Source organism: Copadichromis virginalis, linkage group LG7 (assembly GCF_057382275.1).
Source record: "Copadichromis virginalis isolate Kocher_CV1m ecotype Utaka linkage group LG7, C_Virginalis_male_GT1.1, whole genome shotgun sequence".
Taxonomy (NCBI): Eukaryota; Metazoa; Chordata; class Actinopteri; order Cichliformes; family Cichlidae; genus Copadichromis; species Copadichromis virginalis.
This window is the reverse complement of record NC_140624.1, coordinates 29,029,782-29,147,957: the sequence shown is the minus strand read 5'-3', so window position 1 is coordinate 29,147,957 and position 118,176 is coordinate 29,029,782. Positions and strand designations below refer to the sequence as shown.

The 118,176-nt window shown below is 43.1% G+C and overlaps 7 protein-coding genes, 1 long non-coding RNA gene and 1 pseudogene across 12 annotated transcripts; 7 read left to right on the top strand and 2 right to left on the bottom strand.

Annotated features, from left to right (window-relative positions):
- Positions 1-12,303: 12,303 nt before the first annotated feature.
- Positions 12,304-25,263, top strand: LOC146705274 (transcription factor 7-like 1-B). 2 transcript variants are annotated; one of them, XM_085462930.1, is made up of 12 exons: positions 12,304-13,547; positions 13,638-13,707; positions 14,846-14,985; positions 20,584-20,661; positions 21,325-21,442; positions 21,527-21,608; positions 22,234-22,308; positions 23,025-23,168; positions 23,270-23,435; positions 24,135-24,242; positions 24,317-24,365; positions 24,446-25,263. In XM_085462930.1, the coding sequence occupies exons 1-12, from the start codon at positions 13,371-13,373 to the stop codon at positions 24,976-24,978; spliced, it is 1,740 nt and encodes a 579-aa protein (XP_085319056.1). In that variant the 5' UTR covers positions 12,304-13,370; the 3' UTR covers positions 24,979-25,263. The 2 variants fall into 2 exon arrangements, with proteins under 2 accessions (XP_085319056.1, XP_085319055.1); XM_085462929.1 differs by having other exon boundaries at positions 12,305-13,547; positions 21,524-21,608.
- Positions 25,264-29,681: 4,418 nt separating this feature from the next.
- Positions 29,682-37,977, top strand: LOC146705273 (caspase-7-like). 2 transcript variants are annotated; one of them, XM_085462932.1, is made up of 5 exons: positions 29,682-29,967; positions 34,081-34,244; positions 34,355-34,481; positions 35,858-35,920; positions 37,606-37,977. In XM_085462932.1, exons 1-5 carry the CDS (start codon positions 29,772-29,774, stop codon positions 37,848-37,850), a joined length of 795 nt encoding a protein of 264 aa, XP_085319058.1. In that variant the 5' UTR covers positions 29,682-29,771; the 3' UTR covers positions 37,851-37,977. The 2 variants fall into 2 exon arrangements, with proteins under 2 accessions (XP_085319058.1, XP_085319059.1); XM_085462933.1 differs by lacking the exon at positions 35,858-35,920.
- Positions 37,978-39,478: 1,501 nt separating this feature from the next.
- LOC146705272 (caspase-7-like) lies at positions 39,479-53,411 on the bottom strand. Of its 2 annotated transcripts, XM_085462928.1 has the most exons (7): positions 53,392-53,411; positions 46,719-46,781; positions 42,003-42,142; positions 41,656-41,860; positions 40,847-41,010; positions 40,610-40,736; positions 39,479-39,949 (listed from the first exon to the last, which is right to left on the bottom strand). In XM_085462928.1, exons 4-7 carry the CDS (start codon positions 41,780-41,782, stop codon positions 39,636-39,638), a joined length of 732 nt encoding a protein of 243 aa, XP_085319054.1. In that variant the 5' UTR covers positions 41,783-41,860; positions 42,003-42,142; positions 46,719-46,781; positions 53,392-53,411; the 3' UTR covers positions 39,479-39,635. The 2 variants fall into 2 exon arrangements, with proteins under 2 accessions (XP_085319054.1, XP_085319053.1); XM_085462927.1 differs by lacking the exons at positions 42,003-42,142; positions 46,719-46,781; positions 53,392-53,411 and having other exon boundaries at positions 41,656-41,973.
- A 256-nt stretch (positions 53,412-53,667) lies between these two features.
- On the top strand, positions 53,668-64,485 carry dusp11 (dual specificity phosphatase 11 (RNA/RNP complex 1-interacting)). Of its 2 annotated transcripts, none has more exons than XM_085462924.1 (10): positions 53,668-53,745; positions 55,092-55,422; positions 56,014-56,089; positions 56,180-56,311; positions 56,575-56,698; positions 57,160-57,220; positions 57,299-57,345; positions 61,189-61,264; positions 62,557-62,688; positions 63,792-64,485. In XM_085462924.1, exons 2-10 carry the CDS (start codon positions 55,385-55,387, stop codon positions 64,141-64,143), a joined length of 1,038 nt encoding a protein of 345 aa, XP_085319050.1. In that variant the 5' UTR covers positions 53,668-53,745; positions 55,092-55,384; the 3' UTR covers positions 64,144-64,485. The 2 variants fall into 2 exon arrangements, with proteins under 2 accessions (XP_085319050.1, XP_085319051.1); XM_085462925.1 differs by having other exon boundaries at positions 53,692-53,745; positions 55,100-55,422.
- Positions 64,486-64,562: 77 nt separating this feature from the next.
- Positions 64,563-88,279, top strand: LOC146705270 (drebrin-like protein B). Its single transcript, XM_085462923.1, has 15 exons — positions 64,563-65,289; positions 65,364-65,419; positions 66,538-66,650; positions 67,198-67,272; positions 67,342-67,485; positions 67,711-67,788; positions 67,881-68,032; positions 68,105-68,159; positions 68,778-68,843; positions 69,291-69,396; positions 69,471-69,671; positions 70,102-70,164; positions 71,254-71,348; positions 86,817-86,886; positions 87,995-88,279. The coding sequence occupies exons 1-15, from the start codon at positions 65,207-65,209 to the stop codon at positions 88,129-88,131; spliced, it is 1,494 nt and encodes a 497-aa protein (XP_085319049.1). The 5' UTR covers positions 64,563-65,206; the 3' UTR covers positions 88,132-88,279.
- A 383-nt stretch (positions 88,280-88,662) lies between these two features.
- Positions 88,663-91,358, top strand: cox5ba (cytochrome c oxidase subunit 5Ba). The gene is made up of 4 exons (XM_085462926.1): positions 88,663-89,237; positions 90,042-90,112; positions 90,728-90,827; positions 91,004-91,358. Exons 1-4 carry the CDS (start codon positions 89,141-89,143, stop codon positions 91,114-91,116), a joined length of 381 nt encoding a protein of 126 aa, XP_085319052.1. The 5' UTR covers positions 88,663-89,140; the 3' UTR covers positions 91,117-91,358.
- Positions 91,359-100,613: 9,255 nt separating this feature from the next.
- Positions 100,614-103,153, top strand: LOC146705267 (cytochrome c oxidase subunit 5B, mitochondrial-like). Its single transcript, XM_085462921.1, has 4 exons — positions 100,614-100,772; positions 102,064-102,134; positions 102,693-102,792; positions 102,970-103,153. The coding sequence occupies exons 1-4, from the start codon at positions 100,676-100,678 to the stop codon at positions 103,080-103,082; spliced, it is 381 nt and encodes a 126-aa protein (XP_085319047.1). The 5' UTR covers positions 100,614-100,675; the 3' UTR covers positions 103,083-103,153.
- LOC146705268 (uncharacterized) lies at positions 100,779-102,056 on the top strand. Its single transcript, XR_014921320.1, has 3 exons — positions 100,779-101,081; positions 101,683-101,775; positions 101,870-102,056. It is a non-coding gene; the product is annotated as an uncharacterized LOC146705268 (long non-coding RNA).
- A 1,627-nt stretch (positions 103,154-104,780) lies between the features above and the next one.
- LOC146705266 (uncharacterized) lies at positions 104,781-113,654 on the bottom strand (annotated as a pseudogene).
- Between the last annotated feature and the right edge of the window lie 4,522 nt (positions 113,655-118,176).

Here is a 118,176-nt window from a genome sequence, read left to right as displayed (position 1 = left end):
CTTTCTAGTCCCTGTCAGGACTCTTGCTGCAGCATTTTGGATTAACTGAAGGCTTTTCAGCGAGTTTTTGGACATCCTGATAATAATGAATTACAGTCGTCCAGCCTGGAAGTAATAAATGCATGAACTAGTTTTTCAGCGTCACTCTGAGACAGGATGTTTCTAATTTTTGAGATGTTGCGCAAATGGAAGAACGCAGTCTTACATATTTGTTTAATATGTGCGTTGAAGGACATGTCCTGGTCAAAAATGACTCCAAGGTTCCTCACAGTGTTACTGGAGGCCAAGGTAATGCCATCCAGAGTAAGAATCTGGTTAGATACCATATTTCTAAGATTTTCAGGGCCGAGTACAATAACCTCAGTTTTATCTCAATTTAGAAGCAGAAAATTAGAGGTCATCCAGGTCTTTAAAACTTTCCTGCAGTTTAACTAATTGGTGTGTGTTATCTGGCTTCATGGATAGATAAAGTTGGGTGTCATAAGCATAGCAGTCAAATGTGTGCTAGACCTTCTGATGATACTGCCTAAGGGAAGCATGTATAATGTAAACAGAATTGGTCCTAGCACCTACAGCATGCTCTAATCATTCTAATAGAATATTATGGTCAACAGTATCGAACGCTGCACTGAGGTCTAGCGGGACAAGCACAGAGATGAGTCCACTGTCAGAGGCCATAAGAAGATCAGTTTTAACCTTTAACCTTAACCTAAAGCTGTTTCTGTGCTGTGATGAGCTCTGAAACCTGACTGACACTCTTCAAATGAGAAAGTCTGCGGGTCTCCGTGTAATCGGTTTACTGTTCCAATACTTTTAGCCCTCACTGTACTTCCATCTGTGACTTCACCAACATGTAAGAATAACCCGGAAGTGTGAGTACGCCATCTGTAATAGTGTGGTGAGCACATGAGCAGAGATTTCCTCCTCTTTGTGTGTCCTTGAATTGCATCTGCAGATGATCTGTTAGCTGTTTGACAGCTACTCTTTCAAGAATTTTTGATATGAAAGGAAGGTGAGAGAATGGCCTGTAATTAGCTACAGATGGCTTTTTAAGTAACTACAGCCAGCTTGAAGGCCTGTAGTACGTAGCCGATTATTAGAGAGAGGTTGATCATATTTAAGATTGAAGCATTAATTAATGGCAGCACTTCTTTGAGTCAAGTAATTACTGAAGTTAACTCAGAGAGATCAATTGGAGAAAAAGACTAGAGCCTCATAAATAAACATTTCATTTTACATATTTCAGTTTAGTTTCTCTCAGATTTACTGCTTCATGTTTTTCAGTGTCCTCATGTGTGAAAAATGAGTATTCTTAGAATAAACCACTGGTTCAGTTTCTTTGTGGTCATCTCCTTCGTGGTCACTAAATCCCGCAGAGCCATAAACTGTCCCTGATGCTCACAGAGGATTTATGCTTCAGCATGAAAACTGTAATCTGATCTTTTACCTCCTGGGAATGCCGTGACACGTCAGGCCAAAGGAGCTGCAGCTGCTGTGATTGGTCTGTTCACCATGGTGAATTCCTGTTTTTGAATGTATCAATGAAAATAACATCATCATGTGAGTATGCGGAACAATAATCACAGCATGAACAGAAGGACTCCCAGACTCTTGAAGTCACTGAAACCATGCTGAGAACACGTTTGTCCTCCTGTTTCATTAAAGCGGATCCAGATGTGATTATCATGTGTTAAATGTTTCAGTGCTGTGACAGCGCCTGGAGTGATTCATGTGTAGATGGAGCTCTGCAGGAAGTGCAGCAGGAGAATCTGTCCTGTCAGACTCTGCAGCGATACTGCAGGGTCAGAGGTCAAATGATGGACAACTTTATGCTCATTAGCTGGATTGACCGGCAGCTGGACAGGCTCTCATCAGAGGAGTTAGAAGGACAAGAACACGTCAGATGATGCATGACCTCACAGAGGCGTCATGTGACATCTCTGAAGCACAAGGTCAATAACACGCTCAGCTGCATGCAGCACTGTGTTCCTCCTCGTCTTCATTACAAAGCTGCTGAGTCCACACAAATAGGTTGTTGTGGTTTGTTCCTCTTCCTGTGCTCTGATTGGACACTAAGAGCGTTAAAACTATCTCAGGTCACAAATCTGTGAACTATGTTCAGAAATAAACACCCGCTCGCAGCTTTCACTTTCAGCAAGCATCTCTCACACTCACAGATACCTGCTAATTAGTGACATCCAATCAGAACTCTCAGGTTTCACTCAGCAAATCTGAAGCTTTGCCTTATTGGACGGTGTGTTAATCCAGTAACCTCACAGCAGCCATTTTTATTGGTCATATGATGTAATTAAAAATGCTCCAAAAGGCTCCGAGAGCACAAACACGGTCCACAGGTCCAGTTCAGGTGAAGCTAGCAGACAGCTAGCAGCTGCAGCCACCTAGGTAATCATCCACCTGTCAGTCACAGAGGCCACGCCCCTAATAATGGAAACAGGTGAGTTATAGAAACCTCCTTCCCCCATAAAGGTGTTATGAAGGTTTAAATTAACCACAGGGACCAATCAGTTTGTGTATCAGGCTGTAAACATGTTTATTTCTGCTGTAAAGTTGTAGCATGGGGCTAACTCGCTGCTGCCTCTGCTGGATGTCACAGGAACTGCAGGTTCTTCACTGTCCCAAAGACAGCTGAGAACATTAGCTTTATGTTACAAATATCAGACCTGTCTCTTCATATCTGCTGCTGAGGAACATCCTGAGACTCAATCCAAACTTGCCCCCTTTAATCCTTTATATCAGATTTAAACCTAGCTTTAAGCCTGATATAATATTAAACCCTGCTTTAAACCTGATGTGATATTAAAACCAGCTTTAAGCCTGGCTCATTCATTGTTTAGCACAGCACTCAGATTAGAGCTGCTGCACTTGTCAAAGTTTGAGAAGAGGAGCTGAACTTTGAGATAAGCACTCTTTTTAATCCAATAGCAGACGCCATATATCCAAAAAAATATCATCATTGCCACTTAATTTTGCACTCAGTCTTTCCATTGGTAAAACTCAAAAGATTTCTTTATACCACTGAGTTATTGTTGGTGGTTTTTCATTAATCCAATTGAAAACAATACATTTTCTTGCCAAAACAATCCATCCATCCATCTTCATCCGCTTTATCCGAGGCCGGGTCGTGGGGGCAGCAGCCTAAGCAAAGAGGCCCAGACCTCCCTCTCCCCAGCCACCTCCCAGCCAAAAACAATAATTTACATAATAGTTTATATTTGTTTTTATCTGGAAATTTGTTCAGAATTGGCAGCCCCAATAAATACTGAGCTGGATCTTTTTGTATTCTGCTTCTAAATATACCTTTTAATTCTTTTGTTACACAGAGACAGAATTTTTAAATTTTTGAGCAAGTCCAAAGACAGTGCAAGTAGGACCCTGCCACAGATTTACATTTAGTACATTGTGCTGACCTGCTCGGATCAATTTTATCCAGAAAAATAGGCGTTCTATACTGTCTATGTAAAATTTTATATTGTGTTTCTTTAAATCTGTTACTAAGAAATAAAGAATGCACAGATTGTATGTACTCACTCCAGGCAAGATCATCACAATGACACTGGAGGTCACCCTCCCAACTCCTAATAAGTTTTCCAATATTATGTTTGTTATAACCTTGTAGTGTATTGTGAAACTGTCTTATAGTTCTATTATCTGCATTTAAGTTAAAAAGAAATTTTCCATGGGTCCTAGTTGCATTGTATTGTGCAAAGTATCAAAATTTGAAGTAATTAGGTGACGAGCCTGCAAAAATGCAAAAAAAAAAAAATTAATTTGATGTATTCCATATTTTTTTTGGACCTGCTCAAAAGACATACAAACATTCCCATTAAACAGATCACCCACCACCAATGTTCCCTCTAAGCTGCGCACTGCTGGCACGGTCTCTGCACACAGAAAATCTGTGTTGCGCACAAAAAAATCTAACCTGAATTGAAATTAAAATTAATACTTTTTAATACAAAACAATTCTGTTTTGCAGTGTTAGTCAGTGAGTGACTGGCTGCTCCCGTATGGGATTAGAACGATGCCACCTTATCCCATAGTTCAGCCAATCACGCGATTAACATTCGTATATACGCAGCTAATCAACGTCGTTGACAGGCTGTGACAGCGTCCTTATGTGCCGACGCCGGTGTTTTAGCTAGCAAAGCGGCTGATGTGGAGTGAAGCCACATTAATGACAACGTGTACAACCATTGGAGATGTGAGCAGGACAGACGGAACAATTGACGGAAAAGGTGTGGACTTTATACCAGTTTTTAAATTCTGTTGATAGGCCACGTAAAACCAGAGTTATGATAAAAATATCTGCAATGTTTGGTTTTCTTCCTGAATACTGTCGTTGTTTATATTTACTGCGGGGAGAAACGGTAAAAACGGCGTTTTATAAGAAAAAAAAAGCTCGAAAGCCTGTGAGCAAAAACAAACTCCACCCCCTCTCCCTTTCCTATTCGTCCAAAAAAGTACCATGTCGACCAATCAAAAAATGATATGGCAACGTGGCATCTAGTTGTTAAGAAACGGGGGGAAGCTTTGAGATGTGAGAGATTTGAGACGTTTAGCGCAAATCTTGTGTAGTTAGTGTGTAGTGTAGTTTTGTTGTGTGTGTCAGAACAATGAGGCGACTGCTGAATGTTACAGGTGTTACAGGAGTGATACATCTCCTGTTGCCAGGCCTGCAGGTATCAGGCTGTTGTTCTCCTTTATCTCATAGTGGACAGAAATGATTTTTTGGAGTGGCACAAATAATTTGTGTGGCATCAAATTTGATGCAGAACAGCTGATTGTTCTGTAAATAGTTTGAAATGTTTATTTAAAAACGCCTTGGCTGCATTTAAAAAAATAGCTGCAAAAAAACTTTGTTGTTTGCCAAACTGAGTCACTTTTTTTTTGAAGTAACTATATAATTAATTGCCCAGCTTTGGTGATTATATACTATATTTTGCAGACAGAGAGCTACAGGACTCTCTCCCAGACCACAGACTCATAATACCAGTCAGAGCTTTTTTTAAAAAGAAAGTTATGTTTTCAAAATTGGAGTTCAAGTTATTTTTACTTCCAATAGTGTTAACATCCTACACAGGTCAATGAATAGATTTTTTTCCTACATTTTCATTGTAAGTGGGCTAAGGCAGTTAATTAAAAGTAGTCTAACATAAGTGTAAAGGCTGTAATTTGATTATTTTAATAAACCATGTAACTTGGATGGATTAGATGCCGGCGTGACCACAGTGCACACGTCTGCTGTTGCTCACAGTGGTCCAGGAGACCGCTCAGGGAGTTTGTGTGTTCGCTCAGACACATGAAAAATTAGAGGGAACATTGCCCACCACATGTATTCCTGCACCAAACCATCTCTGAAATACTGCACTTTTCATTCCCGGTGTAAAGTGCCGATTATTTATAAAAGGTGTTAAATAACTCAGTATAGGATTACTTTCAATGTATTTGTTCATATCACGCCATGTTTTTAAGTAAGTATCAATCATTACTTTGTTATGTTTTTTAATATATTTACTCACTAGTTCGCTTAGGAGATTAAATGGCGAACATGTCCAGGCTTCTAGGGGGTTCTCTGTCTCTTTTAGATATGCGTGGATCCATTCATGTATAACTCTACTATGACATGACCAGTTATACAGCAAAATGTTAGGAAAGGCAAGACCCCCTTTATCTTTGGGCAGCTGTAACGTTTTCCCCTCCAAATAAACCTTGACAGATCTTTTTCAATTTCTTTTACAATTTTTTTGGTAAGAGTTATCGGGAGCATTTGTAAAGGATATAAAAGCCGTGGCAACACATTCATTTTAATTTAATTTATTCTCCCCATCCAGGAGACCAGGAGATCCATCCATCTAGAAAAATCTTGTTTGACACTGTTTCAATACACTTTTTATATTAGGTGAAATGTGTATCCCCAAGTACTTAAATCAAGAACCCGACCAGGTAAATGGGATGTTGCATGTCATAGGCAAATTTCCCAGTGGCATAGCAATAGTTTTGGTCATATTAACCTTATACCCGGACAAATATCCAAAAGTTTCTGTAATAGATAATACAGAGGGTATAGAATCCTGGGGATTGGTGACAAACAGCAGAACATCGTCTGCGTATAGTAACATTTTAAATTCAAATCCTTGAATTAGGTATCCAGATATACTTTGATTATTTCTAATGGCCTCAGCCAGTGGTTCAATTACTAAAGCGAAAATTAATGGGGAAATCGGGTCCCCCTGTCTTGTTGATCTCTGTAAACAGAATTCTGATGATTTAATACCATTAACTACAAGACATGCTCTTGGGGTGAGATATAACAATCTGATCATGTCTATAAACCCCTTGCCCAAGCCATATTTCTCCATTAAAGCAAACATATAAGTCCACTCAACGCGGTCAAAAGCTTTTTCCGCATCAAGTGATACAACAAGTCCTTGTGTTTTGGTTACATTGGAGTGTTCTATAATATTCAGTAATTTTCTCATGTTTGTAATTGATTCTCTATTCTTGATAAAGCCCGTCTGATCTGCCTTAATAAGCTTAGGTATATAATTCTCTAGTCTGCTGGACAATATTTTAGACAAAAGTTTGCTGTCAACATTTATTAAACTAGCTGACTGATTCTGATTCTTGGACCTCACTGGAGAAGCTTTACATGATTTAGAGTCGAGAATAATCGTTCTTTATGATCCTCTGTCTAAAACAAGCTCCTGAGTAGGAGTCAGCTTTCTTTTCATGCTGACAGGCTTTTTTTTTAAATGCTCTTTTTTTCTAGAGTGAATATTGGCCTTGAAAACAATGAACACCTGACAGCAAACCTTCAAACATTAACAGCCTGGAGGCCAACACAGTCACCTGACGATATGGCTGCTGTCCTGTTAACTGCACTATCAGAGCCTCCAAGCTGGCTTAGCTCCAGCTTTGGTGTGCTGTTAAATTTGAGGACTGTGATCGGATGTGATTGATCAGCAGGTCTGTGGGTGCAGATTCTCATGTGAACACCTCCACAAACAAGAATGAGCTTGTTTCTGGGCAGAACGCTAACACCAAGGCTCAAAGATACTTCCAAAACCAGTGAGTGGAGTCAGGAGAGAAGTCACTGAGAGTTGAGCTCACTGCATCTGTCATTTAAAAGTTATGTGCTTCAACCCTGAACTCTGACCTTCAGCATGGCTGCAGTCACTGGGGAGCCTGATCTGGGGTCCAGCAGAACGGAGGAAAGAAAGAGCTCCAGCTGCAGACTCAACTGGCAGCTGTTTCCTCCTCTGCGCCCCGCTGTCGATGACATCATTTCTCAGACACTTCATACACACGCGCGCACACACACAAATGCTGCTCAGCGTGGTGTCTGAGGCTTCCATGCAGCCACTTAGAGAAACCCTCAGAGAGGAAGTTTCTGACTTTCACAGTAAATTAGTCCAGGGGGTGATGAAACGGCTGGAGTTCGGCTGTTACGATTCCTCTGTTTCTGGGCTGTGACGAGCTCAGAGCAGCACAAACACTCACAGATGAGCTGATAAACTCACCTGAGCTCTGCCAGACGTCCTCAATCTGCTGCAGTTTAATCTGCAGACGGCTGACAGAGGGAACGGGAGCCCACTTACCCCCTGAGTCCGAGGGAGGAGGAGTAGATGTTTAGACTTAAACTTTGGAAAAATGTCAAAGCCCACAGCTGTGAATTTAAAGAGCTGTGTAATAAATAGGATGAAGCTAAATCTCCACGTGTTGATGTTCCCTAGCTGTTTTTAATCTGCTCCCTGCGAGGCAGACACTCAGGGTTCAGGTGTTTTTTTCAACTCTTGGCTCAGTATGATGTCACACAGACAGGATATCCCTATATAAAGTGAGGTTTCCCCTCACCTGCTACACCTGCTTTATGCCAGCGGCCTCACAAACACCAGAAGTGACATCACAGCTGAAGATAGAGCTCTGCGGTTGTGTCTGTCTTGGCCACCATCTCGGCAGTATGTGAGGAGCTCAGAGGTTACAGAGGTTCTGCCCTGCTGGAAACCTTCTGCAGAAAACTTCCATAGAAACTTTCTCTCTCGTTTTCTTCTCCTGGATCAATGCTGCTTCACTTATTGTGACATGCTCACGGCCATGAAGCCCCACCTGCAGTCCAACCCTCTGTTTGTGAGGGGGAGCCAGTCAAAAGATAGGGGGAGGAGCTAAAACAGCTAGTGTAAGACAGGCTGCACTGAGGCCCAGGATCACATAAAAAAGAATTATTTTGAGCTGTGATCATGCAAAGCTGCCCTGAGGAGCCTGAGAGCAAACATGCATTCTGCTGTCAGTGATGAACGCTGTGGCTGCTTGAGGTTTAGGAAAACATATTTGCAATACCAAATTCAATGGCTTTGACCTTTTTCAGTTTCACTTCTGTATTTTCACCCACATGCACACTCAGACTTCCCAAATTTAACATTTGTCCTCAGAGCACCATCAGGATGAGCTCATCTCTGTGTGAGAAACCTTTAGCTTTATTTGTGGGTTTGTATCATGACACTCCACGCTGTTCTTTTTCTGGCTTTCAGTAAAAGTCAAAATGTGCTGCTTCCACATTTGACCTCAAATGTCTGGAAAGTTTTATTCTTTTATTTAAAGTGACTGTCAGATTAAAGTGCACAGCTCCAGACTCTCTCACAGAGCACCTGTGAATCATGCACACCTCAAATCTCTCATTCTGGCTCTTGGTGTAGCTCTGGTTTAAAACAAGCTGTTTAGACTCCACCCTCTTAAACTCAACTTTCTTTTGATTGGCCGCCACTCACAAACGGAAACCATGAGCTGCATGTGCGCAGAGCCTCTCCCTCTCCTAACAGCTGTGCCTTCCAGCTGTGGGCTGCTCTCTGAAGCTGCTGGTTTGTCTTGTGGTTGAGTTAAACTTCAGCTCTGTTTGTCAGAGTAATCTGTAATCTGGAGTTTTTGGGCTCTCTGCTGAAAGCTGCAGCTGGTAAAACAATGAGTTTGAGTGAGAAACCTCAGCAGATGTTTTCAGCCTGTTAGGATCCATCATCTGTGGATCTGATCGAGAGCTTTAGTTTGAAATAGCAGCAGACACTTCCTTCACTGCATGTCCTCACTAAGCTCCAACACTTTCAGAGTCTTCTTTCTCTGAGGAAGAAGTCAGAGAGCATGAGCACATCTGAAGGGGGGAGGATACACCGGGGTGTCTGCTTTCATCAGCAGGAAGCGGGGTTACGGACCTGAAGCCCTGTAAGGGTTCAGGTCTGATTCCTGGGCCTGTTTGGCTGTAGCAGCTGAAACTCGAGCAGCTGTGCATCAGCAGGAGGATCACAGCGAGGCTCCCCAGGGCTCTCCAGGCCCGCATACCGCCGCTCAGTCGTAACCACAGAGGCTGCCTCCCACTGCAGCCCGCGTCGTGAACCCGGTGACCCCGAGGACCGGGACCAGACACATATGTCTAACTCTACACGGTCGTGGGTGTGTGCTGAGCTTCCAGAGCGTCTCGGTGAGGAGGAAATCCCTCTTTTGTTTCCAAGGAAGTGGAGTGTGTGCTGTGTGTGAAGGAGGGTGAAGTGTGGCCGAGAGACGCTCAATAACGAGCTGCGCTCTGAGAAAGCAGCCACTTCCTCTGGCACAAGCAGGCTCACTCAGTGAGGACGAGAGGCTTAATCTGAGTTATGTTAGATGATGAACACATGTTCACTACTGTGTTAGCATATCCTCACAAGCACAGCTTTAACACACACACACACAAGGACTCTTAAATATTTATCGATTATTTATTGAACATTCGATGAATCGGTGTGATTCTGTCAACAGGCTCAGGACCAGCTGTGTGTGTGTGTGTGTGTGTGTGTGTGTGTGTGTGTGTGTGTGTGTGTGTGTGTGTGTGTGTGTGTGTGTGTGTGTGAGTGGCTGCCTGCGTGTGCGTGTGTGTGTCTGTGTGACTGTGAGTGTCTGTCTGTGTGTGTGTGTGTGTGTGTGTGTGTGTGTGTGTGTGTGTGTGTGTGTGTGTGTGTGTGTGTGAGTGTGTGTGTGAGTGAGTGTCTGCTTGTGTGTGTTCTAAGTGATAAAATTATTATTATAATAATCCAGTGATTAAGAAAAAGATGAAATCAAAAACAACAGGAGCTGCTCAGCTTTGCATGATTCACAGTTCAAAATAATTCTTCTTTGCATTATTCTGCACCTTCAAACAAGAAGCAAAAATTCTGAGTGAAATGCAAAGTCATAGATTATTAATTTATGCATGCATGCTTCATATAAACTGAATGTATACAAGCCAACATTAAATGTATGGTTTCACTACTACAGGTAATTTTACATGCTGAGCATCTCTGTGATAAGCTGAGTGTTTGGATCACTGCAGCCTCACTGGGACTCCTGAACACACACTGAACTCAGTATTCAACACTCTGCTCGTGGTTAACATCACACAGTATTAACGTGTCCAGTCAAAGTCGGGAATTTTGAGCGATTCGCCTGTAGTCAGAAGGATGCAGACGGAGGGATATGTGTGGTTCAGAGTCCTGTTTGGGAGTTTAAACTATTTAAAGAAGAGAAGAATCCCAGCATGCGTTGTTAAGTCTCCTCAGTGTGTGTGTGTGTGTGTGTGTGTGTGTGTGTGTGTGTGTGTGTGTGTGTGTGTGTGTGTGTGTGTGTGTGTGTGTGTGTGTGTGTCCAGACTCAGGGATGTGTTTATGATGGAAACAGGCTCTTTGTCTTTAATGAGAGCTGATTTAACAGAGGCAGCCTGTCATTAACGTGAAGGTAGTCTCTGTGAGGCCTCTGTATCACTCACATACTCAGTGTGTCTCTGCTTGGTCCTCAGACTTCCTCTGCAGAGAGCTGCTGTAATCTCAACATGCATGACCGTAATCTGCATGGTGCGAGGAGGGGGGACAAAGAGAGCCTAGAAAATGAGGAAAAAACAAACAAAAAGACAGAGGGGGAGGGGAAGGGGTGGGGGCAGTGGGGCCACCATGCTGCTCTCCACAGGGAGCACAGCAGAACTGTGAGTGGGCAGTAATGAGTGTGTTCAGTTTTTTGGGAGGGGATAGTACATGCCTCCTGCTCTGCTTCATCAGCACAGACAGACAGGCTGGAAACAATAATCAGCTCCTCAGCCCGGCTCTGCTGATGATAGCTTATTTTCTTTTCCCCATCAAACCCGAAGCTCCAAACCGGCCCTAAACGCATCCCAACGTTTCACAAACACACACGCAGCGCTCGGGCCAAAACGGTTCTGCCTTCTAGAACCACAACCCATCACTGTGCTCATGTGCAGCAGAAACTGATACCGGACAGACGGTATCGGTGTGCCAGCTGTTTTTACCTCGTTTCCTCCAATCCAGAGCCAGATCCACACGATCCCACTGAAACAGAGACCTGTGAGCTGCAGCTCCTCTTCCGTCCAGCAGAGACAATAATTTTAAAGCATTTATACAACTTGCGCCATTCACCAATTTATTATTCCTACACTCACCTGTTTAAATTGGATTAAGGCTTAAAGTTTGCATTACTACAGCCGTGGCCCCTTTGGCAGGTTGATGGTGACACAGGTGGCTCTAGCTGCTAGCTGTCTGCTAACTGGACCTCTGGACCATGTTTGTGGCTCTCGGAGCCTTTTGGAGCATTTTTAATGACATCATGAGGCCAATAAAATGGCTGCTGTGAAGTTACTGTACTAACAGACCATCCAAGAGCTCCCGCTGGGCTCATAACACTTTTATATATGTGGGGGCGACATTTGGACAGGTACAGCTCTAATTAACAGACTTTCACTCATCCAACCCGGATTTCAGACTCTCTGGAAAGTCTGCTCCCAATATTGTTTATACAGATACCTGCTGAGATGAAGACAGCAGACAGCTAGCAGCCACAGCCGCCTGTGTCTGTAGTATTAAATGTTTGTAGTTTTTGTCCGCAAATAATCACTACCTTTTGATTAGCCTTGTCTCATGCTTTCGTGCTTTGTGGTAGATCTTTGTTCTGTCTTCACTGAGATATTTGAATACTAATCAATAAAAATCAAATCAAAATCAAAATCAAACTACTACCTGAGCGGGACATAAAGTGGATATGGAGACTTCAACATAAAAGTTTTGCCTTATGAAAGATGTTAACTGCAACCCTGACTTTTACTTTGAAGGTGAACTTTCTCTATTTCCAGTTTACATCCCATTTTTTACAGTTTTGCTACTACTTAGGTAGTAGTTAGTGAATATTGGCAGACAAACAAGAAAAATATATTTTTGAGACTCAAAATGTGGTCTTAGTATTGGGGTTATGATATGAAAACAAGTGTGTGTGTATATATGTATGTTTGCTGTAAACGCGTTTATTTCTGCTGTAAATGTCGGACACATTAACACGGGAGTGTATGGGGGCTGACCCGCCGCTGGCGCCCCTGCTGGCCACTGGAGGAGCTGCAGAGTGCGGAATTTGAGGCCCGGGGTCTGTGCTCGGCATCTGCGGTGGAAGTGTGTCCCGTTTCAGTCCGTGAGGGCACAAAGTGTCGAACTGCTCCTTTAAACTCTGAAAGTCTCCTTTTCTCCGTGTGAACTCCTCCTCCTCTGCGCGCAGATAGGATCAACCTGTTGTGCCTGATCCAGGATCAGCTCAGCCCGCGGCCCCGTGCACCCGGCTCCGGTCAACTGATCCGGGGCCAGTGCAGGTCCCCTGCTCCTCCAGCCTCCACCCCCGCAGTCTTTTCCTTCCACTCCACTTGAGTGCAGCCCGTCTCCGTTCCCACGCCTCCAGTGATCGTCTTGAATCAGCAAACTGCGCGATATGCGGAAACGAGCAGAGTAAAACCGCAGCGGTGTGCGGAATTATGCACGTTTCAGAGCGGACTAACGATGCAGGGATCACCGTGGGCAGGCCTTCCACTTTCTCCGCTGGAGCAGTAACTGCACACAGGGGGACATGAACTTTTCGGGCTTGCTTATTAAGATGTCGACGGTCCGTCCGTGAAGGATTTAAAATTCTAGTTTCATGTTTGGTGGGACGGGGTGTTTTAAAATCATTGAAGCATCTGTGGCTGAGACTTTGCTTTTGTAAGGAGGTTTTTCTTGGAGGAGCTCGGCTGAAGGAGGACCGCGCTCCTCAGGAATTCGACGCCTGAAGCTGAAGTGTCCGTGAACGCCGCACGGAGCTAGCTAGCATGTAAGCTAGCTGTTGGGGGAGTTTTCTGTTTATTTAACGGTTTAAACGGATAGAAAAAGCCGTTAAGTTGGCGTTAACGCTGACTTTGAGGAGGTCCCGCACAGTTGACCTTAGCTAACTACTTTCCTGGGAGAGGGCTTCGGTGTTCCGGGACTTTTGTGTACTAACTGCGAGTTAGCCCTTAAGTCGCTTCTAGTGTTAGCCGTCGTTAGCGTCCAGCCATGCCGCAGCTGAGCCGGGAGGACGGCGACGACCTGGGAGCCAGCGACGAGCTCATCGCCTTCAAAGACGAAGGTGAGCAGGAGGAGAAGCGCAACGTGTCCGCCGAGCGAGATCTGGACGACGTCAAGTCCTCCCTGGTCAACGAGTCAGAGACCAACAGCAGCTCGGACTCAGAGGTGAGTCAAAGCGGGGCCACAGCGGGGCAGCCGGGACCCCAGCGGGCTATCGGCGCTGTGTTTACCCTCCCCGTGTGCTCCTCTGTGCAGGCAGACCGGCGCCCCGAGCCCCGTCCAGGTGTGGTGAGCAGGGGCAGGCAGAGCCAGCTGAGCGAGGAAGGTAAGAGCCACAGTGCTGCTTTATGAAGTTTATGAGCCCGCTGGGAGGGAGATGGTCTCCAGCAGCAGAACACCTGGACACGGAGCTCTGTGTACCTGAGACCAGGTGAAACCTCCAAGAGACACACCTGTAAGAGTCCAGGTGTTTCTGGGTACTTTATTGACATAATCCTCTATTGTCATTTAGATTTGTTTTATTTCTAGCCCTATTTTACACCCATGTTTCTGTATTTGTAAACATGTCTGACCTTTCTTATTAATATTTTAAGCACATTTTTTCTGCATTTAAAGGATAATGCCACATTTATGTTTACATTATTTATATAAATATTTCTGGGTGTCTCAGAGAGCTATTAGCAGTTATATTTACAAACACTTATTATGTTTATTTGCTATATATTTTAGTTCATTGCAAATATTTTGACTATTTTAATTGTTTTAGAAAATTTTACTGGGTTAATGTAATTTCTTGGACAACTTGACTTGTCTTCATGTATTTGCTCCTGACTTTGTTGGAATCTTATTTTAATTATATTGAGTGTGTTTCATGTCTTTTAGACATTTAAGTACATTTGGAATGTAACATTTTATATTAAATTTAATGTAATATATACAAAATAATAAATATTAATATTAATTAAAATTATTGTTTTATATTTAAATATTAATATTATTTCTCATGCATATTTCTGTCATATAATGTTTGTTTATTTTTTTAAATATTAATCATTTTGGGGGGATTTAAATTTTTGCTACAAATATTCAGTATTTTATATCTCTCTCATTGGCTCTTTTAGAACACTTTATTTATTTTAATTAGATATTTTAGTAATGATAAATTACTTAAAAGAAATTTTTCATTAGCTTGATTTAAATTTTGTTTTTGGTATTGATTTATTTTAGCCGACATTTTTGTGCTTACACGTGTAAGCTTCCTGCTTCCAGCAGTGCGGTGAAGTCAGAGGGTGTTTGGCGTCGTAAATTCCTGATCTTAATCAGAATGAGGGTTTCACTGGAGATGCAGCTGATTAATAATCTGATTCAGGTCTTGGGCTGTAAAAGCTGAACTGAATGTGAGCCTGAACTTGAACTGGTCTCAGGTCAGCGTGCACTGTTGATCCTTTTTATCTATTTCTCAGCTCTGAGGAAGCAGCAGCGTGATGGAGGCGTCCTCCAGCCCTCGCCCTACGTCGGGTACCCGTTCTTCATGTTCCCTGACCTCGGGAACCTCTGCAGCCCGTACCTCGCCAATGGAGCCCTGACGGCAGGTGCCCGAACGGTAAGACGCAGACACAGAGATGCTGAAAGTGTTTTTTCATTTGGCTTTCATTTTTCATTTTCATTCAGATTTTAATTACATTTTTTTTTTTTTTTGATTTTTGTCAATGCTATCTGAAAAACATAAAATGTTATCTATAGAATTTTAAATTTTATTATTGAATTTTTTTAAATAGATTTTCTGTTTTTCAAATATTTTATCAATTTGAGCATTTTTATTTATTTGTTTATTTATTTATTTACTTTTTTAGGTGATTTATTTTTAGATGTGTACTTACAGTTGGTACAGCTCAGTCACGCTCATGCACATGAAGCCATTCACGTGACACACTTTAACACGACAGAAGGCCGCAGCAGAGACGAAAATCACGCTGACTCACCTGAAGGCTGCGTGCACGAGCGTGTGTGTGCGCGCGCGTGTGTGGTTGGGCAGGTCGAGCTCAGTGACGAGCTGCAGATTAGCTGCTGTAGCTTGGGGTTGGCGAGCTGGGATTAGAGGTTAATGCAGTGTGACGGTGAGGGGCTCTGATCTGAAGGCTGCTCTTGGGTAGAGGCGGGGCTTAAAGCAAACCGTGGTTACAGAGCAAAGTGGATGATGACGAGAAGGTGGTTTTACGGTTGTTCAGCCTGATCTGGAAGTTTGTGATGCGGTTTAAAAAGAGTCGATATGACAGACTGGAGGAAAGATGGATGCTGTTTTAGGGACCACTGTGTTGGGAGGGCAGAGTTGTCCAGTTGTTATCCTGGCACCAGAGGTGGAGGATGATTGGTGCCACTCCCTGAGGTTGTCACAAATAAATCATTTTCCCCCTGAGGCCACATTTCATGTCAGTTTTACAGCCGAGTATTCCCAGGAACCCAGGTCTGGGGTTTCTTTCCTTCTCCTGTGTGTTTAAAGTCTGAAAGCTCTCAGGTGGGTTTGTTATTGTTATCATTACCCGAGAGCTGGTTAGCTAAGTCGCAGTTCGGCCTCCGGCTACTGAAACGTCTTTTGACAGAAACACTGAGAAAAGAGCATCAGGATAAAACTGACTCCGCAGTGGATTTCAGGTTCAGAAAAATTTCATTTTTGTAATTTCTCTTCAAATTATTTTACATGTGTGATAACCAAAAGTGGGTTATGTTCATTGTTGAGATTACACAAGACAGCAAAGGAAGCCTTTATGCAGCTGCTGAAAGACCAGAGCCGGGTCCAGGTGTCGGGTACGAGCCACACCTGCAGTCTGGTGATGCTGCTCAGGTGTGAAAGAGCACAGGTATCGCTGCTCTGCTCACAGTTCAGACCTCCTGCACCCCTCTCAGGCTACGTCCACACTAGCACAGATAGATTTGAAAACAGCGTTTTCGTCTGAAAACGCTTCGCGTCTACACTTGCGTTTTCAGTCGTTTTCACAGAGTTGTGCGTCCACATTGAAACGGCCCAAAACGCTTATGTTCCAGTCCTGCGCATTCGCAAAAGTGAGTGAGAATTAAAGAATTTGAAGAAAAGCTACCTGGAGCATGTACAAACTGATATTAATCTTTTTTTAGGGCTGTCAAAATTGAGAGCAATCAAAGCAACTGCTGTATAATGCCCTCCGCTATCTTTGTTTAGTTGGTCACATGACTAAAATGCGTCATCGTTTTAGAAAGTCTGCGTTTTCGAGTCTCCACACTGCGACTGGACAGCTCCGTTTTGAAATGTATGCGTTTTCGAGAGCGTTTTCAAAACGCTGCATTTTTCCTTGAGGAAAACGCCGTCTCAGTGTGGACAGGAGGCCGAAACGGAGAGAAAACGATGTGTTTTCAAACAAAAACGCATTAGTGTGGACGTAGCCTCAGTGTTTTGGAGGAGCAGGAGGAGGAGGTGTGCCTGGCAGTCTGAGGGCGGGTCAGAGGCTGTCATTAATCGGGCACTGCAAACATGCGCATGTGCGCGCACACACACACACACACACACACACACACACACACACACACACACTGCATACATAGACACTGCAAATACACTAGCTTCAAGGATCTGAAAGAAGGTGTGTGTGTGTGTGTGTGTGTGTGTGTGTGTGTGTGTGGGGTAATTTGAGCGTGTCAGTCCTGTTTTTTGGTAACACGTGCATGTTGATACATGCGAATATCTCCATTTAAAGCTGCCCACACACTCAGGCCCTTTGCAGGTTAGTGCATAGACTGTATACAAAAGATTGATGGGGCACTGTGACATCATCATTGGTGTTTAAACTGGTGATTTATAAACACCACCTGGCAGACACAGGACACGCTGGAGAGATTATATCTCTCAGCTGGCCTGGGAACGCCTTGGTGTTCTCCCGGACAAGCTGGAGGAGGTGGCTGGGGAGAGGGAGGTCTGGGCTTTCTCTGCTTGTGCTGTTGTGCTGCTGTCCACGCAACTGGTCCCGGATAAGCAGAAGAGGATGGATGGATTTATAAACGCGTGACAGGAGAGCAGGTTTGGAAGCATGTTCATGTCTGCTGTACTGTCTTGATGATGTTCAGTCAGCCAGTCCCAAAAAAGTGAATGTGTTCATCTACACATGAATTTTCAGTCACTCATCCAAGTGACCAATCATTTCTCCCAAAGTTGGACATTTCAGTGTGGGCCTCGCCTGCTGGCCGTCAGAGGAACTGCAGCTTTCCGACTTTAATCTTTTAGCCTGAGGTTACAGCTGGTTCTCCACCTGCTCTGTGGGGTGGTGTCTGAATGTCTGCATAGAAGCCTCTGCAGAACAGAAAACAACACGATGATTATATTTTTATTATATCTATATTTTTGTGTGAGCTTTGGATTTAATCCCAACTTGAACCAGTTTAACCAGTCTGATGTGCTGTTTTCAGTGTCTCTGTTTTGAGTTGAATCTCAGACCTGTGGGGACACGCTGGTGAAGTGTTGGTGATTCTTATTTTACACACAGAGCTTCTCGTCTGTTTGCAGTGCTGTAATCAGCATCTGACTGATTGGCTGAGATGGCTTGCAGTCAGTCACACCTGAGCTGTAGTGAATGGAAGCAGGAGGACCGAGGGGGCTGGGCTTTAAAAGGTTGTTGATAAAGCCGGCCGTGTGTGTGTGTGTGTGTGTGTGTGTGTGTGTGTGTGTGTTTAGTTAAAGTTGGTCCCTCTCAGCAGGCCAGACAGTCCCACAGCTCCTTTGTTTTCCTTCATATTGTCTGCAGAGTCTTAAAATACCAGGAGGACAACCTGTTTAAACACCCTCACACACAGAGGGACACACACACTAACGCACACTAAGACACAGTCACACACACACAGTTCTGCTTTCTTCACTGTGTTCCTGTACACAGAACAGAAACAGTTTATTCCCAAACGTGGAGGAAACAGGAAGTTCTTGCTGCTCGCTGCAGATCTGGGTCAGACTGATGGTTCATGACACACGCTCTGACATCATCAAACTGAAGGCGTCTCCTTCATCTGATCCCGAGGCAGAACCCGGACCATCAGGACCAGAACAGGAAGACAAGGCAGCAGCTTGATAGGTGTCTTCACCTCCCAGACTCAGATCAGCAGTCAGGGTGGACTGCTCCTCCCAACCTCGCCCTCCAGGAAACGAAGGCCATTACATCCATAAGAAAAGACCACAGCACCATGGTTCTGCTTCAGCCAATCATCGCTCCAGAATAACCTCCAACAGCTGGACAGCGAAAACCACCTCGACCACAATCACTGCCTCCTCCATCCCACAGCACGGTGTAGGTGGACCCCCAGAGACCTACAGAAAGGAGCTCCATTCAGGCTGGAATTGCAGGTTGAGGTGGAGCATCTTCAGGACCCTAAAAGCAGCTGGATGACTAAGCAACTGACGCAGCTGAGCTGTGGACGTAAGTCAGGCCAAACATGTCTGCTGTGCGCCGTGAGCCAACGCTTCTGAATCCACCCAGGGCATCCTGCCACCATCAGCACGCCTCTTTTTCACTCAGGGTTACGCAGCACTACTTCCCTGAGAGGGGGAGGGGTCTGCTTTGTTTATTTTGGAGTGCCTCGGTAACCCTGAGGTTGGACTCTGGAAGGAAGCTGCCGTCATTCTTCTACCCGGAGATCGCAGCAAGTCATGGAGATGTTCAGACTCTACTGCTCTGGCTAGTCTGCAACAGAAAGTCCTACTCAGTAACTTCCTGTTATGTTATGACACTGCCTACCACTAGGTGTTGCACCGCTCTGTGTAAACAAGCGAGGCGGAAAGTGAGACGATGCAAAGGAAGTCATCTCACTGCAGTGTGTGTGTGTGTGTGTGTGTGTGTGTGTGTGTGTGTGTGTGTGTGTGTGTGTGTGTGTGTGTGTGTGTGTGTGTGTGTGTGTGTGTGTGTGTGTGTTTACATGCTTGTTACAGAGCGTGGGAGCAGATAAGAGCTGTGTTCTTATTGGTGGTTCATGGTGTTTTGTGGACTTTGAGCACGTACTGCTCACCTGCTCAGGTGCTTGGTGGTGATGTCACTGCAGTCCAGAAGGCACATCAGTCACAGTGGTCCTGTGGTTAAGGGTCAGGGATCACAGCTGATTGGAGGACTGAGCACCTGGGGTCTGTTTACATTTGATAAAGTGAGGGGGATGGGGGTGTGAGTTTGTGGAAGGGGTGGGGTCAGAACAACTTTGGTTTAGATCTAATCTGTCCCTCTTCTTCCTCCTGTGTAAGCCAGGTCATTGGTCCATTCATCAGTGGGTGTGGCCCTGTGTTGGTGTTTCTGGTGTGCAGGAATGTAAACATGCGTCACAAAGTGCGTTGTCTCATCTTGGTGTCAGTGTTTCCTGCAACACTGACACACAGAGCTTCAGATCAACACACCTGGACAGGTCACACCATCACCTCCATCACTGCACATTATCAGCATTCACCTGAACATCCAGGTGGGTCAGAGTGTTTCAGTGCAGCTGTTAAAGTAAAGATGCACCGTGTGTGTTCAGAGCCCGGACACACACACACTTTGGTGCCGCTGCAGCAGTGAGTTTGTTCATCCTGATGTGAGGAAACGAGGTGTCCAGATGGTGTAATATGACTTCCTGTGAGCTGTTCTCCTGCAGACATGAACCTGATCTGTGAACGTGTTCTTGGACACACGTGTTGAAGCTTCACTTGGATGAAAACAGAAGTGGGAGTGTCGGGTTCTCCCTGTGTGGCGTTGCTCAGACGAGGCTTAGGTGAAACGTGTCTGAGCAGCTTTCGTTCCAGCATTGATGGAGTTTGGTCAGTTATGACAGAGCTGCTGGAACACGCGGTGCTCAGCCAGCTTAGCTAAAGTCTGCAAAAGTCTGACCTTTCAGTTCCTCCACCAATAAGTTTGCTTCGTTTTCATAAGATGGGCGACCTCGGTGATGAGTTTACATTTCACGGTGAGTTTGAGGCCGGAGGCTGCTCCTGTGGGCGTTCTGTGGATTAGTCCGACCTGCTGGGAGGAAACTCAGACGTGGCCTTCAGCAAAGACTTTATTAGGCTGAGGAAGATGATTTCCTTCGGGCTTTAATCCCTTCATCCAGATTTGTGTCAGTGCTGGGATTACTGGTAAATATTGCAGAGAAATCATGACCAACGTGTGTGTGTGTGTGTGTGTGTGTGTGTGTATGTGTGTGTGTGTGTGTGTGTGTGTGTCCACAGTACCTGCCCTTTCAGTGGCCGCTGCTCGACGTCCCAGGAAGAGCATCCGTCAGAGACACAGCGACTCCCTCACACCTGGTAAGAGCTTAGAGATGAAACTAACATCAGCTCCATCCTGATTGGTTCTCAGGCAGGTGGAGGATGATGTTTCTCCAGTTTATCATGTTGTCATGGAGATGGTCACTGATTCAACATGTGAGGTTAAAACAAGCCGGACTGTGCTCCTTCTCATCCTCACCATCACCACGCTGTAAATCAGGGCGATGTGCACAGCCTCTTATGGAGAGTGCACTTATTTATTTACTGCCCCGATCAGCTGCTCGGCCTTTGTAGTTGTAGTGCGCCCTCTGGTGGACAAACACAGCCATTTCATCCATCTCTTCTTCACTTCTTTGAGTTTCATTCTTCTGATGTTGCAGTTTTAATGATATCCTGGTGGATCTGCATACAGAAGAGCCGTCAGAAAGCTTTAATCCGATCATTCTGTTCTTCCAGCTCTGCGCTAATCCCGCTAACTGCTTCCCTATTACTGAGTCACCCTCACATAGCAGTATTACAGTAATGTCACAGGTAGAGTCAGACCAAGGCCTGGGTCGGGGAGTCGCCCTGAAGCATCAGTAACACGAAGAGCTGTTTATAAGAAAATAATCTGTCCTTCCTCTGATACAATAATCCAGAACCCTGAGATTATAATCTCATATTCATCTTTGCCTCTTAGCTGCTGTCTCTGTCCATTTGCAGTCCAGCAGTGTGCCGATAGTGCAGCATCCCCACGTGTCCCACCTCCACCCACTGCTGTCCTATAGCCCCGAGGCCTTCTCCCCACCGAGGACCTCACCTGGCTTCTCTCCTGAAGCAGGTAAGCGGCATCCCTGCCTCCATCTTTAATCCTGTGGGCATGATGGTGAAGCTGAAGCATGAAGCTGAGTTGTCTCTGCAGCAGGGGTGTCCCGGTCTCCTCACGCCTCCTGCTACCCGGTCTCCCCCGGAGCCATGCCTCAGATCCCACACCCTCTGGGATGGCTGTGAGTACCACACACACACACACACAAACACACACATACACACACACACGGTTCAGGGTTTCCATGGTAATCTCACAATTACATCACAGCCCTCAGAGGAAACAATGATGCTGTTTCTGAGGGCAGAGAAAAAAACTCAGTCACATGGAAGCACAGAGGAAATGTACTGAAGTACCACTGCTGACATGGATCACTGATGCTCTGCAGTGACCCTTTCAGCCAATCAGAGCTGAGCTCTTCTGGCACAGTTATGAATGAGGAAGCGACAGAGCGAGTGCGAGGAGCTGAACTTTCTGTTTGTTGATCCAGTTCAACCTGAAGGCTCCCACCGACCAGGAAGTCATAAAAACACGGCATCACGACGATTCATGTGAAACCTGCCGTACCTGTACAATCAGCTGCTGAATAACACAGGCTCGTGTTTACCTAAAACTGGTAAAAGCTGGAGAATCAGAGCAATGCTTCCAGGAAAAGCCCCGGCCTTAAACACTGAGGGGACACGCCCACCTCCTCGGCCGTCCTCATCGGCAGATCCAGTCGTGGGGCTGGCGAGAGGTTTCTGCACACGTTACACGGCTGTCAGCTAACAAGAAGTCCTCACATCTGCTCGTGTTTCTGTCTGCAGGCAGGGCCAGCATATGTACCCCATGGCCGGGGGCTTCTCGCCGGCAGCACTCGCCATGAACGCCTCCATGTCGAGGTAAGTGACCGAGACTAAACACGCCGTTTTGATGCTCATGTGTATTTTGAATCAGCTCCACCTGCTCACTGCGGCTGAAGTGAAGCGTGATCCTCGCACCTTATCGCCTCATGTCAGAGTTCCTCGTATTACTCCTCAGGCTTCAGGACACCTTGAGGGATCACGATGTTGTGTTAGCAAAGTAAAAGCTTTACATTTCGAGTCAGTTTGGATTATTGTGGGTTTATTTTGTTAAAATGACAAATAAACAAAATAAAACAAAACCTAAAGAAAAAAAATCCAGATTCATATTTTAAAAACAGGTGAGCCAGGCCAGTTTTCTCACATTGTTGAAAGTGTTATAGCTCAAGCTGATTTAATTAACATATATTATCCTGGACTCTTCAGGGCAAAGTAGGTGTTAAAATAAACATGTCCATATTTAATGCAGTTTCTTGTTTTTTGTGGTATTCAAAATATGTGGTTCATATTTCCTCAGTTCAGCATGAAAGTTAATGGAAAATAGCATTTTCTTTGTTGTCGTCTCATTTTCTATTCTGCGTGCTTTATTTCACTGTTGGAATTCAACAATATACCAACTGTATACCATTCATAAACCATTCTGTCTGTGTGACGCTTTTATTAGTACATGCTCAGATATGGGACGTAGCAGCACTCCTTGAATTGTTGCTTTGTTAATGATCCAGTAGTATTTAACCTTTCCCTGTTCTGTTCAGTCTGGTGTCGAGCAGCTTCTCTCCTCGCTTGGTGCCCACCCCTCAGTTGTCCGTCCCCCACCCCGCCATCGTCCGCACCAGAGTCAAGCAGGAGCCTGAAAGTGATAGCTGCGACGAAGGCGGGGCCAGCAGCGTTCAGCCAAGGTAAAAATAAATGGCCTCACAGTTTAATTCCAGCAGCTGCTCCTCCCACCCATTTTGTCACCAAGGTTACACTCACCCGTCTCACGCCTGTGTCCCCACAGGAAGGCGACGCCTGAAACAAAGCGCGAGGGCGACGAGGACAAAAAGCTGCACATCAAGAAGCCGCTGAACGCCTTTATGCTGTACATGAGGGAGGAGCGGCCCAAAGTGGTCGCCATGTGCAAAGTGAAGGAGAGCTCGTCCATCAACCAGATCCTCGGACAGAGGGTACTGCACCAGGGGGCGGAGCTTAATTTTTAGTCTAATGTCTTTACGCATTTTAACGTACCAGACACATTTTATTCACATATTCATGTTCAAATATTCATGTTTTCATATTTACATTTATTTCACATTTAAAATGTAAAATGATTGACAGCTGTGATGTTTTCAGAATAAATCAAGTTTTTATTCTTGATTCATAAATCAAGACAATTATGAATAAAATAAATTTTAATAATTAAGTTGTCATTTGGACAGAAAGTTGGAGGTCAGAGGTCACTCTTAGTGACATTATGGAGAAAGTGATGTCAGGTGTAGCGTCATAAAGCCGTCGGGATGAATTGAAGAAACTGAAGTTCAGAAAGGATCAAATCAGTTTCATGTTTGAGATTTAAACTTTATCAAAATTACATAAAGGAAAGTTGTAAGATTCTCTGAATCATCAAACATTCAAAGTTATGATGAAATCATTTCATCACAGCTAAAATAATGTGATGAGGTAGATTGTCCCTTCTTGATCCTACTTCCTGTTAAAAGAGGGTTCTTCCTCCTCACTGTGGCCGAGTCCTGCAGGGCTGTAAATAAATATAAGTATATATAAATAAGTTTAGATTGAATCGGATTGGTGGGTTGTTTGTTTGTTTGTTTTCCGTGTTCGTGGATTCGTCATTTTTCACGTGTGTGCTGTGTTTTTTCCGTCCTCAGTGGCACTCACTGACGAAGGACGAGCAGGCCAAATACTACGAGCTGGCACGCCAAGAGAGGCTCCTGCACTCCAAGCTTTACCCCGGCTGGTCGGCCAGAGACAACTATGTGAGTATGAAAGTCGCGTGATCATGTGTCACATGTTCGTGTCAGCTGACGTGCTCACGGCTCGTTTCCTGCAGGGGAAGAAGAAGAAGAGGAAGAGGGCGAGGATGGAGATGAAGCTCGAAGGTGAGGCAATGTTTGCTGTTTTCTTTGTGACGATGTAGAAAATGTCACAATGATGTCACTTTTGTGCGTCTGCTCCTCAGTTGCCGCGGCGGCACCGTCAGACAACTTCCCCCCGCAGCTGAAGAGGCCTCGTGTCTCCGTGGGAGCCGAGGACCCACCGCCGCCTCCACCGCACACACAGACTGCACACGCGCGCCATCACCTGACGCAGCCGCACACCGTCTCTCACCTGACACACACCCACCTGTCACAGGCGAGCCCCGCCTCCTCCTTGGACTCTCCCGCGACTCCCACCACGTCGCTGGCCTCGCCCGCTGCCCCGGCGCCGACGCACACGGAGCACACACACTCGTCGTCCTTCAGTGGGCACACGTCACCGTACCCCGAGCAGCTGCAGCCGCTCTCCCTTACCACCAAGCCCCAGCGGCCACCACTGTCCCTGAACCGCGTCACCATCACCACGGGCCCCTCCACGCCCTCCTCCAACACCGCCTCGTCCCCTCCACAACGGCCCCCTCCTCTACGCTCTCAGCCTTTCCTGGCCCCGCCTCCTACCTCTTCGAGCTCTCATGGTGCCTTAACTCAGCAGCTCCGAAGAACCAATCAGCCGTGACGAACGGCGTGAGAAAAATATAAATTCTGACCTCGTTTTTACCACCACTGTTTTTTATGCTCTTTTCTATCCGTGTCATGTTTGTACGAGAATAAAAGGACGTGTAATTGGTCAATATTTGACTGCACCTCGGACTCCAAGGAACTATTTTTACACTTTTTCAGGAAGTAACGGTGAGGGGGCGGGGCTTAGTTTGTTTAACATGCTTTTTTTACCTGGTAGTTTTGAGTGTAAACAGATTTCCTGTTTCCTCCTCTTTGTCAATAAACCTTCACTCAGCTCTCACCTGAAGTTTCAGAGCTCTCTGTGTGCAGCGTCCGACAGGCTCTGACTCTGGGGTCAAAGATCATCATCGAAACATCACGCCCCATTGTTTTTATCTCGTTTACTGTTTGCAGCAGATTATCCGAGTCCCTATGGAATCAGAGTCAGGAATATTTTGAAAGAATCAAGCCTAGATAATGTCCGACATTGACGTCATGAATTATAAAGAAAACGAGCTTCATCTCTGAGACTAAACAAGAAAAATAAAGGTGCACACATACACGGTACTTTACTACACGCAGGCTTTTTCTTTGTTGCTTCCCGAGTTTCAGTGTTTTATGTGTAGACGAAGGAAAAAGAAAACTTGGCCTCTGTGCCGTGTTTTTGGATCAAGCTGAATTATTTGTTGGATATGGTTATGTCACCACCTACTGCTCTGTCCAGCTCCACAGACCTTGAGGTTATTTTTTTGTTTTGGTTTTATGAGGACAAAAACATTTTCCAAAACTAATTTGGGAAAAATAATAAACTCGTGTACATGTGGTCATAGCCTTGATTCCACTGACGTTAATGTCTTGGAAAGATTTAGGAAAAAGGTTTTGAGAAACACTCAGCAAAAGAAAATATACTTGGAAAATCCAACATTTAAATACAGAAATTTATCACAAAAAAGGGCGACTCTCTCAGGAAGTAACGGTGAGGGGGCCCCAATAATCTGTGCCACATTTTAACAGTGGCTGTTAAAGTGTGGCAGGTGACAAAAAAGGTAGATTAAAGTCATCAAAAGTTAAAACCTTGGATAATGTGTAGAGATGATCCAAGTTTTCCTTGTAAAATTATAATCTGTACAGAAACTCAAATTTAAAGAGCTCTGCTGTGTTCTGAGATTAAAGTCATTAAAACATTAACATATCTGTAACTGCGTTCACAGGAAGGTAAAAAAGGTCCTGAATGTTCTTTAGAAGTGTGGCTCCTCTCCGTGAGGTTGTAAGGAAAAACATGGACCCTTCCTGAAGGTAAGATTCCTGAAAATCCGTGTTTGGTTAGAGGTGGGCAGCATATCGATACCAACACTGGTGCCAGTATCGGATCCATGCTTTGTTTCTCAAAGTCCAGTATGTATCCCACCGCCCACCCATACCTACATTGTCTTCTGCAGGTCATGGTCATGGGGGTGGGGCGTGAACCAATCACTTACATTCACACCTACATGCATTTAGAATCACCAATTAACCCAACCACACTGTATCCCACTGAGCTGTGTTAAATTAATGTTTTAATCTTTTTATGAAAGAATAAACGTCAGTCGTTTACAGTCTTTAGCACATTTAAACAACAGACGCTGGCCTTTAAAAACGGGCACATTTACACCCCAGCTCTACAAAACACACAGCATCAATATGTAAGAAAACTGTTAACTAATCATCATAAGTAGTAAAAATCACAATGCTGTCGTTGTTTAGTGTTAATTAAAATGTGTTCAGAATTTGGCAAATGTAAAAGAAAAAAAAAGCTCATAAATAATGACACACTGCTCTCCCCTACATCAGCTGGTTAAAAGTATTAGAACCAGAAATACTGCTCTTAGTTTGCTTGGTATTGGATCAATACCAATGTTTGCAGTGTTGCACAGCACTTCCAGATTCAAAAGCTCAACCAGGAGTCCAGTCATGAATACCTGAACCTGCTGGACTGAAACCAACCATGATAAACTTGTTCATTACATTTCCTCCAAACTCAGAGCCGCTGCTGGACCATTACATGAACATCACTCACCAAATATTTCAGAGGTTTGAGTTTCTGCCGTTTTAGGTGCAGTTGTGCTCTGGAAGGTGCCCAGTGCTCTCTGAGCAGGTAAGAGTTTCCTGTGTCACCCTGTTCCGACAAAGACCCGGCAGAGGAGCTCGAAGGAAAGACCTTGACTCTAATCTGGGCCTGAACACTGAACACAATTCACACAGCTGAAGGTACATCAGCCGCATCATGCTGCTTCATGCTGCTTCATGCTGTCAGGTAAAAACCCTGTGATCATGGACAGGAAAACCCATATTAGCTACACTTGACAACGAGGAAGAGGTTGATTTAAACAGCAAGAGGCCTCCACCCGAAGCACAATCATGGAGAGTTGAGGGGGTAAGGTCTTGAGGCCTTAATGTAAGTTAATGAAGCTCTTCCATCACCTGACCTCTGGAGGAGAACAAAGATGTGCAGACGTCCTGGTGAGAGATCAAAGACGTCCTGATAGCAGTAAACCTGATTCTGCTAGACTGAAACTGACTTTCACTTTTTCTTTCAAGGAAAAGACCATCTCTGAACCGAGAAGGGGGCCTAAGGGTTCATTTTTCTTACAATGCTGTGATTGCAGCCAACTCTCTGTGAATGTACTCATGACCAATGATCAATGGTGTGAGTACAAAAAAAATCATTATTACAATATAATGTTTTAAATTTGCTTAGATCAGAGGAATAGGGAAGGATTTGTCTGTGTTTCAGTTTGGCTTAGCTTTAGGCCTGAGAGTGTGTGTAATTGTTTAGAGGGAAATAAATTTATTAACACTGGAGGTCTGCTGTCATAAAAGGAGACAGGAAGCTACAGTTGGGGGTTGCTGATGCTGATGCTTGTACCTTTAATAAAAACTCATAATTGTTATAACTTAGAAGTAGGTTTGCAGGAGACTCTCCACATGATCTGTAAGTGTAAGACAACAAGAGGCCACTGGCCCAGTAGATGCAGAGTGGGGGTCTCAGTGTTTGAAATATGTTAACTCTGTTTTCTATGTTGTGTAGAGGAATTTGGTGTAGCTTGGGTGAGATTACTTTTATGACCGGCAGGATGTCATGTACACAGAGACACACACACACAGTGCTTAAACTGTTACACTCACACATACACACAGGTACGCGCACACATTCACTTACGTGCACTTACATAGACATACGGATACGTGCACACACAGGCACTCACGTGCTCATGCATACGCACACAAACACAGAGTTTGCAACACACCATGGGGTCGCTTCTATAAAGCTGACTGTAACAAACAAAGGAGTGGAAGATCTGCAGAGGGACACCAGCCTTGCACGTCTCCCCTTCTAGAAGATGCTTAAATGAAGATGAATGAAGATGAATAAAGGTTTTGTGAAAATGACTACTGAGTCCGGTGCTGTCTCTGGATGCCTCGAGGAATAAAAAAGAATTGATTTTGTAACAATGGTCATGACAATTTGCATATGAATGATCATAAATTGACCTCATATTGTTAGTGTGCTAGTTTCAGTCATTATGCAGATGTCCTGTTTATAAGGTTGGAAATCTGCAGTTAGCTGAGACTGTAGAAGTCACCTGGATAATGATGAAACATTTCTCCCACTGATATGGCATGTAGATTCAAGATTTAAGGTCTTTATTGTCAGTACAACAATATACACAATATACAGCATACCAAAATGCCGTTTCACCCCAAGCCCCCTCGTTCATTATAATTATATAAGAAGTATATCTCGAAGAGATATAAAACCAGAAATTACAAATAAAAATAATTTTATTTTGAGGTAAAATTAGGAGCTAAAAAGGTACTATTACGAACTATATCTATGAACAATACACAAAGACTGGACAGAGACAATACAAAGTTATGTTCAGGATATTGTAGACAAAACAGGACGAAGACACGTGCAAGATGCAAAAAGTGCAAAAAAGCATGTTGTTCCCAGTTCCAGTTTGTAGTAGATTTGTGGAAGTTTGTGTTGTTTTTGAGTCTTTTGTTGAGTATTGTATCAAGAAATAACCCCAGATACTTTCTAAGATTAAAGATTTCATAAAAAATTTTTTTTAAGTAAATAAAAGTAAAAATCACTTAAAAAACCTGACTGTGTCCCAGTGATTTATGGCAGTTTATGCACATTTCCAAAAAGAATAAACTGTCAGTTCAGTGTAAGAATACAGAAAAATTGCTGTTTTTTAATTTTTTGTCTTAGATGATAAAACTGTTAAAAATTAAACCATTGTTTATCAGTCAGTGATTAAAAAAAAAAACCTTAAAATTTGGATTAAAGTTTATATTAAAGTTTAATTTAAAGTTTATAATATCATAAATCTCTGGGGAGAGATGATAAATTGTACTGAGATTTTCATTTCTGCTAATCTCAGATTACAGTGAAACACAGCTAATCTGCTATTCTCATCTCACACATCAAAGGCACTCAGCTCACGCCTTTCATGTGTGAGCTGAGCTGCTCACAGGCCGAAGGACACATCTTGACCTTTGACCTGCAGTTGTTGCTGATTCCTAGCAGTGTGCTGGGCCACGTCACTGCTGTCAAACTGCTGGATTTATGGTCTGCAGGTGAGTGTTGACTCATTGTGAAACTCAAACAGCTGAGGGCATTGTGACCAGTGTTACCTGCAGGAAAGGAAAAAACATAGTTGTGCAACACCTGTCCAGGGCAGTCCACCACACTGTCAGGTGTGCCAGAAGGCGGGGTTGAACCTTCACATCTGCTGCAGGTGGAGAGCTAACAGATGCGTGATGGATGCCAGAGCAGGGAGTAACCGGGCTGTGGTAGTGTCCGTGGCCCAGTTTGACCCCGGCGTGAGTCTGGGGGACAGGGCCGGAGCCCAGAAAGACGCCAAGAGGCTTCACGGCACCCTCAGCAGGCGAGGCTTCGAGGTGGAGCTGCACAGCGACCTGAGCGGTGACGAAATCTACGAGCTGTTTGTGCAAGGTAACATTTCCATGGAAGCATCGTGTGGTTTGAAGGATAAATCACCTGCAGCGGGCATGGGCTCATGTGCAGGTGGGCGTGAACATGTCCAGCCTCACTCATCTCACAGGTAACCAGGTGCTGCTGATCAGCAGGTGAGACCGCCTGTGTAAATGCAGAGCTCTGAGCAGGTCTGCAGCTTGCACACGTACAAACTTCCCAGCAAAGTCATCTCAGTCAGATGCTTATTGTCCCTGCATGCCATCAGGTCAAAGGTTAAAGTTCACGGCAGCAGCGGTCTAAAGGAAAAAGCCTCTTTTCTCTGTGACAGCGCAGCTTAGGTGTGCAAACCTGCATCTGACTCTGGAACAGTGAGCTCTGGACATTTATGTATTGCTCTATGGATTTATGGATTTATTGACTTTCAGCTCTGAGCACCATGAGACGAGTGCTGATTAGCTCTAATACATTAAAGAAAGAAGAAGAATATACTGATGGATGCTTCCATGTTGTATATTATTTCTATTATTACATATTAAAGACCCAAACAGCTGCAGGCCGGAGGGCAAATTGAATCATAGCGTGATGAGGTGAATGATCAGCTGACTGTAGAGTGTCTGTGAGCAGCTCACTGTGCCATTCAGCAGCTCCAGGCTAGAACCTGCTTCTCACAGGACAGGCGAGGTGCGTCATTTATTCGCTCCAACATCAAAACAAAAGTTCATCGTAAGTTTATCTTATCTGAACGATCACATGACTGACTACTGGTCACGTAGCCCAGGTGTGTTGGCTCATTTAACAATTTCCCATGTGGGATCAATAAAGTATCTAATCACTGATCTTATAGTAGCACCAGCTCTGTATTTGGTGCTGTATTTTTATAATCTTCAGAGCTCTTTCACCACTGATAATGTTTGCTTTGCGCAGAGTCACATCATGCATGCCTTAACCAGTAACCACCATCGTGATGCCGGTCAACTCAGACTGGATTTAATCCAGCTAAAACAGAGAAAGCCTGGCTATGCTGGGCTGCTTTTGCACTTCAGTTAGCTGAGGTGAAGCTAGCAGATAGCTAGCAGCAACAGCCACCTGTGTCACCATCCACCTGTTTGTCAAAGAGGCCACGGCCCTAATAATGCACACTTTAAGCCTTAATCCAGTTTAAACAGGTATGGGTTAAGAAATTATGTGGAGAGACCAAACAGTTTGTGTATCAGACTGTAAAGATGTTTACTAGTTTTAACATGGAAGAACATGGGGACAGACTCCCTGCTGCCTCTGCTGGATGTCAGAGGAACTGCAGTGTAACACCTATTTAATTACTAACAACTTATTAGATGGTAATAAAAAATAAAGACAGGCTGGCTTTTGCTTCAGTGTTCCTGTTTCTCATGAGTAACCACTCTGCAGACGAGGCGCATGTGCATTGAGCACGTGCATACCTGCTGCCATGTACAGTGGGGCAAAAAAGTATTTAGTCAGCCACCGATTGTGCAAGTTCCCCCACCTAAAATGATGACAGAGGTCAGTAATTTGCAACAGAGGTACACTTCAACTGTGAGAGACAGAATGTGAAAAAAAATCCATGAATCCACATGGTAGGATTTGTAAAGAATTTATTCGTAAATTAGGGTGGAAAATAAGTATTTGGTCACCTCAAACAAGGAAAATCCCTGGCTCTCACAGACCTGTAACGTCTTCTGTAAGAAGCTTTTCTGTCCCCCACTCGTTACCTGTATGAATGGCACCTGTTTGAACTCATCATCTGTATAAAAGACACCTGTCCACAGCCTCAAACAGTCAGACTCCAAACTCCGCCATGGCCAAGACCAAACAGCTTTCGAAGGACACCAGGAAAAGTATTGTAGACCTGCACCAGACTGGGAAGAGTGAATCTACAATAGGCAAGCAGCTTGGTGTGAAAAAATCAACTGTGGGAGCAATCATCAGAAAATGGAAGACATACAAGACCACTGATAATCTCCCTCGATCTGGGGCTCCACGCGAGATCTCATCCCGTGGGGTCAAAATGATCATGAGAACGGTGAGCAAAGATCCCAGAACCACACGGGGGGACCTGGTGAATGACCTGCAGAGAGCTGGGACCAAAGTAACAAAGGTCACCATCAGTAACACACTACAACGGCAGGGAATCAAATCCCGCAGTGCCAGACGTGTTCCGCTGCTGAAGCCAGTGCATGTCCAGGCCCGTCTGAAGTTTGCCAGAGAGCACATGGATGATACAGCAGAGGATTGGGAGAATGTCATGTGGTCAGATGAAACCAAAGTAGAACTTTTTGGTATAAACTCAACTCGTCGTGTTTGGAGGAAGAAGAATACTGAGTTGCATCCCAAGAACACCACTGTGAAGCATGGGGGTGGAAACATCATGCTATGGGGCTGTTTTTCTGCCAAGGGGACAGGACGACTGATCCGTGTTAAGGACAGAATGAATGGGGCCATGTATCGTGAGATTTTGAGCCAAAACCTCCTTCCATCAGTGAGAACTTTGAAGATGAAACGAGGCTGGGTCTTCCAACATGACAATGATCCAAAACACACCGCCCGGGCAACAAAGGAGTGGCTCCGTAAGAAGCATTTGAAAGTCCTAGAGTGGCCTAGCCAGTCTCCAGACCTCAACCCCATAGAAAATCTGTGGCGGGAGTTGAAAGTCCGTGTTGCTCGGCGACAGCCCCAAAACATCACTGCTCTCGAGAAGATCTGCATGGAGGAATGGGCCAAAATACCAGCTACTGTGTGTGCAAACCTGGTAAAGACCTATAGTAAACGTTTGACCTCTGTTATTGCCAACAAAGGTTATGTTACAAAGTATTGAGTTGTATTTTTGTTATTGACCAAATACTTATTTTCCACCCTGATTTACGAATAAATTCTTTACAAATCCTACCATGTGGATTCATGGATTTTTTTTTTCACATTCTGTCTCTCACAGTTGAAGTGTACCTCTGGTGCAAATTACTGACCTCTGACATCATTTTAGGTGGGGGAACTTGCACAATCGGTGGCTGACTAAATACTTTTTGCCCCACTGTATCCAGTGTTATGGCTGCTGCGAGAATGCTGACTGAGGGTCACTGACGGCCAAAGTTGGTCAAGTTACTTGAAAAAAGTAATTAGTAACTAATTACTGGTTACTTCCCGAAAAAAGTAATCCAGTTACTTTACTGATTACTTATTTTCAAAAGTAATTAGTTACTTAGTTACTTTTTAAAACATGATTTATCCCCTAAATAGGTGATAAAGCGATAGATCTTTCAGCCCATTTCTACTTTTTCTGCATAATCCATCATACAAAATGTAATCAAATGGAAAAGTCTCTTTTTAATACTTGTTTTATCAGTTTTAATCTTTTAACTTTATGCATCAAGCAAACATTAAATTATATGCAACATTCTCTGACTGGAAGAAATTTGTTTAACATTTAAACCTATTGTCTGCACATTCCAGCACATAAAATAAAATATTTTTTGTGTTTACACTCTCTCTTTCAAATAGATGCAAGTAAAACACAGAAGAAAATAAATAAAATCAAAGTCTCAGCGGTCCTGTTGCTCTATTTTAACCTATATAGCAGAAGTGGGGCAGGCGGAGGTTTGCCCTGGTGCAGGTGTGCCGCAGCCATCATGTCAGTGGAAGGATCTGGGAGTTTCTCTGTGAATTTCAGATTCCAGCAGCAGCGTATTTGGTGCTTGCTCGGACATTTAGGGGTTTTTTCGCTGTAAAAAGAACTTTTCTTCCCACACACAACAGACGCTAATGTTTTTGTCACTTATTACGGAATCAAACTCAATGTAAGGTCAGTACTTCCACGCTTTAAACGCTGCACGCTCATACTCTCTCCTGCACTCGTTATATTATCCATTGTTGATCTGCACACAGCTGTTGCCACGAACGTCGCACTTACGTCATTGTCATGAGACACTCTCGCAAATAAATCACGGTTTTATTAACGCAGTAATGCAGCGTACTTATGGGAAAGTAACAGTAATCTAATTATCTTTTTTGCAATAGTAATCCCTTACTTTACTCGTTACTCGAAAAAGTAATCGGATTACAGTAACGAGTTACTGCCCATCTCTGCTGACGGCACAACTGTTTGTGTCTGTTCTGCAGAGAGCAGGCGGCCCGTGAAGGACTGCTTCCTGGCTGTCTTGTCGTCTCACGGGGAGGAGGACTGCGTGTTCGGAGCCGACGGCAAACCCGTCCGGCTGTCTCGGATCTTCGCATATTTTGACAACGAGTGCATGGAGAATAAGGCCAAAGTGTTCCTCATACAGGTAGGTGGCAGAAGGGCGAGGACAACATGAGTTTAGGTCGTGTCGAGGGAATCAAATGATCTGTTTTCTTCTGTGATGCTGAGGTCATCCTCTTGATGCTGTCTCTGCAGGCGTGTCGCGGAGACGCTCTGGATGATGGAGTGGAGGTGGACTCGGCCGGTGACGCCACCGACTGCAGCTTCTCCCTCCACCTCTCAGTTCCTGTAGATACAGCTGTGATGTATGCCACGCCCCCAGGTAAACGCCAAGCCTTCAACAGACCACCACCACTACCCTCTAAACCTCCTCAGCGGCCACTCAGACCTCCTAAACTACCCTTCAAACCTCCTGACAGGCAGCATAACCATTTTATCCATCCCTAGAACCTCCACAGTTACCGTGAAACATAGAACTTAAACCATCTTTATGACAACTGCAACACTTGCAATATGATCACATCTCTTTAGGGACTTTTAAGACCTACCAAAGGACTTCTAAACCTCCTTAGTAACCAGAGAAATCTTCTACACTACCCATCAGGGGCGATTTTAGCCCCCCAAAGATTTTAGATGTCACAAATCAAAGCACCCCCAAAGATTTCTTACTTTTTTGACAATATTTGCTGTTTGTGTGACACACTGCTAAAAATATAAAAAGCATACAGTACGTAATTGAGATGGAACATTTTAACAACAAAAGTATGTATAAACCCCCCCCAAAAATGGTTTGTTCCAGCTCTCCCCTGTTCTGGCTCTAGCGCCGTTGCTGCCAGAGCGATGGTGGCTGAGACGCAGCGGAGCAGAGGTGTGAGTGCCTGGCTTAAAACAGGACATATTAGCTGCATTTAACCTTCTGTTACTCTTTATATAGTTGGTAGGAGTCAGACCATGTTTCTTTTTACTGAAAAACATTACACCAGGTAACCAGGGTGTAAAAAAACTTGTTTTCCAGCGATGTTTGCTACCCTACAATTTGTCCTACACTGCAGTAAAATCAGTGACATTTGAAAACCTAAAACTTAAAATTGTCCGTAGCCTGCTGTTGTTACCACTGTCCTGTTTTAAATCGATACTAACTAGCTAACTGACCGAATGCCCATTAACCTTAGAACTCCTGTTGCGTGTGTGTGTGTGTGTGTGTGCGTGCGTGTGTGTGTGTTTTGGGACCACCCTGGGGCGCACACATGTCAGTGCGCCCCAGGGTGGCTGTGGCTACAATGTAGCTTGCCAGCACCAGTGTGTGGATGACTGGATGCATAAAGCGCTTTGGGGTCCTTAGGGACTAGTAAAGCGCTATACAAATACAGGCCATTTACCATTTTTTTTGTACAGAGAGACAGCCAGGTTCATAATGGATATAAGGAAGTTGTTTTTGTTTTTTGTTTTGTTTTTTTTTTAAAAGGAGCCACATTCAGGTAAAAGTGTAAAATCAAACGATCCGTCAATCAAGAATAATGTTGGATCAGTGTTTCAATATTTATATCTTTTATTAGATATTCATGTGGTTTGGTTATTTTCCTTTTGGTTGAAAGTAGACTGAGAGAGGACTTTGTGTTAGCGATTTTAATAGTATTTTTTCATATTAATGTAATTTATCATCTAATTGAATACAATCTATTTGTGTATGATTGTCAGTCCAAAGAGGGAGAGAGGAAAGAGGAGAACGTGAGGAGAAAGTACAAGGTCAGGAAGAACCAGGTAAGAAAACAGACAGGGAACAGTGACAGGCAAAACAGAAACTGTTAAACTGACAAAGAGAAAAAACCAGATTTTACTCAAACAATCTGGAAGTTGTGTCCTCCCTATATTAAAGCTGCTGTACAGAATCTGCAAAACAAACTGGGTTGAAACATTTGACCCTCTTTAACAACATTCCAATATAACATTATAATTGATTGGGGAGATTAAAATTAATAATATATTTTTATGTGGTTCAACCACAACTCTACTAAAACCTCAGCCAGTAATAGGTAGGCCAACTTTTGGACTGTCCAGTTGTCTGTATGACTGCTGCAGTACGTGCGCCACATTTGCGCACTATCAGAAAGAGCCAAACGGCCCTGGTGGAGTGAGGAGCTGTAAAGAGAAGTGCTCTGTTTCTAAAAATGTTAAACTTTTTACAGTGTGTACCACCTGAAAGTACCACTATGAAAGCATGAAACCCATAAATCTTACAACACAAAATTTGTATTATTAAATTAGATTTTTATTTGTAATAATTTATTCTGTTTTGGGAGTGTTTTCTTTATGTATATGTATTATATTATACATACACATTAAAAGTGAATCTCTGTCCAAACAATGCACTCAGTTTACTTTTTACTCACTATGAGCATCACTCATTATTCTCCCCCAGTAATGAAGGTTAGGATATGTTTTCTTTTTTATTCCAATCCATTCTTCTTTTGCAGCATTTAAATAACCTTGATCAGATTTGATGGTTTTGTTACAGACTTTTCAGAAAAGTTTTTTGCTTTTCTTTCACAAATATGGGGATTAAATTGTGTTAAAATGTACAAAACAGTGATGTCATGTTTTGAGACGAGGACCCAGGGACAGAGAGACTTGATGAATTTAAGAATCTTATGATTTATCTTGCCTGGCTGGGCAGCTCTCTGGGTGCTCAGCACCTCCAAAGCTCTAATCCTAGAATCGCCCCTGCTACCCATTAACCTCCTCTATGACTACTGAAATCATTTTAACTGTTCATGGAATCTCCTCACCTGCCACAAAAGTGCCCAACTACCTGTAGACTCTCCCCAATTACTGCAGACCTCTATCTTCTAAAGAATCTGTTGAACCTTTTTTGTGATCATAAAACTTCCCCAGTGACTGCTACAGCATCCTAAAGACCCCTCAAACATTTTATTGACAACTGAAACCTCGTGAACTACGCTTAGAGGCTCCACAATGACTACAAAGCCCTTGAACCTCTGTAATGACCACTGCACATTCCTAACTGAATCTAGGTGACCTTCTTCATCCTAAATATTAAGTTCACTTTTCAAACAGCTGTTTAAATCTCTCTGGCCATAACCAGCCTACCAGAGAACCTTGAACCTTCTCACTGACCAGTCTAATCTCCTCAAGGCTCCCTTTCTCCAGGATCCCTTAAACTTAAAATACCAGTGCAACTTCCTCAGTGAGTCCTACAACTTTGTGAGGACCTCTAGAACCTTTTCCTGACAACTCAAGTAGTGTTTTAGTAGTGTTGTCCAAATCCTACAGAACCCTCTCTGAAAACTCTAACACCTTTGAAGAGACCACAGAACCTCTTCATTTTTGACACCTGGTGGTGACATTTGTCTGAATCAATAATCTGCAGATTTTTCACCACGGTCCAGAGACCAGTATCTCTGTTTACCACCTCCTCTCTCCATCAGGTTACGGAGCCTTCATGAGCCCGCTTGGATCCGTCTTCCTTCAGACGTTCTGCACTTTGTTGGAGGACGAGGCCCATCAGAACCTGGAGCTGACTCGCCTGATGACCCGCCTCTCCCACAGGGTGGCCTACACCTTCCAGGCCAAAGGTCGTGAGCTGGGCGGGAAGAAAGAGATGCCGTGCTTCCTGACACGACTGACCAGAGAGGTGTTCCTGTCCTCAGAGTCAGAGAGAGAAGATCTCTGATCCTGGGAAAGGTTTTCCTAAAGTTCTTGAAGATGTTGTGTCACCATTTTTTGAGAAGTTTCACAAACTTCAGCTGTTCATTGATCCACTTTAATGCGACTGCAATAAACTGGAGCTTATTTTCTCATTTATGAAGGTTATTTCTTCACTTATTCACTCATTATCCACGTAGTCACACATTTTTATATCTGCATTTATTTTTCCTTTGATAAATACATCTGAATATGAACAAATAACTGAGTATCAGAAATTAACAGCAGGTAGTTTTTAATAATAAAAAACAGTAATTTGGAGTAGGTGCAGAAATCTTTTATAGTGCTTAAAAATTTCTACTCCTGTATTAAGACATTACAAATAAATCTTGAATTGTTGGTTGAAGAAAAAGATTATTCCTAAACTAAAGTGTCAGTCTGAAGAACACCGTCACATGTTTAACAATAAAATGTAAGATTTACTGCATATGTGAGTCTAACAGGTCGGTATAAACAGTAATTTAAAAGTTTTAACCTCTTCATCAGCAGTGTGAAGGTACAGCTGTGGATGAGTCACATGTTTAAGCATTTAAACCAGAAACCAGGTGAGGGTTTGAACTTTACATCTGTTAACAGGTGACCAATCAACCTGCAGGGTCAGGCTGGATTTACATTTCACATATTTTGTCCTCTTACAGGAGTTGTGAGAATCTTAGGTGGAGATGTTTCTGAGTCATCTCCTTGAGTCAGCAGGTGTGTGTTCATACAGAGACACGTGTGGGATCACATAAAGTCAGTCTGTCTGGGTTTGAGTACTTCCTGTCTGGACGTGAACCAGAACTTACAGAGTCCACACCTGTTATCACTGAATATGTAATAAAGCAGATCATGTGACGTGGAATGAGCAGTCAGCAGGTCGGGAAGTTTACGCTCACAGAGGTGTGGGAGCGGTTTTGTCCTGAGGCCTTCCTTCATCTACTTTCAGTTTAGTACCTGCAACACATTTATGATTCATGTCTGACACACAGCACGACATTTCCCAGAACTCAGCTGTTTCACTTCCCCACAACTGCTCCATCACATCACTACACCCTCTTCATTCACAGCTTAGACACGTTACATGGATATTCAGTGGTGCTCTAGAAGCAAAATAGTTCCAGTGTTACATTCACAAAGGTAAAAAAACAGAAGCTCCTGTCACAAACTGAGTTTATTCTGACCACATGATTAAAATCTGAAGGCGTGAAACAAACATCATCATCCTCGTTCTCTAACGTCACAAGCTTGGAAAGACAGAGCAAGTTCACAGACCTCTCCACAAAATCATCCGCAGGTCAGTGCAGAGCTACAGACGGCAGATCAAACTCTCATGCTTTTCAGCTCTCCTGACCTGTTTCTGCTTCACAGAGTCCAGATGTTTTCAGATGTCAGAAAGAGCTTCCCTGACCTGCAGATATATTCAGCATTAATGAGCCTCGCAGAAGTTACCCCTGCATCTCACCAACCGCTCTGTAAAAAAGAACGTGCAGGGTTTCCAGCTCAGGCTCCAGTGTGTTTACGATGTCTGCATCGTCCTATAAACACGTTTACCTGGTCAGGCATGATGATTTACGCCTGTTACTGACAGATGTTCAGGAAATAGACCAAGCAGACCCGTGACTGTATCAAACATTGTGTATTTGCAGATAAATAATAAAGTGCATACATACATATGTACAGGACATGCTAAACATTTTCTTCACACAGTTTTAGAACGACACCACACAAAAACAAGATCATTTCCATTCCTCCATGTGCTCTGCCGTGATTTGGTCTAACTGATGGAAGGTGTCCGTGTTCTGGTGCTCTCAGTACCAACCAGTAATGTGGCTGAGATTCCCTCTGCTTTTCCGGCTCTCTCTGACTCTGAGGACAGGAACACCTCTCTGGTCAGTCGTGTCAGGAAGCACGGCATCTCTTTCTTCCCGCCCAGCTCACGACCTTTGGCCTGGAAGGTGTAGGCCACCCTGTGGGAGAGGCGGGTCATCAGGCGAGTCAGCTCCAGGTTCTGATGGGCCTCGTCCTCCAACAAAGTGCAGAACGTCTGAAGGAAGACGGATCCAAGCGGGCTCATGAAGGCTCCGTAACCTGATGGAGAGAGGAGGAGGTAAACAGAGAAATCTGACATGGTTAAACACGTACAACCTCTGAAGAATTCTGAGAGCTCCTGAGGACATAACTGAGAAAGAAAATCACGATTTATTAGTATCCGGAGTCGGACTTGTGTTGTTGTATCAACCATCATATAAAGGTTTCTGCCAACCAAAAAAGCTCTGAGGTTTTTTTTTTAATGTGTTTGTGCGTCATGAAGGAGGTTCTCCAGGATCAGCTGGAAAGGTATGCGGGCCTCAGAGGAAGTTAGAGGTCTGCAGTAATTGGGGAGAGTCTACAGGTAGTTGGGCACTTTTGTGGCAGGTGAGGAGATTCCATGAACAGTTAAAATGATTTCAGTAGTCATAGAGGAGGTTAATGGGTAGTATAGAAGATTTCTCTGGTTACTAAGGAGGTTTAGAAGTCCTTTGGTAGGTCTTAAAAGTCCCTGAAGAGATGTGATCATATTGCAAGTGTTGCAGTTGTCATAAAGATGGTTTAATTTCTATGTTTCATGGTAACTGTGGAGGTTCTAGGGATGGATAAAATGGTTATGCTGCCTGTCAGGAGGTTTGAAGGGTAGTTTAGGAGGTCTGAGTGGCCGCTGAGGAGGTTTAGAGGGTAGTGGTGGTGGTCTGTTGAAGGCTTGGTGTTTACCTGGGGGCGTGGCATACATCACAGCTGTATCTACAGGAACTGAGAGGTGGAGGGAGAAGCTGCAGTCGGTGGCGTCACCGGCCGAGTCCACCTCCACTCCATCATCCAGAGCGTCTCCGCGACACGCCTGCAGAGACAGCATCAAGAGGATGACCTCAGCATCACAGAAGAAAACAGATCATTTGATTCCCTCGACACGACCTAAACTCATGTTGTCCTCACCCTTCTGCCACCTACCTGTATGAGGAACACTTTGGCCTTATTCTCCATGCACTCGTTGTCAAAATATGCGAAGATCCGAGACAGCCGGACGGGTTTGCCGTCGGCTCCGAACACGCAGTCCTCCTCCCCGTGAGACGACAAGACAGCCAGGAAGCAGTCCTTCACGGGCCGCCTGCTCTCTGCAGAACAGACACAAACAGACAGTAGTGCTGTCAGTGACCCTCAGTCAGCATTCTCACAGCAGCCATACCACTGGATACATGGCAGCAGGTATGCCAGCCTGTGTTTACGTTCACATGCAGAAGATTCAAACTAATGAAACTTTATGACCTATGTTTGATCTATGAGTGGAAATCAGTTGTAACAGTGTTTAATCACCATCACTGTAAAACACACTCATATAATCACATCCTCACATGTTATATAATTACAAATGTATCAGTCAGCGCTGGCATGTCACCAATGAGTGTCAGGGCAGTGTAAGCCTCACCTTTACCTGTAAATAGAACAGAGGTGTGTCTGTCTCAGTGTGTGTGTCCACACACAGAGACTGTAATGTTAAAGCTGCGTGTCTGTCAGGGAGATGGAGCTGCAAATGTTTCCTTATCTGGGCTCACAGACGCAGGCCCTGCTGTGGGCACTGATGCCCCGCCCCCTCTGAGTTTCTGTGACATCAGCTGTTTTTTTAAATGAATGAGTTCTTGGCTGAAAGCTCTCTCAATTTAAAGATTTTGTCTCTGTGCTGTGTTTAAATAAAGTTAGAATGTTTTGCGTCCTGTTTTTATTGTTGGAAGTGGGCTTTTCGGGGTGATGCGATTGGTTACCTTTCTCAAACAGCTCGTAGATTTCGGCGCCGCTCAGGTCGCTGTGCAACTCCACCTTAAAGCCCCGCCTGCTGAGGGTACTGTGGAGCCTCTTGGCATCCCTCTTGGCTCCGGCCCTGTTCCCCATCTTCACCCCGGGGTAAAACTCGGCCACGGACACCACCACTGCCCGGTTCACCTCAGCCTTCCCACCCACTGGTCGTCTCTGCTGGGACATGGTGATGTAGCTGAGGTCCGCTGAGCTCTGTCTCTGTGAGTGTCTGTCAGATTTAAGCTCCTGGCTCTGCACTGAAAGTATTTTAAGAGCCCCTGAGCTGTAAAGGTGTGACCACACCTCTTTACCTTACCTGGAACTTCCTCTGCTGCCTTATCAGCCTTATGTGCTCAAGTCTTACACAACTTCATGTTTTTTCTCGCTGTGCCAGATATCCAGGTGTGTTCCACTCACGGATGACATGTCATCATTTCACGGCACACAAACATTTTCCTGCAGTAACAGAAAACAATCGAGGAGTTTTTAAAGCCTTTTATGATTTTTGATTTTAATAAAAACACTTTACTAAAAATGTGAAGTTTGTGTTTGTCATCTTTACAAATAAAGTTTGTTTCACTCCAAGCAAGACTTTTGCCACCCCTGTGAGTAAAAACCTAAATAAAAGTGAGTGTTTCCACTTTATTCTGCCTTATTCTACTTCACTGGCTGTGGGGTTTGTTTGGTCGTCTGAATCTTTCAGTGATCCTGAAAACTCCAGACAGATGGTTTAAAATCAGGTCCCTGTAGTGGCTATATTAAGTTCTCTCTTTCTCTTATATTTAAAATAACCACACTACGCAACTGTTTTTACGCGTTGTCGTTAGCAACAATGATGGTAAACCCACTGTGTGGCTCCGCCTTCCATTTGTTTGTTTTCCACATAAACCTTTCACAATGAAGCTGAAGATCCTGTTGAGATTTATAAAAAATAATAAACTGAAATGATGACAAGCAGAAGGACCATTCAAAACAAATCGAGGACCTTATTTCTAAACGAGGGGCTCCCTCTGTAGCATTGACATGGTTTGGTTATGAAAAGTCTGACACGGACCAGAAAACTGTACTATGCAAATTATGCATGAAACTGGTCCCCACCTCAGACTCAAACACGGCAAACCTCTTCTACCACCTATGTGTCACGGCGAGTGAGATGAGCTGTGTGGGGAAAAATAAAGGAGGATCCAATTGCAGGCACTCGTGAAGATGTGAAGGCGGTTTATTGAAACACAAAGCACAGGGGAAAAAATGGCAAACAGAGATTAAGCTAAACTATACTGGAAAGAACTAATCTACTGAACATGAACACAAACATGAAGGAGGATTGGTAGAGGTAAATGACGATGGACAGCAGGGAGAACACACAGATGAAACACGGTGGATGGACAGACGGACCAGCAACTATTACAACAGAATACACAACTTAAATACACTCAGAGAAACACAGGGCGATTACACACAGGTGGGGGACACAGCTGGAAGTAATTAACGAGACGAGACAAGGGAGGTAAAACTGAATACACTCACATGAGACGCAGACCTTCACAATAAAACAGGAAACACGAAATCACTACACAAAGACACAGACTCAACACTGAGAGGCAGACAGAAAATAACACATGGAACTCAAACTATACATGAGACAACAAATCCTTGAAAACGAATAAACAGAAAGATAGAATTCTAATAATAATCAACAAAGCACAAGAGTAACAAAACGATCATTCAAAAATAAACCAAAACATGATAAACTCAAAATGCTGGGTCGAACCGACCGAGAACCCTGACACTACGCAAGAATCATGTGAAAGAGTATGGAGAGTTTATGGATGAGAAGCAAAACACAGCCGTCTGGTGCTGAAAATAAACCTTAGACTCAAACGTTACAACAGGCTTTTCCCCGTGCAATAAATAATCACAAAGAAAATTGGAGCCGTTACAACCTATGTCTAAAAATGCATTGTTTCACGCATCGGTCGATACACTCAACTCCGGGTGCATGATGCCCACCTGAAAACACTTCACACAAGTTGAATTGCCCGGGATTCACAGAATTTAAAGAAAATTTAACATTTTTGTCATATATATCATTGTCGGGATGATAAATGTTTTATATCAGGATATGAGATTTTGGTCATAGCCCTAGCGGACATATTATTGGTCAGATGAAGTCATTAAAAATGCTCCAGCAGCACAAACACGGTCAAGAAGTGTCTATGGGTGTCTGACGGGACTGACTGACTGCTGACTATCTGAGCTTCATGTTTCAGGCAGCAGATGAACTGAGGGGAAGTTAAAGTGTCTCTACGAGATAACAAGGGGTTTTTGGTTTTATGTTCTGCGTCTTTGTCCTGTCTTCCTCCCCTCACCCCCAGTTACAGCAGAGTCCTCTCTGAGTCTGGTTCTCCCAGAGGTTTATTCCACTTTAAAGGGATTTTTTTCCTTCCCACTGTCACCAAAGTCTTGCTCACAGGGGGTTGTGTGATTGATAGGTTTTCTCTGTATTGTTGTAGGGTCTCTAGCTTACAGTGTAAAGCACCTTGATGTGACTGTTGTTGTCATTTTGCACTATATTAAAACAATGATTTAATTTTTTAAGCTTGTTGAGTTTGCATGTAATGAGACACACTCTATAAATAAAGAACAGACTGACTCATGCAGATGTAATGTGGTGGAGTCTGGACAAGGTTGACTGCTGCAGAGATTGAAGTGAGTGAGGAACGTAGCTGTTTGCGCTGTGCTGTCTGCTGTAGTCACACTCATGAATTAATCTGTCAGCTGCTCGTAAACTTTGATCACAGGTCACACGCCTGACCTATCAGCATCTCATGCCTCAGAGGAAACCTGCTTTTCCTGCCGCACACGGGAACAAGGTGTCCATAAAAAATAACACGTAAACAAATCAAAGCATTCCAGGAATCCTTGAACACGCTCACATATGTGCACGAACACCCGTCTTTATTTCATTTTAATTCATCAGACTTCATCCCAAAGGAAATTCTCGATGAGGTCGGCTGCTCCCACACACAACAGAAAAAAACATTAATTCAGTAGAAAAAACAAGAAGTTGATCATTTATAAATACAAAATGTAGTCCTTACAAATAATTAAAAAAAATAGACATTTGCATATCCCTCCAAAATATTTAAGTAAAAAATTATTTATTGTTTAATTTATGTAGATATTCACTCTATGTCTTCTTCTTCCTTCTTTCTCTCTGTATGTCTTTCTTTTAATTCCCGCCTTGATTTCCAAACTGATCCTCTGTGGGAATCTCATCCTCCAACATCCACACATCTAATTTGATTGACCCCTCCATCATGGCCTCTATCTATTTATCTATTCCTCACTATTTAATTAGATCACTCATTCCTAAAGTCAAGAATGCTGCTGTCCCACACATTTATGACCCAATCAAAGATCTTAATTCTGTCACAGTGATTACACATTTTTTATTTAAAATGACATAAAAATCACACACTGCTGGCGATAAATGATTAATACTACAATGACCTTCAGTTATTACTGCAGCCCACCTGCAGCACCTTTGGTCCACACTCTGGGAATCCTTAGATATTTAAATGTATCAATTTAACCATCTATTTGTTATTCTGATTTTATTTAAATATTTGTTTCAGGCAAAATAAATCAAACAGAAAGGATTGATGGAGGCAGATGATCCACTGTGGCACCACCTAAAGGAAGCACTTGGAAGAAGAAGAAAAAGATTCATATCTTGATTTGCTTTATTTACATATTTGCAATTATTTGTATTACATTTATAACGTTTTATCATTCATTTATTCAAGTATTTATTTATTTAAAATATTTCTTTATTTACTCATTTATTCAGGTAGTTTTATTGTTTCCATTTTTTATTGATCCTTGAATTCCTTTATTATTTGTTATGCATGTGTTATTATGTTTCACTGCTTTGATGATGTAATTTCTTAATCTGGGATAATCTGGGATTAATCCACTCATTAATTTCATTTAACAGTCTTCAATTATACAAACAAATAATGAACAAAAAAACATAAATAAATATATTAAATTAAATTTTTCTTTTCCAGTCGCTTAACCAGGGGCGATTCTAGGATTAGAGCTTTTCACCCAGAGAGCTGCCCAGCCTGGCAAGATAAATCATAAGATTCTTAAATTCATCAAGTCTCTCTGTGCCTGGGTCCTCGTCTCAAAACATGACATCACTGTTTTGTACATTTTAACACAATTTAATCCCCATATTTGTGAAAGAAAAGCAAAACACTTTTCTGAAAAGTCTGTAACAAAACCATCAAATCTGATCAAGGTTATTTAAATGCTGCAAAAGAAGAATGGATTGGAATAAAAAAGAAAACATATCCTAACCTTAATTACTGGGGGAGAATAATGAGTGATGCTCATAGTGAGTAAAAAGTAAACTGAGTGCATTGTTTGGACAGAGATTCACTTTTAATGTGTATGTATAATATAATACAGATACATAAAAAACACTCCCAAAACAGAATAAATTATTACAAATAAAAATCTAATTTAATAATACAAATTTTGTGTTGTAAGATTTATGGGTTTCATGCTTTCATAGTGGTACTTTCAGGTGGTACACACTGTAAAAAGTTTAACATTTTTAGAAACAGAGCACTTCTCTTTACAGCTCCTCACTCCACCAGGGCCGTTTGGCTCTTTCTGATAGTGCGCAAATGTGGCGCACGTACTGCAGCAGTCATACAGACAACTGGACAGTCCAAAAGTTGGCCTACCTATTACTGGCTGAGGTTTTAGTAGAGTTGTGGTTGAACCACATAAAAATATATTATTAATTTTAATCTCCCCAATCAATTATAATGTTATATTGGAATGTTGTTAAAGAGGGTCAAATGTTTCAACCCAGTTTGTTTTGCAGATTCTGTACAGCAGCTTTAATATAGGGAGGACACAACTTCCAGATTGTTTGAGTAAAATCTGGTTTTTTCTCTTTGTCAGTTTAACAGTTTCTGTTTTGCCTGTCACTGTTCCCTGTCTGTTTTCTTACCTGGTTCTTCCTGACCTTGTACTTTCTCCTCACGTTCTCCTCTTTCCTCTCTCCCTCTTTGGACTGACAATCATACACAAATAGATTGTATTCAGTTAGATGATAAATTACATTAATATGAAAAAATACTATTAAAATCGCTAACACAAAGTCCTCTCTCAGTCTACTTTCAACCAAAAGGAAAATAACCAAACCACATGAATATCTAATAAAAGATATAAATATTGAAACACTGATCCAACATTATTCTTGATTGACGGATCGTTTGATTTTACACTTTTACCTGAATGTGGCTCCTTTTAAAAAAAAACAAAACAAAAAACAAAAACAACTTCCTTATATCCATTATGAACCTGGCTGTCTCTCTGTACAAAAAAAATGGTAAATGGCCTGTATTTGTATAGCGCTTTACTAGTCCCTAAGGACCCCAAAGCGCTTTACGCATCCAGTCATCCACACATTCACACACTGGTGCTGGCAAGCTACATTGTAGTCACAGCCACCCTGGGGCGCACTGACATGTGTGCGCCCCAGGGTGGCCCCAAAACACACACGCACGCACACACACACACACACACAACAGGAGTTCTAAGGTTAATGGGCATTCGGTCAGTTAGCTAGTTAGTATCGATTTAAAACAGGACAGTGGTAACAACAGCAGGCTACGGACAATTTTAAGTTTTAGGTTTTCAAATGTCACTGAGGCAGAAAACTGCATCACAGTCCTGCCTTCAGAACAGCCGCCCCCAAACTTGCCCTCGCAAGTTTGCAGAATGTCATTTACTGTCCATTTTGTTCTGGTACTGCAGGTAGTCGAATAAGGCGGCTCACTGGGCGTACGTAGGTACGGTCCTTTACGTCCACTTCTGCAGATCGGATCAAACCATCAGCTCCGGGGAATACCCTGTTGATCTTCCCAACAGGCCATGATGCTCTGGGAAGATGGGGATCCACTATCATCACCACAGTGCCCAGCTGGATCGGAGCAGTGTCTTTCTGCCACTTTGACCGTGTCTGCAGTGTAGGCAGGTAGTGGCGTATGAACTGTGTCCAGAAGCGATCGGATAACACCTTACAGGTCCTCCATGATCGTCGTCCAATGAGCTCTGAGTCGTGGTATATCACTTGGGGTAGGGAAGGGTCTAGCCGCCCCATCAGCAACAAATTTGGGGTAATGGGGTCTGGGTCAGCCACGTCTGATGACACGTACCCCAAAGGTTTCGAGTTGAGTATTCCCTCGATCTCGATCAACACTGTTTGGAGTATTTCCTCTTTTACAACCTGTGAGCCCAATGTGGAGGCCAGAGCTGCCTTTATGGACCTGATCTCTCGCTCCCAGGATCCTCCAAAGTGGGGAGAACTGGGAGGGTTAAATCGAAACTTGATCTGCTGCTCTGCTAACTTGCCTTGTAAAGAGGGATGCAGGGCTTTGAAAGTTTCCTGGAGCTCCCGATCCCCACCTCGGAAATTTGTTCCCTGGTCACACAGTATCTCAGCTGGTTTCCCACGACGAGAGACAAATCTTCTTAATGCCATTAGAAATGAGTCGGTGTTGATACTAGACAACACCTCAATATGAATGGCACGAGTCGTCAAGCATTTGAAGAGCAGGCCCCAGCGTTTTTCATTTCTCCGACCAACTTTCACCTGCATTGGCCCAAAGCAGTCGATGCCTGTTGAGAAGAAGGCTGGCTGATGTAATCGTAGGCGTGCAAGGGGAAGGTCAGCCATCTTTGGGTTGGCAGGTTGGGCTCTCCATTTTTGGCACTCAGGGCAGGAGCGCTGTTCGCTTCTTACGGCTTCACGGCCGCGAAGAATCCAGTATTTCCTTCTCAACTCTGCAAACAATCTCTCTGCTCCTGGGTGTTTCAAATCACTGTCAGCCTGTCGGATGAGTAGTCTGGTGACTGGATGTTTAGGGTCCAACACTACTGGATGTATCACAGCAGCTTCCAAATCATGGCATCGTCTGAGACGACCACCTACTCTTATGAGTTGAAGCGACTTATCAAATTCCGGGTCTAGGCAAAACAGACGGCTGGATGAGAGAACTGGTTTCCCAGTGGTCAGGCACTGGATCTCATCAGGGAAACTGTCTTTCTGAGCAGCTCTCAGCAGAATAAGCTCAGCCTCCTTGTAGTTCTCTGATGTGAGATTGTCACCAGCCGCCCCGTGAAGGCACCTGGCTGTTTCTTCCAAAAGCTTGCTAAAACTGGTAAACTGCTGTGCATCAGGCAGGGAGATAGAGTCAGTAGACACAGCTAAGCAAGTTATTGGTTTACGCTGCTCCTCAGCAAAGTCTGTACATGGTGTGGCTGGGTGCTCTGGCCACTGGTCTCGATGTAGCTGCAGAAACGGGGGCCCACATGACTGGACTGTGAGGTCTTGTAGCCTTTTACCCCTAGTTAGATCATCTGCCGGATTGTCATATGTTGTCACATAACGCCAAGACTGGCTGTCTGTCAGTTCCTGGATTTCAGCTATCCGAGTTCCCACGAACACCTTGAAATGACAGGACTCTGACTGGATCCATGTTAGGACAGTGGTGGAGTCTGTCCATAACACCACTCTGCATAGTGGTAGGGTGAGCTCTTTGGTCAGCAGGCTAGCAAGTTGAGCTCCAGTCAAGGCTGCACATAGTTCCAGACGTGGCATGGACATCTGCCGTTTAGGGGCCACCCTAGAGCGGGCAGTCAGGAAAGCAACTTCCACCTTTCCAGCAGCATCTTCCGTCCGTAGGTAGGCAACGCTTCCATATGCCTGTTGAGATGCATCGCAGAAGATGTGCAACTCACGCCTACTGTCAGATTTGTCCAGCTCTGGGCTTACATAACAACGTTGTAGACTAATGTCGTCCAGATGTTGCAGCTCACCCTCCCATTCGTTCCATGCCGAGAGCAGGTCACTTGGTAACAGGGGGTCATCCCACTCACGCTTTTTGTCCCACAGCTGCTGGACTAGTACCTTCGCCCTCGTTGTGAAGGGGACGAGAAACCCTAGTGGGTCATACTGACTCGCCAGAACCCGGTAGATGTTTCTCATGGTAGGAAGATTCCTCTCCAACTGCATGGACTTGTAGTGCAGAGTGTCAGAGCAGCACATCCAGCGCAAACCTAGAGCAGGTTCTTGAGGGTCCATATCAGTTTGATTCAGCCACTGTACGCTGCTCTCCGATCTTATTTCCTTTGGTAGATGGCTGATGAGATCTGGGGTGCTGCTGGCCCACTGTCTGAGCTCAAATCCTCCCTCCGATAATAGTGACCGTAGTTTGTCCACAACCTCTGTGGCCACATCTGGAGAAGAGAAGCTCTGTAACCAGTTGTCAACATAAAAATACTTCTCAATGGAGTCACGCACGTCATCTCCCTGGTCACTGTGGTCATGGACGTGTCGCTGGAGTGCATAAATTGCACAGCACGGTGAGCATGTTGTCCCAAAGGGGAGCACCTGCCATTCATACACCTTGGGATGGGTGTCTCTTTGCAGATCGCGCCAGAGGAAACGTAGTAGTGGCCGGTCCTCAGGCAGTAGTCTCACCTGGTGGAACATCCCCTTGATATCACTGCTAACTGCGATGGAGCGTTCTCTGAAGCGTAGCAGCACACCAAGAAGAGAGGCCCCCAGGTTCGGGCCTGGTAAAAGCAGCTCGTTGAGGTTCTGATCCCTATAGGTGAATGAGCAATTAAACACCACACGGTTCTTTCCGTTGTGTGTCACCATGTGGTGGATGAACCATGATTCTGTGGAGGCCCTCATTTCCTCCTCACTGATTTCTCTGACATAGCCTGCTGCTATCAACTTTGCCATCTCCGCTTGATAAGCTTTAGCCTTCTCTGGGTCTCGACTGAGGCGCTTCTCCGTGCCACGTAGATTGGGGAGTACTGCTTCAGGTGGCACCCGGAGTGTAGGCATATCACTGACACGCAGAAGGGGAGTTGAACATCTGTTTACTCCCTCGACATTCAGTCTTGTCGTCTTTGCCTCCAAAAGCCTCATAGCTTGCTCTTCCCTCCGAGACCGTGTCACTAGTTTCTCACTTCGATATGGGAGAGTGTCAAGTTGCCAAAGCCTCTCTACTTGACTATGAAGCTCTGATTGAGGAGAGGCAGTTGAGAGGAGAGGCACTGTTGTGGTTGAGCAGAGTGCTTAAGGGAGGGGATTGGTCCCTGTAGTACCCAACCAAGTCTAGTCTTGACTGCAGCTGGTCCTCCAGGTAAGCCTAGGCGCACAGGTTTGATGGGCGTTACTAGGTGAGGACAGTCAGAGCCGATCAGAAGGAGTGGCTGGGCATTTGTGAAGGGCTGCAAGGGAAGCCTTCTCAAGTGTCTATATTTCTGTTGAAGTGCCTTCACAGGGTAGGAATGTTCAGCCAAGCCTAGGTCATCTGCTGTGAAGGCTCTCTCAATGGTGAATGTTCTGGATGGTTGGCTGGCAGGGGAGACTTTGACTGTCACTGATGCGCCATGCAAGGTTCTCAATCCTTGTCTCACCGTACGTAGAGTAAGACTCTCTGCCGTGCCCTGTAACTGCAGTCTTTGAGTGGCCTCAGGGAGAAGGATCGTCCTCTCAGATCCATCATCCAATATGGCGAATGTCTCCAGGGTGTGCTCACCGTTCTGCAGCAGCACTTTGGTTATTTTCAGAAGTACTTGGCTACAGCCAGCACGCCGGTCTAGATAAAGTACCTCAGTAGATGGTTTACTCCCCAGCTCAGCGACGTGTTCCATTGGTGGATTGGGTGCAGCAGGTCTGAGATTCACTTCATGCAGGGCCTCTAGGTGTTTTCCCCTGCATGTCTTACACTGCACTTTAAGTCGACACTGAGCGGCCTGGTGGTGCCGCCCACAACGCCAGCAGCGATTGTTGGACTTAATCCAAGTTGATTTCTGCTCCTTAGTCAGCATCTTGAAGTTGACACATTGATCTAGGAAGTGCAGAGTGTTATTACAATATGGACAATAAGCTGTGTGCTTGTCTTGGACCTCAGAAGTGGAAGGGGTTGTGGCTGAGGACCTTTGGGGGGCAGTGTTGTGTGTTGCACCATGCAGCACGGTGGTAGTCCTTTTGGTGGCTCGTTTATCTCTTTTCATGCTGCTCCTGTCTCTCGAGCTCTCCTCTACCTTCTCTGTGTGATCTCCGCCCTCTTGAATGACCAGCTCATACTCCAGCCACTCTGCAAAGTCTCTCAATGATGGTATTCCATCTTTCTGTGGGTAAAGGTAGCGGCGGAAAGCAGCACGTAGGTCTTGGGGTAGCTTTCGTGTCAGTCTAGCAACATGAGACCCGCATTGCAGCTCTATGTGTCCATCTTCCCCAAGTTGCTCTAACATGCCGACCAGAGCACGGACTCTCAGTGCAAACCTTCTGAATCCAGTTGTGTCACCTGGGCGGATGCTGGGCTCATCCATAAGCTCTGCTATCCTCTGCAGTGACAGCTGGTGCGGCTGACCGTAATGTTTAATGAGCGAGGCCATCGTGTCAGAGTAGGGGTGAGGTGAGTTACTGTAGGAGTCAGCAATTAAAAGAGCTTCCTCAAATTTAAGGTGGTCACATAAGACCTGATATTTGAACCTCTCCGTTGCATCAAAGGGGAGAATATTGTCTAGGGCAAGCCTTAATCTAGCAAACTGCCTGGGATCACCCTGCGTGAACTCTGGGATGGAGGGCGATGGTCCTCTGTAGGTCTTCTCCTTTACACCTATGGCTGTAGTGGGAGCCAGCATTTGTTCTGGGGGGAGCATGTTCGCGTCGAAACTAGGTCCAGCTAGTGATTGAGATAAGGGGGTGGACTGTGGCGCACGAGGCTGAAACTCAGGAGCTTCAGTGGCTGAGGGTTGCTGTAACTGTAGCTCTTGTAAGCGTTGGCTAAGCTCTTGTGCAATGGCTGGTAGCCACTGGAGTCTGTCCTGCAGCTCCAATAGAACCAGGAGTCTGGGTGAGGGGGCGTCATCTTGGCGTATCCCTCTCTAGTCTGCTGTTGCTCCAATGTAGCAGTGGGTGGCAGTGTGTAGCCTTCATACTGAGTCATCCATCCTGGTGGTCGCACAGCCCTCCGTGGACGTGCACCTGCTCTCTGGGGGTCATAATCCATCTTCACTCTGTAATCACCTATCCGGCTCGAAGGACCAATTTTGTTATGATGATTTCTGATATGAGGTTCAGTTCTACGGTGGTGATCGCAGGGTGTGCACAGGTCAAGTGCCACTATGACCCTCCAGAAATTAACGAGGACAGGGGATGATCGTTCAGCTCTTTAATGGCAGATTTAGCGTGGGTGTGGGTATGTGTGTGTGTGTGGTTCAGTCTTATGGACGCACACTCTCATTGAACCCACATAAACTGCTCCCGAGCATAACTTGTGATTCACACTGCCTTCATGAACACCATTTTCCATCCCAGTCAAACATTACTCACAAAACGGCCGCGCCCTCTAGTGGCGAGGCAGAAAACTGCATCACAGTCCTGCCTTCAGAACAGTCACTGATTTTACTGCAGTGTAGGACAAATTGTAGGGTAGCAAACATCGCTGGAAAACAAGTTTTTTTACACCCTGGTTACCTGGTGTAATGTTTTTCAGTAAAAAGAAACATGGTCTGACTCCTACCAACTATATAAAGAGTAACAGAAGGTTAAATGCAGCTAATATGTCCTGTTTTAAGCCAGGCACTCACACCTCTGCTCCGCTGCGTCTCAGCCACCATCGCTCTGGCAGCAACGGCGCTAGAGCCAGAACAGGGGAGAGCTGGAACAAACCATTTTGGGAGGGGGGGGGGGGGGGTTTATACATACTTTTGTTGTTAAAATGTTCCATCTCAATTACGTACTGTATGCTTTTTATATTTTTAGCAGTGTGTCACACAAACAGCAAATATTGTCAAAAAAAGTAAGAAATCTTTGGGGGTGCTTTGATTCATTTTTGGAGATGCTGAAGCAACCCCAAAAATGGGCTAAAATCGCCCCTGGTGTGGATAGTTTTGCCGGAAAAAAAACGGCGGAAGAGGGGCAGCCGAAGAGTAAACTTTTAAAAGTAAGTACTGAATATTATGTCACTTATTTATGTGTGAATGTTTAATAACGAAGAACATTAAAACATTACTGTTAGCCACATGTCGGCAAAGTTATGTGACATTAGCGATGTTTGTACTAATTTGGTTCAATAGTTGACGTTAATCTTACAGAGAATGTGATGATTTTATGGATATTTAAAGTAAGCACTGAGACAAATTTAGTAATGCCAACATATTAAAAGAACAATATTTGTCTCTCATATATATAACACAGTTATATATATACAGTGTCAAAGAAACCTGTCTTTGAGTGAAGATTTAAGGTGACAGAAAATATAAATAATATAAACAAATGCAGCTTGAATCTTTACTGAAGCTCAGTATTTGACACAGAGTTCATTTACTGCTGTAATAACTAATAATGATTGAAATTATAACTTTAATATTGGCCATATTATATTTACATTACCAAAGTGAGATGACTTTGAGTCTCATGAACAACATCAGCTAATTGTTATTTACTAGCTAAACTTAAATGACTGTTCAGTACAGAAGTGAAGCCCAATAATCATGATTTCACAGTCCCGTGGTCTCAGCCTCTGATACTTATCAAATCAAAGCTCATGTAGAAACAAACAAACACACGAACAAAAGATTTTCTCCTTCATTTCTGTCAAATAAAGCTGTATGAAACGTTTCCAGTTGTTAGTGTTATGGTTGCTAGGCAACCTGGGCAGCGCAACGGAGGCTAGACCGTCCCATTTCACAAGCCGTCTGGGTGCTCAGCACCCCCAAAGCTCTGATCCTACAATAGCCCCTGGTGTGTACCACAGTGACACTTTGATAGATGCACATGATCATCAGAAACTTTTAGGAGTCAAAATGACGCCTCAGCCAAAATTTTAAGACACCAGATTTTAGGAAAGACTAATCCGGGAAACTAAACCATAACTGCTGCTTATTTTCTATAAATGCCTGAAACTGTTTCAACACTGTCTTTACTTCAAAACCACAAAGATCACATCAGAACTCCTGTTTCTACTATTTGCTTTTGTTTTTTTGTTTTTGTTTTTTTTTCCTGGATGAGATGTTTATTAATGTAAAAATATAATATAATATAATGTTCCAAAAAGTATAATGAATTTGCTATAATTTTTAATAATGTTGTCTGATGAAGTGTGTCAAAATTTATTCTGAGATTACAATATTTCCGTCTTTGTTAACAAAGGACAAGCACTAGAAATATTCCTCTGAAAACAGCTGTTCCACATTTCTTTTTTAAAAGAGTAAATCTTATTGTTTTCATCCGGAATAACCTGGATTGATCTGAGATCATTTATTTTTCGTATCCTCTGTCTGTGATTAGTCTCTCAGGTGCGACGTCTGGCGGCAGGTAGGCGCCAGAGCGGCTGTCATTGCGTCATCCGTGTGCGCCGGCAGTATTGGTGCTGCGACACTGCTCCAACTTTCCGTGACACCGCACACCGTCCAGAGCACAGCATAACCTAATCCGCCTTTTTACCCCCGAGCGGAGCGACACAGCGGCGGAGGAGCTGTGGTCCGGCTCCGAGTCGCCGTGGCAGAGACACGTGGTCAGAGACGGACTTCCGCTGGGTTCAAGCTTTTACTCTTTTATTTCTAACGTCTAGCAGTGGAGACATGTCCAGATCCGCGAAGAAGAACGGCATACCTGACAGGTGCGTGTCAGCCTACAGCTCCGCGCATGCACAGGTATAACTAAGAGTCCGGGGTTTATTACAAAGACGGTTATTAATAACAGCTTCATGAACCTGAGAGCCTCCAGTCTGCTGCTGTGTGACCTCATGACCAGCGCACGGTCTTACGAGTAACCGCGATTACATCATCACACACGTAAACAAATAATGACCCGCAGGTAAATATAAAAAATAAACATCTAGCGCATGATCATAATGACGTCACCGATGTGACGTTTAAAGGGTTTTACACTGAGCGTTCATGTGTAATCTGTGATCATCAAGCAGCCACGCCTGCAAAGGAAACACGAGTGGATTATTTCTAAAGATTATTTTAAAAAATTCAGCTGTGTGTGAAATAAGTAAATAAAGAGTTATTTAAAAGAGCTACAGGAAAGCTACATGGAAGTTCACTGTTATTTTGGGAACGTCTTTGAACATCTATAACCGTATCTTTAAACTGAGATGTTAATGTGAAAGTTCTCTCTCAGGTGAGAGTAACGGCAGTAGAAGTAAGAATCGGGCATCTTCAGGTTTCCATGACAATGCTGACTGACTGTTCGTGTCCTGCAGGTGGCTCGATTACTCGCCAGTTGGAAAACGCCTCCGCGGGACTCGATTCATCGCCTTCAAAGTTCCTCTGAAGCAGGTCAGTGTGTCATCTGAGCTTCCTCCCCACAAATGCCTCGCTCAGCGTCACTCATGATCATGATCATCATCTTCTTCTTCTTCTGTGCAGTCTCTGAACCGCCAGCTGCCGCACTCTGATGTGTTTGGCCCCTGGGAGCTGCTAGATGCTGTGAGCAGCGAGGAGGAGGAGCTTGGGCTGATCATCGACCTCACTTTCACCACACGTTACTACAGGCTCGAGGTGAGCACAAGATCTTGCATTTATAGACAAATCGATCAAGTCTGTGTTTACTGATCAGTGTTATTGATTATGCTGCTATTATTCCACCTGACCACAGACACACACGAACACACAGACAGACGCACTGCTTATCCCACAGAATGTATATAAAAGATGGATTTTCTCCAGGCGTTCATTCTCTTTCAGAGCCTTATCTGGACATTTGAGGAACTGCAGCTTTCTGATGATGATAAAGTAAACTGTGTGTGTGTGTGTGTGTGTAGGACATTCCCAGGTCCCTGCTGTGTGTGAAGATCTTCACGCGAGGTCACGAGGTTCCCAGTGATGACACCATCCTGAGCTTCAAACGCGCCGTCTGCAGCTTCCTGCGGGAGAATAAGGAGAACGGTGAGAGCAAGCTACTGTGAACCTCCCTCGCTGACACAGGTTTAAGTCTGATCTCCTCCTTCACCTCCTGCTGCTCTGCTGCTCCTGCATGACTGCCATGTTTTGCAGATTTGAGGCTGCTCAGATTTTAGATTTGGGGACTTTTGGGAAGAAAATCAGCTCTGAGCATTTTAATCAGCTGCTGTCTCACAGGAGCTCTCCTCCTCTTCCGATGAGGAGGAGGAGGAAGTCTGCTGGGACTTCAGGCTCGCAGGCAGCTGATTGGTCAGATTTCAAGCAGTCACATGATGAGGAGCTGCTGGTTTCCTACTTCAATCAAACCCGTCATGCTGGCTGTGGTCACATGACTTTTAGGCTTTGCATGAATGAGATCGTGTGCGATTGGCATTGTGTCCTTTAATAGGAAACCACAGTAGAAGAAGTGCGATCTGAGCTCTAACTGTGGCTTGTGTCTCCTGCAGATAAGCTGATCGGCGTGCACTGCACCCACGGCCTGAACCGTACCGGGTACCTGATCTGCAGGTATGTACAAACTTAAGCCTGCTGGTTGGCTGGACTCAAGGGTGTGGGCGGGATCTAACTGCCACGTGTCACCTGCAGGTATCTGATTGACGTGGATGGGATGGACCCCAGGGAGGCGGTGCAGCGTGAGTCGGCTTCTTGTGTCCATATTTCATATTCAGTGTTGGGGAGTAATGGAATACATGTATCGGCGTTACGTATTTAAAATACAACATATGAGTACATGAATACATTAAGAGGCTCAAATGCCTGTTTCTCAATCTCACGGCCCATGTCACCACTACTTGCAGCCGCATAATGACGTGAAGAAATATTTTTTAAAATTATTATTCAACAAATGACCCACCAGAAACGAGAGCTGGAAGCATGTAAATAGAATAATAACCACCGCAGCCAAGAAGAGTGCCTGACGAGCCCAGTTGTAAGTAAGCTGTTAAGACTCAAATCAAATCAAATCAAATCACTTTTTATTGTCACATCACATGTGCAGGCACACTGGCACAGCACATGCGAGTGAAATTCTTGTGTGCGAGCCCCACAAGCAACAGAGATGTGCAAACACAACAACACAAACGAGCAAAATACAAGAATGGCCAACCTGAAACTAATAAATATATGTACAATATATAATAGTGTATGCATTTCTGGATGTGTATACTAAATATTTTCCTACGTGTGTGTGTGTGTGTGTGTGTGTGTGTGTGTGTGTGTGTGTGTGTATATACACATTTTTACAAATTAAATAGTAAAAAAAAAAATAATAATAATAATAATAATAATAAAATATATAAAAATATACAGAGTTGAATATGTGCAAAACAAGTGGCATTTATATACAGTGTGGAGTGCATAATGTTGAAGTTCCAGTAGTGAAGCTGAGGTGTCTATGACGTGTTCAGCAGTCTGATGGCCTGATGGAAGAAGCTGTCTCTCAGTCTGCTGGTACGGGACCGGATGCTGCAGAACCTCCTTCCTGATGGAAGCAGTCTGAACAGTTTATGGCTGGGGTGACTGGAGTCCTTGATGATCCTCCCCGCTTTCCTCAGGCAGCGCTTCCTGTAGATGTCTTGGAGGGAGGGAAGCTCACCTCCAATTATCCGTTCAGAGCACCACACTACTCGCTGGAGAGCTTTGCAGTTGTAGGCGGTGCTGTTGCCATACCAGGTGGTGATGCATCCAGTGAGGATGCTCTCAATGGCACAGTGATAGAAGGTCCTGAGGATGCGGGGGCTCATGCCGAATCTTTTCAGTCTCCTGAGAAAGAAGAGGCGCTGCTGCGCCTTCTTCACTGTTTTGTTTGTGTGTACTGACCACGTAAGATCCTCAGCCAGGTGTACGCCAAGGAAGCGGAAGCTGCTCACTCTCTCCACAGCAGCGCCGTTGATGGTGATGGGGGTGTGTACTTCTCTGCACCTCCGGAAGTCCACTATCAACTCCTTTGTCTTTGCGACGTTGAGGGTGAGATGGTTGTCTTGACACCAGTGGGTCAGGGCGCTGACCTCCTCCCTGTAAGCCGTCTCATCACCGTTGGTGATAAGACCCACCACTGTAGTGTCGTCCGCAAACTTCACAATGATGTTGGAGCTGTTAGTGGCTGTGCAGTCGTAGGTGTAGAGTGAGTACAGGAGAGGGCTCAGTACACACCCCTGTGGAGCACCAGTGTTCAGTGTGATGGGGGATGAGGTGATGCTGCCCAGTCTGACCACCTGGCGTCTGTCAGACAGGAAGCTAAGGATCCAGCTGCAGAGGGAGCTGCTCAGTCCTAGATCCTGCAGTTTCCTGTCCAGCTTCGAGGGAACGATGGTATTGAATGCTGAGCTGTAATCTACAAACAGCATCCTCACATACGTGTCTCTCTTCTCCAGGTGTGACAGGGCAGTGTGTAGTGTCAGGGCTATGGCATCATCAGTGGACCTGTTGTGGCGGTATGCGAACTGTAGAGGGTCCAGTGAGTCGGGTAGTGCAGAGCAGATGAAGTCCCTGACCAGCTTCTCGAAGCATTTGCTTACGATGGGGGTCAGGGCTACAGGTCGCCAGTCGTTCAATGAGGAGATGGTGGAGGATTTGGGTACAGGGACGACGGTGGCCATTTTGAAGCAGGCTGGGACTACAGACAGAGAGAGGGAAAGGTTGAAGATGTGTGTGAACACTCCAGCCAGCTGAGCCGCGCATGACTTGAGGACGCGGCCGGGAATCCCGTCCGGACCAGTAGCTTTGCGTGCGTTCACCTTCCTGAAGCACTTCCGCACATCCTCCTCAGACACAGTGTGCGCACTGACGTCATCCGCGGTGCGCACACTGTCCGGTCTCATGGTGTTCGCTGTGTCGAATCTAGCGTAGAATACGTTTAGATCCTCACACAGAGAGGCCGTGGACTCGACTCGACTGTACGCTGTGCTCGTGTTTTCCTCCGAAACAATAAGTTCCGTTGGAGCAGCCTTTCAACGCCTCTCTCTGTCTCTCACTAGCAAAGTTGACCCAGACAACAAAGTACCGTTATTGTCGGGCTATAAGCCGCTACTTTTTGCACAAGCTTTGAACCCTGCGGCTTTTAGTCAGGTGCAGCTTTTCTATGGATTGTCCATGATTTTTGTCATATCGTAAGACGATTTGTTTTGTTTGTTCCGCTGTTGTACGCCACTACGTTGCCTGGCGGAAGGATCGGGGTTCAAGAGTGGTATGTTGGTCACGTGTCCATCCGCCAGGCAACATAGTGCCATACAAGTAACGCGAAAAACAAACTTCAAATTAACGCTACGCGTTCAGCGGGAGTCGTGGATGACGAGCGGCGATAAACTTGCGAAAAGCAAGTTATGCTCAACTCCACCGGTGGATTCTGACAGCGTGGAAAAGTGTGAAAACATCCACGATCACCAACGGATTTCGAAGGGCTGGACTGCTGCATGATGGAGAGGAGGACACCGCCACGGCCCTTCAGAGGGTGTTCGACTCCGACACTGACAACGAGGATTTCTTTGGTTTTGAAAGTGACAACGAAGGAAAGAAGCTGAGAGTGGATGACGTAGCCATCCTGAGCCTGTTTGTATCCGACACTGGAGAAGAGGACTTTGGTGGTTTTAGTGCGCAGGAAGATGGTGAATGACTGACTTTTCTTCTTGTTAAAGCCATGTCACTGCACCTGAGTCTATTTTTCTGGTGTGCTGTAGGTTATTGTTATGTACTACATTTGTTACTCATTTATGAAGCACAGTACATGTTTCGTACTTGTAATTACCGCTACTTGTACATATACCTAAAAAGTTATGCAAATATGTACCCATAACTTGTTTTTCAAAATATTAATAAAAGGGGTGTGTCTCCAAACAGCCATCTCTTTCCTGACAATTCCCTTTGTGCATATTCTCTTACATATGATAAGTCAACATTGAAACACCTGCGGCTTTTAGTCAGGTGCGGCTAATGTATGTACAAAACAGGATTTTCCCCTGATTTTAGCTTGTGCGGCTAATATTCAGGTGTGCTTTGTAGTCCGGGAAATACGGTAAAGCTATTTTTCGGCTACGAGCCCGACACGAACCCGACGTATTAGCCAGAGGTCCCTTTACTACGGTTCGGAGCCACGGACCTGTTTTATATACGCGTGGAATAGTTTTACGAGATCGCTGCAAAAAGTGCAGCCTTACCTAATGTCCACCTACTGTTACTCATTTTGTATTAAGATTTAAAAATCTAGTCGGTATTGGTATGGCGACTAACCTTCAGTAATAGTAATAAATCACACAGCAATAGTACATTCATGTAGTTGTAAAAAGCATAATAATATATTAAGTAATCTAAAGTATTCAGAATACGTTACTCTCATTGAGTAACGTAACTGAATACGTTACAAAATACATTTTGGGCCATGTATCCTGTAATCTGTAGTGAAATACATTTGAAGAGTAACCTTCCCAACACTGTTCATATTTCACGTGTGAAGCATGTGTAAGCATCGTCTCTCTCTGCAGTGTTTAACTTGTCCCGCGGTCACGCCATCGAGAGGCAGAACTACCTGCATGACCTGCAGCACGGGCGCAGGAGGAGGTGAGGCTCCCCCCCACTCACTGCACCCACACGAATTATTCAAAATCAACAGATAGACTCTTTAGAAATATCCTAAAGACAAAAATATTTCAACTTTAATTTTTTTGTAGCAAACAAAAAAATCAAATAACAGCCAAAAAAAAAAGAATATTAAACAGTCTCAAATATTTTACAGCAGCAGTCCCCAGCCCCGGGGCTGGTCCATGAGGCGTTTGGTATCAGGCCGCGAGAGTTGAGGCTCGGGTGTGAAATGTATGTTTTTTTGGGATTTTTGGGGGTCTTTATCGTTATTTTTTAAGTTGTTTTTATCGTTAACTCGGTTTCTCTGGGTCTTTTCCCGTCTGTTACGAATAAATCTTTTTTTTTTTTAATACCAGTACTAGTTTCATTTTGTTGTATTTGTCTGTGACACCTTAAAGGCCAATCCGTGAAAATATTGTCGGACATAAACTGGTACAGGGCGCAAAAAAAGTTGGACTTGGACTGTTTTACAGTATAAATTATGAATATAAGGGTTAAAGGAAGTTTAAAATGTTGTAAAATATCAACAGAAATTCCCTTCATGTGTTTTCATAATCAGAATGAATTCAAAATATTTAAATGGTGCGGAAGTTTTCATAGAATATTTTAAAATATTTGTGTTTAACTGCTATGCGTTTGCATGGGTTCCCTCCGGGTACTCCGGCTTCTTCCCACAGTCCAAAGACATGCAGTTAGTGGGGATAGGTTATTTGAAAAATCTAAATTGCCCATAGGAGTGAATGTGGGAGTGAGTGTGAGCGTGAATGGTTGTCTGTCCCTGTGTGTTGGCCCTGTGACAGAGTGGCGACCTGTCCAGGGTGTACCCCGCCTCTGTCCCTATGACAGCTGGGATAGGCTCCAGCGCCCCCCGCGACCCTGAAAAGGATAAGCGGAAGTGAATGGATGGATGGATGCTATGAAATAATAAAAATATTAAAAATGAAGAGAAAAAATACTAAAACACGACAAAAACATTTAAAAATGTAAATATCTCAAATTACTCATCAAAGAACAATCAACACATTTCCATACTCAAAATGTTTGTGAAAGTTTCTTTTGAGGAAAAACGAATGTTCTTCAATTTTATTTGGTTATTTATTACAGTACAAATAAAATATTAGAAATACATATCTGATATATTTTAACCACAGTCTAAGCTCGCCTTTAGAAATTGTATTTACAGTTGTCATTTTCGTCTTGCTCTGAGTCGTCATGCCGACTAACTGCTGCGCTCTGATTGGTTCCTGACTCTTTCTGGTCCATTGTCACAGTAACGAAGGGATGGAGGAGGTGGAGCAGGAGCCAATGAGAGGTCAAGCTGTTCATCGCCCGCTTTCCAGCTTGCCAAGCGATGACTGCGATCAGAAGAGGCGCGAACACGCTCAAAAGTCCCGGCACCACAGGTAGGACGACACACCTGAATATGTTCATCAGTCATAGAAGGAAGGAACCAAGTTTAATAAACGTCAGAGAATCATCATTACATCCTGCTGCTTTCAAATTCACTCATTACAGAAGTGAATAAAGTTTTTTAACCCTTTAAAGCCGGTCGAAGCGGAGGAGTTGTACTTACATCTAGGTCACAGTTTCCTTCCACGTATAGCTTTGCAAAGACTGCATAAAAAGCACTTGCAGCAACAAAAACATAATATTCCAGAAACACGTTTTGCCGATCCGATCAGCTGTTCATAACACTACCTACGTCCATCAGCGCGAACTATCGCATGTCCGCCATGACCTGCCCGAAACCGGACGTGACGTCATTTTGCGGAAATGTAGTTTTTTTACCATCAGGGCCTCATGAGCCTATACTGGTGTTTTTAAAAGTTGTGTTTGACTTTATGACTTTCTGTATCGTTTCTGGGATGCTTAGGACTCATATTACACTGCTGGAAATAGTTTATTTTGATGCATATGGTGTTTTGTTTTTTTTGCAAATTTACACTATAATATTTATTTTCGTTTTTCCTGCAGTATATAAAAATTGGTGTATTTCAAAAATAAAACTATGAAGACACTCAAAATAAATTTCCTGTGGTGGGAAACTATTTTGTGCAACTTTTTTGTATTTACAGTTTTGAGGGATAAGCCTCTTAAATTTCTCTAACTAGAAATATATGTTAAAAAAACAAAAACGATTTTAATTTTTTTGTAGTTTATTGCACTTTTCTGCAATTTATGTAATTACTATGCACTTAATGCATACATATTATTGAAATTTGGGCTATAATGGTTGTATTGATGTATATCAACTTGAAATGTTCCCAAAAATGGCACTACAACATGTAAAAATATAATATTAGCTCTGGCGGACTTGGTTCTATGGTAGGTCTTAAAGGGTTAAATGATTGAAATATAATCTTGTGTGTGTGTGTGTGTGTGTGTGTGTGTGTATGTGTGTGTGTGTGTGTGTGTATATTCTTAAATAAAACAAAAAAATTATCAATTTTCCATATATTTAAAAATATGAATAAAAATATTTTCTTTTTTTTTCAAATGAAAAAAGACCTCCACGACAAGGGAACGTCCACCTTCATCACCGCCCTCCTCAGGGTGACTTTCTCCCCCCTCCTCCACCATCGCTCAACCCGTATCGATGGACACGTCCTCAGGCGGATAATCATTGGAGGAGACCGCCACACTTGGAGGATAGCCGTGTGGGGAACCCTCAGTGGAGGCCAGGCGCCACAACGCTGGACACGTGGAGAACTCCTCCTCCTCCGATCCTCCCTCGCTACTCACCACGCTGGACTGCTGAAGGCTATGGAGTGCCTGAGGAAGAGTGGGCGGGGCCACAAATGAGACACAGCGACAGCAGACACATACGGGGAGGCAGAGCAAGCGGATACGACCACTAGATTTTATTTGATAGAAGAAGAATGGACTGAGGTGATGTGGCCTTTTAAGGATGTTAGTGTTTGAATGAGAATATTTAAACAGGAATTAAAATTAACGCTGCTGAAGTCCACTTCAGCCAATCACAGCGCAGTTCAAATGTCGTCATTATTACTTTGATAACCTCGCTCTAGCTTCCAAGACTGACATTTGATGTGCGTGTGTGTGTGCCACATGTCTGAAGGTCAGAGTTCAAGGTGAAGAGTGGAGAGTGATTTAAAGTTTCATGTTTTCATGAGTGAATAAGAAGAAAATGAAACATGTTGTTTGTGTGCTTGTTTTATTAAATGAAAGCTGAAAATGTTGTGTGTCAGTAAATTATAAACTGGTATGAAGTGGTGTGACTTGAGCGCTCTGTCGGGCGTCTGTGAGCTCACTGAACTGTGGACAGTCGTCCACGTTTCTGTCTTCAGTCTCCTGTTTGTGAGATAAATGCCACCCGATTCAAACGAGGAGCTGCTCGGTGTTTACCTGTTGCCATGGTGAATACTGGTGTCAGAGCTCCATTGATCGTGGCTTTCATAGTCTCGTTAACCTGCTGTCTGCCTCTGAGGTGGGAGGGGTCGTACGGGTGAGGCTATAGAAACAGAAAGACGGAGCAGTGGGTTTGTTTGGGTTTTTTTGAAGAACATTTATCACGTTCCTTCTGGTTTCACTTGTTTTTGTGCTTTTTGAAGGTTTTCAAGTTTTTTTCCTTTCTGTAAAAAAACAAAACAGAAACTCAGGTGAGCAGGTATGGCAAGCTCCGCCCCTAATAAGCCAACAATAACACAGATCACACCCTGTTCACTGTAACACACACACACACACTCCCTGCTGCAGAGGGTCACATGATACACTCACCTGTGTCCTGTTGCTGCTGAGCACAGGTGTGTAGGTGGGAGGAGTCACCTGGGGAGAATGCGGTCAGTCAGGTTTGGGTCCTTCGACCCGCCCGGTTAGTCTCCTCAGACCTGAGCTGAGTTGGTGCCTGTGGGAGGTTTGCCACAGTACTGCTGGGTCGTTGCTGCCGTGCTGTGGAGGAACATGTCTGTTAATCTGAGCAAGAATGGAGCCGTGCTGATGGCCGCCTACGAGGAGGTGGTGAGCGGCAAGTCTAACACAGACTGGTGAGATAAAGTTCACCTGTGTGTCTGTCCACACCTACATCTGCTGCACACCCACACCTGTCTGTCTGTTTCAGGGCACTGTTCACCTACGAAGGAAACACCAACAACCTCCGAGTGGCACAGAAAGGAGGTAAGTACTTGGATCCAAACTTTTGATCCCTCCGAATTTATTTCCTGTGGATTTCCCCTCACTTCCTGTTTTATTTTGAAGGTCAGGTCCTGTGTTCTTTGCTGTCCTTCCTCTCTGACTCTTCTCTCTGCTGGTTTCCTGCTGTTTTTGGACCTGAGGAGATGTTTGAGGTGTTCTTGCACTCCACCCTGTTTCTTGACCTCAGTTTGACTTTTTTCAGCAGTGCTGCAGTCTGTCCCTCTGTGCACATGTAAACCCTAAGACTTCCTAATGTAAGACAACCAAGTTCAGCTTTTTCCACGTGATGATCATCATGACTGTAAGAAATACACTCATCCAGACTGTCCGAAAGTATAAAACAAAGTTGTGTTCATCACAGAAAATGTCCTTTTGTTTGGACCAACTGTAAAAACAGACATTTCTAGCGTCAGCAGCAAAAAACATTTATCTCCTCCTGGGGACCGGAATGAAGGCTTTACTGGGCTGATTCTGGCCCCCAGGCCTTATGTTTGACTCCTCTGGTCTGCTCCCAGAGTGTTTTCTGTTTCTGAGGGTTTCATGTTAAAATCCAGGAGCATACCGACCACATGCAGAGTGGTGTTTGCCCTAATACACTTAAAACTTATTATTAAATATGAAGCAAACATTAACAGCGTGGTTATTACAAGCATTCAGCTTCCACAGCTGAGCCACGGCTACATCTTGTGATGTACCAATAAGTTTCAGCAGAATGGAGCAAAGGCTGCAAGTGAAAGCAAAGAAAACCACTGGGCTCAGGTCTGTGAACGCTGGTACAGCTGGTGTGTTGAAGCACACAGATAAGAATGTGCTGCTCTCAGGTGGGAAAGAAAGAAAAAGTTGCTCAGCGCTCCAAACTGGTTTGTGCAGCTGAGAAATGATGCAATGACATCACCGGCATTAAGAGTGTCAGAGGAACGTCTCAAACAAGCTGTGGAGGGTTTTTCGTGCAGCACTTGACCTCTTTATGTGTTACACAGGACGTGCGCGCAGGAACACCAGCGTAAGCCACCCTCATAACCTTCTGATCTCCAGTCTGGCCTTCAGGTGTCTGCGGTCTGATCTAAATGAGATCATGTTCTCCTTTGTGTTTTGTGTAGATGGAGGGTTGGAGGAGATGGTGGAGGAGCTGAACAGCGGGAAGGTGATGTACGCTTTCTGTCGAGTCAGGGACCCGAACTCTGGACTGCCCAAATACATCCTCATAAACTGGGTAAGACCAACTTTAACTCAAAGCTTTTTTTCCTGAAGTTTTTCTTTTTTCTGAAAACCACAAATATCTGAAGATTTCAGTGTGGATGTGAAGCTCAGGACTTTTTCACAGTGAGTAATCCAGACCATTAATAAGTGATCTCATGCTGTGGACGGATCATCTCAGACCTCTGGAGTGAAGTTTGGCTGGTTTCAGCATCTTCCAGTCACATGACAGGAAGCCCCTCAACATGTACTTTTTTTTAACCCCCATCCTCCATCTTCAGCCTGCTGATGTGTTCATATTAGCCTAGCCACCGAGTAGGTCATCGTTATATGCCCACTTCACTCCATCTTCGATCCTACAGTCAGAACATGGCATGTCATCGTTAGATGGAAACTAGCCCTCCGACTTCCTCCTAAAGTCTGGCAGAGTCTGCGAGGCTAAACAGTCCATATCCAGTTCTGAGATCCTGTAGAGAGCTCTGCAGACTTTACTTTCTATGAGTGTCGAGTGATAGAAGGATGCCATATTCACAGGATTGAATGGATGATTTTTGTTTTCTAAGACAGGTGAAGGTGTGAAGGACTCTCGGAAAGGACAGTGTGCCAATCACGTGAGCACCATAGCAGGTTTCCTGAAGGTGAGTCTGGCCTCTTTTTCCTGTTAATGTGTGTGAAGAGCTGCATCATTAACATGTGTGACATCACAGGGAGCCCATGTGACTGTAAACGCCCGTGCGGAGGACGACGTGGACCCAGAGACCATCTTGGCCAAAGTGGCCAAAGCGTCCGGCGCTAACTTTAACTTCCACAAGCAAACGCAGGAGTACAGAGACGTTCCCAGAGGACCCGTGGTGAGATCACGCCGCCTGAATCGGCAGCACAGCCTCGTTTTACCAATATTTCATCTCACAGTGCACTCCTACCCCTGCATGAACATTAATGTAGATCTTCTTCAGCTCAAACACTTCTGTCTACAGAGAGAGAATGCTGAAATAAAGAATAAATAATCAGGGTTGCGCACAAAGAAGAAAAACAGGACATTTCTGTTATAATCCCTGAGCCTTTTCTCTCGTCAGGGTTCTGTGTACCGCAAAGTCAATGCTGTCGAGGAAATCCAACAAATCAACAAGGACGACTTCTGGGTCAAAGCTCAGGTTCGGTTTCAACTCCGAGTCCTCCAAGATTGTACCACAGGTTTCAGTCAGCAAAGTCACACGACTCTCTATTTCTTCTTCTTCTCCTTCAGCGGGATGAAGAAATGCGTCAAAAGGAGGAAAGCATTCGAGTGGAACAGGAGAGGCAGGAGGCGGAGAGGGAGAGGAGGGACATGGAGGAGAGACAGTCGAAGGAGAGGGAGAGGATAGCGAGAGAGAGAGCTCAGCAGATCGAACAGGAGAAGTGAGTCAGACACACAAAACACAAAATCACAGAAACTCATGAAGAAGACACTTCAAGTATTTTGTGTTTCAGGCTCCGGCAGAAGCAGCAGGAGGACGAGGAGCGAGAGCAGGAACAGCAGCGTCGGGTGAGCTCAGCTTCAGCTCACTGATCCTGATTCGGTTGAGTTTATGAGCCCAGCCAGCATCACATTACTGCTCCTGATAGATTAAAAATAAATCAAATTTGGAAAACAACAGTTTATTTGATCACAAACAATATAAAAAACAATATTCAACATTACTATTTAACCCCTTTTAAAAAAAGTTATAAACATAAACAGAAATATAAAGGGGCAAAAATCCTGAAGTACACATGAATAAATTCAAACATAAAAGCAAACATAAAAGAAGTTATTAAACTGAAAACTATTTCAGATAATGAAAAGTAAATAAACAGGAAATAATGGAAAGGGTAACATGTTTTAAATTACCCAATAATAATGACATAGATATTAGTTAATTAATTGATTTTGAGGGTAAGAGAAAGATGTTTTTAACTTTTAAAGGATGAGCTAACTTGTGTATTTAATTCATAAATAAATAAAAAAACATATTAAGAAAGTAAAAAATACTGGATTATGAGTCATTTCTTTATTGAAACTTGATTTTAAATCCTTTTGGCAAATCACTGAGGCAGGGAAGTCTGTGTTGTGTGATGTTAAAATTATATTTAACGTCATGTATGAATAATTTCTGTGTTTCAGAATGAGCAGCTGGAGAACATGAAGATGACGGGAATTTCCGCTGCTGCCTCGGTGCAGAAAGCTAACGTGAGCGCAATTTTGACCATAAATTCTTGTAACGTAATATCTGCTCCTGTTTCTTCCTCTAAATGTTCATTATTTATTTTCACACAGCATCAGAAACATAAAAAAAATGATCACACAGGTTTAACTTTTTTGTTATTCCAGTTTCATTTTTGATCAGCTGGGTGGATGGCTCTGAGCAGATGTTAAAACTAGAGAAATGAGGATTTTCTTGGTGATTTGTTCACATTTGTTTGGCTCTGTGATTGGATGTTGCCCACCAAGACGTATCATGGGAACTGTAGTCTGCTTCACATGTTTAGTTCTACAGCCTGGAAGCCTTTACATTTTTTTACTGTAAGCCAAATTGAAATGAACAGGAAGAGCTGAATTACAAAGGCTGAAGAGTTGCATTGAGAGAAGTGTAGGATCCTGCCTCTTTACTTTAATGTCACCCAGTTTTATTCACAGGAGGCGAAATCTCTGATTTCTCAGAGAGCGTTTAATCCCAGAGACATCTTCAAGCAGAAGGAGCAGAGCTTTGATGCTGGCGACACACCTGCTGCCTCCAGACCCGGTAAGAAACACGATGATGATAATGATGAGGATGATGATGATGATGGTGGTTCACCTTAAAGTTTCCCCCTGCAGGGAGGCTGCAGAGTCCGTTTCTATCGCAGAAATCGTTTGAGCGAGACGTCCCGGTTCAGCCTCGGTTTCCACCATCCTCTCCTCCAGCAGTGACCCCCCTGTCTCTGATTACATCTGCTTCACCTGTGCTGCCTGTCTCACATGCTGCACCTGCCTCCACTACAGCACCAGAGAGGTCACACTCACCTGTGCAGCCTGCAGGTGAGACATATTGAGGCAGCTTTTCAACTGCAGGAGGTTCCCAGAAGGAACCACAGTTCTTTGGTGTAGAACAGAAATAAAAAATAAAGTAAGTTTTGTGGAGTAACTGTTGTTCTCACAGTTCTCACAAAACTGCTGGCCTTCAGCAGGCGTCCAGAAGTTAGCCAGTCAGAACCAAGGTGGCTTTTTATTTTTAAATATTAAGCTTTGTTAAAAATACTTTCAAATTTAGGAGTGGATTTGTGTGATGAGTAGAAAACTTGTGTTCACATAACACTGATATTTTCTTTGGATATGCTGAATCAGCTGAAAAAGTTGAGTCTGGAAACCTTTTTTTATGTATTAATTTAACTGATTAGTGACCTGAACTGTGAAATACCCGCGTGTTGTGTGTATGACATGAAGTAAGACGTCCCTCCTGCAAACACAGACGCTGGTTATGGTGACGAAGACGAGTGGTCAGATGATTTTGATGAAGATGAAGCTGCACAAGGTGTGAACTTTAACGTCATTTCATTTAAACTTTTGTTTTGTGCAATTTTGATCATTTATCAATAATCAGAGTTGTTTGAATTAGGTTTTTTTTTAATCTTTTTCTTCCTATAAGACCATATTTTATATGATGATCAGTTTGTCACTAACATCAACACCCACAAAAATCACTCCGAGTACATTTACACAATACTTTATACTTCTAGTATGCTACATTTCAGAGTTTTCTTAGTCTTATAACTGCAGCTGAGATTTAAACACATGAATTACAAATAGCTGCAGAACAACACCATATCAATTTAATTCAATTAATTAGTCAATGAATCTAATGTTCAGTAAATTTAAAAATAACAGACATCTCAATAATAATAAAGCAAACAAAATAAACCTAAAACAATCTGAAACCACATTAGAAAACATTAGAGTTGAAAATGTCACTTTTATCCATTTTAAATTAAATCTATAACACTGTGAAGTGAATACTAATGAATTTTTCCTCAGTGGTGCTTTTACGTTTGAAACATTAAAGACAAAAAAACAAAAGTAATTAAATATGTTAAATACTGGAAACTTAGCAGTTTAAAGTTTAAACTTTGCTATATTTTCAAATTTTTTGGTTAATAAAATTAATTAATTTGAACTATTTTACATATTAAGAGTCACTGTCAGAGTTGGCGAGTCAGTGAATTTTTGAGTTTGCAGCAGCAAATGATGGACGTTAGCTGAAATAATTTGTGGTTATTCTGTGTTTGCTCCATCATGTTTACAGCTCACAGCTTGGTTTTTGTTTCGTTGGCCTTCATGTTTGTAAAGCTGTTACACCACGATTGTAGCACAGCGCTGGTTAGATAGATAGATTTGTTCACTGGCTATATCAGAATCTCAGACTATGTAACATAATTCATAGTGACATTTCTGTAACTTCTGTTTTTTGAGGGTTGTAGTGTGGTGATACTTAGTACTTTTCCTGGAATTGGAGTATTAATACTTTATCCTGTTGGTACTTTTGTGTCTTTTCTCGCTGTCCTGGAAAACAAAGAACACTTTTTCATCTCTGGTATTTAAAACTTGTGATTTTTATAATGTGCAGAGGGAAGTCCAGCTCAAGATGATCCATACATGGCACCGCATTCAGCCTGGAGTAACGAGGACCTGTATCAAAACGTTTCCCAGCATGCACCAGCAGTAAGTCCTCTTCATCATAAGTACATTTACATGTACAACACTCCCAGTAAATATTTTCCTTAGAAATTAACAACGTATTTTGATTCTGATTCCTCCCTTAACGTCTTACTAACAGTTTGAGAAATGTGTCTGACTCAAAAACTGACCAATAGACCTGAGACTTAGTGGGTGTATCTCTGTGGTCTCGAGTAAGTGCAGTGCTGAGTTTGAGGTTGTTTGGATGACTAGATCTCAGACTTTGGCTAAAATTTGTTCTCTGTTAGAATAAACTGATACAGAGGGAGGCGTGTTTGTTCTGATCATTTTCTGAAGATGTTATACCCAAGTTTAATCATAGCAAAACACTAACCTAAACCACAGCATCTAATTTTATGTTTAACCCTGACACCAAGATTGAACCTTCAGTCATTCCTTTTAATGTGTCCCACCTCAACCAAAGAAATCATAAACAGGATTGTGTTTTGTAAAATAATGCAAAATCCCTAAAATTTGCTTACTATGACTGCACAAGAATTCCAGTGTGCCTTGACTGCTAGTTTTATGCACAAATGGCAAAAAAAGAACCTTGAAATGGGAAACATACTGTGACCATGCCTCAATCAGAAAATGTTTCATTTAGCATAAGAAATAATTCTGAATTTCCAGTGAAGCACTGTTTAAATAAATACTCTTCCAGCTGTTTCTGTTTACTTTTCCAGACGTTTGTTTTCTCATTCCAACTTTTTTCAGATATATTGGTACCATTAGATTCAGAATGAGCTCATATTTGTCATGAAATAAAATACACATACAGTGGCTTGCAAAAGTATTTGGCCCCCTTGAACTTTTCCACATTTTGTCACATTACAGCCACAAACCTGAATCAATTTTATTGGAATTCCACGTGAAAGACCAATACAAAGTGGTGTACACGTGAGAAGTGGAATGAAAATTATACATGATTCTAGAGATGGACCGATCCGATATTACGTATCGGTATCGGTCCGATACTGACCTAAATGACTGGATCGGATATCGGAGAAAAATAAAAAATGTAATCCGATCCATTAAATATCACGAAAGCACCTCACAAAACTTGCAACACGCCGTAACTCACCTCAGAACGTTAGCATGTCGGAGCAGTATGCATTACGTGATAGAGCGGTTGTGGCATGTGGGACCTGTCGGTGGTCTGGATAGCATTTGGAGCTTCGCTAGCAACCTGGCATTTCATCTCCGACAAAGTTATCCCCGAGAGAAGTAAAGCAAGTGTGTAAGTCCATCTCTGAATGTTTGTAAAGCATTCCTGCGTTAAGCTTAACGAGCGACTGCCTCTCGCTCTCCGGCTGCTACTTCAATCGTGAAACTGCTTAAATGATCAGCTGATCGGCTTTTCTGTTGCGAGTCCGTCTTTGTTTTTGGCCCACTTTGCACCAGAAAGAGGAAACCAGCGGCTGAACAACAGCAGCACGTTTAAGCTTGATAAGCTGTTGTTAGAATTTATTTAATATTACTTTCTACACCAGGATCTTTTTCTACGTAGCTGACGCTGGTAACTGTGCAGGGGCGGATCTAGCAAAGTTTAGCCAGGGGGGCCGATAGGGCATTAACAGGGAAAAGGGGGCACAAAGACATACTTTTCTTTCTTATTCTCATTTAAAATGTCTAGCTTTTAATAAATAATTATCTGACACCCAAAGTTTTAATTTGATGTAAAACGAATAGAAGTCAATTACTGTATATAGTGACTATTAAGTCTAATATATATACCCTAGTAAGCTATAGTACTTTTTCCTTTGGGAAGGTACCATCTGTGCAGTCTGCAATTTTGTTGAAGAAAGATGTTGAATCTATTTAATATTTCTTGAAAAATAATTGATTTCTGTGCATTTTTTTTCACACTGCATCAAATTAAGGTTGATTACGTCGATTAAGCATCATGAGGTGGCGCGTGAGGGGTGGTTCCCTATTTTTTATTTATTTATTTTTGTTGTTGCTGGGAGTTGGAACCCTATTAGTTAGGTTGCTTAATATTTACGCTAAGTACTCTTTAAAATACCAGAATAGGGAGGATGGTGTAGGTCTAAGTTTATTAGATTGATCAGTATTGCTGAACTATGAAATATTTTTTTTGTATACAGGTATAACAGAATAGCTTTAGTGTAGTTGTTGTTTTAAACTTGAGTATGAACTTGCAGACTTGCAAAATGCAGCAAGATATTTTAAAAAACAGTTTTGTTGATTAAAAAACACTATATCGGATTCATATCGGTATCGGCAGATATCCAAATTTATGATATCGGTATCGGTATCGGACATAAAAAAGTGGTATCGTGCCATCTCTACATGATTCTAAACATTTCTTACAAATAAATAACTGAAAAGTGGGGTGTGCGTAATTATTCAGCCCCCTTTGGTCTGAGTGCAGTCAGTTGCCCATAGACATTGCCTGATGAGTGCTAATGACTAAATAGAGTGCACCTGTGTGTGATCTAATGTCAGTACAAATACAGCTGCTCTGTGACGGCCTCAGAGGTTGTCTAAGAGAATATTGGGAGCAACAACACCATGAACACACCAGACAGGTCAGGGATAAAGTTATTGAGAAATGTAAAGCAGGCTTAGGCTACAGAAAGATTTCCCAAGCCTTGAACATCCCACGGAGCACTGTTCAAGCAATCGTTCAGAAATGGAAGGAGTATGGCACAACTGTAAACCTACCAAGACAAGGCCGTCCACCTAAACTCACAGGCCGAACAAGGAGAGCGCTGATCAGAAATGCAGCCAAGAGGCCCATGGTGACTCTGGACGAGCTGCAGAGATCTACAGCTCAGGTGGGGGAATCTGTCCATAGGACAACTATTAGTCGTGCACTGCACAAAGTTGGCCTTTATGGAAGAGTGGCAAGAACAAAGCCATTGTTAACAGAAAACCATAAGAAGTGCCGTTTGCAGTTTGCCACAAGCCATGTGGGGGACACAGCAAACATGTGGAAGAAGGTGCTCTGGTCAGATGAGACCAAAATGGAACTTTTTGCCCAAAATACAAAACGCTATGTGTGCCAGAAAACTAACACTGCACATCACTCTGAACACACCATCCCCACTGTCAAATATGGTGGTGGCAGCATCATGCTCTGGGGGTGCTTCTCTTCAGCAGGGACAGGGAAGCTGGTCAGAGTTGATGGGAAGATGGATGGAGCCAAATACAGGGCAATCTTGGAAGAAAACCTCTTGGAGTCTGCAAAAGACTTGAGACTGGGGCAGAGGTTCACCTTCCAGCAGGACAACGACCCTAAACATAAAGCCAGGGCAACAATGGAATGGTTTAAAACAAAACATATCCATGTGTTAGAATGGCCCAGTCAAAGTCCAGATCTAAATCCAATCGAGAACCTGTGGCAAGATCTGAAAACTGCTGTTCACAAACGCTGTCCATCTAATCTGACTGAGCTGGAGCTGTTTTGCAAAGAAGAATGGGCAAGGATTTCAGTCTGTAGATGTGCAAAGCTGGTAGAGACATACCCTAAAAGACTGGCAGGTGTAATTGCAGCAAAAGGTGGTTCAACAAAGTATTGACTCAGGGGGCTGAATAATTACACACACCCCACTTTGCAGTTATTTATTTGTAAAAGATGTTTGGAATCATGTATGATTTTTGTTCCACTTCTCACGTGTACACCACTTTGTGTTGGTCTTTCACGTGGAATTTGTTAAGATTCAATATTGAGGAAGGGTACAAGAGGTGATCGAAGAATAACCACACCGATCCGGCCGGGTGAAGTCAAACGATGATTTTAATGAATACACGCGTGGGAAGACAACTCTGTACGCAGACAGGAAGTAGTCTTCGACTTAATCAAAGCATGAACAGATATTTTATAGCATCAGGGTTTGTTTACTGACGCCCCTTCATGCGTCACAGATACATTTTATACATAGATCAGATCAACATCATCATGACTTTTCACCTAGAAAATCATCTTCTATTTTCATGGCTAGCCCTTCCTGTCTACCTTTCAGTTCTTGTCTTGTTCCTCTTTCTTGCCGAGACACCAAGAAACGGTTCCTCTTTTACCAAGACAATTTTGCAGTTACAGCCAAACATAACCAACCTCTCCTCTAAATAAATCTAATTTAAAGTGTGTGTGTGTGTGTGTGTGTGTGTGTTGACCTCACATGCTCTTTGTGTCACCTCTTCACCTACTGTCTGTGTCTCGTCCTCAAATGCTCTTTCTCAATTCACCTGTTGCACTTCTGACCTTTTACCAGACCAGAAGCTCACTGAGACTATGTGTATGTCTTCTACTAAATAAATGTTTTAATCAAGAACTTCTACTAAAACCTTAATATAAAATGATCTGATATATAAGTGTTTTGTAAGCATGTATTGCGATTCCTTCTATGGCTCCAAGTCACTTGCACAATAGATTGTCCGAACATCGCGCCGAACAAAGCTTCCGACCCCCAATTAATTGACCGAGCTCCAACTCTTTAATAAGCACAGATATGCATTGTGTATAAAATAGTCATAACTGCTTAAGGCCTTCTTAAAGCTATCTGTTACATTGTTAAAGCCTCGTCTTAGCCTGCGGCTCAAAATAACTTCCTGCTTCTTTCTACATACAACTTCCTGTCAGCCTGCAACTCAGTCTTTCTGAAAGAGACACTGTTTAAACCTTGGAATGCAATATCCATGCTGCAGATTATATTATTAATGCAATGACAATTATTTAACAATAGCAGTAAAATAATTTCCCTCCTCGACACTCCCCCTTTTGACCTCTGGAACACCAGAGGTCACAATACATTGTGTCCTCACGCAGACCCTTCTCTGGTGGTCTCGAACCTCGAGATCTCCAGGATCCTCGCCCCTCCTGTGGTCGCCGAGATCGATCTTCTGCAAAGGAAACAAAACACCTTTTCTTGCATCTCCCTAACTTATCCTATCTGGGACTCTTTAATCAAAAGCCTGATCCTAATTATCTTCTTAACTTATTGACTTGTATTTATGTATACTCTTCAACGTTACTCATCACTTTAAAATTCTTTAAGCGCTGGTTTCACGTCCAGTTGCTCGCTCTACTTTCCCTTATCTGATCATCAACATCCTGTGCACAAGTTGTCGCTGCTGCAAGTTAATCTACTCCAAAAGAAAACAACCACTTTAATCAATTAAGTTTAAGCATATAAGCAATTACTCCTGTATACATTTCATCATAGCTAAATGCTGCCTTGAAACAACTCCTATGTGTTAACACTAACTTCATTTTAAAACCTCACATTTCCTATGTTATCACCTGTTTTGGTATAACCTTTTTATTTCATTTTGCTCCCTTAATGTAACAATACCTTCTAATTCTAATGTATCAGACTTAACCAAAATATATGCTTTCCTTCCTCTTTGGTCCTTCTTTAAGTTCAGTTAAAAGCTAAATGAATTTAGGGCCTTTTGCCTGGAATCAATACTGTCATGTGTGTTTCTTAACTCTGTGTCTGTAAGCGTGTGCAATCCTTCATGAACTCATATTATCCTCACAGTAGATTGGCTAATCATAGCGCTAGCCAAAGGCTCGTGACCCTCCAGAGACAAATTTGAGCCACAACTCCTTTAAAAGCACAAAATGCAATATGTATAAAATAGTTATAACTGCACCTGAAATACAAAGTTAACATCATCATAAACATCTTATGGTCATCAAAGCAATGGGCAGGGCTGCGACCCAATTTAGCCCTGTCTGCGCACAAATTTTAGCCAACTTGTTTTTCAAATTTAGGTTCATCCTCTCTACCTTTCCTTGAGATTGAGGATGAAAGACCGTCCCGAACTTATGTTGCACTCCCAACATCCTCTCTACCTCTTGCAAATCTTTATTCTTGAAGTGAGTACCATTGTCTGATCTAATTCTCTTGGGAAACCCATGCCTTGGAATGTAATGATTGATTAAGCACTTAATCACGCTTTTCGCGTCTTCACATTTGGTCGCCCATGCTTCGGGCCATCCAGTCAAAACATCCACACACACCAACAAATACCTCACCCCACCTGGGCCTGTATCAATCATGTCGGTATAATCAATCACGACCTCTTCTCCTGGCCTTTCTGGCATGAGAAACTTACCAGCTTCAGGTTTTACTGCTGGCTTTGGGTTGTGTGCCCCACAAATTAGGCACGTTCTGGCCTTTTCCAGTATCATCCTTCTCAAATCAGGATGCCACCATCGGCACAAATTTCTCTCCATCTGTTTCACTCCCACGTGACCAAGCCCGTGAGCCTCATTCACCTTTTGTTCCGCCATTTTGGCCGTTAAAGCGAGACGCCCATCTGGCCCCCTCCACAAACCGCCATCTTGCCAGGCTCCTTTGTTTTCCCACACCCCCTTTTCCTCTGGGGATGTCTCCTCCTGAGCCTGTCTAGCTTCTTCCATGCTGTTAGTGCTAACCTCCTCTTCTGGGGTTACCTGCACCAGTTGTCTCTGTCCTTTGTAGCCCGCTGCTTCCTTTGCGGCTTCGTCAGCTTTCTGATTTCCTCTTGCCACCATACTGTCTGCTTGTGAGTGGCCTTTGCATTTTATAATACTTACCTCGTCTGGGTCCTCCAGGGCCTTTTTGTGACAGATGGGTGCATTAGTGGCCGTTCTGAACCCGGCTCTCTTCCACTGAGCCAGTTCCACATGAGCTGCTCCAAACGCATATGCTGAGTCAGTGTAGATGTTCACTCTCATGTTTTTAGCCAACCTCAGGGCTCGAGTTAGGGCTATCACTTCAGCTCTCTGGGCCGACTGTTGTCCCTCGATTTTTCCTTCAACCTGGGCTTTCTTAATACAGTCATGTGGTTCTCCTGACCCCATTAGGTCTGCCATATTTATTCCTTCATGTGTGAATATCAAATTTGGCGCCTCTAAAATTTTGCTCAACCTTTGTTGCGTCAGTGGAGTCATTGTGAATGCCTGTGAGTTCACATAGGCCACTACACTGTGTGTAGTAAGCACTTTCAGTGGGTGTTCCCTCACTATATGTGCTGTTTTCTGAATTATCTTTGCTACTCCTGCTGCGTGTTGTGTGCATGTGGGATGCCTTGCTTCTGTTGAATTTAATCTTATGCTAACATACATAAGTACATCCCTACCTCCCCCTTTTTTCTGAAACAACACACCATTCACAACTCCCTTTGTTTCTGAAACATCAAGATAAAATGCCTCATCATAGTTAGGTGTGGCCAGATCTGTGGCTCTTGACAAATCCTGTTTTAGTGAAATGAACGCTGTCTCTGTGTCCGGCGTCCAAGGCAATTCAGCCTTCAGATTTCGAACACCAACTTTCTTGATCAGGTCCCTTAAAGGGGCCGTTTTACCCGCATAGTTCGGAATGAACTGCCTGCTGTAACCTGTCAAGCCAAGAAAGGAAAGCAACTCCTTCACAGTTCTTGGTTTTGGATGTGTCAGAATTTGGTCTCTGTGTGTGTTCATTAACCCCACTGATCTGTGTGCGATCACCCGGCCCAGGAATGTTACCTCTGGCCGGACCAACTGCAGTTTTTCTTTGCTCACTTTGAAGCCACACTCCGCCAATCTGTTCAACACCACGAGCGATGCTGCCGTACAGGCCGCTGCTGACGGGGCTGCAATAAGAAGACCATCAACATACTCTATTAATGTACAGCCCCCTGGCAGTTGACATGGGGACAATGCCTCTTTCAACACCTGATTAAAAATTCCTGGTGAGAGTGCAAAGCCTTGTGGTAGGCGTGTGTACCTAAATTTGCGGCCTCTGTATGTAAATGAGAAAATGTCTCTGAGTGACTCGTGCAGTGGGAGACAAAAGAATGCATTCGCTAGGTCAATACATGTGAACCACTTTTGGTCTTCAGTTTTGTGCTTCTATTATGGTCTGTTAAATGGTATGTCAGACTTCAGCCGGAACAGGACAGGCGAACAGTTAGCTAGACCCACATCTGTGGGCCCTGCGGACCACAAAGTACCAGGCAATTTTGAGAGCTCAGCTACTGCATCAGGATGATCCATTCTTTCCCTGCCATGTATTCTGGAGATTTCTTTATGTTCTAAGATCACTGCATCGTTGGACAAACAAGTTATGCGATATATTTTACATTTTGGTGCATACCAGACGTTTGGAATTTGGGTGCTTTGCCAGCATGCGTTGTCCAGCGCCCGCTTGACCATTGGTCCCAGATCTCTTGGCCCATGACCCTCGTGGACCGCCAATGTAATGTGAGGGGCTGAATCCTCTCCCACATTGTACCAAGGCAGTTGTTCATCAGTAAATTTCACAGCCGCGGCCACACCTTCTGGTCCAACATAAATGTTATGTGTTTGCACATTCCACGTCTGTCCCTCAAGATCAGACTGGAACTGTTCCCGATAGATATCATTATCTTCCCTATCATAAAAGAGTGTAACGTGGAAAGGATCTCGCGGGAGGGAATAGACGGCCAGACTCATTATCCAGGGTTTCCACAGCTGATAATGTCTCAGAATGCCTTCTTCCACTAGCCTCCCCCAGTAGATTTCGGCAGTGGGTTGTTCAGAGTTCTGGACTAAATATTGAGTCTTTGAAGGTGATCCCAGTTTCACAAGCAGGTCCCTGCCCATGAGATTTTCCAGGCACCTGTGAGGACACCACATATTGGTGCTTCAAAGTCTGTTTTCCCAGCTTTGTCAATGCTGGATCCGTCAATGGCAGTGTCATTGGAATCCCGGAAAAGCCTACCACATTAACTGTGTGACAGGAGAGTGTTGCACTGTCTGGTGTGTCTTTCAATGTTGAGTATGTTGCTCCAGTATCCACCAGGAAGGGCAATTCAGTGCCTTCCACGGTCATCGACAGTATGGGTTCTGCCGTTCCCACGCTGTTCGGTTTCTCCGGGCTCCGTCAGTATTGCTCCCCCTCCCAGCCCCAGTCAGCTACTGGGTACTGGGCGGCTGGTGCTGCATTCGGGTTTGGAGCTTGATGTGCTCCCCTGTAAGCAGCTCTTTGTCTTGGGCCTCCTCGTGCCTGGGATCGATAGCCTCGCCCCTGATAGTTCTGCGGCGGTTCAGGGCAGTCTCGGGCCCAGTGTCCTTCTGCTCCACATCTCAGACACACAGTCCAAGACACCCTGCCAGGATTCCCCGGATTCCGAGCCCTTTGTCCTCCCCTCACGGATCCACCACGCCCTCTCTGCGGTCCACCGGTCCCCCAATTCCCTACGGGTTGACGCTGCCTTGGTGCATTGGCGGGCCAACGATCATCAGGGTAGAGACCCGGATCCTGATCTGGCCAGTCAGGCACAGGATCGGGCTGAGGCCTTGCCACCATTATAGTCTTATTTAGTTCTTTCGGTTCTTTTTTCTTCGCATTATATTTTTCGCGAGCCTCACCCAGCTGCAGCCTAAGCAGCTGCGCCTGTACTTCATCTAACTCTTTCTTTTGTTTGTTCGTCAAATCCTGTTCCTGCTGAAGTCTGTGGGTCACATGTCTCTCCCACTGCACCGAGTCTGCAACGGCAAAATCTGGGTTCTTTTCCAAGTCAACTGCAACCTGGTTGGGCAGCCCTGCCAGCACCGCCGAACGAAACCACGCTCTACTTTCACCCTCCTTCCCCGGATGTATTCCTGTTTCTAACAACCATTGTTCCTTTGCTTTAGCTAAACACTCTCTGGGTTTCTTTTTGGGATCCCAAATAATTTTTGGAATGGCTCCAGAGTTAGGAGTTGGGTACTTCTCCCGGACTGCATCTGCTAAGTCATTCTGCACCTCATGGTATTGTAGGTCATTTGCATATCTGGTTGTTTGAGCTATCTGCTCTACATCTGCTAACCCACCACCCAGCATACAACGTCCGGCCAAAGTGCGAAAGTCGCCCAGCGCTAATTCTTCTCCTTCCCAATGTTCTCCCTTGGTTATTGGTGGAAGTTGTTTAACCAATGCTTCCAAATCTCTCACCTTATAGGCGCGATAAACTGGTTCGTTCTTTGGACCTGCTATTAGAGGCAGACTTAAACCAGGGTCAGGAGCTCCTTGTTCAAAACTCACTTTTCTACTCTTTGAGCTCTTAAATATGGGCCGTCTCTGTGCTTGGTCTCTCTTCACACTCCTTTTCCTCAAAATTAGGCTTGTACTTGGTTGAGGTTCAGCTCCTCCATCTTCGTCCTCCTCATCGTCTTCTTCTCCTGATGACGTCGCACGGCCTTCATTCTCCTCTTCTGGCCCTCCCTGCATTACTCTCTGCTTTATAACCTCCAATGCCGTTAATGCCTCTATGGACGCACGTAGGGCCTCATGCATTTGTCCATACACTTCTCCTTCAGTTTTTAACACCAAGCTCAGAGGTATTTTATCACCCAGCCCTTTCTGTTGGGATATAATAGGTTTACTTACCTCAACCTCCATCGCTTGGCACTCTTTCTCTGCTGATTTTAATACTCCAGGGGAAGCCAAGCGAACAGCTTTCTTACGCTGTTCGAGCTGATCCTTCAGAGGTTTGCATCCCCTTTTCCTACTAGGTGTCGCACCCGAGCTGTCAGCCATTCTCTGAAACACAGACTTACCTCTTCCAATGGCGTTGGTCGACTCCACCTTCTTGGTCTAGGTCACCCAGACACGCTTAACTTTCGGTTTCAGTCTTCGTCTCGCTGTTCTCGCAACCACTGGCTCCTCTTCCCCTGCTCGGTGATACACAAAGTTTAACCCAGCACTTTAGACGCTGTCCTCGCGTTCTCAAGCGTTGACACTCAATCAAAATTATTCGCCCTCAAAGTGTTAATATATGACACCAGCAACCCTTATGCGCAACGCGCTCACCTCCGTATACTTACCTCTCCAATAGTTCCTCGGATTAGTGTCTTTTCATTTATTTTGAACCCATTAACGGCGCTGCGCGTCCCTTATATACTTTACAGCAACACACCCTCAAGCATCCCGTACTAATAAATCTAAAACCACGAAATCACCTTTATGTTATTATGTCAAAGCTTTCTCCATGTTGCACAGCCTGCCACAGGTTTAACAAAAAATCGCTGCCCGAGAAGGCTCCCACATATCAAGGTGGTCGTTTTCACAAACTTCCAGCAGACCCTCAAATAAACAAAAACAACGACCCAGGCAGGCTTCCAGTTCAGCCTCCTCAATTTCTATGCACACCGAAAACTCATGGGGAGATTCTTCTGTCTCCCCGTGTCCTACACAATTCACCTCCAAATGATCCCCTACAATTGAAATTTCAGTGTGGAATGACGCAGAGATTAACATTTCCTTAGTTATTCACTATATGTAACCTGAATTTTCTCTCTCTTATCAAATAACAAAGGTTATCTTTACAATTTGTTATTGAACTACTAATTAAGTTGCTTTTTATGGTGTCAGTGATAAACTGCCCCTAAAAAGTCCACTTTATTGCGTGCTCATTGAGTCACTCCTATCAAAGCTATTTAACAAGTTCAATTTACACATACTCATTAATTTGTCACGCTTATTAGTGGCTCATGGTTGCTTAAAGCCTATGTCTGACTTGACCACAGAGTTAGAGCATCATTCAATCCTCTCAGGATGACCACTCCACTTACTCTGCATCCAGTCAGCTCATGAATTAACAACCCTTGCAGACTGTAACCCTTTTATTTTTTGTTTATGCCTTCAAATCCACCTTAAATCTTCTTTACCTAAAAGTTGGTTTTAAACACAAACAATTCTTATATTCTATTTTGAAACGCTGTCACCATTCATATATTTACAATGTTGTTATTTACTAAGCCAGCATTTTAATTGCAGACATTTATCCACATTTGCAAACAATAGTTATAGAGCTGAATGACACACAAAACCGAAAGCATAGTCCTCTCATGCGCTCTGCATCAGCTGCCTCATTTGCATGCACACACACTCTTCATCTAAGAATAGCAGCAGGCAGTCAGTGCATTGCTGACTCGACCCACAGAGATCTTTTTTATTACAGAGACGTCTTATATTTACAACTGCACAGATTTTAAACCTTTTAACACCTATCGAATTTCGACAAATTTAACATAACCGTTTTTGCGATCAATTAACCAGTATCAAGGCTTTAACTGTTTCTGGCCTCATTTCTAAAATCCCTAACTCAATTTAAAAGCGTCAACCAACCCAAACTTTTTTGAAGTTTTAGGTTAAAGTTACACGCCCGAAGTCCACTTCTGCTGGCCAAAAAAGCGCAGATACCGTTTCAAACGGTAAGGAGACTCTAGCTCCTAGCTATTTTGGAGGTTCCCAAGTTCTCCCCGGTTGCCAACCGTACTAACCCTATTCACCGATAGGTCAGGGCCAAGCGTCCTTGGCCGGGAGGGAGCGTTACCTCCGAGAACTGCGCTTCCTAGAACCCCCACGGTTCCGTTCTAAAATAATTTATAATACTTTGAAACAACAATCAACACCCGAAACAAGTGTATAACTGAAGCAGGTCCACCCTTATAACCAAAAAATAAGCAAATTCCCTAACATACTAAAATCATTAAGCAGTCCACTGCTTCCCACGGTCCAACCGTATTAAATCCTTACCAGCAGTCCAACTGCTTTAAATCCTCAGATTCTTATCAAAATCAAAACAGACATCCACCAGTAATTTCAGTGAGTGGACTTAAATTTTATCATGTCCAATTTGGCACACTTTGGAAATAATTCAACAGGTAGTGCCTTACCTTTTGGATAAGCCGGCTTATGCCCACTCACTTAGACCACTGGAATTCATGTCTGCCCGTCAGACCACCCAAGACCCCGGATTTCTCCGTCCAAACCTCCAACTCTCCCTCCTCAATAACCGGACGAAGCCCCCAAATGTTAAGATTCAATATTGAGGAAGGGTACAAGAGGTGATCGAAGAATAACCACACCGATCCGGCCGGGTGAAGTCAAACGATGATTTTAATGAATACACGCGTGGGAAGACAACTCTGTACGCAGACAGGAAGTAGTCTTCGACTTAATCAAAGCATGAACAGATATTTTATAGCATCAGGGTTTGTTTACTGACGCCCCTTCATGCGTCACAGATACATTTTATACATAGATCAGATCAACATCATCATGACTTTTCACCTAGAAAATCATCTTCTATTTTCATGGCTAGCCCTTCCTGTCTACCTTTCAGTTCTTGTCTTGTTCCTCTTTCTTGCCGAGACACCAAGAAACGGTTCCTCTTTTACCAAGACAATTTTGCAGTTACAGCCAAACATAACCAACCTCTCCTCTAAATAAATCTAATTTAAAGTGTGTGTGTGTGTGTGTGTGTGTGTGTTGACCTCACATGCTCTTTGTGTCACCTCTTCACCTACTGTCTGTGTCTCGTCCTCAAATGCTCTTTCTCAATTCACCTGTTGCACTTCTGACCTTTTACCAGACCAGAAGCTCACTGAGACTATGTGTATGTCTTCTACTAAATAAATGTTTTAATCAAGAACTTCTACTAAAACCTTAATATAAAATGATCTGATATATAAGTGTTTTGTAAGCATGTATTGCGATTCCTTCTATGGCTCCAAGTCACTTGCACAATAGATTGTCCGAACATCGCGCCGAACAAAGCTTCCGACCCCCAATTAATTGACCGAGCTCCAACTCTTTAATAAGCACAGATATGCATTGTGTATAAAATAGTCATAACTGCTTAAGGCCTTCTTAAAGCTATCTGTTACATTGTTAAAGCCTCGTCTTAGCCTGCGGCTCAAAATAACTTCCTGCTTCTTTCTACATACAACTTCCTGTCAGCCTGCAACTCAGTCTTTCTGAAAGAGACACTGTTTAAACCTTGGAATGCAATATCCATGCTGCAGATTATATTATTAATGCAATGACAATTATTTAACAATAGCAGTAAAATAATTTCCCTCCTCGACAAATTCCAATAAAATTGATTCATGTTTGTGGCTGTAATGTGACAAAATGTGGAAAAGTTCAAGGGGGTCGAATACTTTTGCAAACCACTGTAAGTTCTTGGCTTCTAAGTTAATGAATACCTATATTTGTAGACCTACACTCAACAAAAATATAAACGCAACACCTTTGTTACTGCTCCCATTCCCCATGGGATGGACGTAGAGACCTAAAATTCATTCCAGATACACAATATAACCATCCCTCCCAAACAGTGGTCACAAATCAGTCCAAATGTGTGGTAGTGGGCACATCTGCTATATTGAGATAATCCATCCCACCTCACAGGTGTGCCACATCAGGATGCTGATCTGACATCATGAGTAGTGCACAGGTGTACCTCAGACTGCCCACAACAAAAGGCCACCCTGGAATGTGCAGTTTTTTGCGCTATTGGGGGTCTGGGGACCCAGAACCGGTCAGTATCTGGTGTGACCACCATTTGCCTCATGCAGTGCAACACATCGTCGCATGGAGTCTATCAGATTGTCAATTGTGGCCTGTGGAATGTTGGTCCACTCCACTTCAATGGCTGTGCGAGGTTGTTGGATATTCGTGGGAACTGGTACACGCTGTCGTATACGCCGGTCAAGCACATCCCGAACATGCTCAATGGGTGACATGTCCGGTGAGTATGCTGGCCATGCAAGAACTGGGACATTCTCAGCTGCCATCTGCCCTGAACAATGTGAACCATGATTCATCCGTGAAGCGCACACCTCTCCAACGTGCCAGACGCCATCGAATGTGAGCATTTGCCCACACAAGTCTGTTACGGCGACGAGCTGGAGTCAGGTCAAGACCCCGATGAGGACGACGGGCATGCAGTTGAGCGTCCCTGAGACGGTTTCTGACAGTTTGTGCAGAAATTGTTTTGTTGTGCAAACCAATTGTTCCAGCAGCTGTCTGGGTGGCTGGTCTCAGACGATCTTGGAGGTGAACCTGCTGGATGTGGAGGTCCTGGGCTGGTGTGGTTACACGAGGTCTGCGGTTGTGAGGCCGGTTGGATGTGCTGCCATATTCTCTGAAACGCCTGTGGAGACGGCTTATGGTTGAGAAATGAACATTCAATGCACGGGCGACAGATCTGGTTGACATTCCTGCTGTCAGCATGCCAATTGCACGCTCCCTCATTGCTTGTGGCATCTGTGGCATTTTGCTGTGAGACAAAACTGCACATTCCAGGGTGGCCTTTTGTTGTGGGCAGTCTGAGGTACACCTGTGCACTACTCATGATGTCAGATCAGCATCCTGATGTGGCACACCTGTGAGGTGGGATGGATTATCTCAATATAGCAGATGTGCCCACTACCACACATTTGGACTGATTTGTGACCACTGTTTGGGAGGGATGGTTATATTGTGTATCTGGAATGAATTTTAGGTCTCTACGTCCATCCCATGGGGAATGGGAGCAGTAACAAAGGTGTTGCGTTTATATTTTTGTTGAGTGTATTTATTGAGGTGATTCATGTATTTATTTAATCTCTTCTGGCAGATTTGGTCCTCCAGTGTTTGAGTAAAAAGTTATTGAATGAAATGATTTAAAATACTGTTTAAATGTTAATTAGCTGTTTTTGAATTTCAGGCTGATGGTATTAATTGGGATGGCAGTGGACAAGGTATCTGTGCCAGAGCTCTGTACGACTACCAGGCCGGTACGTACGCGCGCGCACACACACACACACACACACACACACACACACACACACACACACACACACACACACACACACACTCATGTTTTTGGTAGTTGTGGGGTCTGCCATCTTCTCTGTGACTACTGAGGACCATCGTGTCTTGTGGTCTAACATGTCTGAATGAAATTGGAAAGAGTCCAGAGTGTTGTTCACCATACTGATATCATGAAAATAAGACTTCTGTGATATCACAACAACATTATTGTAATTGAGTTTGCACTGGGGCCTCTAGTGGCCTGTGAAGGTACAGCAGATCATTCACAGTAAATGACATGTTTTTATTTATCCATTTATTTGGTTTGATTATCAAATAATTATCAGTTATTGAATATTAATGATTAAATGCTTAACTAGTTGAGTTTCCACATTTTTTTATAAATTTACCTGCAAATATTTGACCAAAATGTATTCTGTATTCTTCAATTGAGGAAAAGTGTTTAAATGAACCATTGACTGTCACAGGGGAAAAGCTGTTAAAGAAGGATGAATCTCAATAAATGAATCAAGAAGATCAAATCTGTAAATCAAATCTGTAAAAACAGGATAGCTCAGTAGGTAAAGTGGTCGCCCCATGATCGGAAGGTCGGCGGTTCGAATCCACTTAACGGCTACCCTGAGGTACCCCTGAGCAAGGTACCGTCCCTACACACTGCTCCCCGGGCGCCTGCTTAGTGGGCTGCCCACTGCTTCACTGAGTGAATGGGTCAAATGCAGAGAAAAACAAGTAATTTCCCCATGGGGATCAATAAAGTATCCATTATTATTATTATTATTATTATTATAATGCTTTTTATTGGCTGTAAAATAAGCTTGCAGTGGTCTTACATTTGGAAAGAGCTGTTGTACCTCAACAGTGCAGTAAGCCATCCAGTTTGGTTATTATTTATCACATTTACCTGATGAAACACTGAAATGTTGTTGTTTTACATACAGATCTAAAGTCGAGTATACAGAACAGTTTCTTTCATTTCTTTTTTTTAAATGCTTGTAATTTTAAACTTGAAACTCTTGAAAGGTGTTTCTAGATAAACCTTTAGTTTAACTGAGTTTTCTCTCTTCCTCACAGCGGATGACACTGAGATCACCTTTGACCCCGATGACATTATTACTCAGATAGAAATGCTGGATGAGGGTTGGTGGAGAGGTGTTGGACCTGATGGGGAATACGGCATGTTCCCGGCTAACTATGTGGAGCTTATCTAGTTGTCATTGGCTCATTGTCCTGTTAATTTTAATAAAGCTGTGGGTGTTTCAGATGGATATTTTACTCACATTAACTTGTTCAGTATCACTGAATTAATAAACCTTTGTAAAAACCAGTAAACAATAAATACAGTCATTTTCAAGTGCAGTTTGGATATTGCTCTTATTTTTCTTTTGTCCTATTTGGCCAGTCTTACTACCGTAATTAATAAGAAGTATAAATTAGGTTCATATAGAGCCTTTTAATAAACTCAAGGTTGCTTTACGCACAAAACTCAAATGCCTCAGTGAACAGGTGGCATTTCAGCCGAGACTGGGACTATGGACCTCAGAGGGGGCCTGCAGAGCATCTCAAGGAGGACACACAGCATGTGGTGATGCTCCTGTGTTCTTCAGGCAGTCACTGACTTTCTTACAAAACAGTTCTTATATTTAAAAAAAAAAAAAAAAAAAAAGTTAATTTGTCCAGATAGTTTGGAGTCTCTGAAAATGTGGGGAAAAACTGCTCTCCAGTCAGCAGAGTTTCAAATATAAAAACTGTCTTTGTCAGAAAAGTTCTTCAGTTCCCTGGTTTTTTAATTATTTTATTTCCGTACCTCTTTTAAATATCTATGTCAATGTTAATTAAGTTTATTATATTATTTTATATTTATTACAATATTCATGTATTGTTTTTTTAATGTCCGTCCTTAGTTTTAATGTTGTCATGTTTCATAATATCTGTCTTGTGTTTTATTACCTGATTTGAGCAGACTGTACTGTAGGAAGGAGTATCAGGGCCACATTAAGAAAAGAAAAGTCAAGTGTTTTGAGAATAAAGTTGAAATGTGGAGATGATCATTGTTGTTTCAAGACAAACTGCCATGTTTGCCATCTGTCCACGACCAGCTGTTTCCTTGTTACTTTATTTGTGCTGAATAAAGTTTGTTTGTTTGTTTTTTAAAGCAGCACGCTGCTGCTCTGACGTCATTTCCGTGCGCCCGGCCTCCCTGACAGTGAAGAAGGAGAAATGGCTGCAAGGTTACTGCTCCGCTCCGCCGTTAGAGCCGCGGCAGCCTGCCGCTCCGCCCGGACCCCCGCTCTGAGCCGCGGCATGGCGGCAGGAGGTGAGCCACGAGCCGGCACAGAACACCCGGAACCCACCGGAACAGGCGGCTTAGAGAGGGTCTAATCCGCGGGGAGGTCGGAGGACGCCGAGCGCTTCCTGTCCTGGTGACGGCTCCTCTCGGATCAGACTTCATGTTAATATCCTGCGATTTATTAAAAACCGTGTGTTGGCTGATTGTTTGACTTGTAGATTTAAAAAGTCTTAATATATCAGAATTTAGTAATCACGACGGTCAATACGGTGAGATTTAAAACCTAAAATATATTTTATATCTGAAACAATTAACGTGTCATATTTTAACCTTCTCCATGAAGGTCCTTGAACGTCTCGTCGGTATGAAGATTAAACACATGAGAGAGTAACGGAAGTTGTCATTGGTCTGGTTTGCCGATCGATGTGATCAGTAAGATTGTAATGGTATCGATAAACATAGCATTTTAACTTGCAGAGTTTCCCAGAAACCTGAATAATTTGTATGTAGTCTGGAACAGCTAAAGGCAGTGATCAATGCATTTTTAAGTTGCTGTGCGTGACCATGACTGACGATGATCAATGAAGTGAATCAGAGTGACGTGAATGAAAACATCAGATCAAACATTTCAGTTTTACACTGAGATGTTTTCATGTCTGTGAGAGAAACCCGTGCTGCTTTAGGTTTCACAAACTCAGCAACTCACTGAGGTCATAAGAACCTGTAATAACGTGTACTGTAGTCATGTGACCCACAGGGAGTCCACACATTAGCCAGTTCTGATGAACAGTGTTTGCTTTGAAGCTCTTAATCACACTGTGCTGTTCACAGGGATTCCCACTGATGAGGAGCAGGCCACCGGGCTGGAAAAGGTCATCATGAAGGCCATGAAACAGGGCGAGGTAAGACCGACGCACAGGAATTCTGACATCATGTGCTCCAGAAACATGAAAAACATAGTGTTTTTAAAAAAAAAAAAACAGCAGTAGAAAAAGAAGAGCGTGATGTGGATTCATCTTAACACTATTTCACACAGACCAGAAATTAAATCAAGATTAAAATCATTAAACATCAAATCTGAGGAGAAACGAGAAGACTCAAGCTGTCGGTGTGTCGACATATTTCAGCAAAACTATAAAACATTTTTATTTTGAGTAGTTACTGATTTTGTTACTCATAATATTTATTTTTAGTATTTTTGGGCTTGTTTAAGTTTGTATTAATATTTGTTAATGTATTCTCGATTATTTGTTTTTCATATAGCAGTTATTTGATTAACATTAGTTTTCTATGTTTTGCCTTTTTATTAATGATTAATAATTATTTTGTGGTATATTCGCTGCTCGGCTCATTTTCAAATATTAATATAAATTATTCTGTCTGCAGCTCAGCCTCAGCTGATCTGAGGTCAGCCTCTGAGTCGTGTGAATCGTTCTTGATGAACAATGAATTTTGAAATGAAACTGATGTTGAATACTGTCACGCCCCGACTCACCTGACTCCTCCCCCTCCTGTAGGACCCCTTCAACATGATGAAGCCAAAGCACTATGCAGGCTCCAAGGCTGACCCCCACCTGGTTCCCTCCATCACGAACAAAAGGATTGTGGGATGCGTGTGTGAGTTGTTGTTTCCTGTTTGTAAGCGTGTGTGAGTGTCGGCCACGGCTTTCTCAGGCGAGGGTTAAACTTTGCCCCAGGCTCAAAGATGGGCGGGGCATAATCCTCACTGGGGAAACCTGAGCGTGCGTGTGACGTACAGGTGGCACCGCTCTCACCCAGTTTCCTGTGTGCAGGTGAGGAGGACAACACGGCCGTGGTCTGGTTCTGGCTCCACGAGGGTGAGGCCCAGCGCTGTCCATCTTGCGGCTCCCACTACAAACTGGTTCCCCACGAACTCCCCCATTGACTCACCACCACCTCCTCCTGCGGAGCAAGCGGCACTGTCCGCTTCTCGCTGTCTCCTACTTGACATACCTGCTGACCTCATCAGTCGTTGCTTACACGTTACATGTACTCGGGATCAAACACGTTCGGGGAACAAAGAGTTTCTTCAGACATTTCCATTCAGTCAGTTTACACACACAATTGTACTGCACACGTTACACTCCTCCCACCTCCCAGGAGCAGCAATAAACGTAACTTCCTGTTTGTGTGCGTCTCTGAGTCTTCTTCCTGTTTTTCATAGTTAACCATGATTAATGTGTTTTACATCGAACTTCTAGACTTGTTCTTGTAGTTTGAGTGAACTGTTCCTTTAACAATAAAGATCTGTTTATCCTGAATCAGCTGACTCAGTCTTTTTATTACCATATTTATTTATTTATTTATTTTGCGCCTGTCCCGTTTGGCTCTTTTGCCATCAGAATTATTGTCTAAAGGCAAAGAAAGATGCCCAACGGATTTACTTTACCAAATTGACCATCCCAGCCTTGCCATAATGGTCCATTTGATTCACCTTTTATTGTTTATTTTATTTTCACTTGCTGAATACGGGACAGACTTGAATGGAAGAAAGAAGGGGAGAAAGAAAGAGGGAAAGAGAAACAGCTGAGAAGAGGGACGGGGGAGAAGGGCAAAAGACAAAAACCACCAGAACGGGCAGAGAAAAAAAAATGCATATATCGATCACCTGGATCACCTGCTGAGAAAGAAAAAAGAAAACAAGCAGAAGAGAAGAGTAATAGAATAAACAACATCACAATGATATATGGGAATATGACAGTAAATACTAAATGTTAAACATTATTTTGCAGCACATAAGATCAACAGAACACAGTGTGCTTTGAGGTAGGAGCCAAAAAGGGTGTAGTTTGTGGGTGTGATCACCCGTGTGTACACCTGTGAGCATGGACGCGCTTGTTTTTAAAAGGTTCCTTCATGTAATGATCTGCTAGAGGGTGTGGGGGGGCCACAGCCCCATCCTCCAGGGCATGAAGCAGGTATGGAGGAGATCAAAACTCCAGACATCCAGAGGCCCCCAGAACACAAGAGACCAAGGAAGACCAACAGAGGGGCAGCCGCGCCACTGTCCCGGAAAGAGCTGAGGAGAGTCCCAGATGAGGGCTCACTCAGCAGCCGCGGAGCAGAAGCCAGGGGGAGTTGCAGTGACGCGCCCGTGAGCTCCGCCGGCAGCCAGCCGCGCCTGAGTGACCGAGCCCCAGGCCGAGAGGCCGGGGGCACCCCACCTCCGAAGTGGCCCGAGCGAGCCCCAGGCTCCAGGCCCTGATAAGCGGCCATCAAGGAGTGAGCCGGTGTGTACCTGGACGCCCATCCCAGGACACAAAGAACCACCAACGCACCGATGTCTGAGGGAGTCCGCCACTGGCAGGGGAAGTGGTGGTAGGGGGAGATAGGCCTCCAAACCTTGGAGGGCCTGAGATGTCCCCAGAGAGGTGGCGCCTGACACCCAACCTGACATATAGACACAGAAATACAGGCACACACAGATACAAACATCCATTCCCACCCTCATGCTCTCATATGCACTTACTCCACACTCAACCAACGTGGAGACAGACATAAAGAGACGCTGTACACACGATCACACTCCCCAAGCGTACTCTACAAACCGGGTCTAGGTACCCTTGCCCCTGGAGGGGGGAACTGCACCCAGACCCAGGTGGTGTTACCCTTTTCCCTGCGCTGGGGAGAGGCAGACCGCCCCGACTCCGCAGCAGCAGGGAGGCCCCACACCCCAGACCGCAGTCGGACGGCCAACTCCTCCTCCTAGCCCCCCCGCTCCAGCAGGCCGCAGAGAACGGGGGTGAGAGAAGACTCCAAACCTCCCTCCACCCGCTCATTGTAGTGTTGATGCATGTGTGTTTTAAGGTGCATTTAAAACCCAGGAGGGCATGGAGCTACCTGCCAGAGAGCAGCAGGTAAGCGCATGGTCCCTCCTGCTAGCCCTCAATGTCTACGTGTTACCATATTTATGATGTCACGGATACAGTAGCAGCAGCTGTTTGTAATCGACATGCTGTCATAATAATGACCAGAACGGCAGCGTGTGGCAGTGATGACGCTGAGATGACGGGACTGCAGTGTACGTCCGGTACGTCCCACTGAGCCTGAAAAACAAGGTCACACTATATAATGCAGCACATGACTGAAGGCCTAATTCCTCTGATTAAATAAGAAACTTATTTTATATTAAGTAACTGTGTAATCATATTTACCTACAAATACTTAATACTAGAATAAGGAGGTGAGCAGTCAGGTTACACAGGAAATTCATCATTACACTAAGTATATTTAAGCAGTGCATACTTTCAGCATGTTTACAGAAACACAGCTTTTAGATATTACTTCATAAGTAAGCTGTGTTTTTCAGGGTGTGGGCCATATCAGTGGATTAACCTGGCCCAACTTCCAGGTGCTTTACTTTGCTGTACATGCCTTTTGAAAGGTAACAGTGATGGTGATTGTGGAAGATTCAGTCAGACTTGCCTCCATCATTATAACCTCACATACGCCCTGCACTTACATAATTATTTCTTTTCTTCCTGTAAAAATGTGGCCATGTTATTCCTGCGAGTCTATCTTTAATGATGTGACATCATCACACTGTAATTTCAAAACACACTGAAATTCTGTGTGTCCCCCCCACCCATGTGCTTCATACAACAATAATTAAAAGATTAAAACACGGAAATATTAAAAACTGAAGCTCCACCTGTGTGGATGATGTCACTGATGGTGGATGTTCAGAGCTACTGATGCAAACATGTCTGGCGGTGGTGGAGGTGTAGTCTGGATCAGCAGTCTTGAGGGGCAATTCCAGGGAGGCTGGCATGCCAGCTGCAGCTTCTTCACGCCTTTCCTGTGCTGTGTGATATGGAGACAGTTGGAAAGCTGTACTGATCAACAGTTAAAGCGGTTAACAAGCACACTTGTTGCGAGTGGTGACTGAGGTTCACACTGGTTCTCTAAAATGCAGCTGACTGACAGGTCAGAAAACTGATCAGTGATGTTCATGAGCTCTTCATCAGGCCTGCCTGAACACACTGATGACCTTTGACCTTTTAGTGTGAGGGGTTTAACGTTTAAACACAGACCTTATAGTACCACATTGCCCCATTAGAGCACTTCACTCTCAGACTGCAGCCTTACTTGTTGTTCCTAGAGTATTTAAAAGTAGAATGGGAGGCAGAGCCTTCAGTTTTCAGGCCCCTCTTCTGTGGAACCAGCTTCCAGTTTGGATTCAGGAGACAGACACTATCTCTACTTTTAAGATTAGACTTCAAACTTTACTTTTTCATAAAGCATATAGTTAGGGCTGGACCAGGTGACCCTGAATCCTCCCTTAGTTATGCTGCAATAGGTGTAGGCTGCTGGGTGATTCCCATAATGCACTGGGAGTGTTTGTTCTTCACTCACTGTTGTTTAGACACCTCTCTGCATTTAATCATTAGTTATTATTAATCTCTGGCTCCCTTCCAGAGCATGTCTTTGTCCTGTCTTCCTCCCCTCACTACCAACCAGTCGCAGCTGCACTTGGTTCTGCTGGAGGTTTATTCCTGTTAATAGGGACTTCCCACTGTCGCTGTTCAAGTGCTTGCTCATAGGGGGTCATATGATTGTTGGGTTTTCTGTGTATTATTGTACAGTCTTTACCTTACAGTATAAAGCACCTTGAGGTGACTGTTGTTGTGGTTTTGTGATATATAAATAAAAGTGAATTAAATATTTCTGTTTAGCCTGAATTCTTTTACATTTTTTCAGCAAATAAAAGGAACAGAGGCAGGAGGGAGAGAGGAGAAAACAACAGGTGTGTGTATGATTTATTTCATCCCATCACATATCACAGGTTAAACATGTAAAAATGAAGAGCATGATGCTGGACATGCAGTGAGCATCATAGAGAATTCATAACAGTCATCTTATTTCCATAGTGGAAACTCTGAAGAGCTCAGCTGGAGAAGAGGTGAAGAACATGGATGTATGAATATTTACAAAGTTCTTTGAATATTATCCTGTCTTATCAGTTTTCAGTGAACAGAAAAGCTTTTTGACATTTATTCTCTGATATTTGGTTTTAGATGTGTCCTTGATCCATCACAGCTGATTTAAATGGATAAATTACCTTCTCAACGGCTGTGTCCCAATTCAGGGTCTGCACGCTTGAAGTACGCGCACTACGCGTACTACGTACTATAAGTACGAGAAGTGCGGAAGTGAGAGGCTTGTGAAATGGGACAGTATACGCTTCGTCGCGCTGTTCAGGTTGCCTAGCAACCATGATACTAACCGCGAGACACGTTACATACAGCTTTGTTTGACAGAAATGAAGGAGAAAAATGTTTTATTGGTCATTCATGACATCACTTTGATTAGTTGAGTATCTGAGGCTGAGACCACGGGACTGTAAACATGATTGTTGGGCTTCATTTCTGTGCTGAACAGTCATTTAAGATTAGTTAGTAAATAACAATTAGTTAACGTTGTTCATGAGACTAAAATCATCTCACTTTGATAATGTAAATATAATATGGCCAATATCATAGTATTGTCAGATTATTATGATATATGTATATATATATATATATATATATATATATATATATATATATATATATATATATATATATATATACACGGATGATCCGATATCATCGTGTTGGTGTTGTTCCCAGACCATCATGAAAATGTTGTTCCAGGTTCAACATTGCAAGTGACCAATCACATTGTTGTGACGTTATTCTTTTGCGCGCAAAGCCATTCGTGCATTTATGAAATTCCAATGTTGCAAGGACAATATCAATTCTGCTTACTGTTTATTAAAGGGTTACGGTTAGGGTTAGGGTCAGGGTCCGTTGATCGGTGGACAGAGGCGGTTTCACGCAGCTTTAGAACAGTTTATGCCGGTTTTTCCCAAAGTTGCAAAAGTATGACGTCACAACATTCTGATTGGTCACTTGCAATGTTGATCCTGGAACAACATTTAGTATGATGATCTGGGAACAACACCAACACAAGGATATCAGATCAACCATATATACACACACATATACATATATCACTGACTTTCAGCTTGTTGTGTTTGTGGATATATGACTGACTTTAATTATTAAACCTTCGCACATAAATAAGTGACGTCATATTCAGTACGTTTCACAGTTCACTCTTCGGCCGCACCATCTTATTAGGGAAATTCCACATACATAAATGTAAATTTCAAAACTCAATTTGAGGGAAATCGACGGCGCATTTGGAGTATGCATTTGAAGTACACTTCGAATTGGGACAGCCTTCGTCGCGTGGCGGTGACGTAACCGCACTTGAAATCAGTACTTCAAGCGTGCAGACCCTGAATTGGGACACAGCTAACATGTCTTGAAGTTCTCCAGAGACCTGGTAAAGAACTAATCATGTGATTCAGGTGCGTTGACCCAGGGTGAGATCTAAAACCTGCAGGGACACCTGTTGGATCTTAACAAGGTTTCAAGTAGAACTTCAACATGCAACAAGAAGAAATGGGAGTGAGACAAAACATTTTTTTCAGCATACAGTTTATTGAAATAAATTGAAACAGGCTGTTTTACAGCTGATCAAATTTTTAAGACCACACCTCCAAAGAAACCTGTAAACCCCCCAAAATACAATTCAACGTTCCAAACATCAACTCAGTAATGAGTAGCTCCACCATTATTGTTGATCACTTCAAAAATTTGTTGCGGCATGCTTGATACAAAAGTTTTTATGAGGTGGTGAAGACGGTCGCACGAGGGGTACCTACTATCTGGAACTGTTGTCCATTTTTGTAAACTTCCCTTGCTATCCATCCACAAAAGTTCTCAATTGGATTTAGAACATGCAGGATGGTCCAAAAGAGTGATATTATTCACCTGGCAGAAGTCCCTTGTCCTGCAGGCATTGTAGACTGTAGTGTTGTCCTGTTGAAAAATCCAGTCGTCACCACACAGATGACGACTGGATCCCTCAGACCCTCAGTCATGAGGGATGCTCTCTGCAACACTTGGACATAGCCAGCGGCCATTTGACGGCCCTGCACCTCCCTGCTCCATTGTTCCACTGAAGGTAAAAGCACCCCAGATCATCATGGCTCCCCTTCCTCTGTGGCACATAGAAAACGTCTCAGGTGGGATCTACTTGTTAAATATTTTTCATCAAAGAATAAAACTTTCTTCCACACTTATATTGTCCAATGTTTGGTCCTCTCTTGGAGAAGAGGTCTTGAAGACGATTTTTGTTTTTCAAGCTCTTCGGTCTTAGCTTGCTGTCTGGTGGTTATGGGGCTGCAGTTGGCACCAGTAACGGCCTTAATTTGAGTCGAGGATCACCCAGTTTCTTGACTGACAGCCAACTGGAGCTCAGTGCTGGTGAAATTATTTTGGTCTTCCACTTGACTTTTTTGTTCAGTAACACTCAGGATCATTTAAGAAATTCCAAATGACTGTCTTACTGTGTATCACCTCAGCAGCGATGGCGTGCTGCGAGAGACCCTGCTTATGCAGTTCAACAACCCGACCTGAAAAAAGCACATAGAGCACACTGTGGGAATTTACAACTGTGCGTAAATCCCCCCTAATATTGGTATGATCCGAGCTCAGATGGGGCGGGGCAGCTGCTGCCTGCGAGTGCGCTGTTGGAGAAGCGCAGCCAGGCAGACAGAGGAGAACTGAAGTTCGACCAGTTACCAAAGCAAGTCATTCGTACTGTAGAAATAATGTAAATATGACGGTGTATCACGAAAGATTGATGTCAAACTGATCACTTGACCCATATTACGTTACTTGCTCTTCGAGTGAATCAACAAATGGCGAAATGAAAAGCCAAACAACAACAATGCTGTTTCTTTAGAGAGTCTTAGCTTACATGTGTGTTTATTTCATATTTTCAGTTGTTTCCCTCCACGGCTAAATAAATCGGTTTCAGTAATGCACTGATATACAAGAATGGACATAAGGAGCTTCTTTCAAAGAAAAAACTCTGGTAGTATTTTATATATTGTGCTTTGTATGTTGTTCAGTATATTTCTATGCAAAACAAGAGGAAGTTCAATACACAGCATGTAGCTCTCTTCATGACAACACAGACACAGGTCGGTTCTTTGAAATGGGCGTTTATTACTTGGACCTTCTCTCCTCAGCTTCACCATCACCAGTACGCCGATACGCCGTGAGAACTGGTCACGAGCGAACAGTACAAACCAATTAGCAACTTTACAGTACACATATTAAGTCCAAACACAAATAAAAAACATTTCTCAAATGACAAATACCTCGTTGGCTGCTTGTCCTGAAAAGACGTCCTTAAGTCCTTGTATTGCCTTTTCTTTTAGCAAACTTTTAGCTTAAAATCGCTTCATGAGAGACATCTGCTCCCTCGCAGTCCATGAAGAGTCTCGTGTACTCTCGTTAAGGGTATTCTCACGAGACACTAGCTCTTACACTTTACACATGTACATTTCAAATAAAGACATTTCAACACAAACTATATATATTCATGAAATTATGTAACTAACTTATTATAAATCAGTCATCTACATCATGAAATCTACACAGAACATTTTAACAGCATTTACACAGCAGTATATTCACAGTTTAAACCAGATATTTACACACACTTTATGGAAAACACAAGAACATTTTTTTACTGTACAACATCAATTTAGAGTAAACTTGTTTTGTTTTGGTTAAATAAATATTGAAATATCTTTTGAATTAGTTAAATGTCAGAATAAAGAGAGACAGAGCTGTCTATTTTTTATCACTTTCATCAAATTTAGGAGTACATATACACTAAGTTTATTGTTAATTAATAAGAAAACTCCGGATGATTCCATTCTGAGCTGAAGAAGCTTCTGATAGGTTAGTAGAGATGGAACAAGAGCAGGTGAGACACACATGTTAGTCAAATGGTTGTTTACCAAAAGTATCACCGTATCATAGGTACTCATGTATCTCGTACCGAGTGTTTCTTTTTAGGTTTGTTATTTTTCAAATTCTATATTTATTAAGTTTTGCAGGCTTGTTTGCACAACAAGGCTAAATAATTATATAAACTTTTCTGAATCTAAATAGTGGACTTTGGTAGAATTAAACAATAAGTGTAGTGCAGGTCTATGATGATTTTTAGTGCTACTATCATCTAGTTCTGATTCTGGTTCTGTCTTGGTTAAGTCCTAAGTAGTCCTGAATTTGAACTGTTGTAGTCCTGTTTTAATTCCGGATCAGTTCTGGGTCTGGTTGAATTGGGGTTTAGTCCTCGTGTCTTGATACAGCCCAACTTTGTTCTGCCTTGCTGCTTAATTAAAAACCTAGTTTAAGGTGTCCTGCATATGTGATATATTTCTTTCCTATATGAAGTCATTCTTCTTTGAACAAAACTCAAAACAGAGCCTATTGATCTCAGTCATTTCTAACCCCCCCCCCCCCCCCCCCCCGCCCAAAAAAAATAAAAATCCCACATGCATACTACCCTTTAGGGCTAAGCCCCGGGTGTTTCAAATGTCTGGCTCTGCCTCTGTCTACCAAGTCTGGCGGCTTGGTAGAAGACACTGTTTTGCAGTCTGGCAGTGAGGGCCCGACTGCCCTGCTGCCTGAAGAGTGTGTGTGAGGAGTGCGTGGGGTCCTCCACAATGCTGGTGGGTGGGAACAACACCAACACGAGGATATCAGATCAACCGTTTGCGGATGCAGCGGGTGCAATAAGTGTCTGTGATGGAGGGAACAGTGGTTCCGTTCATCTTCTCAGCAGTTCTTACTATCCATTGTAGGGTATTGCAATCCGATACGTTTAAGCTTGATCAGCTGTTGTTAGAAGTTATTTAATATTAATTTCTAGTATCAGCTGATGTTTGCTGGAGCCACAGCTGTAAAACTGCTGGTCATGATATCGGTTTGGATATGTGGTGAGAGGGAAACATGAAGATGAAACCCGGAGATGTCCTTACTGGATCATCAGAGTTGAACAGGTGATGGACAAACAGGTTTACCTTTGAGGTGACATGAATGAGTTGAAGGGAAGTTATGAACTGTTTCTGAGAAACAAATAACACCAGGATCCTTTTCTAAGTAGCTGACAGCTGGTAACTGTGCAGGGGCGGGTCTAGCAAAGTTTTCCCAGGGGGGCCAGGTAGGATATTAACAGGGAAAGGGGGGCACAAAGAAATACTTTTCTTTCTTATTCTCATTTAAAATGTCTAGCTTTTAATAAATAATCTGGATCTTACAACTAAAGTTTTCATCTGATGTAAAATGTATAGAAATCATACATATATACCAACAAGACTGTGTACATCACTGTCACAACAGCGTTTGTTTTCATTCACACGTCACATTATGAACTGATGCTGTCACATATTGTAACCTCCTGAATCTGGAGATCCACAGGTGGCGCTAGTGCACCTCAAAGCTGCCAATAAACAAAGAAGAAGAAGAAGAACCTGTCCACAAATATGACGTCATCACCGATCGACCTAAGTAATCGCTGAAGAAGGAGAAATGGCTTCAAGGTTACTGCTCCGCTCCGCCGTCAGAGCCGCGGCGGCTTGCCGCTCCGTCCGGACCCCCGCTCTGAGCCGCAGCATGGCAGCAGGAGGTGAGCTCCAAGCCGGCACAGAACACCTGGAACTCGGCGGGAACAGGCGGCTTAGAGAGGGTTTAATCCGCGGGAAAGACTGAGAACGCCAATCGCTTCCTGTCCCGGTGACAGCGCCGCTTAGACAAGATTTCATTCAGAACAAATATAAATGATGGATCGGCTCATTTTAAAACGATTAAACGGTCCAATCAGTAGATTTTAATAAACCCATGTTCAGATCGGCACACTTTAAAGGACGGAACACCGGAAATAAGACAATTGGCTGTTAATAGCTTAGCAGCGTTAGCAGTTTGTTAGCTTCGGGAGGTCAGAGTTCAATTTAACAGTTAATTATTAGTCAGTTATTCAATTACACAAAACGCTCGGTTAATCGATTACATTACTGCTTTCGGATAGTAATGAATATTTTCTCTGGTTATAATTATCTAATCTGGTTGATTATTGATTGATCTTTTATTCGGAAAAAAATCTGCTCTGTGATGATTTTAATAAATGACCAAAAAACAAAGTAAACTTTCACCGAAGACAGAATCTCACTAAATATGAAATGTAAAGAAGACATGAACAGGACGAGAAGAGCTCAGACTGGCTTAAATTAAATGTTTAAAGAAGTCCCCAAAGTTTGATTCTGTTCATCTGGACGTAGCGTTGTCAGTGGGAGAAACGCTTCGTCACTCGTCCAAGTGACTTCTTCAGTCTCAGCTGAGTGCAGGTTTCCCCAGTCTTATAAACAGTGCATTTGCATAATGACTGAAACGGTCATTATGCAAATGCACTTGGATGAGTGACTAAACGTTTCTCCCACTGAAAACGCTACGTCCAGATGAACAGAATCAAACTTTGGGAATTTACTTACCTGGATGATTGAGCATGCATCAAGATGTTTAAAGAAGTCATTGTGTTTCAGAGCATGAAGTCTGCAGACAGCCATGTGTTTTCCCACCTGTGTGTGTGCAGCAGCATGAGCTTACTGTAAACTCAGATCAAAATGAACAATAAAGTATGTTATTATTTTCTAAATAAAATAAAGCAGAAACATTTAAACTTTGAATTTTTCCTCATAAGTAAAGTATAATCTGAATTTTCTCCACCAGCCATTAATGGTTTTCTTGGCACGCTGTGAGGAACGTTTGATGCTTTCTTTCTCATTTTTGTCAGTATCTTGTGAAACGACGTAAATGTAAACATTTTTAAAAAAAAAAAATCCTGTTTTTCTTTTAAACAAAGTATTGGTTTATGTGTATGAATGAAGATGAGGTGAAGATGAAAGCTGATTTTGTGTTCACAGGGATTCCCACTGATGAAGAGCAGGCCACAGGGCTGGAGAAAGTCATCATGAAGGCCATGAAGCATGGCGAGGTAAGATCGTTGAGTTCATTCAGCCCCGTTTGACCTGACGGGTCTCTGGGGTATCTCAGGCTACGTTCACACTGCAGGCATCAGATTCTGACAGAAATCTGCAGCTATCCTTTGAAGTACAGCTCCTCTCTTAAACAGCAATAAGGATAATCATTAGGCCATATGTAAATAACAAAACAACTGTATGACTTAAAGAAAATTTGGGAAACGTAAAGTCCGAAACAGGTCTTTATATTAACGGCCATCAGTCAAACAGTACTGTTGGGTCTGGGTCTATACAGAGCGCGTTGTGTGTGACCTCTTCTTTTGCGCATGCGGGCCGCTTTGAGGGTTCACACTAGAGCGCGTTTGCTGTCACATTTTATTTGTAGTGTGAACGAGCAGACAAAAAATCGGATTTGATCAAAAAACCAGAATTGAGCATTAAGACCTGCAGTGTGAACGTAGCCTAAGCTGTCCTCCTCCTGCACATGAAGATGATGAAAGATAAACTTTGAGGTGAAACTGATGTTGAATACTGTCACGCCCTGACTCATCTGACTCCTCCCCCTCCTGTAGGACCCCTTCAACATGATGAAGCCAAAGCACTATGCAGGCTCCAAGGCCGACCCCCACCTGGTTCCCTCCATCACGAACAAGAGGATTGTGGGATGCGTGTGTGAGTTGTTGTTGTTGTTTCCTGTGTGAAAGCGCGTATGTGAGCAGCGGCAGCTTTCTCAGACGAGGGTTAAACTCGCCTCCGGGCTTAAAGGGGGTGGGGCTTATTCTTCACTGGGAAACCTGAGCATGCATGTGAGCTGCAGGTTAGGGTTCTCACCCAGTTTCCTGTGTGCAGGTGAGGAGGACAACACAGCCGTGGTCTGGTTCTGGCTCCATGAGGGTGAGGCCCAGCGCTGCCCGTCCTGCGGCGCCCACTACAAGCTGGTTCCCCATGAGCTCCCCCACTGACCTGCCTCCTCTTCCTCCTGCAGAGGAAGCGGCGCTGTCTGCTTCCCACCTTCTTCTACTTGACATACCTGCTGACCTCATCAGTCGTTGCTTACACGTTACATGTACTCGGGATCAGACACGTTCGGGGAACAAAGAGTTTCTTCAGACATTTCCATTCAGTCAGTTTACACACACAATTGTACTGCACACGTTACACTCCTCCCACCTCCCAGGAGCAGCAATAAACTTTAACTTCCTGTCAACCCGCTGTCTGTGTCATCTGTTCCACCTGAACGTGGAAGTGTAGCTGTGAAGTTCTCACCCAGCATCAGAATAGCAAACTGAGGATGAAAGAATGAAGTGTATCTGTATTCACTGTCAGCTCCTAGTTTATTTATACAATTGAAATATTAACAGACGTCTCTGGTTGTTTCTGTGTTATCACATTAATGAATGTGTCATATTACACACAGGTTAATTACAGTGTTAGCGTTTTATTTTTGGACCACAGCTCCTGAATATATCAAGAAATGAAGAAAATGAAAGTTATTGGTGCTAAATATGATGTACATAAAACTAGAATACATCAGACTGTTTACATCAAAATTTGAATTTAGTTTATTCCAGCTCAGCTGGGATTAGTAAATGAGTCTTTTAAATAAAGGGTTAACTTGAAAATGAAAAACTGAGTGAACATGAAGCAGTGAGAGCATAAACCTTCAGTGTTCAGCTCGCTCTATTATTATCTTATCGAAATGTAGTGTAGAAGGTTTGTAGTGAAGTAGGAATCAGAAATGTTTGATCACACGGTGATGTGTAATGACAACATGGATGATGATTAGATCAATCTGCAGTGTATTTCTGAAAAAGACTTCTGAAAGATGTCATGCATGCTGGGGACAACTTGCCAGAGAGGCAGATGTGAAATGTAAAAGAGAGGTCAGATACGACATCACCATAATCAGACATTCATAATCCCCTTATACCAGTATATAATTTCCTAAATGTTGACAAGGCATCCATCAAGAAACAGTTTTAAACAGCATCAGCATCACTCTGACCTTCAGATCAATCTGTTGAACCTGACAGAGAGGTCAGAGGTAATTTGACTTATTTATGTCACATGAACTGGAGACCTCAGATGATGGAAGCCAGATCACAAACAATTTTATCAGAATCATTCAAAACTGCTCAGTGGGATTAATGAAGTTTAGGATGAACTTTGAAATTATAGATTATTTACAGTTTGTGTTGATCATCTGATTTACTGTGTTGCTGATCATTTTCTTACAGGTGATATGCATTGTAGATGGATAAAGTACAGATTATAGATGGATTATAGATTAAATATAGTTTATAGATTGATTAAATGTAATTGAAATGTAATCTCAAAAGTCTGTAGTCACTGCTGAGCCTCTGGCAGCAGGGGGCGCTTCTTGCTAATAGAATCTAAAGTGTTTCGTACATGATGCGATGAAGACACTGAGACCAGTTCACAGTAGTGATGAAGTGGATTAAGGAGCCTGCTGGCGTGAGGCGAGGAGGTGAAAGGTCTGTTTGGTCTGAGACGTCAGCGCAGTCACTGGCGAGTCTTGTCACAGGTGAAGTCACCCCGCCACCACAGGAGGAAACAGCTGTCTGCAGCTTCCTGTGACAGTAGTGTAGCTTCATAGATAGATGCCGTGAAATGGTTCACACAGTTTCTTAAAACTGTCATCACAGCTTTTTAAAGCACGCATCATGTGACCCCTGCTTTGCTTCCTTTAGTTTCCGCTCAGAGCTGCACACGAATAAGAAAAGGAGCTGAAAGGGACTGAAAGAGCCCAAGGAGCTCACTCAGAACTTTGTTAACGATGATCTCCATTTCTGTAAGAGCAAAGCTGCTGTGTTGGTGTGTGTCAGCTCTTCCCCTTTTATTTTGGTGACAAGTTTTTCTTTTACTTCCTGTGTTTCTTTCCTGGATTCATGTCAACTGTCGTCCTGGTCCTCTTTTTCGGTGCACGTATATCTGCTGTGAGTGTCCCCCTGCCCTCGATGCTGTGCTCCCTCGCTCAGTGATTCTGGGTATTTTACTTTTCAATGAGTTTTCATTTCATTTCCTAATTGATTAATGGATCAGAGGTGTGTCAGCCTCCTGACTCGAGTCTGAGAGGATGATACAAGTGAGATGAGGTCAAGAAGAGCATACAGGTAACACCTGGAGCTGTGGGATGAATGTGGAGGAACACATTAAATGCCTGATGTGGTAGAGCAGGCATAAATGTTGGTAATACAGCAGTTCCACAGTGAGGAGCTCAGTTCAGGAGATCTCGTCCTCCATGTTGGCTCCTGAGAGCTCAGGCAGATTTCAGGTGAAGCTTTAAAGTTCACAGGAAACTAGACATTAAAAGGTCCATAGGTAGTTAAGTAAACAAGTGCTTTGAGATAAAAAATAAAATGTAAAAAGATTGATGACATTTGGCAATAAAACCCTTTCTGATTCTGATTCTGATTCTGATGACAATGCTTGGAACCATAAGGCAACAGATTTTTTTTTTTAAAAACTGGGAAATAAACTGAAACCAGAATATTAGTAGTACAAAAGACAGGGGTGGTCATGGTAGGATGAACATGTATTTAAAAAAATATATACATACAGTGTGTGAGTCCTGTTAACACCTTCTAAACATCACAGAGCACAGAACATCACACCATCAACTTTACCATGGGAAGGATTAGATTGTAGAACCGTAAAATCTTCTTTCTTTCTTTCTTTCTTTCTTTCTTTCTTTCTTTCTTTCTTTCTTTCTTTCTTTCTTTCTTTCTTTCTTTCTTTCTTTCTTTCTTTCAAATATTAAAATTAACAATACAACAGTAAAGAAAATAAACCAACAGGAGGATAAATCAAACATTTTATTAATCAGAAAACAAAAACAAACACAGGGTATGTTTTGGAAAGAGCAGGAAGAAATAAGATGCTTTTCATGTCCTGTCCCAAATGATAACAGTAACTTTCTGTTTGCCATGTCCCAAAAAATGTCAATGACATCACTGTGGTTGACTGGAACATCCTTCTCAACTGCCAATGAAAGAAGGTCTGACAACCTCTCCTCTGAGCAAAGGGTGCAGTTTGTTTTTAACTAGTTTTAGTTTTGAGAAAGAATGCTCCCCAGTTGCTGTGGACACCAGGAGTGTTCCATATGTCTTCAGCAGCTCAGTCATGTTGGGGAAGATCAGATGTCATTGTTTTCTTTGACCACTGAAAGAATGGATGCCACACTGACTGGTGTTTTTTTTTTCCAGTTCTCTGGGACTGTCAGGGTATGCAAGGCATTCAAGATTTCCCATGTGGAATTATCTCCTCCTCCTAACATGTCTCAGAAGCTCCTGTGTCATTGTGTCAACAAAAACACAGAACTCTTTAACACAGTAGTATGCTTGGGGAGTTGTGAAAGCATGGTCATCAGCAGTAGCTGTTGTGGCAGCAAACTTAAACTTTGCTGGCACTTTCCTCCTCCGAGCTTGTCCAGGGACCTCAGATGGAGTGTCCAGACCCACTGATGCCGTCTTCTCTCTAGCCTGTTCATAAATTTTCTCAAACTCTTCCTCTGTTTTACTGTGTTCCAGGCTCTGCAAAACATCATCAACAATCTTGTATGCTGCAGCCAGGTCAAAGTCTTTCTTCTGCAATGCATCAGATGCAGTAGCAGTCACTTGGAAGATGGGACAGGTGATCTCCAGACACAGGATGAATTCAAAACTGATGCTTTTGAGAAGGATCATTGCATCACCTGCTGAAGAGTCTGGAGGATCTTGCTGTAGTATTTCAGCTGGGAGGATCTTCCTCATTGTCTTGAGGGCAGCTTCTCTGCAGGCTCACCTAGTGTCTGACAGCCCCATCATAACCTTGACCCCAGATGTTGTCAATCTTCAGATTATTGCATTTCTGCTTGGATGACACGTCTTACTGATGTGGCCAAAACTTTGATTCTGACTTTGTTCTGACTTCTGTTAGAGAGAAGCGAAACGAGAGGTCTTTTTCCAGCTCCCTGTCGCTCTTTTATGGCATTAAGGTGTAATTTAATTACACTGCCATACTTGCTGAACAACTCAACTAACTCTGAGAAATTTCCTTGATTTTGACTTGACAAGGTCTCATCATCTCCCCTGAAAGGCATACCCTGTCTTGCCAGGTAAAGAGTGATGTCTATAAAACAAGACAAAATTTCTGTTTGTCTCTCTTTGTCTTTTACAGCTTGTGACACTTGGTCAGCTACTTCAAAGGCTGCCTCCAAGATTTTTTTTAATGAGTTCTACCTCACCATACCACACATGTGAGACTCTGAGGCACTGTGCGCTTTAATCTAAGGAGCTTGGAGAGAAAAGCGTCTGGACTTCTTTAAGTTGCTTGAAGACGTTTCACCTCTCATCCGAGAAGCTTCTTAAGTTCGAGGGTCAAATGGTGGAGAGTCCCTGTGGGAGTAACCCCCCAAAGAGGGACAAAAGGACCCCCTGATTAATCCTCTACCTAGTCACATGAGCCAAGGCGTGAAAACTGGTGTGGGTCACAGTCAGCCAGGGTTTCTGGTGAGCTCATTGTGAAACCTGGCCCCACCCTATCATGTGATTTCCTGAGGTCAGATGGCCCAGGATGTGAGTGGGTGTTAAGGGGTCTGGGAAGGGATCTCAAAACTGGATTATAGATGGCAGACAGTTGGTGTCGTAAACCAGCGCCTCTGTTCAAAGATGGTCGCTCACAGTGGACATAGATGGCTTCTTTCACTCCTCTTTCAAACCATCTGTACTCTCCAGTGTTGGTCAAGTTACTTGAAAAAACTAATCAGTAACAAATTACTGATTACTTCCCAAAAAAGTAATCCTGTTACTTTACTGAGTAAAGTAATTAATTACTTAGTTACTTTTTAAAAACACGATTTACAACCTGAAGAGGTGATAAAGTGATAGATCTTTCAGCCCAATTCTACTTTTTCTGCATAATCCATCATACAAAATGTAATCAAATGGAAAAGTCTCTTTTTAAAACTTGTTTTATTAGTTTTAATCTTTTAACTTTATGCATCAAGCAAAAATTTAATTATATGCAACATTCTCTGACTGGAAGAAATTTGTTTAATATTTAAACCTATTTTCTGCACATTCCAGCACATAAAATACATTTTTGTGTGTGTGTGTGTGTGTTTACAGTCACTCTTTCAAATAGATGCAAGTAAATCACAGCACAAAATAAATAAAGTCAAACACTCAGCGGTCCTGTTGCTCTATTTTCACCTGTAAAGCAGGAGTGGGGTAGGCGGAGGTTTACCCTGGTGTAGGTGTGCCGCAGCGGTCATTTGAAGAATCCCCGAGTTTCTCTGAATTTCCCATTACGTCGTAGCGTACTCGGTGCTTGTTTGGAAGTTTAGGGGTTTTTTTGCTGTAAAAAGAATTTTTCTTCCCACGCACAACGGACGCTAATGTTTTTGTCACTTTTTATGGAATCAAACTCAAAGTAAGGTCAGTACTTCCACGCTTTAAACACTGCACACTCATACTCTCTCCGGCACTCGATATATGATCCACTGTTGATCTGCACACAGCTGTTGCCACGAACGTCGCACTCGCTTACGTCACTGTCATGAGACATTCTCGCAAAAAAATCACGGTTTTAGTAATGCAGTAACGCAGCGTTCCTACGGGAAGTAACAGTAATCTAATTACCGTTTTTGCAATAGTAATCCCTTACTTTACTCGTTACTTGCAAAAGTAATTGGATTACAGTAACGCGTTAACGCGTTACTGTAATGGACTGCTGAGTCTTGTCCTGTGGAGGTGGCTCTCCACGTCCAAGTCCAGACGCTTTTCTCTCCAAGCTCCTTAGACTACGATTTATTTAGTCAGCCACCGATTGTGCAAGTTCCCCCACCTAAAATGATGACAGAGGTCAGTAATTTGCACCAGAGGTACACTTCAACTGTGAGAGACAGAATGTGAAAAAAAAATCCATGAATCCACATGGTAGGATTTGTAAAGAATTAATTTGTAAATCAGGGTGGAAAATAAGTATTTGGTCACCTCAAACAAGGAAAATCTCTGGCTCTCACAGACCTGTAACGTCTTCTGTAAGAAGCTTTTCTGTCCCCCACTCGTTACCTGTATGAATGGCACCTGTTTGAACTCATCATCTGTATAAAAGACACCTGTCCACAGCCTCAAACAGTCAGACTCCAAACTCCGCCATGGCCAAGACCAAAGAGCTTTCGAAGGACACCAGGAAAAGTATTGTAGACCTGCACCAGACTGGGAAGAGTGAATCTACAATAGGCAAGCAGCTTGGTGTGAAAAAATCAACTGTGGGAGCAATCATCAGAAAATGGAAGACATACAAGACCACTGATAATCTCCCTCGATCTGGGGCTCCACGCAAGATCTCATCCCGTGGGGTCAAAATGATCATGAGAACGGTGAGCAAAGATCCCAGAACCACACGGGGGGACCTGGTGAATGACCTGCAGAGAGCTGGGACCAAAGTAACAAAGGTCACCATCAGTAACACACTACAAGGGCAGGGAATCAAATCCCGCAGTGCCAGACGTGTTCCGCTGCTGAAGCCAGTGCATGTCCAGGCCCGTCTGAAGTTTGCCAGAGAGCACATGGATGATACAGCAGAGGATTGGGAGAATGTCATGTGGTCAGATGAAACCAAAGTAGAACTTTTTGGTATAAACTCAACTCGTCGTGTTTGGAGGAAGAAGAATACTGAGTTGCATCCCAAGAACACCATACCTACTGTGAAGCATGGGGGTGGAAACATCATGCTATGGGGCTGTTTTTCTGCCAAGGGGACAGGACGACTGATCCGTGTTAAGGACAGAATGAATGGGGCCATGTATCGTGAGATTTTGAGCCAAAACCTCCTTCCATCAGTGAGAACTTTGAAGATGAAACGAGGCTAGGTCTTCCAACATGACAATGATCCAAAACACACCGCCCGGGCAACAAAGGAGTGGCTCCGTAAGAAGCATTTGAAAGTCCTGGAGTGGCCTAGCCAGTCTCCAGACCTCAACCCCATAGAAAATCTGTGGCGGGAGTTGAAAGTCCGTGTTGCTCGGCGACAGCCGCAAAACATCACTGCTCTCGAGAAGATCTGCATGGAGGAATGGGCCAAAATACCAGCTACTGTGTGTGCAAACCTGGTAAAGACCTATAGTAAACGTTTGACCTCTGTTATTGCCAACAAAGGTTATGTTACAAAGTATTGAGTTGTATTTTTGTTATTGACCAAATACTTATTTTCCACCCTGATTTACGAATAAATTCTTTACAAATCCTACCATGTGGATTCATGGATTTTTCTTTCACATTCTGTCTCTCACAGTTGAAGTGTACCTCTGGTGCAAATTACTGACCTCTGTCATCATTTTAGGTGGAGGAACTTGCACAATCGGTGGCTGACTAAATACTTTTTTGCCCCACTGTATGTGCTCTTTAATCCTTTCTAAAGCCCTTCTCCACCGACTGAACCCTTCCGTTTTCCAGGTTTTGTGACTTGTGTACTTTTCATCATTTAAGAAAAGACGGCAGCTGAAACAAACCATGGCATCAGCACTTGGAGAATACTCTAGCCATGGATTATTCTCATACCACTTCTTTTGAAACGATCGTCCCTCTTCATTCTTTGGATATGATGACAGTACTGGTTGGCAGGGTCCAATATTGTCACACATTTGAATAAAGGCCTCATCATACTGTATGTGGAATTTTATGACATGGGCAGGATCAGTTGGGTGTGTCCAAGTAGGTTTGAGAATGTCCTCTCTATGGCTTCACTCTTCTACTCTCTGAGCTCTGTCTCACTCTCTGACTTTCTCACTCCAGTCTCTTTCTCCTGGCTTGCCCTTTCCTCTACATTCTCTCTAGGCTCTGTCTGTGACTCAGGCTTTGCCTCGCTTCCTCCTTCCATCTCCTCATCTGAACTATCACCCTCCACTTGCTGTTTATCTAAGAACAACACACAATTTAATATCGCATTAATCTATTATTTAATTATCTACACTTAACAACTTTTGCACCTAGTCCATGGTAAAGTAATGATAGAAAATGTTGTAGAACCAAAACACTGCAACTGTTATTATTGTTTTTTTTACTGCCTTACTTTCAGTCAATGTATTTTGTTTTTCACTATGCATATTTTATATCCCATTAGGTCATTTATTGTGAAAATTCTCATGTAGGAACTATTGTACTGCATGTTGGTTCCACTGGTGCACCTGAGGGAGATGCACGCCCATGTTGATGTGTGAGCATGGCAAGTTGAAGCAAGAGAAGTCAATTTAATTCAGAGAAAGTTGTTTCTTAAAAGTATCTGTAAAGTGCTCATTTCTGCCTCAAAGCATGGGTCAGCCAGCGAGGTATGTTTGTATGTTATATAGATCATTTTATGTTTTTATTTCACTCGTCTTACTATTTCATTGAATTTTATGTTATGTTTTAGTTCGACGGTGGCGTAGTTTGTGATCAAGGTGAAGCTGTAACAACCCCAAGACCTTACAACTAACATTAAAGCCAACTTCATGCCATCAGTAAAAGAACTCTTTAATGACTTTAAGAAGAGGTAGAAGTGATAGTTTTTATCCTTGAATACGTCTACAACAACTGGTACATGTGTTATTTTTACCTGTGCTCTTTTTAATCCATCTGGTGAGGGATCCACTGCCTTTAGCAGCCTCACACAGCTTCTTTTGTAGCTGTTTCTTTTTTTTTTTTTTCAGATATTTTTATTAAAGTTTCTGCATCCATTTTTACAAAAGACAAATCGAACAATATACCGTTTTCTTTTTGAAGAACATAAAACAATATGAAACATACACTCCCACCTCATAATTATAGGAGTACCAGTGGGTGTACAAAAAGAAAAAAGAAAGGGTCCAATCTAATAATACAAGTAGCAAACCCTGGAGTACAAGATAACAGTTCCTGAGTGTACAAGAGAGATGTGGAGAGTTTCAAAGCCCACACCCCCACACAGACACAGAGAAAACAAAACACACAAACCAAGAAAAAACAAAACAAAAAGACAAAAACAAAACACAAACATAATGAGTGGTCAGCTTAGTTGTAGAGATAAGTCAATTCTGTAAGAGAAAAGAAATATGTATAAAGTAGGTAAGTAAATGCCATCATAAGGTGCAGGCACAATAGAGTCCATATACTTAAACTTAAACATCTTACTTAAACATAAGATAAAATAAAATATAATAAAGTCTGAGCTGGCTAATTGGGAGCGTTGCGAGACCGCAAAGTCTGAACATGGTCAAAAAAGGGTTGCCAGGTCTTAAAAAATTTGGCCATAGACCCACGCAGGGTGAATTTAATCTTTTCAAGTTTGCTAAAATGCAAAGCGTCTCTGATCCAGATTTCCCAGGATGGGGGAGAAGGGGACTTCCAATATCCCATATAAATATGGGACTTCCCATATTCTGCGTCTTGCCAATAAGGTGAGAAATGCTACCAGATCCGCTTGGAGCGTCGGCAAGGCAACTGTATCAGGAAGAACCCCAAACAAAGCAGTTAAGGGCACAGGTTGGAGGGTTAGCTGGATGATCTTTGATAAAGTCAGAAAAATATTAATCCAGTATTGTTTGAGGGATGGACATGACCAAAACATATGTATTAGAGAGGCAGGTGTTTGATGACAACGGTCGCAATCAGGGCTAAGGTTGGGGTATATTTGAGCTAGTCTGACTTTAGTCCAGTGTACACGGTGCAAAATCTTACATTGAATCAGCCCGTGTTTGGCACATAATGAGGAGCCATGGACCCGGTAAAGAATTTTATCCCAAGAGTCATCCTGAATCACACACCCCAAATCCTGCTCCCATGCCATTTTAATAGCCGAGGTTGAGGAGTTGCCAAAGGAACATATTCTCCCATACAAACAAGAGATCAGGCCCTGTGATGAAGGGGGAGGCGATAGAAGGTTATCAAAGTCATGACAAGGAGGTCTAGATGGGAACTGAGAGGATTTCTCCTTAACAAAACTCCGGATTTGTAAGTAGCGAAAAAAGTGACTTTTTGGAAGGCCAAATTTCAATGAGAGCTGTTCAAAGGAGGCAAATGTATTCTGAATGTACAGATCAGAAAAAGACCTGATACCCAAGGAGGCCCACAAATAAAAAGCACCATCAACTAATGAAGGCTGAAAAGAGGGATTTTTCAAAATGGGTGACTGAAGGGAAAAAAAGGTCAACTTAAAATAACGACGAAATTGATACCATATTTTCAAGGTAACTTTGACAATAGAGTTATTATAAGAACCTGCACTCGGAGGCTGCTTTTGGGCATAAATCAGGGCTGGTAAAGAGGATGAGGCACAAGAAGAAGTCTCCAAACTCAGCCAGGCTGGGGCATTATTCATGCCTTCCCCCTGTAGCCAGTACCTGAGAATACGAATATTACATGCCCAATAATAGAACATAAGGTTTGGTAAAGCCATCCCCCCCATCTTTTTCGGTCTTTGAAGATATGTCTTGCGTATTCTAGGGGTTTTTTTTGTTCCAAATGAACCCAGACAGAATCTTGTAGCTGTTTCTTTCTCCTCTCCTTACGAGGCATGTCTGGAATATTTTTTATATTGTTAGTAATAATTTTTAAAAATCTATACACATAAAACACACACACATGCACATGCAGTGCTTATTAAATGTTTAAACTGTAGAGATACAATAATTTTACTGCTGTAAAATCAGCATTTTATCTAATTTGAAATATAAACCTAATATCATCTGTTACCTAATATATTTTCTTTAAAAACAGTGGGTTTTTTTTTGAAAATCATAATTATAATAATCCATAATTATGTGGATATCCATATTAGATCGTTTTTAGTGAAATAAAAGTCCTCCAGAAAAGAAGGGAAAAGTCCTGTAACTTACTTTAAAACAAAACATGTTTCCTAAAACGGTGGACAGAGCTACAGACCCCCTTGTAACACCCCTACCCAGTTAGCTAGCAGTTAATGACCACCACTACTTGTGCAGTTCATAAAAGGACATGTATGTTTGTCATGCTGTTGCACAAACAGCACGTTCATTTATTTCAGTTCATTAGTTTTTATAGACTATAGTGTGCGCTGTACACCCTACTTACTGTTTTTGTTTCAGTCTGCACCTTCCAATTAATTTGCCTGCTTCTCCTCCACCACCTAGCCTGTAGAAAATGCGCATGTACTTTGCGAGCTCATTCCAGGTGTTGTGCCAAAAAGTGGTTGTCTGCCAAAAAGTGGTTTCCGGTATTTGCCAAAAACTGACTGCTTGTATTTAAACTGCTATAAATAACTTGTTGGTCTATAATATGTGAAACATATGTCAAATGTATCCCTCATGAATGATACCAAGTCATCTTGAGCAACAAACAACATTCCTGTAACAAGGTAGAAGCCGCAATCAGTTTTTGGCACTGACTTTTATGTATCCTTTATTCTTGTTGACTTTGAAAATGTCTCTTTTAAGAGTAATCTGGCCACGAGGACAGCTGAAATTGCAACAAATGCAAAAAAATAGTTCTGTAAACATATTTTAAGTACAATAACACAGTTACAGAAACAGGTAATTTTTAAAATTTTATATATAACCCCTTTGTAATACCTGTTCACCAAAGTCTATTTAGCAACATACGGAACAATATTACACATAAAAAAAACACACGGAAACTTTGGAAATCAGCTTTTGGCAGGCAATTAGTGATGGGTCGGTCGCGAACGAAACGGCTCTTAGAGCCCGATCTTTGACGTGAACGACGCGAGCCGGCTCCTTATCGCGAGCCGTGGGTTTTTTTCTTTTTCTTTCTCTCACCCTCTCTATTGCACTTTTTTCCGCTTCACTACGCACGCAAGCCTTGTGCTTTGCGCTGGGAGGAGGGGGAAGGGACGGTAGTTACACTCTCAGCACAGGAACAGAGCGGCAGGAAGAGAGAGAGAGAAAGAGAGCCAGGGACAACAACGTCACATTAGAAAGGTATAGTAATCATCCACAACTATAATCAGTTGCGGATGATAAAGGATTCAGAAAGTTTATTCATGCAGGTCCATATGACACAGAATATGCATGTTCTTTTTGTTTTCATATTATAATTTCTATTTAATTGTGTTGTGGTTTGCAGTGTTTTGTGTTGTTTCACTTTAAAATTGTTTAAAAGGAAAAAGCTGAAAATTTAAATAGTTAAAAGTTAAAATATAAATAGTTGGTTTTTGTATTATATGATTTATTTATTACATTTTATGTGGAGTGAATAAATAAAAGTATATTTACGGTACCCTAGAGACAAAGCATGTAAAAACTCCAAAACGCGTACAAAAGACAACAGAAGTGCTCCAGGATGCTAGGCGCAGTGTAGTGGCTACACAAGCCAGGAAGTACCAACGACCAGATTTGGTGTGTGGTAGTAACAGGTAAATGAACTTTTTTTTTTTAATTATTTGAATATATATGAGTGCTTGTGTATAAATACACAAACAATACACACATGCTTTTAGTTGTGTAATTTAAGTGATCTAGGTAGCTCTGTTTTGGAAGTTCAGTTAAAACTAGAAATGTGTTTTGGAGTTTGTACGTGTTTTGTCTCTAGTGGCCATCGTATATATTTATATATATAAACATATATAAATAAAACCACTTTTTTTTACATTAGTAATTCCTTTTGTGTATAATTTTATATTATTGTTAATAATAAATTAATTAAAACAACCTGAGGAGCTGGTTCGGAGCTGAAAGAGCTGGCTCTTTTTAGTGAGTCGAGCCGAAAGAGCCGGTTCTCTAAAAAGAGCCGGAAATCCCATCACTACAGGCAATCTGCTCGTAACGAACGCGCTCTGCCCTCAAGGGCGAGCATTGGTTAATGGTAGTCATGTGACTGATGCAAGCCAGATCCTTTTCTTTAGCAAAATTGAGATTAATAGTTACATTTTATTGTTGAGGGTCAAAGACAGGGCTCCATACACACATACACATTAAAAAAAAACAAAAAACAAAAAAACCCTTCTCTCCTCCTGCCTGTGCAAACAAGCAGCATCGTCTCCATACATCTGCTGTTTCCTTGGTTACCTGTAATGGTGCACACACACACACACACACACACACACACACACACACACACACACACACTGGTTGTATCCCAGTTCAGGGTCTGCAGCCTTCTTTTTTTTTTTTTTTTTTTTTAAATACGCTTTATTGACAAAGCACAAAATACAGATATACAAATACAAAATAGCAAACACAATGTCAGGGGGTTCGTATAAAAAAGCAAAATAGACACAGACTATTAAAGAATCACATGATATTGAACAGGGAACATAAGTTTATGGTTTTGACAGCTTTTACATTTTGAGAATGTTGTATGGTTTCAACATATTGTTTGGTTTCATTTAAAAAGCACTGAAAGGATGGTTTTGCGTTAGAAAATTTCAACTTATGTATATGAAATTTAGCCAATAATATCAATAAATTAATCAAATAAAATTTGTTTGCCCTGTGCATGTGGTACTTAAAGAAACCAAACAATATTTTCTCGTAACAAAAAGAGAACTCAGAAAAGATAAAGGAAACAACAAAAACACAAAATTCTTGCCAGAAAAGATTTGTGTATAAGCATGACCAAAATAAATGAGAAATATCTTCCTTCACACAATTACAAAATGTATAGTTAACATCAATGTCCTTTTTATAACGTACAAGAAAAGATCTGGTTGGGTAAAAACGATGAATTACTTTAAAAGATATTTCCTATACTTTGTTATTTAATAGAAATTTTGACGGTAAGGTCCAAATCTTCTCCCATTCCAGGTCCTGGTATCAGTTATTCCAGTAGGCGACAGCCGTTGGGACACAAGTTCTGTCTTTTTGAAACGGAGTTCGTATTTCACGGTTGTTTTTCCTCTTTACAGAGGGGAAACACACCTGACCGACATAAGTAATAGCAGGATACAGTGGTATCAAATCATTAACAACAGGATTTCCAAACAACATTAAGACCCCAGCAGGGATAGCATCAAACACTATGGCATATTCCTTTGGTGGAACAGGAAGACCATATGTATTCAAAAATTCTGAGTAAGAGAGTAAACCTCCAACAGGATTTATAAGTTGTGCAACACGATGAATCCCATTATCAAACCAATTACTTAAAAACACAGACTTATGTTTGTATAAAATGTCTCTATTGTTCCAAATATAGTATCTATGTGGAGAAAAGTTGTGTTTATAAATCAATGACCAGGAAAGAAGCATTTGTTTATGAAAGTTGGATAGTTTTAAAGGGATTTTATTGATATTGTAATTACAAAGCAAAAGAAAGTGTCATGGTTCTGGGTCAGTTTCGACCCAGTATTTTGAATTTTGATTGATTAGTTTATTTTTGAGTGTTTGTTGTGGTTTTGGGCGCTATGAGTATTATTATTAAAATGATTATTATTATTAGAATTCTATGTTTCTGTTTATTCATGTTTAAGGATTTGTTCTCGGTTGTATCTCACGTTTAGTTTAGTTCAGGTTCCATGTGTCATTCTGTCTGTCTCAGTGTCAGGTCGGCTTCTTGGTGTAGTGTTCTCGTTTCCTGTTTTATTGTGAAGGTCTGCGTCTCATGTGAGTGTGTTCAGTATTACCTCTGTCTCGTCTTGTTGATTATTCCCAGCTGTGTCCACCACCTGTGTGTAATTCCCCTGCGTTTCTCTGTGTGTATTTAAGTCGTGTCCTCTGTCATTGTAGTTGCTGGTCCGTCTGTGTATTCCACCCTGCTTCATCTGTGTGTTTCCCTGCTGTCAACCGCCAAGTGTTTCTGCTCGCTTTCATTCATGTTCGGGTTCGTGTTCTGTAGTCAGTTTGTCCCCAGTCTAGTTTAGTCCTTGTTCGGTTCGCCTTTTGTCCATTTTTATTATGTGTTTAATAAACCACCATCACACCTTTACAAGTGCCTGCGTTTGGATCCTCCTTTATTTTCCACACGGCTCATCTCACTCGCCGTGACAGAAAGTTAAGACCACCAATTTTTGAGAAAATATAATTGGGAATTAAGTTCCAAATTGAGGTTGGGTTCCTGAAAAATTGTTTAATACAGTTTATTTTAAACACACTGCTTAATGAGG

Bases quoted from the DNA above. Each gene is read 5' to 3' on its own strand.
- LOC146705274 (XM_085462929.1), top strand. From the start codon at position 13,371: ATGCCGCAGCTGAGCCGGGAGGACGGCGACGACCTGGGAGCCAGCGAC. The intron at 20,662-21,324 runs GTAAGAGCTTAG...GTCCATTTGCAG, and splicing joins CAGCGACTCCCTCACACCTG to TCCAGCAGTGTGCCGATAGT. The intron at 21,443-21,523 runs GTAAGCGGCATC...TTGTCTCTGCAG, and splicing joins TGGCTTCTCTCCTGAAGCAG to CAGGGGTGTCCCGGTCTCCT.
- LOC146705273 (XM_085462932.1), top strand. From the start codon at position 29,772: ATGGATGCCAGAGCAGGGAGTAACCGGGCTGTGGTAGTGTCCGTGGCC. The intron at 29,968-34,080 runs GTAACATTTCCA...TCTGTTCTGCAG, and splicing joins CTACGAGCTGTTTGTGCAAG to AGAGCAGGCGGCCCGTGAAG. The intron at 35,921-37,605 runs GTAAGAAAACAG...TCTCTCCATCAG, and splicing joins ACAAGGTCAGGAAGAACCAG to GTTACGGAGCCTTCATGAGC.
- LOC146705272 (XM_085462927.1), bottom strand. From the start codon at position 41,872: ATGTCCCAGCAGAGACGACCAGTGGGTGGGAAGGCTGAGGTGAACCGG. The intron at 40,737-40,846 runs GTAGGTGGCAGA...CTGTCTCTGCAG, and splicing joins CCAAAGTGTTCCTCATACAG to GCGTGTCGCGGAGACGCTCT. The intron at 39,950-40,609 runs GTAAACACCAAG...TCTCTCCATCAG, and splicing joins GATGTATGCCACGCCCCCAG to GTTACGGAGCCTTCATGAGC.
- dusp11 (XM_085462924.1), top strand. From the start codon at position 55,385: ATGTCCAGATCCGCGAAGAAGAACGGCATACCTGACAG. The intron at 56,090-56,179 runs GTCAGTGTGTCA...TCTTCTGTGCAG, and splicing joins TCAAAGTTCCTCTGAAGCAG to TCTCTGAACCGCCAGCTGCC. The intron at 57,346-61,188 runs GTGAGTCGGCTT...CTCTCTCTGCAG, and splicing joins CCCCAGGGAGGCGGTGCAGC to TGTTTAACTTGTCCCGCGGT.
- LOC146705270 (XM_085462923.1), top strand. From the start codon at position 65,207: ATGTCTGTTAATCTGAGCAAGAATGGAGCCGTGCTGATGGCCGCCTAC. The intron at 67,273-67,341 runs GTGAGTCTGGCC...GTGACATCACAG, and splicing joins CCATAGCAGGTTTCCTGAAG to GGAGCCCATGTGACTGTAAA. The intron at 67,486-67,710 runs GTGAGATCACGC...TTCTCTCGTCAG, and splicing joins ACGTTCCCAGAGGACCCGTG to GGTTCTGTGTACCGCAAAGT.
- cox5ba (XM_085462926.1), top strand. From the start codon at position 89,141: ATGGCTGCAAGGTTACTGCTCCGCTCCGCCGTTAGAGCCGCGGCAGCC. The intron at 90,113-90,727 runs GTAAGACCGACG...CCCCTCCTGTAG, and splicing joins AGGCCATGAAACAGGGCGAG to GACCCCTTCAACATGATGAA. The intron at 90,828-91,003 runs GTGAGTTGTTGT...TCCTGTGTGCAG, and splicing joins AAGGATTGTGGGATGCGTGT to GTGAGGAGGACAACACGGCC.
- LOC146705267 (XM_085462921.1), top strand. From the start codon at position 100,676: ATGGCTTCAAGGTTACTGCTCCGCTCCGCCGTCAGAGCCGCGGCGGCT. The intron at 102,135-102,692 runs GTAAGATCGTTG...CCCCTCCTGTAG, and splicing joins AGGCCATGAAGCATGGCGAG to GACCCCTTCAACATGATGAA. The intron at 102,793-102,969 runs GTGAGTTGTTGT...TCCTGTGTGCAG, and splicing joins GAGGATTGTGGGATGCGTGT to GTGAGGAGGACAACACAGCC.